The sequence below is a fragment of the Camelus ferus genome, chromosome 17 (genome assembly GCF_009834535.1).
Source record: "Camelus ferus isolate YT-003-E chromosome 17, BCGSAC_Cfer_1.0, whole genome shotgun sequence".
Classification (NCBI taxonomy): Eukaryota; Metazoa; Chordata; class Mammalia; order Artiodactyla; family Camelidae; genus Camelus; species Camelus ferus.
Window position 1 is genome coordinate 29,042,335 of NC_045712.1, and position 141,838 is coordinate 29,184,172.

Consider the following 141,838-nt stretch of genomic DNA (forward strand, 5'->3'; position numbering starts at 1 on the left):
ATCTAGCAGGCACGAGAGTCAGCTACATTTGGCTTTTTCTCATGCACCTGTCTGTGAGGAAGTAGTTAAAATCATGAGAAGCCTAGTTTTGCTTATTTTCCAAGGTTTGGGCAAAAGAAACTTTTATGACTCTGATATTGACCAAGGACAATTCCAAAGATCAGATCTGGACATGAAAAAAAAAATTCTTGGTTTCTCCTTTATTGTTTTTGCACTCTAGTTTTGATATTATTTTAACAATTCATTCTAGAAAATTAAAAACATAAAACCTACGGAATAATTTAACGACCCCTTATTTACCCATTTCCAAGCCTTAATAACGACACCCCTCTGTCACCTGCATCTTCACCTACTCCACGCCTCCCCATCTCCATCATCCCCACTTTGCAGTTCACTTAGAGGCTTACATTTGTTGTTTAAATACACAAACCTAATCCATACAGTTTTGGCCTGTGAAACCTACAGGCCAATCACAACACAGAATGTTTCCATTTCCCCAGAAAGGTCACTCCTGTCCCTGCACAGTCAGTCCCTCCACATCCTAGAGAAATACCACATGATATCACTCATACGTGAACTCTAAAAAGAAAAGACAAATGAACTTGTTTACAAAACAGGAACAGACCTGCAGACATAGAAAACAAACTTATGGTTACCGGAGGGGGCGGGGGGGGGGAGAAGGGGGTGGGAAGGGATAAACTGGGAGTTCAAGATTTGCAGATACTAATATATGTAAAATAGATAAAGAATGAGTTTCTACTGTATAGCACAGGGAAGTATGTTCAACATCTAGCAGTAGCTTATGGTGAAAAAGAACATGAAAATGAATATATGTAAGTTCATGTGTGACTGGAGCACTGTGCTGTGCACCAGAAACTGACACAGCACTGTAAGCTGACTGTACTTCGATAAATGTATACGTAATACAAAAAACAACAGATTCTGGAAGGCTCCCAAACAGTAAAGAATAAACATAATAAACAACTTGCCATTACTATATTTTAAACAATAAGTAAACAATGGTCTTAAAACTACCAAAGTGTGATCAGAGACATGGAATTTCAGCAAACTTCAAACAGGAAAAATTCAAGGAAAAGCGTCCCTCGACAGATGATGATAAAACTGCTGAAACCCACAGAGCTTCTCCGCAGCAAGAGCAGACAGCAGACGACAGCGGGAAGCATCCTTAAATGCTACAGGAAAACAAAGAAGACCAAAATCTCTGTTCTGTATTTAGAAACAACATCCTTCAGGAATAAAGGTAAGAGGAATTAAATTTCGAAGTGAAACTGAGAGAATTATTTGCCAGCCAGTCTGCTCTACGAGGAACGCTGAAATGCTTCACTCTGAAGGGCATGATCCCGAGGGAAGGGTGGTACTTCCTGAGTCAAAGGAGGGCACAGAAAAGATAAGTAGCCGGGTCCCAGGAAAGACTAGCTTTGTTTTTTCACAGATTTTCATTAAAATACACAGAACCCTTTAAGCAAAACGTGTAACACAGACCATTGGGCGTTCCACTATGTGTAACACATAGGACAGCAATGGTTCTGTAATGAACCCAGTGGTGCTGAGGCTTTGAGAACTGACATGAAGTGCTACTCCGCTCATCCTAAGCCGACTGGGAGAAATTAAGTACGTGCATGGCAATCCCCAGGACTACAGCAAGTAAGTGTTCAAAGCCATGTTGCTAAAATGCCATCTGATAACAGAATATTAATATTATTCACATAATTCAAAAGAAAGCAGGAGGAGAGAATAAAAAACACAGGCGACAAACAGGAAACAGGTAAGAAAATGACAGCTCTCTATCCAACTGTATCCACAAGTATATGAGCGGTTAATAATCTCAACAATCCAAATAAATGCAAAGATTAAGAGTGATATTTTAAAGGTCCACATTATATGTTTTCTAAACTAAGAAACTTTAAATACAGAGAGAGAGAGATACCTTGTTAAGAGTGAGCGTAAGAAGGCTCATTTTAATGTCAGGTAAAACAGACACAGAGTTGAAGCATTTATTTTTTAAAAATTGGGATAAAATACATGAAACATAATGTTTAACATCTTAACTACCTTAAATGTATAGTACAGAAGCATGAAGTACATTAAATACATTCACAATGTTGGGCAAACATAAGCACCACGCGTCTCCAGGACCCTTTTCACTTTGAATAACTGAACCTCTGTCCCCATTAAACACAGCTCCCCACCCCCTCGCCCAGCCCCTGGCCCCCAACATCCTCCCTTCTGTCTCTGTGAATCTGACTGCTCGAGGGACCTCGGGTCAGTGGAATCACTCAGCACTCGTCCTTTTGTGACTGGCTCATTTCACTTAGAAAGAGAATCATGAGAAGAGAAACGGGAAACTCACCCTCACGCGGGACACAGCTCCAAGCGCGGGCGCCCCCACCTCTCGCCTGCTTCTGCCTACTTCTCGGAGTCCTCGGACAGCTGGTTTCTACTTTGTCCAGATTTTACCTGTAATTAGCAAGAGCAATGGTCACCATGGCAGAACTGGAACTTTCCCACTGCATTTTCATTTCAATTAAAAGATTTTTCATTTTATTTCCAGAATTTTCATATGGATCTAGTAGTGATGAAAGCTTTCCTTCCTAGTAGCTTGGACTTCAAATTAACAAATGTATGTGATAAAGAATATACATTCTCATGAGGAGGGTACAGCTCAGTGGGAGAGTGTGGGCTTAGCATGTACGAGGTCCTGGGTTCAATCCCCATTATCTCCATTAAAATAACTAGTAAATAAATAAATAGACCTAATTACCTTCCCACAAAACAAAATAAAACAAAAGAATACGCGTTCTCTAGTTGTTCACCCTCAAGAGCAAGAAGGAAGCAAATAACAATTCATTCATAAAATATTCTCCAGAGTAAGATCAGCTATATTTGAGTGAAAATTTTAAATTTTCAGAACATTCAAATATCAAATTTCTGATGAAATTAAAGAGGAAAGAACTACATATCTCCAAAAGTCCAGATCCTATAATAGAAGCAGGAAAAAATAAAAGAAGTAAATGTGGGGCTTAAAACATGAGCAAAGATGAAAAGACTTTAGAAATCAATGAGATATATACGTATGAGGCAAGTTTCCCATTTCTCTTCTCTCCTGGGTTTTTTTTTTTTAAATCTCAGGAATTGGCCTGGCAGTAGTAATAGAAACCATGTCCACCTGGCCAGAGGGCACAGAAGAGGAGCCTTTGAGGGCCAGAGAGTGTGGGAGGGACTTCCAAAAGGGGTCCTAATGCCATGTATGTCCCTGAACATGTCTCGTCCTAACCCCTGAACACATCTGGCTCACACCAAAAACAGCAGGGTCCTTGACCCAATGCACAGAAGCTGAACCAAACAGGCTGACTGTCTTCTCCAGCAAAACAGCATCTCAAGAGGTAGAGACCAGGACTGGGAACATAACATTCACAGAGTCTAAATGTAATTTAAAATTACTCCATATACAACACATCAGAGAAATATGACCAATTTTAAGAGACAGACACAATCAACAGATGACAAACCTATATCATACGGATGTTGAATGTATTAGACATTTGTTATGTCATAAGGTCAGACTTCAAAAATGGATTTCATGAAAAGCACAGAAATAAGTGCAATTCTCTGTTTCAGCACAAGATGTTCGGTAGAGGGGGAAAGACTTCATTTTGTGAATTAGGGCTCAAATTCATGTCCACTGACTGATGGCTGGATAAAGAAGATGTGGTATATTTATACAATGGAACACTACTCAGCCATAAAAAAGAATAAAATAATGCCATTTACAGCGACATGAGTGGACCTGGAGATTGTCACTCTTAGTGAAGTAAGCCAGAAAGAGAAAGAAAAATACCATATGATATCACTTATATGTGGAATCTAAAAAAATGGACACAAATTAACTTATCTATAAAACAGAAACAGACCCACAGACATAGAGAACAAACTTCTGGTTACCAGGGGGGACAGGGGGTGGGAAGGGATAAACTGGGAGTTTGAAAATTGCACCTCTTGGGGAAGTGACGGAAATGTTAGTCATCTTGATTGTGGTGGTGGTTTCATAGGTGTAGACATTTATCAAAATTCATCAAATTGTACATCTGAAATGTGTGTGGTTTACCATATAGGAACCATACCATAGAAAAGGTGTTTTTTAAAAAAAGACTCAATTCAATGCCCTTTCTCTTTATACCTAATGAAGTATTGCTGAATCACCATGTAAATTGAGAGACTCTAAGATGCACTTATACCCCACATTTCAACACTTCTGAATCATGATATACCTAATTTATAATCAATGAAATGACATCGTTTAATTGGGAGGTTTTTTCTTAAGGCTTCGTGGTATATAAAATAATATTATATCTTATAATTTGTAACAATTCTGATTTGATAATTGTAGTGCATGACCCTCATAAAAAATATGTCCTTCTTAATTTGTTGTTTAAAAGAAAACTAAGATACGAAGAAAACAGGGAATGTAAGTTTTACTCTGTTAAATTCCTATTCCATTCAAATGTATGGAATTTTTGTTCTGCTACCTGAATTACTTAATTTAACATGAAAAAAATTACAAACTTTACACTGAAGACATATAGTCTTTTCAGTTTTTATCTTTAGTTTGGTATCATATAATATCAGTTTTTAAAATATGTTTATATGAGTTCCACATTTTCCAAATTAATAAAATAACTAGGTTTGTACTCAGGGTAAATTCAGTGATCACAAGGAGGTTTTATTTCCAACGGTCTTCTCAAACTCTCCTCCTGAACAAGGGTCACATGGCTTTAATTGGCATCTATGAGCTCTGGCATGGTAAGGAACTTACGAACTTTAACACATTCTGATGAATTTAGTACATTAATAAGAGCAATGTAGATTGGTACAGCCACTATGGAGAATAATATGGACAGTCCTCAAAAAATTAAAAACAGAACTACTGTACAATCCAGCAAACCCACTTCTGGGTATTTGCCTGAAGAAAACAAAAACACTAATTTGAAAAGATACTCTGTACCCTCTTGCTCATTGTAGCATTATTTACAGTAGTCAAGATATGGAGAAAATCTAAGCGTCCATCAATGGATGAATGGATACAAAAATGTGGTATATATAGATATATACAATGAAATATTATTCAGCCATAGAAAAGGATGAAATTTTGTCACTTGTGACAACAAGGATTGACTTTGAAAGCATTATGCTAAGTGAAATAAGTCAGACAGAGAATGACAAATACTGTATGATCTCACCTATATGTGGGATCTAAAAAAAACAACAAAACTCAAAAACAAAAAAAACAACACCCAAGACATCAGCTCATAGATACAGAGAACAGATTGGTGATTACCAGAAGCAGGTGAGTGGGGTGGGTCAAAAGGTGCAAACTTCCAGCTAAAAAGTAAATAAACCCAGGGGAGGTAATGTAGAGCATGGTGACGACAGCTGCGATGGTGTGCTGCATATCTAACTCCTGCTAGGAGAACAGATCCTCAAAGTCCTCGTCATGGGAAAGAAAAATTTTTATAACTTTTGGTGACAGACGTTAACTAAACTCATTGTGGTGATCATTTTGCAATATATACAGATAACAGATCATTATGTTGTCCACCTGAAACTAATATGTTACATGCTAATTATGACTCAATAAAAAATAAATGTAAAAATACATTAATAAGTATGAAATCTTTGACGTCCATGAGGTCACTTTACAGCTAAAGGCTTTGTGACGTTACCTCATAAGGTGTCTCTCCTCTGTGCATTCTCTGTGGTTAATGAGGCATCTGAAGGCTCTTAAACACTGATTACATTAATAAGATTAATATACATTAGGAATTTTTACATATTAAATAAGTGATAAGTTATTTTGAAAAGTTTTTCCACATTAATTGCAGTTACAGATGACTCTTCTCTAGGATGAATTCTCTGGTTCCTAACGAGGGTCATTTATAGTTGAAGAAGCCCCGACACTGTTTGCTCCGACAGACTTCTTACAACTGCTGAACAAGAGCTGAGTTACAGCTGAAGGATCTCCCACATTCACCACATTCATGGAGCTTCACGGATTGAAACGGTGTCCCCCCCCCCCCAAATTTAGAGGGTTTGTAATGGGTTGAATAGTAACCTCCAAAACTCACCCAGAACTTGAAAAGGTCATCCTATGTGGAGATGGAGTCTTTGAAGATGTAACTATTTAAGACAAAGTCATACTCGGACTAGGGTGGGTCCTAACTCCGTCGACTGGGTTCCTTACAAGAAGCGTAGAGGGGACACAGACACGCGCAGGGAAGGAGGGCCTGTGAAGACAGAGACACAGACTGGAGCGACGTGCGGCACTCAGAGAAGGCCAAGGGCACCGGCAGCCACCAGAGCTGGGAGAGGGGCATGGAGGAGATGCTCTCTCTTTGCGTCAGAAGGAACCAACCCTCCCAACACCTATTTTCCCACTTCTGGTTTATCCGCTGAACTGCGAGAGAGTAAGCTGCTGTTTTTTGAAGCCACCCGGTTTGCGGCCATTTGTTAGGGCAACGCTAGAGACCGACTGTGGGGCCTTCCTCTGGGGAATGACGGGGTGTGACACCCTGAGAACGCTTTCCTACAGTCACTCCGGTGTTTATAAGGATTACCCTCTCTACAAATTTGGGGTAGGTAAAGAGTTTTAACCCCTGGCACTGTGGCTTCTCGCGTTCATTAGAATCATAGGAATTCCTTCCAGGATGACTTCTCTGCTCACAGCGAAGTGGTATTTCCTAGCGGTGAAGGCCTCTGACATTTATTTCCCTCACAGGACTCTCGCCACAATTAACCTCTTGCGGTCCTAGGAGGTTTGTTGTAACTCAAGGTGTTCCCACACTGACTGCGTTCCAGAAGTCCTACCCCTGCGTGGCTGGGTTGTTACAGAAGAACTGCCCATGCGCCTGGGGTTCCTAGGAGTTCACGCTGGCAACACGTGCTCACTCTGCTTTGCCTGAACTACATTAGAAATGTCCTCAATAGCACAGCGGTAGTTTTCTTAGAGGAATCAGCTGAGCTCAGATGAAACTGGCTTCCAATTGTACTACATGTGTTTCCTTCCACCACAGTCAATGCTTTGTTGAAAATGAATGGAACTGGTTGAGATCCTCCCTTTTAATAAATAATACAAGTAGCTATTCTTTGTGAATATCCTTACAATTGGCCTAGGTATATCCTTGGCCAGAGGTGTCCTGCTGTGTGTGCGACATTCTGGTTTTGCGGGGAAGTACAAAGCAGACTCCGTGTTAGATCTGTTCCTTCGACTCTAACCCTGTGCGCTGTTGCCCGTGCTTAGTCCTGCTGGTTCCGCACCTCTTGTAAAAGAGTGTCGCCTGGAGCCTGAAATATACAGGAGAGCCCATTTGCAAGGCTCTGACCTTTAAGGGTATAACACTTTCCCATTTATACAAAGATTAAAAAGTTGCAGCACAGAAGACGACATTTGTCTTGTTGGAGGTTTCAGGAACACCATGACCTGACTTACGTGCACAGCTGCAAGGACAAGGGAGTCTGACACCAAAAGTCTGCAACAACCAAACACGCCCCCTCCCCTTTTTAGTATAAGAGGAGCCTGAATTCTGACTTGGGGAAGATGGTTCTCCAGGACACGAGTCCCCCATCTTCTCAGTCTGCAGGCTTTCCAAATAAAGCTGTTACTCCTCGCCCCAGCACCTCGTCTCCTGATTTACTGGCCTGTCGTGCAGCGAGCAGCACAAGTGTGGGTTCAGCAACAGTTTCGTGTCTCATCTTCCAGAATCAGAGGAAGTACCAGTGCAAGTAGTCCCTTCTTTCTCTGGAAAAGTACCTGTCATAAGGCAACTGGCACCGAAATGGACCATTTGGGGAGGAGAACATATGAATTACTCCAGATACGATCTTAGATTATGCAGAAAGTAAGTGGAAAAGAATGAAAGAAAAAATGCACAAGTGAAACCAAGGAGGAGAGAGACATCGGCGGGTGACAGAGTAAGCATCCCCAACATACCTGGCTTCATAAAAGTGATGACAATATTGGTCAAAAAAGGGTCAAAATCAACCCTTTCAGAACTCTTTAAGCTAGCCAAGGCTTGTAACAATTAGGAGAGCGGGACACATGGGCATGGAACGCAGTCAAGCTCGTCACCAAGCCACATGCCCTGGCGCAGGCTTGGCCCACCAGGAGAGAGGAGTGCCCTTTTCTCATTTCCCCAGATGGGCTGCGTGGTCTCACAGCAGTCTCGTTTATCCTGCCCCGACACCACAGCTTTCAAAGCCTTTTCACATGCAGGATCTCACTGAATTCTTACAACCCCCTGAAAGAGGGATCAGAAATATAATTTCACAGATGAAGAGACAAAGCTGAGAGGTGGAAAAAGACAGAACTCTGCAAGAGGCACCACTCCAGGCCCAGCGATGTCACTCAGGCCCGAATTTCTTGGGACAACCCAACAAGACTCTTATCCTGTGACAATCTTTTCTTCGTCTGGAAAAACAAGCTTGATAAATACAACTAAGATTTATTATGTACATTATGCAACCCAGCCAAAATACAAATTTTAAAAGGTAAGGTAAAATAATAACTTTTTATCATCCGAATGTTTTCTCCCACTCTGTTAGACTGCCTTTGGAGAAAAAACTACCTATACAAGGATGGCAGGCTTCCTCATGAGCTGGCAGCAGATTCTAGGTCAGGGCCACTTTTTGATTTGGGATGAAATTCCATTTTGTGGCCCCTCCAAAGGTAGGGAGGGGCCTTCACACTCACACATTTGAAATGAACGAAATTTCACTGAGAAAGCAGTGCAAGGAATATCTGACTTTTACCTAATAGTGGCATAAGTGGAAAAGAAACGAGATTGGGGGGGGGGGCGGATTTCTGATTGAATTGTTTCCTGACTTATGAAAAACAGAGCCTGACAAAGAGAAGGGGATGTCCCCAACCTTGGCCAGGTTCCTGAAAGCATCCTCGCAACAAAAGATGCAGGAAGAGGCTGTGAGTGAACCCAGACCTTGAGTCAGCTTCGGAGTACAATTTTGTGGCTTGCTCTCCGAGGGCCAGGTGATGGTACTGAAACGCTGTGGATAGGTAAGTTTCATAAAACTCCCATTTCTGTTTAGATCTAGAAGATCAATCAGACACAAAAGATTCATCGAGAGTTCTGCTAAAAACATATAGGCTGTTTATAAAACAAATTTTAAGGGACTTAGCCAGTTTCCGGGGGGGGCCCACGATCAGTGGCCACCAGAGAAAGCCTTGAGTACAGTTCTGGTGCCCCCTTGTGTCAATACTGAGCTCAGCACTTCCAAACAGAGAAAAATACACAGAGCAGAGGGATGGGGATGACACACTCTAGGAGGGGTGAGTAGCCAAGTGTCCCGAAAATCTGGGGAGGGAAAGGAGATGAAACTGCAGAGGTGGGCTGAGGCCTTTGTCTCATAGGCACGGATGGGTTTTCCTAAGAGACGTGGTCAGATGCGTGTTTTAGAACAATTCAGCTGTAGGAATAAACACATGGACCGTGGGAAGGGATCAGATGCCTACGGGGACAGCATGTCCAAGACTATGCTTCTGCCTGAATTTGGGGTCCAGATTCAGGAACGCTAGCCACCTACCAGAATACAAGCAGGGATGATTGGCTTATTTGTTCATGTCTATGTCCCCACTGCCTAGAACAGTGCCTGGTACATAACAATTTCTATTAAGAATTAAAAGGGGTAGTATTTTACTACATAAAGGGCTACATGACAATACTGTCCAAATCCTGATCCCGGACCCCAGCCATCCTCAAAGCTCCTTTCTGAAAACCCCGAGCTCTGGGCTTCACACCAGCAATGAGAACCGAGGCGCACCGAGGTTGCCCCGGCCAGGGCGAGGCCCTCCTCCCCACCTCGGACCCTCACTGCCCAGGCCCCAGGGAGCACCTTCCTGCTTCCTGTGAAAACGCCGGCCTAGCTGCCTGTCACCTGCGTCCCACGCTCACCCTCTCTGGACCCGGCACAGCATGCACCGCGCCACGAGGCGGGAATACGCCCTCTGAACAGCGTGACGGGCAATTACAGCTCCAGAGACGCAGAGCCTTTCAAGTGACATCCCCCAAGACCCCTCCCAGGTTAACTGGACCCGAGCGACCCCATGAGAGTGACACCCAGTCCCACCAGCAAATGCGAAAGGTCTACACCACCCCGTGAGCGGGAAGGCTTAGAGAGGCTGCGCCCCCCGGGCCTTCCGCCCCCCTCCAAGGGCCCTGCTGTGCAAACGGGGAAACTGAGGCCCCCACGGAAGAGGCTCTCCTCTGCCGTTACCTCGGGCCTGGGGAACGAAGCGTCCTGCTTTCCCTGTTTAGCCTGAAAAGGCAGGGTCTAGAGGCCACGTACCACAGGACTTTCAGAGCAGCCTCACCTCTACCCACTCCCGCCGCCTCCACGCGGCGGCACCCACTCAGCCTCCTTGCAGTGGCTCGCTCTGCTCTGCGGGAAGAGCTCGGCTCCGCTCGGCTCCATTCGGCCCCCCTCGGCTCCGCTCGGCCCCTCTCGGCCCCGCTCCGTCCCGCTCGGCCACGCTCGGCTCCACCCGACAGGCTCCATCCACCTGCTCGGCACTACTCGGTCCCACTCGGCTCAGCCCGACAGTCTCCGTTCACCTGCTCGGCTGCACTCGGCCTCGCTCGACCCCGCTTGGCGTCGCTCGGCTCCGCCCTACAGCCTCTTTTGCCCCCTGCTGGGCCCGCTCGGCCCCGCTCGGCCCCGCTCGGCCCCGCTCGGCCCCGTCCACCTGCTAGGTTCCACTCAGCCCCGCTCGGCCCACCTGCTCTGCTGCTCTCCACGCATGGAACAATTTCGCTGCGTAAGCTGGCTCCGCGGGGCCCTATGGTCATTGCTGGATCCCGCTCAGCCCTACTCGCTGCCCCTCGGGGTGCGTCCGGCTCAGTTCGGCCCCACTGGCAGCTTCGCCTCCTTCTCCAGTCACCTGAGAAGCTCCCCTGTACCTGGCCACCCCTCACCGACCTGTCGGCTCTGGGGAGCTCATCGCACAGGACGCCGCAGGATTCCCCCGGGTCTCCGTCGTCGCCAAGGTCGCGGGGCTGAGGGCAGGTCTGGGTTATGGACCACTGCGGACTCGGCTCGCGTCCAGGCCCCCGTGTCGTAACCGATGACCTAAGGGCCGGCCTGTCACCTCTGAGTCTCGGTTTCCCCATCTGCAAAATGAAGCTGCTGATACCTGGCTCTCCCGGGGCCAGAGGGAGCGCCGGGAGCCGGTGGGCACGCGTGGCGCGCCGCGGGGGTGCCGGGCACGCGGGAGCCCCGGCCGTCTGACCGTCCGCAGCTGTGTGGCTGCGAGCTCGCTGCTCCGACGCGCCTTGCCGGGTGTCCTCGTAGTAAAGGACTAGCCCCTGCCCTCCAGCCCCAGACATGGCAGAATGAGACCGCACAGGTGTCAGCCCCCACGTTCCCCGTCCTTCAGCAGGCTGGGCTGAAGGACGGATAACCTCTTACAATGGCTTCATCATGACCGAGATTCGTCCGCAGATCTTTAATAGCCTGGAACTCAGCGCCGGGGAGGCAGCGCAACAGATGGGCACTTGAATTGCGAGCGGCAGAAACTAAATTTAAGAATTTAAATGAAAACAGTTGTTGGAAGGATACTGAAGAGAGGGAATTAAGGGTTGCCTGAAGACAGGACTTGGTAAAGCAGGAGCTGGGGTGTCCCAGGTGGTCCCAGTGCCCAAAACCTCTGCACAGTCGCCCCCGGACACTGCTGCTGCACGAAGTCACTCCAGCCCTTTCTTCTGTCTGACTGGGCTGTCAGCGCTCAGGCTCTGTGTCCAGAGGGCGGATCTGATTACTGGGGCGCAGGTGTCAGGGAATTCTTCACACTGGAGTAGATTTTGAAGGGCGAATAGACATTTGCCACAGGGAGAGGGAAGGGCCTTCCGGGTGGGAGCAGCGTGTACAGGGCTTGTCAGTCACAGGGCAGGAATCAGTCCTGGGGCCCTCCCAGAGGTCTGCTTGTCACACCCTGTCACCCAATTCAGTGCTCACAAAATCCTGCAAAATGGATGCTGTTTACTTGGGGGGAGTGATTTTCTTTTCCTTATAAAGCTGTGAAGTGCTTTTATAGAGAATTCAAACTATACAGCAAAAATGGGCGGTTAGGGGATTCACTACCCCTTCTATCCCCCAAATCAGACCCCAAATATCCAGAGTTAATATTAGCAGCAGCATTCTGGATCTCTTTCTAGGCATGTGTATATGGCAGGAGGCAAGGCGAGAAGAAAGGAGGAAGGCTGGGTGCAGGGAAGAAAGAAGGGATTTTTATAAAGTGGGATCACACGCTGTTCACCAGATTTTAAGATAAAACATATGGAACTTAACAAAATAAAAGGAACTTAAATGAAATAAAAGCAGTTGCTAATTTTACCTGCGGTTTCCAGACGGGTGTTACTTCCTACACAACTCCCCCAAGATTATGAAGAACATTAAGATGTTGGGGGGTCATTTATTTTCTTAAATTACATTTGTACTCTTAGCTCAGCTTTTCCCTGCTATGAAGGATGAGAAAAGTAAGTGGGTCACTCTCCTCCATGCCACGCCCAACACTCTGCTGCTGGGCTATTGTTTTTGTAATGCCAAGGTCTATGGTATCTACATTTACTCTGCCACCTCCCTTCCCTTGGATGTTTCATCCTAGTTCTGGGTTTATTTGGAAGCATTACTCACCTCTTGTCCTGTCACCTTGGCTTTTCCCTCTCTGAGTTCCCTGTTTAGATTTGTCTCTTGATGAGCAGAGCCCCATTCAACAAATGTGAGCACAGAGATTTGTTCGAAGACACTTTGCCCGGTGCAGGAGCACGCTTCTCATCTAGATTTGCGTGACTCCAAGACTGCTGTGGGGACAGGAGCTTCTGGTTGGAGGTTGGCATCTGGAGAAGTAGAGAATCACTCTCTCTTCCTGAACCTTCTATGGAGGCCAGACGAGGCTGGACAGGACACAGGGCTAACTCTGACCAAAGGGCAAGAGTCAGGGCTGGGCAGGTTCCCTGGTGCCTCTAACCCAGCCCCAGAGGTCTGAGCAGGGAATTAGAGATACCGGCTGCTGGTCCTCTTGTCCTGGTTTTATCTGGAGCCTGAGGACTGTGGACAATAAGGAAATTCAAAGCATCTGCTTTCCTTTTACTAAAAACCAAACTTCCCAACCAGGGGTCTAAACAATAAAAAGTCTCCTTCACTTGGAGGGAAGGGTGCGAATAAAAAGCCCAGAGGTGGGCAGTCCTGGCTGTGGCAGCTCAGCCGCATCGCAGGAGCTTTCTTGGTCTCCTTTCTGCCATCTTTCTCAGGGTGGTGGCCAGAGGTCGGGGAAAGAGGGGGAACCCGGAGGACTAGGAGCCCAGAGACTTCCGCCAGAGTCTCACAGGCTGGAACAGAGGCCTGCAAAGGATGCTGGGAGGTGTAGTTCCTTAAGTCAGAAGACAGAGGCTTCATCTTCATGATAACTAATACATCATCACTTTTTAATCAGCAACAGCAGCAGCTGCACTGATTCACTTACAGGTGTTTGTCTGAAGGGCCAGCTGCAGGCAGGTGCCAGCTGCAGGTCAGGCCCAGAGCTAGCTGCCACGTGTACCGTGGTGACTATAGACGGGGCTCTGTCCTCACATGGGTCCCCTGGGGGTCACTATGTGCCAAGTACCTGATATCCATCACTCACTTCAGTTCTCATAACAGCCCTGGGAAGTGAGCACTGTTACCCCATCTTACAGACAAGTAAACAGAGGCTCTGAAAGGCTAATAATCTATTCAAGGCTCCACAGTTACAAAGCAGAGCCCGAATTCAAACCCACGTTGATGTACTCTGAAGCTCTGGCTCTTTATCATCTTTCCACACCAGTGGTTCCCATCCCTTGCTGCGCCGACCGCCTGGGACCCGCCTCTCAGAAATTCTGACTTAATCGGGTGGAGGTAGAGCCCGGGTGTTGGCACACTTGTGTCACCTTAATTAGTCCCCTCAGCAACTGGAGATGGAATTTTTCTATTTAAAATTGGGGAAAGATCCAGAGAGGTAGACTCACTTGCCCACGGTCACGCAGCAGGTTGGTTCACAGTGGAGCTGAGATGTGTGTCCACTTCGCTTTACCTTCTCCAAATAGCTGTCCTTGGCTCCAGAAAAAGGTGGCTTCCGTAAAGTTCGGGGGTGTACTGGCCAACCCCTCCGCCTCAGCCAGCCCGGAAGCCTCTCTGGGAATGTGCGTGCCCGAGAGGCAGGGCAGCACGTGGCAGCTGGGTGATAAAGGGCCGGGCCACGCCAGGATGTGCGGCGGACGCCCAGCCTGCTGAAGGCAGAGGTGTGGCCGGGCCAGGCGGGGACCGGACGTGGGATGCACTTTTTCCCCAGCACAACAGGCTGTGGGTTTCCTCCTCCCCAGCTGAGCCCTGATATGTCAGGCCCAGAATAGGTCACTAGCCCGGGACTGGAGGGCTGGCCGGTGGGCAGGGGCCCAGGGCCAGACCCGGAGGAAGTCACATGGTGGGGGACACAGGCCTGACCTGTGGTGAAGGGAGGGAGATATTTCAGGCCTGAGAGGAAGGGCCCAGCCCACGAGATGAATCACCAGGGACAGATTATCCTGAGGAAGACCTTGGGGGTGGACTTGTGATAAGCACCCTCCTCCCAAGGTGACCAGAGGCCCGCGACAGCTGGCCAGTGGTCAGCGAGGCCACGTGTGGCTGGAGCAGTCTGATGTGTCTAAGAATAGCTCCAGGTGCTTTCCAGAAGCGACTTCTCAGCAGCCTTACACCAGGAGGACGAGCACCTCCATTTTCAAGATGAGAAAACACAGCCGTGGGATAAGTCACCCACTCAAGGCCACCCGGGCAGAGGCGGGACTAGACGTGGAAGCGGCCTCTCTGCTGCCGCCCTGCCCCAGGTGCTCCGGGCCCAGACGTGAGTCTCACAGACCAACCCTCCCGCTCGAGGCTCCTCGCAGCCCACCAGGCCCCGGGCCCACAGCTACTTCCAGAGGAGGCCCTAGACTTGTCCCAGCTCCTCACTGTGCGGGCGGGAAGGATGGAGTCCAGAGGGGTCAGAGGGGATTCTGATGCCACCAAACCCCAAGCCCCCCATCCCACCCCCACACACTCTAGTTACTTAGTGTAAAATGGCCTTGTAACGACCTTAACCCCAAGCTCAGCGGAAAATCCCATCCACCTGATGGCCCATCTCTGGACTCACAAACCACAGGACTGCACGGTCTCAACAGCACAGTGTTTCTGGAACCTGAGAAGGCTGCCTGTGCCCCTTCCCCTGCACCAAATGGTGGTTGGACCAACTTTTATTACAGGCATACCTCGTTTGACTATGCTTTGCAGATAGAAGGGTCTGTTTGTTTTACAAATTGAAGGTCTGTGGCAACCCTGCCTGGAGCAAATCTATCGGTGCCATTTCTCCAACAGCATTTGCTCACTCTGGGTCTCTGGGTCACATGGTGGTAATACTCAAAATATTTCACCCTTTTCATCGTTATTTTATCTGTAAAGCTGATCTCTGATCAGTGATCTCTGATGTTACTGTTGGATAAAGATCACGACTCACTCAAGGCTCGGATGATGGTTCGCATTTTTCAGTAATGAAGTATTTTTAAGTTAAGGCATGTACTTTTTTTAGACATAATGCTATCGCATACTTAACGGACTACAGATAGTGCAAACACTGCGAAACCAAAAAATTCGTGTAACTCGCTTTATGGCGATAGTCACTTTGTTGACTGGATAATCACTGGTCTGGAACCGAACCCGCAATCACCCAGAGGCCTGCCTGTGTTCCACTGCGCAAATAGGTACTATCCTAAAATTACATATAGGCTCTTGTCAAACCAGCAAGTTCTAGATGAAATACAGACAACTACAATCAACACTACGAAAGCTAGCTTTTAATTAACGATGCTGACAGTGTGACAGAGGAGGTCGCTGTGGTGCGGCCACATGGCAGCTGGCAGCCGGACCGAGACGGCCCCACTAGCATGCGGGACCTCTCAGTTCTACGCTCGGTGCCGTGGGCTTCCTGTGTCGTGGGGTGAATCGCTCGCCCACCTCTTCCCTCAGTCCCACCTCCTCCTGCTCTTCCTTCACAGTGCAGGAGCTTCCATGCACTATCTGCAGGTCGTCGACCTCTGCTTTCTTCTCGTGAGCCTCAAAATCAAGAAAGCGGTCTCCTTGGGCAACCCCATGACCCTAAACACAGAGACAAACTCAGGCGGGGCAGTCAGCGGAAGGCGGCCCTAGGTCAGAAGGTTGTCATCCTGATAGTCCAAAGTAGATGGACATTAGATTCATGTTGAAATGAAACAAGGCAATTTTAAAAGTCTCACTCTTGGAGCCTTGAGCATGTCTCTGGAAAGCTAAGGGTTTGCAGAAGCCGCCTCTGGGGAGACACAGACTTCGGGCAGCTAGGCCTGGCCCTGTCTCTGAGCTGGTGAACTTGGGCCGGAGAGGGCAGGGGCCCTGCTCTTTCCTTCCCTGACCCCTCTAACCACCATCAGGTGCTTTCCCGCTGGTTTGATGAGGAACCATGTCCCAGCCAAGTTGTCCTCAAATGCCACAGGCTCCCCTGAAGTGAAGTGAGCTGCCCTCCCTGAGAGAGGTCTGAGCACAGCAATCACCACTCAGTGGGTGGGCACTGGCTGCGGCCTGGGGGCACTGGGGCTCCCCAAAGACCTCAGTCCAACGAAACCAGACTTGGCCGGCGCCTGCGGGGCTGGTTGTAAGCAGAGACATGGTGCCCACCTCCTGCAGGAAGTCCAGGACAGGGACCTGGGCATCTTTTATTGTAACCATGTCATTCTGATGCACGCGGGAGTTTGAGAAGCAGTGACCTAGATGGCCTTGGAGATTCCTGAGGGGCCTAAAGGGCTGGATCCCAATACTCGTGCTGTCACCGAAATCGTCATCATCTTCATCCTCGTCATCATCAAGTAGCTGTCATACGCTGAGAGCATGACAGACGCCAAACGCTCTGCTACATGCTTCACACATACGAGTACATGGCAACCGTGAGGTAGCAGGATTATCACCAGCCCAGTTTACAGACGAGGAAACTGAGGCTGGGGGAGCTAAGTCATTTTCCTAAGATCACACAGCGGGTGGCTGAGCCAGGCCTCGAGGCGGGGCCCGCCGCCCCAGCCCCCGCAGCAGCACTCCCATCCGACTCTGCTCCCAGCCGGCCATGTGTCTCGGGAGCCTCTCGGACCTGCTTTGGGATTGTCTCCTCTTCTATGGAATGGACAGTCTCTTTGCCCGCATCGTGCTCCGTGATCTCCACCCCAAATCTGCAAGCAGGCCTCTTGGGTTTGTGGCCTAGCTGGGCTGTCAGTGGGACTTCAGCAGCAGGAAGAGTGAGGCGCTGCTTTTCCAGCCCCGACGCCCACGGTCCAGCTCCTCCCGGCCAAGATGCTTCTGCCCGGTGCAGGCCCCCTGCGTTCAGCACTGAATCGCCCGCTGGAGCAGGCGAAGCTCCCGTGCAGCAGCGGGAGGACTGGGATGACAGCAGTGGGGAGACCCCCATTCCTGGCAGGGCTGGGGAGGGGTGGTGGGGAGACAGAAAGGGAGTGGATAGTCAGGTTTATGGAGCACTCACTGTGGGCCAGGCCCTCAGCTAGGTGCTGGGCAAGGGACTTCACCTCTCTGCAGCTCAGCTTTCTCTTCTGGAAAGTGAAGGTGTTATGAGGAGTAAATGAGACTCTTTCATTATTAATTCTCCAGTGGTCATCCACTCAGGGCTGACCACGTGCTGGCCATCGTTCTTGGAAATGCAACAGTGAAGTGACAAATATGTCTGCTTCACAGGGCCAGCAGTGCAGGGTAAACCAGACAACAGTCAGTCAGCAAGTACATATGCCATGTAAAGCTGGGGGGTGGGCGGCAGTGAATGGAAGGGAAATAAAGCCAGGGTAGGAGGTGTCTGGAAAGCGCCGTGAGGGGCAGGATGGATGCTCAGGGACGAGTCGGATGGAGTAAGGGACCACTGAGGACACTGCCTGGGAGAAGAGTGTTTCCAAGGAGCGAAAACACAGAAAGGGGTCCACCCGGAGCCCGGGGCACAGCAGGTGCTCGGGTGGTCGTACATCCTCGCCTCGCTCTGAGGGAGGGGCCAGCCCCGAATCCTCCCAGAGGGACCGTCTCTATTGCTGCGGCTCCCCAGCTGTGCGAGTGTGGCCTGCAGGCCCCCTTCTCATCCCACAGGCGTGCGTCCTGGGAGAGAGGACCTGGAGATGAGCGGCCCCGAGGCAGGAGAAGGGGGAGGAAGAGCTTCTGTGGGAGGGGTCTACCACCCGCCGGCCTGGCCCCTGGGAGACCACCATGCCAGTCCTGAGTGGGCAGGTTCTGGGCGGCCACAAAGTCACAGAGGCGCACTCACTCGTGAAAACCCATGTGGGAAGGCATCCAGAAGGAGGGGATGCCATTGACTTCCTCGAAGCTGCACAGAGCAGTGACAAAGGGGAATGTCATTCTCTTGACTCCCACACCCCACATCCCTGTGTTCCTTCTGCTAAAAGACCCCCACATTCCGCACAGGCTGCCCAGCAGTGAGTCGCTGGGAGCTGCCTCCGGTCTTTCCATACTCCTGTCTGCTCCCAGTTTTTCAGTGATAAAAGCTTTCCCTCTGGTTTGTGTTGCTGATTTTTTTTTAAGTGCACCTAAAGGCAGAGGCTGTCTTAAACACGGATGTCCTTCCCTGATCAGGGGAGGCACGGAGTGGTGGCTGCAGCCTCCTCATTAATTAGCGTTCCAGATGTGTCTGCAGCCCTCCCTGTGCTCCAGGCAGCCTTCTAATTCTAAGCACTAGCATCTCAAACCTTACAACCACCCTACCGAGGTAGAATTGGTTACCACTCCCAGTTCACAGGTGAAGCAAGAAGCGATGGAAGTACCTTCCCCGAGACCACAGAGATAGACGTGGAGCCAGCATCTGACCCCTCCAGAGCCCACGCTTAGAGCAGAGTCGGCTGCCAGCCAACCAAAATCGTGTTAACTTCCATCAATGCAGCCCTTGGGAGCTAAGCAGCCTCTCTCTGCCTCCAGCAGGGGGCGCCCCGGGCCCTGCCGCACGCTGGGTGTGGGACACCTGCTGAACCCAGGTGCCCTCTCCTCCCTTGATCAAAGCAGAGGGAGACAATCTGAGAGAGAAATGCTGGTTAGCACTGCTCTGCCCAAGAAGAACTTCCTGCAGTGGGTCCCACGGAGCACAAAACTGTTACTCACACCTGGTTCCAGGTCTTGGAATGAATCAGATACAGCTACCCCTTGGGGATCAAATTTTTTAAAAAGAAAACAGTCCTGACTCATGCAGCTGTTAAGGGGCAGGGCTGGGACTCAGGGTCAGGCTTATTTGATCCCAAAGTCTACGGTCTTCTGTCAGGCCGCAGTCCTCAGCTGATGTGAGCCCTGTGCCTGGTGCTGGGGACACGGCGATGGGGAGACAGCATCCTGACATGGAGCTCATGGAGGTGGGAGAGACAGGAGCCCAGACAGCATGTGGGTGGGAAGGGCTCTGCCAGGGCAGCCCTGGGGCATGGAGCACAAGGGAAGAAGTGTATTAAAATCTGCTCCCCTCAAAGGAGGGGGTCACGCCTGCTTGGCCCCACACCCAGCACAGGGCCTGGCGCAAGGCAAGGCAACCTTCAAGGCACATGTGATGAATGAATAAATGAGGAGTGACCAAGTGCCCAGGACAGAGGTTAACCAAGGAAGGCTTTTCAGATGCACTCATGCTGGGTGGGCCTTGAAGGACAAGTTGGGAGTTGCGGGTGGAGAAGGGGTGATGGCATTCCGGGCAGGGACAAAGGAATAACAGGTGAGGAGCAGTTCCGCAGCTTTACTTTTAATCACAAGCCACGGTATATAAACCACTCACACACACTACACTCCTTTGGAGCTTTATCATGTACAGTGTTCTTTTCTGGTCAATTTCCGTCTGGGAAATGTTCGTGGCAACCCTAATCTGTTGTGATACAGGCTCAGGGGATTCGGGGAAACATGGAGGCTGGGAGGCAGTTTGGAGCCAGACTGTAAGGAGCTTCGGAGGCCGGGGAGATATGCCGGCACCCTTCTCAGTCCTCGCCTGCCCGGCAAGTTCTGACCTTGCAAGCTCCTCGCTCCTTCAGCTCTTGCAGTAAATTCCAGCCCCTCCAGCCAGTTGTGGTCCGTTGCCTCCAGCTGCTCCTGTTCCCAGCTGCTTCTTTAAGTCGTGCTAAGGCCCTGGGGCTCTCCTTGACCAGCCCCTTGGCTTCCCATTCCCGCCTTGACTGGAACGACTGCCCACTCCTAGTTGTGGCGACCCCAGTCCCCCTCCCTCCTAAGTGCCCAAAGCACACATTCACCTGCCCCTTCAGTGACCTCCAGACAATTAAACTCAGCACCTCTAAAACCAAGTTCATCTGCCTCACAGCACCTCCTCCCTGGCCCATCTCTGCCACACTGTCCCATCCCTGGGCCTCCTCATTCCATCCACTCTGCCTTCAGACCAGCTCTCAAGTCCATCCACGTCTCTCCCTGATCCTTGTCCAGGCTGAGCCTCTTCTCTCTCGATGACTGTTGAGACCTCCTGCCCCCTCTTTTGGTCCCCATAACAGCTGCCACAAGCCTTCTGAAACACAAATCCAATGGTGTCACCCCCCACACGTCTGCCACTTCCAGCACTGGCCTCAACTGGGACCATGGGCTGGAAAGCCCACCATGGCCTCTCAATACGCCTGAGCTTCCTTGCAGATGGCAGCCCACAGCCTCCTCCCCCGGTGGTTCAGGGCTGCAGAGGAGTGTTCCAGATGACAAGAGGGAAGGGGTGTCACTTCTGTCAAAGCCCTCACAAGCCCACCTGGATTCAAGCAGGGGGACACAGAGAACCCACCTCTCACTGAGAGGCCATACTCACCAAAACCCCCCGTGTCTGGTCCCCGGGCCACGGGGCGGTCTCCCCTCTGGTCTGGGCCGCTTTGCCCAGTCCTCTCCATCAGCCTAGTGGACTTGCCACAGGGCAGCTTTCAAGCACACGAATCAGATGAGTCTCCCTTCTACGCATCCTTCCAGTGTCCTCCTGCCAGGCTTCCCACTGAAAGCCAGGCTCCCCAAGGTGCCCAGTAGGCTCTGTGGGATCGGCACACCCCCACCTCCTCCCTCCTGCCCTGCTGGCCTTCTTTCTCCTTCTCCAGCACAGCCCTTGTCCCCTCCTGGCGCACACACCCACCCGACTTCGGCTCTGCTGCCCGCCTTCCTGCAGGGCGGGCCCTCAGCTCCGTGTCCTGTAGGTCTCAGCTGGGGCGCCACCTCTCAGATCTGGAGTCAGCCCTCCAGCACCCAGCGCTGTCTCTCCCACCACCCCGTGTTACCATCCTCACTGGCACCTGTGACGTCTGCAGTTACGTATTTGTTGATCTCTGGTCTGCCTCCCTCACCAGCTCCAGAGAGAAGGGTATTGTCTTTGTTCCTTACCGCATCTGCGGTGCCCACCGTGGTGCCTGGCACAGACATCTGTAGAATGGGAATGAACGCATGGATCGTGGCTTTCAGGGATCGTGTGTGATTTAGAAAAGCAATTAAGAAAGACAGGCAGGTGTGGGGAGGGGCTTTCACTAGAGTCAGGTGGGCCTTGTATCCAATTGGCCCTGCCACTCACCAGCTGGTGACTTTGGGAAAAACACCTTCGCGTCCGTGAGCCTCAATTCCTTCACCTGAAACTTGAGTCCAACAGCCCCTCGCTCCCGGGACTGGGGAGTATCACAGGAAGGGATCAGGACGGCTGGTCAGCCCGGACGCTGTCCCTGGGAGCGAGGCCAAGCTGCACCGCCGGCCGCGCCCGCCAGGTGTCGCCGCGAGCGCGCGCTGAGCAGCAGCTGCGCCCGGAGCCCTCCGGCGGCTCGGGCGCCCCACGTCTTGGTTGCATGCGGGGCATCCAGGCCTCAGCCCGACTTCGACTGTCTTCTAGGAGCGCGATTCAAGAGGAGGCTGTCCCACCTGGGCACCCACCTGCCGCCCCGCCTCGACTAGACGGGGGTGGGGAGGAATACGCTGAGCCAATTATCCCCGTTCCGCCAGTAGCCGTGCGGAAGGGGGCGCTCTCCCCTGACGCTGGGCTGGAAGCCGCGAGAGGGGAACCCGAGTGCGCCTAACAGCCCCCAGCTGGGTGCTTTCGGCCAGGTGGCGGGGACGGGGAGGCAGGCCAGGGCGCGAGAGTTCTCGGCCGAGTCCTGATTTCCCTCCAACCCGAGGACAGTCCCTGGGCGTCCGCTCGTCCCGCAACTTATGAGTTAGCGCGGGGTGGGGGTCGTGAGGACTCCCACCGCCCCCCACCCCGGCTTGGCGCCTCTAAGCCGGGAGGGGGCGCCGCGGGAACGCGTGGGGCAAGCATGAGCGCGCTTGGAGCAGGCGGCCCTGTCCCGCGGGCGCGGGGGCGCGGGGCGGGCGCTCCGGGGAGGCGGGCGGGGGAAGGGGGCGGGGGAGGGACGGCAGAAAGGAGGGAGGGGCGGGGGCGGGCGGCTGCAGCGCCCCCGCACTCTCCGCGCCTCGCACACTTGCACCGGCCGCTCGTGCGCAGCCCGGCGTTGCCCCGCGCCGCGCGCTCGCTCCTCCCTCCCTCCTCCCGCTCCGTGGCTCCCGCGCTCCCGGCGAGGCTCAGGCGCCGAGCGCGCGGACGGGCGCACGACAGACGGCCCCGGGAAGCCTCGGCCCGTGCCTCCCGGGCGGGCTATGTTGATTGCCCCGCCAGGGCCGGCCCGCGGGATCAGCACAGCCCGGCCCGCGGCCCCGGCGGCCAGCGGGGACTATGAACCGGAAAGCGCGGCGCTGCCTGGGCCACCTCTTTCTCAGCCTGGGCATGGTCTACCTCCGGATCGGGTAAGGGCCGCTCACACCCCCTGCACGCGCGTCCCGACAAACTTGGCGTAGCCCGGGGAGCGGTTGCGCCGCCCGCGAGCCGCCGCGGGCCACCAACTTACTTGGCTTCTCGGAGAGGCGGGGTGGGCGCGGTGCGGGAGCGGTGGGCGCACAAAGGTCCCCCTCAGGCGGGAGCCCCAGGGGCGGGTGCTGCTCCAGAGACAGGGGCAGGGGGACCGGCCATCCCGAGAACGCCTAAGGCTGGAAACCCCCAGAACCGGGGCCAGCCAGCAGGTACGCTTCGGCTTGGGGGACTCTGAAGAGGACTAGCCGCTGCAAAGGGCTAGCCTCTCACCAGGGACCCTTCAGACCAGGGCATGGGAACAGCAAGTCCAGCAGAAACACCCAGCCAGGACCACAGCCGCTCCCAGGGAGCTCAGCCCCCGGAGCGGGAGAGGAACTCTGTACACAGAGGCGCGGGCACGGCCGCTCCTAGTACAGGGCAGTCCCCGGCTGGTAGGCGGGGCCGTCCGTGAACAGGGAACAGGTACCCGCTGCTCAGAGCCTTGCCACCACCCGATGTCCAAGGGCCCTCAGACTCCCAGAGCCCTATCCCAGGCCAAGGGGACAGCGCCAACCATCCTAACATGCACACAAAGGTAGGACAGGAGATGGCCCGAGACATCTAGGGAGACAAGCTCGCAGAGCTAGCGCCAGAGAGAGGCGGGACACCCCGCCCCCTAAAACTGGGCACCCGAGGCGGCCGGCGGGCCCGCGGAGCAGCCCTTGCCGCCTCACCCCAGCATTTCTAGGAGGTGGGGCCGGGGCGGCGCTCTGGCTGGAAGGTGGGAGGGGGCGACTCGGGACGCGTCTTGGAGCTGCATTTGCACGGTCACCCTTTGTACTTCGGAGATAATGCGCGTGGAGCCCAGAGGGGTGGGGGAGGGGGCTGTGGGGATGGATAGAGGTTCTGACGCTCGCGGGCCACCTTGGCAGGTTTCACGCAAGCTACTCCCCCAGCTCTGCTCCGCTTGGGGAGCAGCGGCCAGGGTGCGTGTGGTGGGTCCTTTGTGTTTTGTCACTCCCAGTCCCCGCTTCGCCACCCCGCGGCTCTGGAGCGGGGATTTCGCAAGTTGACCGGCCGGCCGGGCGGCAAGCAGGTGCGCGCAGAGCTGACGAGGCGGCTGCCAGCCCTGACCGCGGGCCGAGAGGCGGCTGCGGGGTCGCCCGCTGCCTGCCTGCCGGTGTGTTTTAAGTGTTATTGATTCGCCCGCGTCTGGGTGGTTTTTCTTTTTTTCCCCTGCTTTAATCTTCATCTTGGCCCGCGCCCTGCCGCCCCGCGCGCATCCAGCATCCAGGAAGCCGGTGGGGCTGATTGGCGCAGGCCGCGTGCGGCTTTATCTCCTTTTTAATTAGAAACGGGGCGGAGGGACCCGGGAGCCGAGAGAGAAAGGGAAAACAACAGAAAATAACCTCCCCTGGCCGCCCCGCCCGCCCGACCTCCCGCCGGCGCCGAGACCTCACAGTCCCCGCAGGGGCCCGGCTGCCCGGAGGGAGGGAGGGAGGGAGAGTGGGAGGGAGGCACCGAGGGCGCCCGGCCTTCCGCCCCGCGGCCGCCCTTTGGGGCGGGGAGAGGGCCAGGTCGGGAGGAGTTGCAGAGTGGTTTGGGGCCAAGCCTGCTGCTCTCTGCACCTCGGGTTATCCATCTTTAAAATGGGCATGAGAGGTAAAGTCCCATGGTTCTGGAGAGGCCTTCCAGTTCCCCCTACTGATGGCAGGGCTTCGGGGGTTATATTTATTTTATTTAGGTAGTTCAGGTGACGAGCACCAGCCTCTTGTAACAGTCAGATCCAGTAATAGTAACTGTTACAGCAGCTCATTTCTTGAGTAGTTACTGTCACTTTCTGAACTCTTCCTGTGTTTTAACCCACTTAATTTTTCGACAGCCCTAGGAAGTGAGATCTAATTAACATCTTCCTTTTAGTGATGGGAACACTGAAGCACAGAGAGGGGGTGTGACTTGCCCAGGGTCACACAGGTTCTAGGGGAAGAAAATCTGGATGGCACCCCCGGCCTGGATGCTTGGCTGCCAGCCTGTGGTTGCTGTGCGCTCCCGACCCTAACAGGTCCTTACGGCCTGCTGCTGGAGGGAGTTCCTGGTGGCCAGCTGCGTGTTCAGAGGTTCCTCCTGACTTGTGGCCAGAACATCTCCATTTGACTTAATCATTCTATGCTGCCTCTTCCTCAGACCTTCCAAAGAGTTTAGCTCTGCGTTAGACTCTATTTTAGTGGCTGAGATAATGACTGAGAGCTCTCGCCAGGCTCCCGTTCCAGATCCTTGCCCCGGTAGCCTCCAGATCTCAGCCTCTGTGAGCCCTGTTTTCTAGTCCTGTGAAGTGGACAGGCGCAGTGGACATGGCAACTCCCGCCCGAGGCGGCTGTTGAGAGAGGCCGTGTGGCTGGCGCTTGTGGTGGCGCCTGGCACATCGCCTTGGCGCAGGACAGGGACGCAGCAGGCGCCCACTGGTGCATCCAAGGCAATTTGGGGGCACCTGCCATGGCACAGTCACCTTGAGTGGCGTTGTTGAAGCTCTGTGCCCAGTTCACTCAGTAGCCATCTAGCAAACCAGCAGACAGCTTCCCTGTCCTCAAAGAGCTCATGGGCTGATGAGAAACGAGTGATACAGCAGTGAGCACACAAATCAAAAACACACAGGTCCATTAAAACATCTCAGAAGCCCATGAGTAATCGAGAGTATTAAGTAAATAAAACAGGCTGTGATGGAAAGTTAGGAGGGATTGGGTGCGGAGGCAGGTTCCTTCGCTGGGACGGTCAGGGAGGTGACCCTTGAGGTTACAAGGGTGATGGCAAGAAGCCAAGCATGTGAACCCAGGCAGTGACAGAGCTTCCAGGGAGAGGGACCAGCAAGGATCCAGGACCCGAGGCAGGAATGGGGCTGGCGTGTGGCAGGAGCAGAGGGAGACAGGGCAGGAGTGGCCAGTTATGCGCTTGGAGAGGAGGGGGTCACCTCATCTCCTGTGCTGTTGGCCAGGGGACCCTCGCTTTAAGAAACTCGAATTCCAAAACAACTTCCCATGGCTGAGCCTGGGCTGGAAGGAAAGCAAGGCACCTCGCTCGCCCTGCGGATGGCTGCAGCCTGCGTGAGTGGGAGCTCTTACTGTTATAACCAGAGTGAGGTCTTCTCTTTCAGAGGGTGCTCGATGACGTTTAAACGATGGTCCAAAAGGAAGCCCCGACGAGTGGGTCATCCTTGTGCAAAGGGAGGGCTACCTGCATCATCACGGTTACCATTGGAGCTTGTTTGGAATTATCTAGATACTAGGAAATGCACCCCTCCTCATGCCAGATACGAGTCACACTGATGCCTCTCTGTCCCTTGTACCCTTCCCCACCCCTCTCCTCAGCTCCACCTCATCCATCAGCAAGTTTGGTCAGCTGCATCTGCAGCCACCCCCGCCACTGCCACCAAGGCCAGGCCACCGCCTCTGGCCTCCCCGCTCTCCCTGCTCCTGTCTGGAGCCCCGCAGTCCTCTCCCCCATGGGGCCGGAGGGATGGGATCCTGTCCATAACCTGCGTACAGCCCTTCAGTGCTTTTTGATGCTTCTGAGAAAATTCTAGTCTTGGGCCGTCTCCTCTCCCAGACCCTCCCCTCCCTGAGCCTTGGTACTGGATCAGCCTGTGTGGTTCTTTCTGATCCGTGGTGGTCCCAAACGTGTTCCCCTCCCAGGACTTTGCATTCTTCTGTTCCCTCTGCCCAGAATACTCTGCTCCAGACCTTCCCATGGCTGGCTGCGGACCATTGGGTTTCAGCTGCCATCTCACCCCAGCTAAAGCGGCCCCTCTCCCTTCCCCCCCAGACCCACCCCTGCTGGCCCTCCCAGCATCTTTGTTGACTTTCTTTGCAGTGTACGTCACCGAACGGCCTGCTGCGTTCACTTGTGACATGTGCATCATCTCCTGCTGTAGCCCCTCCAGGGCAGGGCCTGGCTCATCTCCAGGCATGGTGCCTGGGAGCCTGTGCTCTGATAGGTGTCTTGTATGGGTCTGTGCAGTGAGTGGGTTCGGAGGACAGGAAACCTCATTGCAGGAGTTGTAAGCATCCTCTAGGCCAGTTGTGTCCGGAGTGGGACACACGTACTGCACTGGCATGCGGGGAGGAGACACTAGAACTTCTGTTTGCAACTGCTTTTTAAAGACGTTTTTGTGATAATACACACACATGCTTTATACACATTTAACATGTGCGAGCAGGGGTTCTTCTTTAATGAACATCCGTGCACCCACCACCCTTTCAGAGGCCATCGCTGCGTGACACCTGGTGGTTACCTTTCCCTGGCTTGCATTGCAACTTTACCCCACAGAGATGATTCCTAAACAATCCACTTTGTGTGATTCTAAGCTTCCTCTCAATTAAATCCTCCCTGAGATGCAAAGACAACTGGCTTAGTCCACTTGACAATGTTTGTGACACGCGTCGTCTTTCTTTGGGTCTAAAAAAGAAATCAGGCCTCACTAGTTTAACATCCACGTTGTGCACACACGGACGGGAAGTATCAATGAATGAACATGGGCTGGGGTGCAGGATCAAAAAGGTTGGGAGACCCCTGCTGGGAGCCGTGGAGGGGGGCGAGGCTGGTCACCCAGGGAGGGCCTGTAGGCTGTGCTCCGCACCTTGCTAGCCTAACGCTCTGTCTCTCCGTGTCCCCTGCTACAGCGGCTTCTCCTCAGTGGTAGCTCTGGGCGCGAGCATCATCTGTAACAAGATCCCAGGCCTGGCTCCCAGACAGCGGGCGATCTGCCAGAGCCGGCCCGACGCCATCATCGTCATAGGAGAAGGCTCGCAAATGGGCCTGGACGAGTGTCAGTTTCAGTTCCGCAATGGCCGCTGGAACTGCTCGGCGCTGGGGGAGCGCACCGTCTTCGGGAAGGAGCTCAAAGTGGGTACGTGCTCACCCAGACACCCCAGCAGGGCTCAGGCGATGGGGAGACCCTCATGCCTGCCCCAGGTGGGAGGGCCCCAGATGTGGGGTCTGGCAGCTGCCGCAGCATGAGTTCGGGTCTCCTGACGAGGGCCCACACCACCCGAGCCGTTCCTGGCTTGGTTGCAAACTAGCCACCACTGGCCCGAATGCAAACTGGCTGATGGATACAGCACTGGTCCTGTTTTTTAAATTGAAGCCCACATTTTAAAGATTCTCTGTTTTACCTAAAAATTGGAATTTCTGGCTTCTTTTGAAAAAGTGGCAGCGCTCCTGATAGCTTACACCTGTGCCCACATAACTAAGATGTTGTGGCTGTGTGTGCAGCCGGGCAGCTCATTCCCTGCCGCAGTCCCCACCTCTCTCCATTGCCACCCAGTCACTTTATACGACTTTCCTGGCCACTGTGGACGTTTGCATTTCCAGCCCTTGTTTTATGGGGATGCTGGGTTGTGCAGACATGCACGTACACACACGGATATATACACACGTGTGTGCACGTGGAGTGTTGGGCCACCCATTTGGTTTCCAGAGCAATTGTGAGGAAAGCCTGGTGGGCAGTGCCTGGGGATAATGTTGGTTGCCGGGAGGCCTCGGTTGGTATGGGGAAGGCCATGTTGTGTGACTTCTTGCTTTTGTGCATCTGGACAAGGGGGCTGGGAACCCCAGGCTCACTTCTGAGCCAAGCCATGAACTTCCTTGAAAGTCAGGGCAGACTCGGGGCTGCTGGGCTAGAGTGATCCACCTGGCCTGCCTGACGGCTCAGAGGGCACCCCCGAGTTCTCTCTCTCAGCCCCAGCATCAGCAAATCCAGCTCATGCTGAAAAGATGCACCCAAAATCCAGCCACTGCTCCCTGTCCTCACTCCCTTCCCCTCAGGGCACCCAGTTGGCATCTCTGGGCCCCTGGGCACCCCCTCCCCCACCAGCTTCCCCCACCACCCACCATCCTATAGCCCCTCCTGCAGGGTTGTCCTTTGTAAATGGAAATCAATCCTGCCATTTCTCTGCATAAACTCTTTGGAGGCTTCCCTTCATTTCAGAATGAAATCCCCACTGGTCATCGGCTGCCTGCAGCCCTCTGCCCTCCTCTTCATTCCATCTCTCTGCTCCCCCACCCACCCAGCCTCGCCCTGTTTCCCAAGCACACAACAGTGGGTCCTGCTCTGGGGCCTGGGCACCATGAACTTCTCTGACTCTCCCACAGCTCCAGACCCCACCCTGTTCTCCGAGAATGTCACTCCCCACCAGCACCCAGGTCTCCCGCAGCTTCCCCTGAAGTCCCCTCTCACCACTAAGCTCCATCCCACCAGCCAAGCATCAGGCACCGTCTGCATCTGTTCCCAGCCCACTGGGAATGCCAGCTCATGGGGGTCAGGGCTCCCCTGCCCCTTCCCCGGAAATATTTTCTTCCCCTTCTTCTTGGAAGGAGGAGCAGCAACATGGCGGTCCTGCTGCCAGGCTTGTTCGTCACCATCTTCTGTAGGCACCTTCCTACTCACACCCGAGGGGCCTGGGATCCCAGGTGCAGGGTGAGGGCGGCAGGAGGCAGCAGCCTCCGCTCCGCATGCACGTCCTTTGAGATGTAGGATTTTGTCTATACCACCCTCCTGTCTCCCTCTTCTCAACCTTGGGCAGGACTCACCTTTCAGCTGGAGAACTGAGGCCCAGAGAGAGGCTGGGACCACCCCAGCCCATGCCAGGAGGGGACATCAACACTGGGACTCCAGTCCCTGAAATGCCATCTTGTGAGCTCACCCTTATCATCCCTGTGGCTTTTCTGCCTTCTGTCCACACCCCTGTCATTATTTCATATTCAGACACGCAGGGGCCAGTCATATTCAATGTCATATTCTGGCATTATTTTAGACTGTGTCTTTGCTGACATGTGAGATGTTACAGATGAGGAAGCTGAGGCTCAGGTCAGCCTGCCCAAGGTCAACAAAAGTGAGGGGCCCAGCACCGCTCCCAGTCTTGGAATAGCCAGCCTGTTGTAATAGTGCCTGCAGGGGTCGACAGGAGGGCTCGGCGCAGGGAGCCCCAGGACGAGGGAGCCTCTGCTGCCCAGAGTTGTCCAGTCGAGGGACCCACAGCAGGCAGAGGCGGGGAATACCACTGATATGCACCACCAGTGTACACTGAGGAGCAGCAGGGGCCTGGGGCAAGGAGCATTCTTCGAGAGGTGGACCTGGGTAAGAGAGGTTGCCTCAGGGAATTTAAGCAAACAGAAGCCAAGAAAACCTCTTGGATTGCGATGCTAGGGCAATAAGCCTGAGGGGCCTGGAAGGGACTGGGAGCTGGAGCTAGGCGGTGTGTGGGGTCAGTCTGAGCAGTTTCAATTTCTAGGTGGAGGGACGATTGGGGAATTTTGAGAATGGGCATGACTGCCAAGGTAAGGTCGCACCACATGAAATCGCCACTATTCAACAGTATTAGGCCCCGTAAAATAGCAACATTGTATGATTCAATCTAATAGGAGTTCTGGAAGAGTCATTGGAGTGGGTACAAAATTCATTCACTCATTCGTTGTTAATCATTGATTCACAAAAAATTTGAGTGCCCACTGTGGCTGGAAGCTGCTCTTTCAACCTCCGTGGTCAGGGAAGGCCTCTAGGAGGTGAGCCACAAGCATGTCTAGGGGAAGACAAAGGGGACAGCAAGTGCAAAGGCCCTGAGGCAGGAATGCGTTTGGTAGTTTGGGGAACAGTGGGGAGGGCAGTGTGACTGGAGTGCAGTGAGAGAAGGGGGAAGAGGAAGGCTCAGAGGTCAGAGAAGCGGTCAGGAGGTGGACAGTGTGACATCTGTCTGGCCGAGTCAGGGGTTTGGATTTTCCTCTGGTGAATGGAATGCAGGGGAATGAGAGGGTAACAGAGGGAGTTAGAAAGCTAGTCCAGTCTCCTGGCAGGAGGTGACGGTGGCCTGTGGCTTTGGCCATGAGCTGCCAGGATCGAGAGACACTGATGATGTGGAGGCCAGTTAGGAAGGAGTTCCCCTGGCCTGAGCTTCACAGGTGGTGGCAGTGGGAGCAGAGGAAGAGTGGGTCAAGACGAGACCCCTGCGTGTCCGAGCTGTCACTGCCCCCTGAGCCCTGGTTTCCTCCTGTGTAAATGGGCGTGCTGCCCCAGGACACCAGGAAGCAAGCCTCAGAGTTATGCTTTCTGGGCTCTTCCTCAGGGCTCTGCCCCTGGGGGTTGCCTTTTTCTGCGAATGACCAGCCAACAGGGGCTGCCTTGTAGGGGTGAGGGGTCAGGAGTGTAGTCATTGACTTTGGGGGGTCTGGCCATCAAGTCCACCCTCTGGGCATCAGGGCACATCACCTGCCTTTGAAGAGACATCCCAGAAGCTCCACCCACTCTCCCTGCTCAGACCCCATTGGCCAGGACCCAGTCACGTGACCACACCTAGCTGCAAGGGAAGCTGGGGAATGTAGTCTTTTGTTTGTGCAGCTGCGAGACAAGGCTCTGAGACTGAGGATGAAGGAGAAAATGGACCTCGGGGTGGGCAGCGTAGGCTCTGCATCCTGTCAGGAGACCCAAAGGCCTGCCTTCTTCCACGTCCTCAGCCCCCACTGTGATCCTGGCTCTGCCCCACCCCCAGTGAGTGTTCTGGATTTTACTGCTGGGACCAGAGGAGAGGGCCGTGGCAGGACCAGGCCTGGTCCCCGTGGACAACAGAAGCCGAAACCCAGCGTGCGCCACCCAAGGTGGGAAGGGGACTGTGTGCGCCTCAGTGACGGAAGTCAGGGCCACACCGGCCCTCAGAGCAGGTGTGGGCCTCCTCGCAGCACCAGGCCCCAGGCCTGCAGGAACGAGCCGTACCTTCCAGGGGCAGCAGCCGTGAAGCCCCGCGGCTCACTCTGACTGCACCCACAAACAGGGCTAGACGCCTGTCCCTCCCAAACCGTCACGGGGGCCACAGGCAGCAGAGCTTCTGTTGGCGAGGCCTGGGGGCTGCCCCAAACTGTCTCCTGGGGAGCAGGGCTGCCCACAGGGCTCCCAGGCAGCGTGGTGGCCGGAGCAGGGGACCACAGGCTGGGCAGCTCACACGCAGTCCTGGAAGCTGGAGGTCCAAGATCAAGGTGCCACAGGGTTGGTTTCTTCTGAGGCCCCTCTGCTTGGCTTGTAGACGGCTGCCTCCCTGCTATGTCCTCACTCGGTCTTCCTTCTGTGCACGTGCCCTGACGTCTGTTTCCTAATCTCCTAAGGATGCCAGTCAGGTTGGAAGAGGGCTCGCCCTACTGGCCTCATTTACGCTGATCACCTCTTTAAAGATCATACCTCCAAATGCAGTCTGCTCAAGTCCACCACCAGCACGCAGCTGGATCAGGGACAGGTGGTTTGAACCCACCCCTGTGAGCGTCCCTCGTGCCTCCTCTCCCTCTGAAGCCACACTCTGTCTCCTGAGCCTTACCTTTCCCATCCTTGCTTGTTTATGTCTAATTTGTCCTGTTGATTTGTCCCCCAGAAGTACATGGTTTAGTTTGAGTTGCATTTAATTTTATAAGGGGAAGCCACCATGCTACCGGCAGTCTTTCGGAATTTACTTTCTCCCCTTTGCTGTTAACAGAGCTCATCTGTGTGGTTCCCCGTAGCGGCCGTCGGTTGCTTTCAGCCGTGGTAAACAGACGCATCTGTGCACCACACCTCGGTTGTGGGCGTCTGGGCCGTCACTGACGGTGCCACCACAGGCCTCCCTGTGTGCATCTCTGGGCGCCACGTGTATGCTTCTCTTGGGCACATCTTGGGAAATGGAGTTGTTGGTCTCAGGGCACGAGGACGGACCTGGTTTCTTCAGTGACTGGGCCACGTGCCACGCCCCCAGCCGGTGGCAGTGACCCGCGGCCTTTCCAGCACTCGGGGTTGTTCAGGTGTCTTCATTTTGGCCTGGAGGATGAGTATCAGATGCTTTCTCCCTGTCATCTTGATGTGTGTTTCCCCGAGCAGCGATGCGGTCGAAGCTCTTCCTCTGTATTTGCTGAGCTGAGTGTTTACTCTTCTGTGAGTTGCCTGTTGGCGCTTTTTGCCCACGTTTCCGTCAGGTTGTGTGTTCTCCCGTCAGGTCTGGCCGTCGTGGTCATCTGTGTCACGGGCGGAGGAGCGAGGGCTGCATCAGGCAGGGCCCCAGGGAGGTGGGTCAGCAGGACAAGCCCGGGCATCCGCGTCACGTAGCCCACCTGGCCAGGTGGCAGCAGCATTCTAAGGATGTCAGACGCTGGCACCTGGCGGGTTAGCTGTCAGAGGAGGCCCCTTTGCCCTCCCGGGAGGCCCACCTGCCTGTCTTCTGTGAAGAAGAACTCAGGGAACTGGGAATGCCTGCTCAAGATTGTATTCCTGGTGCAGCAGGACAGGGAAGGTGCACAATAGAATGAGAAGCCATTGGTCCTATTTCTCATCTAAGCTCACCATTTGGGCTCTACTTACAAAATATATCCCTCAGTCTGTCCACGTTTTACCGCCTCCACTATTGCCTCCTGGTTCAAATCTCCACCTTCAGGGAGCTGTGCCCAACTACCTCAGCCCCCTAGTGTACCCCACTTCCCCAGCCACGCAGCACCCGGCAAAGAAGCTCCCCAGTGTCGCTGTGACCACGGTGTCCCCCCATGTGAAGCCCTTCCTGTTGCTCTAAGAATAAAATGCCAACAGGCCCCCTGGTCCTTTGCAGCTGCCTGGGACCGGCACCCCGACCCCTTCTCCACGCCAGCTCTGTCACCCACTTCCCACCCTCAAGCATGACAAAGTGCTTCCTGCCCCAGGGCCTTTGCCCCAGCTGTTCCGTTTGCCTGGATGCTCTTCCGTCATTCCATCCTCGGCCTGCGTGTCAGCCCCTGGCCGGGCCTGCCATGCAGTGTGGACCCCGTCCCCAGCTGCGCCTCCCTTTGCTGTGTTTCCCCTGCGTCACTGCGCTACTCCACGGCGCCTCCTCTCTGATCTGCTTGTTTGTGCGGCAGCGCCGTGTGACAGGGCAGCCCTGAAGCCGCCCGCTGTTGCTTTCCTGGGCTTCCCCCCTTCCCAGCCGTGGGCCACGGCTGAACAGCAGTGACAACAGTAGCCAAGTCACAGGTGGCGGGTGGCTGAGATTGCTTATCCCCACGAGGCATCCAGAACCATGCCTGGCGCCCAGGATGAGCCCCAGAAATCACAGCTGTATTGTCCTTGGGTCTCCCCAGCCACAAGGACTCTGTGGCTGCGGGCACCCCTGGGTACTGGTGCAGACCCCTGTTCCCACTCCTTCTGGAACAGGGGCCAGAGCGGAACAGCGACAGGGAGAGGCTGCTGAGTGATGGCAGGCAACGTGCACACCCCAGCGTTATGCAGGTCTCCACCCAAATGCCACCTCCTCCAGGAGGCCTTCCTTGACCATCTTGGAGGCCTGAGACGGCCTCCCCGGCAGGTCACCCTGTGCTGTTGTCTTTACAGCACTTACCACCTTCACAAGTGACTTTGCTTACTTTTGCGAGACTGTTCCCCGGCACGGGTCCTCGGCCCCAGGGAGGTCCAGGGAGCCCACACCTGTCAGTCGTCTTCTCCCCGCCTCCCCCAGCCCCTGGCCCACAGCCTGGCACACAGCAGGGGCTCGGGCAACACATGGAGAGAGGCCTGATCCCCAGGCAGGCCGGCTCCTCTCTGCCGGCACGTCCAGCTGCCCCGAGCCCTTGGGGGTCTTGCCTGTCTTAGGGCACAGGTCTGAGTGCACCGCACACACGGGATGCGCTCTACTCTCTTTGTTGGGTGAACGCTTTTCCTTTCTGACCCAGAATACAAGGCTGAATGTTCATCCCTGCATGTAGCATCTTGATCCATGTCGGCCCAGCGTTCTGTTAGCTCCCCTCCCACATTTGCGTTGGCTTCAGATGGGGTCAAATGTTGACTAGGTGAAGGCCTTGGGGGGACCCCCACCCACCATGGCCTGACTCAGGAGGAACTGTCCCCCATCTGTTCAGTAGAACATTGGTCTCCACCCCTCCCTGCCCCAACCTGCTGCTCCAGGGAAAAAAAAGGGCTCCTTGGATGATAAATTTGGGAACTCAGCGTGCTGTATTCCCTGCTTGAGAGGAAGCCAGTGTTTTAAAGGCTCTGATAAGTCCTGCAGACAAGAGAGCACCTTGAGCAGGCTTTCCTGCTCTCCTCTGACCTCAGACTCACTGACCACCTGGCGGAACTGCTGTTTAGAAGCACCCACACCAGGAAGCTGTGCTGGAGACCCTCACAGATTGACCATGCGCATACTGTGGTTTGGGACTAACCAGGAATCCACAGAAAGGCTATTCACCCACCCCCAAGTCTGGCATCCTTCCCCAAGGTCGACGAAGAGGCACGTTCTAGTCTCTGATTTGGACGTGGGCAGTGAGGTCAATTCTAGTCAACGTTACTCTCCAAAGTCCCTTAAATCAGCCACAAAATTCAAAATCCCTGGCTTTCTCTACAACAACGTCTAACATGCGCGCGCGGGTGTGGCTTAACATACGGCAGCGCTGCACCACGCAGAGCGAAGAGGCACTGTATCTGAAGCATACATGTGGCGTTCCTTTGTGCAAATTTTTCTAAGATTCCACATATAAGTGAGACCATACAGTATTTGTGTTTCTCTGTCCAGCCTATCTCACGTAGCATAAGGCCCTCAAGGTCCATCCACGTTGTTGCAATGGCAGGATTTCCTTTTTTGTTTTTTTTTTACGGCTGAGTGATGGTCCCTTGCACATATACAGACTGCGTCTTCTTTATCCCTCCTTCCCGCGATGGACACTCAGGTTGTGTCCGTGTCTCAGCTGTTGTGAGTAAACTGTGACGAACGTGGGGGTACAGATGCATTTCTGAGTTAGCATTTTCATCTTCTCTGGCTAAACACCCAGAAGGAGAGCTGCTATAGGGCTGCTCTATTGTTAATTTGAGGGGGAACCTCCATACTTTTTTTCCCCATAGTGGCGGCGCCAGTTTATACTCCCGCACATACAGCATCTTAAATTTGTTTTTCCCAGGTGCATTTGGTTGAAATGTTAGTTAAGTGCTCATAGGAATCACCCCCCACCCCTGCCCCAGTGTGTCTACCCATTCATTCCTTCCTTCCATAGATTTAAAATTTTTTTTAATTTTTAACTTTTTGGGGGGCGGTGATCATTAAGTTCTATTTATTTAAATGGAGGTACTGGGGCTTGAACCCAGGACCTCATGCATGTGCTTTACCACTGAGCTATACCCCACCCGCTCCTCCCACAGATATTTACTAGCATCTTCCATATGGTAAATGGCTGATGAATTGACCACAGGGGCTGCCCTCGGGCGCTCACTGGTGGGGACAGACAGCAACATCGGGGCCGCAATGTGCTCTGGGATCTGGTAGAAGAGGTGAGGGCACTGGGTGGATGGTGTTGGACTTGGAGCGAGGTGGGCTGCCTGCAGGGTCACCTCACATTGGAGGCCACAACCCGGAAAGGGAGGGGTGAGGTAGGGAGGAGCTGCCGAGGAAGACCTGCAGGTGTGACCCAGCCAGAGCCAGGGGTCCAGAGTGGTCCGGGCACCTGGCTCTAGTGTGCGGGCTAAGGAGGGTGGAAAGAGGCTGGAGAGAGAGGTGGGGGTGAATCTGTCCCCATCCGCAGGGTTTTGTGTACAGACTCTGGTTGGCCTGGGATGGGAGCTATCCGGAGAATCTCTCTCCCTGCCTCCGGGGAGAGACGGGATGTGGGAAGACGACGATCAGATCCTCAGCATGAATAGAAATCGGCTATGTCTCCAGCATCACTGTCAGCAGAGAAATGGTGATTTCCTGATGTGAGCTCCTGGGGATGGCTTTATTCTTTTTCAAATACTCACGACCTCCTGTTGGGTATTCCCCTGCGGAGTTTTTCCAGGAAAGGGCACCTATGACCTAGGATTCAGGCCCTGGGGACCACCCTTCTCTATCTACACGCCGGGGACCTAGGAAGCATTTCTGGGCTTCTGCTTCTGCCCCGGTTCAGCACTTCCCCTCCGGAGCGCTCCCCCCGGCAGCTCAGGATCCCACATCTGGGAATCCGTGTGCCTCACACAGTGGCTCCATCTCCTCTCCCGTCTCGGGCTGGGAGACTGGCCGGAGCACATGCCTGGCAAGCGAATGCCTCCTTGGAGGGACGATTCGAAGCCCTTTCCGGTGAGAAAGTCGGCGGCGAGGGGCAGTCTGGCCCTCTCTCTGCCGGTTCCTCACAATACGCCATCTCGCCGGAGCCCGAGACCTATTCTTTACCCGTTCTTGCTTAGAACGCAGCTAACAAAGGCCTTTTTGTCTCGTTGGCATTTTTTTTTCTGCAAGCCTCAGTTCATCCTGGGTTTTAGCTCTCCTGACACTATTCTTTGAGATGAGTCTTTTGTTGTAATGTTCTCTTGCCGGCTTTTGTAGGATCGGCGGACACACACTCACACACTTTCACACACACAGTCTCACACATTCGACTGTGGGGGCTTCACGGATAAATGATCCTGTTGCCCACAGACTCGTGGGGAGAGATCCATCTTCCAGATCTTTCAGTCCGACACAGAATAAGGATGGAGAAGGTGCTGGGCCACGTGCCAAGGAGCGTGTGTCAGGATGGCCCCAGGAGAGGGGACCCTGGAGCTGCATCTTGGTGGGCACGGTTAACCAGTAAGGCACCCAATAAGAGCTGCTGCTGCTGGAGCCCTTCCAGACGTGGCCTGGGGCCTTGGTTTGCTTTATCTTCCTAACAGCCTTCAGAGGCAGGTGCTTTATTATTCCCATTTTACAGAGGAAGAAACTGAGGCCTCGAGAGATCTACCACCCTGAAGTGGAACCAGTTTGCAAACCCACCTTTATCACTGTGCCCCCCAACCCCGGGGCCCTGCTTGGAAACCACCAGGCTACTTGGCCTCTCACCAGGCAGACTGGGGAGGAAGGGCATTTGCAGACTGAGGGAACAGCGTGTACAAGGGCTTGGAGGCAGGAAGGGGCATTTGTTGACCCTTGACTGGTGGTTGGCACTGCGCTCTGGTCTTGCTCACTGGGAAGAGAGATCCTTGGATGGAACCGAGGTGGGAGACAAGGGCAGAGGTTGGGGGCCCAGATTCCATCTCCATGGGCTTGTTACCTCAGCTGGGCTCGGCCCAAACACATGCTCCCTGCACCCCCAGTTCTTCTGTTTGTTCGTCCAGAGCTCCCTAGTTCCTCTGGACGGAGACAGCCCGATGGGGCCCTCTGGGCCCAGAAGGGCTATGAGAGCCATGCCGTGGGGCTGGCAAAAGCAACATTTTTCCATCTGTATATTTTCCAAATCATCATATATTTCAGCCGGTGTCACTGCAGATTGCTCACTCTCTGACCCATTGGCTTTAAATAGCAAAAGAAAAAAAAAATACAATGCACTTTGTGGTTTCCAGTAAGATACCGTAAATACACCCAGATAATATTCCGGTGCAAACCATTTGCAGTGGCCGCACAGGGCGGTGGAATGGAATCTTTCGGGCAGGCTCGGACATCAGTTTATTTCCTCTGTACCCGCCGGGATCGTTATGGAGCTGGCATGCGTGGAGGGCGTCAGCCGGGCTCCGCAGGTTCACCCCAGTGATAACACTGGCCTTTAGCGAGCACCTTCTAGGGAGCTGGGCCTCTCTGCATACAGGGGCTTCAGTTCATCTTCAGGGCAGCTGGGCAGTGTCCTGGTGGTTCCCATTTCACAGATGGGGAAGCTGAGGCCGGGCGCGAGAGCCCTTGCTGAGGGTCACCCAACTGAGGAAGGAGCCGGGAGGAGGGACTGATAGCCTCCATCTTACCCAAGTTCTGGGCTGAAGCCACCTGAGCTTCTGGATGGAAAATCACCTGGAGTTGCAGGCGGATCGTGGTGAAGATGTAGGAGCACGTGGTGCAGGTGAGGGCAGGACTCCGTGCTGGGAGCCGGGAGACCCTGGTCCCCATCCCCCTGGTCTCGCTGAGTGACTGGGGACCCTGGGCAAGTCTCCTGGCCTCTGTGAACGTATTGTTCCAGGAGGAACTGGCGGGCTTTATGTCTGTGGCTCTGGGAGACTTTCCTCTGATTCTGGGGACAGGAGGGACCTCTGCCCGAGACAGGATGGTGGGGCAGGCAGGCCCTGCACTGCCCTCTACAGCCTCACCTCCTCCCGCCACTGCCCACATCACGTCAGCCCATCGCAGGGGCTGCCTGTTGGCCTGGAGCCCCTCAGCCTCATGGCTGGCTCCTCCCTGATCAAAAGGCACCACCCCACACTGCCCCTGCTCACCCCACCCTGTCCCTGTCCCCTCCGTGTTCTGTGTTCTGCAGAGTCCTCAGCTGCCCCTGAGTCACGTGGTCTTGCTATCTGTCTCCCCAGAAGGACAGGCCACGCCTGAATCCCTCCTCTCTGGTTCCCCAGCCCCCAGCACGGTGCCTGGCATATAGGAGGCGCTCAAGAAATGTCTGTTGAGTGAAGGGACGGGGCACATGGCTTGGTCAAGGAGGCCGCCGGGAAGCAGGTGTGATGGAGGTCCTTCCTCTGCTCGTGGACAAGAGGGAGAGGTTGATGGTCAAGGCAGGCGGCGCTGGGTCTGTTCCTGGAGGGGGCGTGGTTAACAACAGCCGAGCCCGGGGTTCTCTGCTGACTGACCCCACGTGGTAGGTTTGGGAAAGAGCCAGGGGTCAGGAGGGCTGGAGCGGGTATCATGACCTCAAGGCAGGAGGGTGGGTTGGACTCTGGATCCAGGCTGATTAGGGTTGAATCCTTGTCAGGCTCCATCACCCCTCTGGGCCTCAATCTCCCCATCTGTAAAATGGAGATAAAAGCTCCCCATCCCATAGGGTTGTTGCCAGCTAAGCAAGTTGATCTATATTGAGTGCTTAGGGAGGAGACTGGCAGACAGTAAGCATTTTATGACTTTGCTGCTCTTATTACCAACCACGTGCCACTGGGCCTGTCACCTCCTTCTGTTTCTGCAGCAGTGAAACAGACATCTTAGACCCGCCCTTGCAGACATGCAGGAAGAGACAAATGAGGCAGGACTGGGAAATCACCTGGAGGGGCTTCCTCAGGCTGAGAGGGGGTCATCCCTGGAGTACGGAGCATGGTCAGGGTCCGGGGTGTCCTCCGCGCTGGTTGGAGGCGGCACATGACCACTGGGTTTGCATCCTGGCTCTGCTTGAGCAAGTCACCTCCCTGAGGCTCAGTTCCCCATCAGGCAAAACGAGAAATCGCCACTTGCCTGGGGTGGGTGAAGGGGGCATGGCTGGTTGGAGCTTAATGTGGCCTCTCACATGGAGAGACTGAGATTTTAAGATTCTGGGACCCTTGTCTACCTTCTCTCTGCTTTCAAATCCTGCTCTCAGAAAGCCTTCCCATTTGAATGGGACTTATAAATTATTTATTGATGTCTGAACTGGTAACAATTGAATGGCAAAAATCAAGGCTTTTGGATAAGGATGGCTGCATTAAGTCAAAAGAATCTCTCTCAACTGTGGGCTTTCCCACGCCGTGCGGACCTGGGAAGGGAGGTGGCTGGGATCGTGGGAGGACGCTGCCCGCGTGGGCCTGGAATCCCAGTTCTGCCCGTTTCGGGGTTGGCGGCTGCAGTGAATCCGCTTACTTCTCAGAGCCCTGGTTTCTTCATCTGTAAAACTGTAGGGAGCGGTGTCCACGCGACAGAGCCTCCAAGTATGGGTCTGGCACGTAGCAGGTGCTCCGTGAAGATTACTTTCTTTCCACCCTCTCTCCCCACAAATAGCATGAAGCCCAGGTTCATGGCTGTGCTGAGGCCCTGGGCAAGGTTGTACTGAGCAGGTGGGTTCATCACGGCTCCGCACCTGCCTGGTCAGAGCCTCTTGGAACCTGGGTCGGGCGGCGTTCCTGGGAACAGGTGAGCAGAGCAGTTTCCCAAATTGCCCAGCGTGAAGCCTGGCAAGTAAGAAGCACTAAATAAAGCTCCCCTGGGTTTTGGTCACTGTTCGGAGCTTTCATTCATTCGTTCGTTCGTTCATTCATTCATTCATCTATTCATTCAACAGGTATTTACTGAGTGCCTACTATGCGTCAGTAATATCCGGGGACATGACAGGGCACGTGACAAAGTGTTGGCTTCAAAGGCATTATGTTGTGGAGGCAGCAGGAGTGGTGGGTGTGGTGTGGGGAACAGACAATAAATCAGTCTCAAACGGCAGGAGGGCTATGGGGAAAACCAAAGTGGGGAAGTTTCTGTCTGCACCTCCCAGTGGTGCTTGTAATTCCATCAGATATAATCATTCTAATACTACCATTCAGTTACGCAGCAGCCACGTGCCAGGTGACAGCTACGTCTTCTCCCAGTGGGTGAGATTCACAGGTACTGAAATCTAGGTTCAGAGAGGCCCAGTGACTTGCCCGAGGTCACTCAGCTTGTGGCAGTTGGGGTTGGAAGTGAGGTCTGCTCATTCAATCATCGTTCACGCACTGTCGTGGGGGCTGCTCCCTTGTGAACCCCAAGTCTGGCTGGGGAGCCAGGTGCTGGATCAGCCCCCTGTGCTTGCCTCTGGGCGAGGCTGTGTCCTGCAGGGCGTCACGGAGCATGATGAGGTGAAATCGTGATAATAACAGCAGCGATGCTGGTGGGTACGGAGCGCTCACCCCGCGCCGGGCGCTGTGCTCGGCACAGAAACTTCCCTGGGTTCTGGGGTTCGGTCCACTCACTAGCCCTTGATATATTGATGCTGTTATCATGCCCATTTCACGGAGGCAGCAACTGAGGCTTAAAGAGGTTAACAGGCCTGACATGAGTGACACCACCAGCCTACCACCCAGGGCGGCTTCCCTGGTGGTCAGTGAGGAGGGGGATGTGGGAGAGCCTGGGCAGTCCAAGTCTAACATGATGGGCAGGGCCCACATCAAGGTCATGGCAGGAGTCAGCAGTCAGTCTTTAGCATCTGGAAGCACTGGACGTGAGCAGCCAGTGCCTGGTCCCCGAGAGCTCAAAAGCTGTGAATACTGGTCTCTGTGTTTCTCAGGGACAGTGGGTGCGGAGGTGAGGGCCAGATTGTGGGGAGGGGGCTTTTGGTCTGGTCTAGGAGAGCACCCTGACCTCAGGGCAGTTGCATGTGCGCAGGGTGCAGCTGCCTGTCCCCACTCACCTTGGGATGTGCCGGGGACCCCGAGTGGGAACAGAGGCCACCGCCATCACTGTTGTGTTCGATTCGTCATCTTTCCCTGGGCATCTGCACTGCCCAGGGGCTCAGACCTGGGGATCACTACCCTCTGGGTGGTGGAGTCCACGTACAGAATGGCGACAAGGAGTGCTGGGCTGGCAGCCCGAGCGCTGCCCCCAGCCCCACCCCGGGAAGGAGCCTGGGGGGAGGGCATGTCTCAGGTCTGGCTCCCACACCTCTCAATTTGCTGCTCTGTCTTGGGTCTGATAAAGGCATACAGTATCCCTTCCGCTGCCGGCAGGGCCGCTACCATTTGCGGTCATTTGATTCCTGGGGATGGTTCTTGGTCTGCGCTGGGTATCCGGAGGCCAAGCGGGCAGCTCAGCTCTGCTGCCCGCCTGCTGGGTGGCCTGGGCGGGCCAGACTTTTCTCTTGGCCTTAGTGTCTTCAACAAATGAAGACCCCTGCTCCTTCCCTCACAGACTTCTTAGAAGGAACCGTTATCACCACCAACCATAGAATTGCGATGAATCTGATCGCTAGGGTCACTCTCTCGTGCCATGCTCCTTGCTCAATGCTTTACCTTTTTAATTTTTTCTAGTCCTCTCGACCTCCCTAAATAAAGTAGGTGGTTGTCATCCTATTTTATAGTGGAGGAACTGGAGCCCAGAGCAGTTAGGTAACTCACCCAAGGCCACCCAGCTAGAAGGCGGTGGGACAGGGACCCCCTCCCCCCGGGCCTACTTGCTGTGCACCCTGAGTCTGATTACTCTTTCCCTGGTGTCCGCGATCTGCTGGCTGTCTCCTCGGGTGTAGTCTTTTCTTGTGTGTTTGAGGCACAGTCGTGTGAGCTGGTGCCTGGGGACCGAGGCTCAGAGGAGAAGGAACTTGTCCAGGTCCCAGTCAGTCAGGGGCAGAGCTGGGATTTGAACCTGGCATTTGGGTTCCAGAGTCCCTGTGTTAACAGGGCTGCCAGTAGATGCCAGAGCCAGGCGGTGGCACGGTGAGGCCGTCGGTCCAGCAGGTGCACAGGCCTGTGTGTCCGCAGGTGGGCGGGTGGTGCCCGGGGGCAGGGGTCCGGGCTGCTTGTGTCTCAGCGGCCTGGGTGAGGAGGCCCGTAGGGTGAGTGAGGGGTGGGTGAGGAAAGGTCTGCCTGAGTCCGGCTCACAGTGACCCGGGGCTTGAAGCAACTTGGAGGTTGCTGTCTCCCCTGCCTCCTCGGCCACCCATCCCCAGCCTCCTGAAGCACTTCCTCCAGACTGCTCCCTTCCTTCTGGGCCTCTCCCTGCGGGGCGCTCGCTGAGCCCGGCTCGGGGCACACCTCACGCGGGGCGTGGGTCCCCTCCATCCCGGGCAGGGGTGCTGCTCTGACCCAGGGATGCCGGGTGGCGCCGATACTGCACCAGGCCTGGGTGACTCCCCACCTGGGTCCTGGCTCCTGTACCAGCTGCTCAGGACCCTTCTGCCCCGCTTACTGCCCCAGTGCCATCCTGCAGGGCTGGGGTAAGTCCTTCCTGGTAGTTCCCAGTCCCCACAGAACGGGAAGACCTGCGGAGGGGCATCCCCCCACCTGCCCGCGGGTGGTCCCCTCTCCCCTCTGCCACCCTCGTCTTCTGTGTCGCACTGAGGCCCGCGGAGGCAGATGTGAGGAGGCAGGTCCTGGCTTTGTCGGGAGATGCTCACAGCCTAGTGAGGGGGCCCCGGAGCAGAGGAGGGGACAGACCTTTACACGGCAGGTGACACACAGCAGCGATAGCAGAGCCACCAGCACAGGAGCTGCCGTGCCAGGCAGGTGTGACAAGCCAGGCCAGGAGCCGAGCGCTTTCCACCGACAGACTCTTACCTCTTGTTGTTCCCTGTCATCCCCGTGGAAAAGGGACGATGGCTGTGTCCCCGCTTCACAGCGAGGAGACTGAGACACAGGGAGGCGCGCTAAGCGTGCGCGCTGCTGCTGAGCTCTGCCCTCCCCGGGCCTCTGGCCGCAGGGCCCGTGTACACTGTGGGCATTTAGAAGCTGCTTTACAGTGTGTCACCAGGTGCTGTGAGTGTTGTGCGTGTGCATGGCCACGGCCACGGCCACGTCGGCGTGGTGGAGAGCGAGTGGCAGTCTGCAGAGGGGTCCCTCGTCTGACCTGGAGGCGGGGCGGCTGGCCTGCACGCTCCTGTCCCCCTCTGCCCGGTCAACTCCCCGAGGGCTTTCAGCGACTGGGGAGGGGACGTGCGTCGCGTGATGGGCTTGCTCGGGACCGAGCGTTCTCGGACTCAGCAGTGGGCGCTCGGTCAGTCCGCGCAGCCCCTCCAGTGAGCTCAGCCTCCCGTCTCATCCCAGGGCGCCCGGGCCTGAACCCCGTCTCTCCACTCTCGTCCTCACAGGGAGCCGGGAGGCTGCCTTCACCTATGCCATCATCGCGGCCGGCGTGGCCCACGCCATCACCGCGGCCTGTACCCAGGGCAACCTGAGCGACTGTGGCTGCGACAAGGAGAAGCAAGGCCAGTACCACCGGGACGAGGGCTGGAAGTGGGGTGGCTGCTCTGCCGACATCCGCTATGGCATCGGCTTCGCCAAGGTTTTTGTGGATGCACGGGAGATCAAGCAGAACGCCCGGACCCTCATGAACTTACACAATAACGAGGCGGGCCGAAAGGTAGGTGGCCAGGGAGGGGCGCCGGGCGGCTCTCACAGAGACGCTGCAGGGCAGCTTGCCTGGGGCTCCGGCGTTGGGCACAGGGCTCTGCCCTTGGCCTCCTGCTGCTTGAATCTGTTGTTGCTTTGCTGTTGGTCAGGGTTTCTGCGTGACATGGAGCTTGTCGGTTACCAAAGAAGTTGAATCATTGAATCTCTGTTAAAACATATTGAATGTAACTCAGGAAGATGGAAAGAGGGGCGGATGTCAACTCTCATACTTGGGCCACAAAATCATCTGTGCCAGACTCATTGTGGGGAGGGGCTGAGGTGAGTTCAGTAGGAGTCATCCCTGTGAAGTGGCTGCCAGGGTTGGTCACCTTAACCAAGATCTGGAGCTCGGAATAATGGAGGTGACTGTTCCCTCTTCATTGCCTCCTCAGATCCTCCTAGATTCTGGGTTCAGCTTAGAAGAGTCAGGGACATCCCAGGATGTTCCTAGTAGGGGCAGCTGGGTTGGAAATGGGTCTAGACAGCCCATCCCCTGAGGAGCTGGCTGTCCAAGGGCAAGGGGGCAGATGGGTCTGCGGACACAGAGTGCATGAGGGCCTATGGGGTGGGAAGGTGTCACAGGAGAGCAGGTCCTGCCAGTGTGAGGACCGGACACAGCCACTGAGACCCAGATTAAGTTACCAGGGAAGGAGTGAGCTCCCTATCCTGGGAAGTATTTGAGCAGAGTCAGCTTAGCCAGGCATCTCGGGGCACCCAAGTCAGTGCTGCCTGGCTCAGTGGCGTCCTGGGCTGAGGCCTGACATTGGGAGTGGGCTCCGGAAGTGCCTGTAAATGCCGAGATGCTCAGGGCCTACCCTGGAGCCCGCAGGCCCAGGTGATACTGGGAGAGGAAAGGCTCTGACTTTGGCTCTGTGGTCCAGGGCACATGGGGAGGGGGACTCGGTGCCATCTGGGTGGGGGTGGACCTCTGCAGTGATGGGGTGTATGTGGGCATCGGTGGGGCCACAGATTCGGGTGCCTGGGAAGCCAGGCAGGAGCACCAGCGATGACAATGGGGGAGCCGTGCCCAGGGCTGTGGATAGCCTGCCCCCGTCAGACACACAGACCCCATCCATGTGGCCCCCACTTGGCTCCGGCCATAGCGGCTGTGCGGGGAGCTGGCCCAGGGTGGCCGCATTCTCTGTCCTGGGGCTCAGATTTTCATGCACAGGCACTTTGTGTTTTACGTGCTGGCATTTAAAACTGGCAGCCAGCACAGCAGTAACTTAAAAAATACAGAAAAAGGGAAAAAGAAAGACGGCCACGCTAGGGCTCAACACCCCCGTGCTGGCTAAGGCTGGGCCTCAGGGGTGCCCACTCGGGTGCCCAGTGGTCCTGTTTCCCTAGAGCACGTCCGTGGGCCAGCCGCCTCCTGGTTCCAGAAGTATCAGCTCCCTTAATCCTCCTGGCGTCTTGGGGTAGCATTGTTATCCCATTGCAGGTGAAGAAACTGAGGCACAGAGTGGTTAAGAAATACGGTAATTGGGGGCAAAGGCAGATTTGGAAGCTTGGCATCTGGCTTTGGAGTTGGCATTCTTTGCACAAGCCGGACCGCTGTGTCGCGGTGGTCAGGCCTGCGGGCTGGCACTGTGCTGCGTGGGTTCAGGTCTCAGCTCTGCCACTCATTTCTTCCTGGGAAAGTGGCAGAGCTGGCAGGAGTGTCCTCGGGCTGAGCCGAGGAGGGGCGGGGAGGAGGCAGGAGAGCACTTACCCCAGAGCCTGGCACACAGCTGGTCCTCAGCACAGGGTGGGTGTGACCACAGAGCCTGCAAACTGGTGTCCTACGGGAGGGACCTGTCTGGTGAGTGTGGTTGGGGGGTGGCCTGCACACCGGGGAGTGGGGAGCAGGACCCTGGCTTGCAGATACCCTCCAACTTCCTCTGCAGCCTCCGGCCACATCCGGCCTGTCAGAGCCTCCCAGGTGGCCACGGTGAGTCACCCAGGCAGGCCGCTCACCTGGCCTGCCCCAGGACGATGGCTTGCAGTAAATTGCAAGGCCCTGCCTGTTCGGTCCTGTGGCCGGGAGCTGCTGCTTGGTGCAGTCCATCCCTCCAGAGTTCTCAGCCGGTCGTTCCTCCCAGTGTCTGTGGTCGGATCACTCCCCAGGGCTGAGGTCACAGGCTCCCTCCTGCCCTTGACGCTCTCATCCTTGGGGGAGGACCGGACGTGGACAAGTGGCTTCCGTCTCCCAGCCTGCTTTCTCGTGTATGGCTGCCCGGTTAGGCCACAGTGGGAGATAAAGGCAAGAGTGCCTGGCCTGGGGTGAGGAGGCTCTGGTCCACATCAGGTGGGAGAGGGTTTTCTGAGCCGCCAGCTCCAGCAGGCGTGTGGGCCGTGGTTGCCGCTCTGGGTAGCTCGTGGGTGATGCAGGTGGTAGGAGCTGTCAGACATCGTAAGAGCGACCCCAGGGGGCTTCCTGGAGCAGGTGGGCCCGAGAAAATGAGTGAAGTTTGGCTCGGCAGAGGAGAGAGGCGAAGGCAGCCCTGGTCTGGTGTGGAGACATAGTGGCCAAGGCCAGGAGGTGGGGGCTTGGGCCAGTTCAGGCGCCCAGAGTGGCTGGGCTGCAGGTCCCTGAAGGGGTCAGAGCAGCCGGGCACCCACAAGGTCACCTGCCAGGCCAGGGTTCTCCCCCAGACCTTCCTGTGGCTGCCGTCCCCCACTGCCCAAGTTCCACCTCAGATGTCCCCTCCTCAGAGAGGTTTCCCTTTCAACCTCCTCCTCCCTTCCCAGGCAGTGCCTTGTTCTGGGCCTTCCCCCCTCCCTGGATCATAAGCCTGATCAGGATCAGGACCTCATGCATCTCGTTCACAGCTGCACCCTGGGGCCTGGTGTACAGAGGCGCTCTAAATAAGAGTGAATGGTTGAGTATTGTCTGGTCACTGGGGAGCCACTGATGGTTCTGGAGCAGAGAAGGGCAGAAGTCACAGAGACTGACTCCAGGGCAGCAGAGTGAGGCCTTGGGCAGAGCCAGGAATGGGGCTTGGGCATCTTGGTGGAGTGCAGGTTGGGCCTGACTTGATATTTCTGAACAAGAGTGGCTTTCCCAGCTCAGGGACGCACCTGCATCACCACCGCCCCTGCCAGCCCAGCTCCACTCTGGTTCGGGAAGGCACTTGAGGGTGGCTTCCTGGAACAGCAGATCAACCAGGCACTGTATACTTTCCAGAGCCACGAGGTAGAATTTGGGACTCCCCAGTGTGCACAGGCAAGGCCTGATTAACCCCTAATTGGGCCTCTTTGTGGTACGAGGGTGCAAGCAGTGGCCAATCGCTCAGCCAGAGCATGACAGGAAGGTGGTCTCCCAGCCTAGCCCCTCACCTTCCGCCCTCGGGCTGCCCCAAGGGCCCAGACGCACAGCCAAGCATCAGGAGCAGGGCAGCTGCTCAGCCTGGGGAAGGTAGGGCTTGGTGTATGTCAGCTCTGGGCGCCATCCCTTTTGGGAGCCTCAGTTTCCTCATCTGTCAAATGGGACTGTAATCCTAGATTTGTTCTACACCCCCAGTGGCAGTCGAGGTCATACGTGGGAGACCCTGGGACCCTACCACGAGCCACTGATTCAAAAGCATGGAACCCCATCCCAGAACCCCCACCCACAAACAGGCTTCCGTGGGCCCCATGCACAGTGGAGCTGGAACCGACAGGAGGAAAGGGGCCAGCCTGCAGCCGCTCCTGGCTGCGTGTCTTGGAAAGGATCGCAGATGTGTTTATCACTGGCTCCCTCCTCCTGCTGTGAGGAGGCAAGACCCAACCTGACCACAGGCTCTGGGGCTGTTGGCAGCTGGTGCGAGAGCAGAGGAGGAGGGGAGGGCGGGGAGGGGGTGCATCCCGGGGGTGGGGTGGCAGGCCCAGTGAGGGGGGACCCGGGGGCTGCAGGGGTGCCCGCCGACTCAGCCGGCAGACCAGGCAGGATAAACGCCGTGGGTCGGGGGCACCCTGTCCTCGCAGGTCTCAGTCTGGGTCCGAGCCCAGGCAGAGCCAGGCCTCACCTGCAGGGGTGGGCCACGGGGCTAGGGAGGCCCTGCCCTGCATTGCCCACCCTGTCTCTCCCGTGCAGTTGTGTGGTCTGCGGGGTCGAATCGAAGACAGAGATGGAAGAAGCCAGCACGTCCTCTGGGGGGTGATTTTAGAATCACAGTCTCTCCCTCTCTTGGAATTTCAGGGCCATAGTATTTGGGGATTGAAATCAGACTGTTCAGGTTGGGATTTAGACTATTAGGTTTACACCCTTACATGTGGGGTTTGGAATCAGGATCGTTGGGAGGGAGAGAGACGTCAGAAGCAGTGGCTTGAAATATTTGGGTGGCAGAATCTTTGTGGCTTTGAGTCGTTTCTTTCCAGCCTTTTGGGACAGTGAGGAGATGAGCTTGCCACGCTGCTTGCCCTCAAGATGCTCAGGCTCGTGAGAGAGGCGGAGAGCAGCAGACGTGGCGGCAGGAGAGTGCAACACAGGGGGGCATTAGAACCCAGAGGAGGTGCGGTTTCTTCTTGGAGATGTCTGGATACCTCTAGGGGCAAAAAGAAGGGCCCCCCCTTAGTAGGGCTTTGAAGGATAGGTAGGAGTCCTCTAGGTGGACAGAGCAGGTGGGAGGGAGGGTGGTTCAGGGGGAAGTAACAGCATATATAAAAGCATGAAGTCCTAGAAAAGCATGGATGGGGGTGGGTGGACCCAGCATGTCTGGGAAGCAGGTGGATTATGGGCAGTGAGGCTGCAGAGGGGCTGGGCCAAGAGCAGGGCCTTGAATGCCAGGCCCAGGGCAGGGCTTCCCCTCAGGCTGGTGTTTCCTGAAGAGGCTTTGGAGTGGAGAGTGCTGTGGGCGGGTTTCTGGCCCTCTCTGGGACCAAGTGGAGAACAGCATGAAGGGGGCAGGGTGGCAGCTGCCGCCCCAACCCAGCAGGGGCCACGGGTGGGCGGGAGGCACAGCTGCGCAGGCAGCAGAGTAGGCAGGACCCACCTTGGGTCGCCTTTGGGGTAGACAGCAGGCGCCGCTCCTCGCTGGGGTAGGAGCTGGGACGGGGGAGGCTGGGCTTGAGGGCAGGTGATTATTGGGGTGCTTTGGGCAGAGGAGTGGGAGCCCTGTGGGCAGCAGGTGGAGATGCTTAGGGGCCACTGGTGCCTGGAGGGGCTCGTGGTTGGAGCCACTTCCTGGCAGCCACCGATGGGAAGCGGTTTCAGGAGCCCTGGTGTTCGGCAGGATCACCCAGCAGGAAGATGCTAGTGGAAAAGCCCAGCGCTGGGCACACGGCCCTGGGGAAGCGGGCGCCTGGGCAGGAGGGGAGGCAGGAGAGAAGACAGGCAGGTGGGTTTTCAGGCTGCACTCCCAAGCACGCGTAAAAAGCCCCCTGTGGGTGCAGAGAAGCCCCGACTGTGCTCTGAGCCAGCTCCTGCTGGGTCCCAGCTCTGGAAGCCCGGCCTCTCGCGCCTCCACGGTGATACTGCAGCGGGCCAGGCGGGCTGTCGATCTCTGCTGTGCCCCGGGGGGGAAGTGTGCTGGAGCTCCGGGGGCCCAGGGGAGGGAGGCGCCCTCAACCCCTTCCTGGGAGCGCAGTGACTGAGCCCAAGAGAGGCAGCCCTGGGGATGGGGGCCCAGCTGGGACGGGGCTGGCCCCTGCTGGAATGTGCCGCTCGCTCCAAGGGAGGTGAGCTCAGGGGGATGGAATTCCACCGGAGTGAGAAGTCACCTCCCAGTCCCTGCCCAGCCTCTGCTCATGGAGGGTGCCGGTCTTGTCCCTTCCTGCCCTGCCCCGTCTGGTCTGGGTGCTCCCGGAGCTCGGTTCCCGCCCTGCCCTGGCTGTACGCAGGCCTGTGAGTCAGGGGACACCAGGGACCTGGCCTCTGGCTGCTGGGGCGGGGCCCAGATAAGGTTTGCTCAGCTATGCTCCTCTCTGTGTCCTGAGGGCCACTTGCATATTTGACCAGATAGAGTGGTCACCAGTGGCATGCTGAGGGCCTGAGGGGCCGGGCCCTGCCTGGCCCGAAGCCGGCTGCCCAGGCCCGGCTGGAAGGAGGCCTCCTTGGTCTGCGGTGCCCTCCATTCCTGCTCCAGCTCAGGTGCTGATGTGGGTTCTTAGCTTCCCAGTGGAAAGACTTCCAGCTGGAACTTGAGAGACTTGGACCAGGGGTGGCTTTGAGCAAATCCCAGCCCTCCAAGGCCTCAGTTTCTTCCATGGTGGGGCCTTCTGTCTCAGAAGGGTCTTCTGGTCCTGACATGTGGGCAGGGGGGATACAGGGTTCTCAGGACCACTGGGCACCAACCACATCTCCAGCCACGGGCTCCTGGAGTCTGCCAAACGTGTTCCTGCCCCAGGGCCTTTGCACAGGCTGTTTCCCCTATCTAGAATGCCCTTCCCTCATAGGTTTGCATAACTAGTTCCTTGTATTCCTTCAGGTCTCTGCTCAGATACCCCCTTCCCAGGGAGGCCCTCCCTGACTTTCCTCCCCTACGTCCACTTCAAGTCTCTGTGTACACTATCCTGCTTTATTTTCTATATGACACTTACCACTGTATGAAATTATCTTATTTGCACAGCTTTTTATGTCTTTGTTCCCTGTCGTCTCCCCCTACAGTGTCAGCACCACGAGGGTCACAGTGCTGTGAGTTTACAGCTGCACCTCGGTGCCTAGAACGGTGTCTAGCACGTGCTGAAGTGCTTGAGAAATATTTGTTGAGTGGCTAAGTGACACGACAGGGCTCTCTTACCTGGGGGATTCCCAGGAGTAGGATTGCCCAGTAAGAAACAGGGCTCCCAGCTGAATTTGAATTTGAGGTAACAGATACTTTTTTTAGTACAAGGAAGTCCCAAATGTGTGTAGTAAATATATATTCATTGTTCATCTCAAATGAAAATTTAAATGGGTTTCTCACATTTTTAAATTAAAATTCTTATGCTGAGACATGGTCAATTCACAGGCAGTTGTAAGAATTCAGGAGGATCTTGTGTGACCTTTGCCTGGTTTCCCCCAGTAGCTCGTAAGACCGTAGGACGGTATCCCAGCCAGGTACTGACATGAATGCAGGCACGACGCAGAGCATTTCCGCCCTGGGGATGGCTGTCTACCCTTTTCAAGCCACTCCCCTCCCTCCTCTGTCCCCTCCTACTCCCTGGCAGCCACTCGTCTGTTCTCCATCTCTGCAATTTCACCATTTCGAGAATGTTCTATAAATGGAATTGCACAGTACGGAACCTACTGGGATTGGCTTCCTTCACGCAGCGTCATCCCCTCAAGATTCATTCAACCTGTCACATTTTTGAAGAGCTCGTTCCTTTTTATTACTGAGCGGGGTTCCACGGTTTGGCTACGCCACTGTCTCTGTAAGCATGCACCTGTTAAAGGATGCCTGGGTTGTTTCCAACATGGGTCTTTTACCAACAAGGCTGCTGTGAACATTGATGGGCAGGTTTTGGTGTAAACGCAAGGCTCCGTTTCTCTGGGGTAAATGCCCAAGAGCGTAGCTGCTGGATCGTACCGTCGTTGTATCTTAAGCTTGCAAGAAAGTGCTGGCCTTTCCCAGAGTGGCTGTGCCCTCTCACTGTTACCACCAGCAGTGCCCAAGGGGTCCAGGTTTTCAGCATCCTCTCCTGCATCCGGTGTCATCACCGCTGTTTGGTTGTGCCATTCCAAGAGCTGCGTGTACCTCCCTGCGGGTTTAACGAGCATTTCCCTGACAGCTGGCCATGTGGACCACCCTTCTGTGTGCGAATCTGCCGCCCACATGTCCCCTTCAGTGGGGACTGTTCGTGTCTTTTGCCCGCTTTCTAGGTAGGTTAGGTTTTCACAGCTGAGTTTTGAGATTCCTTCATATGTGTGAGATGCTCGTCTTCTGTCACACACACGCTTTACTGGTTTGCAGGTCTCTCGCCCAGTTTACAGCTTATCTTTTCCTCCCCTTCACGGGCTCTTGTGCAAAGCAAAAGGTTTTAACTTTGCTAAGATCCGGTTTATCAGTTCTTCCTTTTTATGGATAGTGCTTTTGTGTTGTCTAAGAACTCCTGGCTGAGTCCTCGGAAGCTGTTCCCGTGTTTTTTTCTAACAGCTTTGTAGTTTTACATTTTACACTGAAGTCCAGCCTTTGTTTTTTTTTTTTTAATTAATTTAAAATCAACTAAGATTTATTTCCTTTTAAAATCCATTTTTAAAATTCATTAATTTTTTTCATTTTTCCTTTTACATTTAATTGTTTTAAATTTTTTAAATGATGTCATCAGTTACTTGTGCCAGTTTCTGGTGTACAGCGTGCCGTTTCAGTCATACGTATACATACATACATAGTTGTTTTCATATTCTTTACCATTAAAGTTACTCCACAATATTGAATACAGTTCCCTGTGCTGTACAGAAGAAATCTGTATTTTATCTATTTTATTAAAATTCACTGCTTTTTAACTGTCGTAAAATACATACAACGTACAACTTACCATTCCAACCATTTTTAAGTGCCTGGTTCAGTGTCATTAAGAACATCCACATTACTGTGTAACCATCACCACCATCCATCCCCAGAACTGTGTCATCTTCCCAAACTGAAGCTCTGTCCCCCACCCCCACCCCAAGCCCCGGTACCACGTGCTACTTTCTGTCACTATGGATCTGACTGTTCTAGGGGCCACGTATCAGTCTTACAGCACCTGCCCTTTTGTGCCTGGCTTAGTTCATTGAGCATAAGGTCCTCAAGGTTCTGTGATCCGTTTTGAATTAACCTTTTTCTGTAATTCTTATTTTTTATTGAAGCACCGTCGATTTACAATGTGAGTTTCACACGTACAGCAAAGTGATTCAACTATAAATATAGATATATTTTTTTTCAGATTCTTTGCCATTACAGCTCATTACAAGAAATTGAATAGAGTTCGCTGTGCTGCACAGTAGGTCCTCAGGTGCACATATTAAGTCAAGGTTCAGTTTTTGGTCTGTTTATGTGCTCAGTCCGGCAACCCTTCCCAACCCCTCCTGTCCTGGGGAGGGGTGTGGTCTGCAGACGGTGCTGAGAACTGCAGGACGGCTTTAGACCCGGACACTGCCCTCCTTGGGCCCATTTAGTAGAGAGAGACTGACACCGTCATGAGGGCCCTGGCAAGGCCACACGCACTGAGAGGAGAGAGGAGCTTTGCACCCAGGATCTGGTTCCCAGCTCAGCCTCCCTCCTGCTCCCCGTGGCCAAGGCAGGTGGGGCTGGGCTGGATGGGGTGCTGTCCTCGGGGCTGGGAGGTCCACTAGGGACAGCCCACTGGGGACAGCCCAGTGGGATGTGCAGGCCCAGAGGAAGGAGTCAGGATGGGTCCAGGGCGGAAGCTGCTGGCAAGGGGCTGGAGGGGGGGACACCCATGAGGCCTGAAGTTTTTCCAGTTCTCTCCAATGACATAGCAAGGGCAGGGCCCAGCCAGGTCCGGCCAGTGATGCCATGGTGATAGCGGTGGATGGTGCCGGGAAGGGAGGGGTGAGACAGGGAGGCGCAGGGGTGGGGCGCAGGGGTCGGGCAGGAGCCGCCCTTCCCACAGGGAAGGGAAACGTCTCTGGGCGCCCAGCTCTGTGAGGCGGGGTCTTCAGCACCCTACTTTGCTCTGGTCTGCTGAGACTCCCTTCTCCCTCTCAACCTGGGTGGGCACAGGCAGCCTGGCGCAGACCCAGGGGAGGCGGCTGGACACGCTGGCCTGGGAGGGGCGGCCTCGGGGAGCTGTCACTGCCCCCCAGCCAGTGATGGGCTGGGTAGGCAGTGGGAAAGTTGCAGGCAGGACCCTGGAGCACAGAAGGAGGAACCAGCAAAGATGCAGCTCTGGTGAGAAAGTGGGGCAAGCCGGAGGGCAGGGGCCTGTGGGCTGGGAGAACACAGCCGCCAGATGTTAGTCCTCGAAGTGCACATACTGACTGACTCCCCACAAGTCCTACGAGCTTGACGTTCGTTCTCTGTTGTTCTCTCCATTTTACACATGGAAAACCGAGGCACAGAGAGGGAAAGAAAGTCGCCCAGGGCCACACAGCTGGCAGGTGCTGCCCTGGGGTCTGAATCCAAGCAGTCTGGCTCCAGATCCAGATTTTAACCTCAAACTGTTTCACCAGCCCCCAGGGTTCTTGAACTCAGATCTGTTTATCCCCGCCCCCAGCTTTCACATCCTGACTCTAAGATGTTATCCTAAGATTCTGCAATCCCCTGTCTGGGGCAACTTGGATGCTCTGTGGTCGTCAGCCCCCCAAAGGCCCCACTACCTGGTGGTTCCAGATTGTTGATTATTCAGGCGCTGTTTGTCCTCTCCCCAGCTGGTCACTGTGGCCCTGGGACAGTCCTTAGGCCACTGTCTTCTGCCTGGGAGAGGACTCTTCCCGGCTGGGAGGGAGCTTGGCTGCGTGGAGAGAAGATTCTATGAGTTGCCTGTTCCCAGCAGGAGGGGGGGCCTGGACCGTCACAGGGCTGGTGACTGGACGAGGAGGTGCCCAGGAGAGCCCAGGCCTGTGCAGAGACCTGTCACACCTCCTGTTGTCTCAGGGTTTCTGGGCTGGCTCAGCCTAGGGAAGGCAGCCCGGGACCCACATCCTCTCCCTTGACGAATCCTCCTTGTCCTTCTGGGCACGCGTGAGAGGTGGGCTCTGGAGACCACGCCCAGCTTTCCTGCTTCCTAGCTGTGTGGCCTTGGGCATGTTAACTAGCCTTTCTGTGCCAGCTTCTCCATCTGTAAACAGGAACAAGGATAGCCCTATAGAGTATTGTGCAAACTAAATGATCAGATGAATTTAAACTGCTTAGAGCCGCACTGTCCTCTGCGGTCGCCACAGGCCACACATGGCCATTTCAATTTAAATTAATTACAAATAAATACGATTCAATACTCAGCCCCTCAGTCCACATTTCAAGTGCTTGGTAGCCTCGTGGGGCTCGTGGCTCCCTGTTAGTTCCATCAGCTGCAGAAAGGTCCCGTGCACAGGCCGGCCGGGAGTGGCGGTGGGCTCAGACCTTGGAGTTGATGTTTAGGGGACCCGACAAAGGTCTCCGTGGTGGTGGGGCAATCCGTTCACCTCCCTGGCCCCCTGCCACCCCAAGGTGGGGTCTCAAATAGTGACCAGCTCAGTTCTCTTGGAAGGAATTCCCTTTGTGGCTGCTGGCCTGAGGGGGGTTGAGGGGGGTCCTCTGAAACCAGCCGCAGTGGGGAGGGGGCAGTGCGGCCAGGCCCCAGAGGCCTCCCGAGTGAGGTGGGGCCCAGGGTCTCGGGTACACCACGGTGAGACCAAGTCAAAAGGCGCCCACCGGGGACAATTGCCGCCTTTGTCCTCGGGAGGGGGAGTGGGAGTCCCGGGTGTTATCAAATCTGCCGAGACAGGGGAGGGGGAGCCGAGCGGTGGGGGCAGGCGCTGGGGGGCTGTGGAGGAACAGGGCGTGGCCTGGGACCAGGAGGAACTGGCACCCATGCTGCAGCGTCACTTGCCAGCCCTCTGAGGAGAAATCCGGGTCCTAGTATGTCCCGACAAAGGACTCTTTGCCTGACAAAGGGCCTTCTTTAAGCCCTCACCTTGCAGTGTGCCTTTGAGACACAAGCCCAGCGCTCTGTCTGCCAGGGTTAACCCACGTCTTTGGCCCGACAACCTCGGGAGTCCTTTTGGGCTCCATGTCACAGACGGGCAGAGACTCGAGCATCATCCCAGTCTCCAGGACGGTCCCTGCTGCCACAGGATGAGGGCTCCCCTGAGCCCAAGGCCCCCCCAGTATGTGTGGGGAGGGGGCAGGCTCTGGGCTCTCCACGAGTGGTCCCCCAGGGAAGAGGGTGTTACTCTCATTTTACAGATGAGGGAAACAGAGGCACAGAGCAGGGAAGTGGTGTCCTGGGGTCACCAGGTAGAAAACATCAGAGCCAGGACTGCCTCCCAGCTGTCCTGCCTCTGCAGCCACACTCTGCCTGCCCTCTCTCAGTCTCTGCCTAGCCCTCAATGGGGGGGGGGGGTGTTTTAGATCTGGAAGGATTGGTCATATTCTAAAATAATAACGATTCTGACAGCATTTGTAAAACATTTTCTAATTTGCAAAACCTTTTCGAACACTTTTTCTGGGCCAAGCCTCCCAGCTTCCCTCCAAGTGAGGGATGCAACTGTGCCCACTTTGCAGACGCCACACCTGCGGCTCTGGCCAGGAGCCGCTCTGTCTGCCGGGTGGGTGGCTCTGCAGGGCGCTGTCTAGCCCTGGGCTGCAGAGTCCTGGGTGAGGGGCAGGTCGGGGGCTCCTAGCCACACGGTGCTCTTGCCCCCAGAGCAGATGCTGGGTTTCATGCTGGGCAATGGGAATGACACGGCTGAGGAGAGGGGTAAGAGAAACGTGACTCTGCAACGTTTGCTGCGTGACCTTGGGTCGCCTCCCCCAAGCCTTAGTTTCCTCGCCGGGAGGAAGGCCGTGATGACTTGCACTTTGCAGAGGCGTGGTGCCGCCTGCATGAGAGCCACGCCGGGGAAGCGCTGTGTCCGTGCTCTGGCGTGATGAGCACTCAGGACCCGGCAGCCGCTCTTACTAACATTGTCATTACTAGTATTAGCGGTGGTGGCAGTAATTTTAAAGCCACAGTGAGGTTTTAGTTCCTGTATTCTATTCCTAAGGCTCTTTCTGGCTCCAAAGCTCCACGTTTCCCATGTGTCACTTGTGTAGTTGCTAGGAGGACTTGGGGCGGAGGAGATGTCCAAGAATTCACTGAGATCTGTCACTTCACCAGACAGAGGGGGTCGCCAGGGCACAACACCACACTGGCCCTCCATGCTCCATGACAGGTGAGGTCCATCTGGGTCTCTCAGGAGCATCTGAGCAGCCACCTGTGGAGGGAGCCCCGCCCACGCGTGGTACCCAAGCACATGCCACATCCTGGTCCTGCAAAGTTGTCCGTAAAGTCCAGTCCCCAGCCCAGTCCGCCCATCCAAACTCCAGCCCCATGCGCCCAGCTGCCTCCCTCTCCTCCCCACTCCAGGATGTCTGCTGGCCCAAGAAACTCACTGTCCCGGCTGTCACCGCTGGTCCCTTCCCCACAAATGTGCTCCTGCCTGCATCCCCCGCCAGCTCGGAGACAGCAGCTCCACCCTCCCGGTTGTCCAGGCCAGTAACCTTGGCTAGTCCCGACTCCTTCATTCACACCCCATATCCAGTGTGTTACTTCTACCTACAAGATCTGTGCAGAATCTGCCCCCTCATGTCCCCCACCTCTGACCCCGTGGGCCAGGGCGCCAGCATCTCCTACCTGGAGGAGTACCGCTGCCTCCTAACCTGTCTCCCTGCTTCCACCTTGGCCCCTGCAGCCTTCTCAAACCTAAGTTAAATTGTCCCCTCTCTGCTCATAACCTCACAATGGCTCCCAACTCACTCAGAGCAGAAGCCAATGTCTTCACAGTGGCCGACAAGGCTTTTCATGGCCTGGACCCCTGTGACCTCTGACCTCATCTCCCACTTCCCCTTCACTCCCTGTGTTCCATCTACACTGTTCCTCAAACACACTGGGTACATCCCTACCTCAGGGCCTTTGCACTTGCTGTTCCTGCTACCTAGAGTGCTCCCATCCAGACATTCACCCCTTTACTGCCTCAAGTCTTTAATCAAATATTGCCTTCTTAAGGAGGCTTTTCCTGTACACTGTATTTGAAATTGTCCCCCTGTCTGTCTCACCACTTCCTGTCCCCTTTCATGTTTCTTTTCCTACTTTGCACTTATGACCACCTGACGTGACATTGGTAACTTGCCAAATGATCCCATTGTGTTTGCTGTAGGAGACTTCTGTGCACTCAGTACAGGCTCAGAGGGAAGGTTCCTTCTCACCTTGACTCGAGAGTCTGTGTCTTCCATATTTGTTCCAATGGGCCAGTGGTAAATAGAGATTTAACTTCTAAATACCTGTGTAGCCCTTATCTCACTCCAGGCACTATACTAAGTATCTCGCGTATGTCAACACATAAATTCTCGTAAGAACCTAGTCAACTGAGTAGTATTAGGTCCCTTTTACAAATGAGGCCACCAAGGCACAGAGAGGCTCACTAACTCATCCAAGGTCACAGAGATGAAAAACAGAGAGGCAGGATCTGAATACAGGCAGTGTGGCTCCAGCGTCTCTATTCTTGCTACAGTTCTCTTTTGTGCATTCCTTCACCCACTCATTCATGAAATACTTGTGCCTTCTTTGTGTCCGGTGCAAGATTTTAGAGGCCAAAAGGTGACTAAAGAGTGGTCCCTGTGATCAGGGCGCAGTCTAGTAGGAAATGCAACACAAGTAACTAAGGGGGGAGGAAAAATACATCCACTCAGCAAACATTCCCTGACCCCGGCTATATCTCAGCCCTCTTTCAGGCACTGGAAATCAGAGACAAGTAAGACACAGTTTCTGCTGTTGAAGTGCTTACGTTCTAATAACAGAGGGAAAGGGTGAGTTACTTGGTGTAATCATGAGAGTGTGAGCTGCATTTGGTAAAGGAGAGGGTAGGGGACTGTGGGACCCTGAGATAGGAGGTCTGACCATCTGGGAGTTGACGTGGACAGGTGGACAGCTGAGTGGTTGGGCTGATAGATATGTGGGTGGTTGGATGGATAGAAAGGTAGATGATAGATTAATAGACAGACAGAATTTAGAAAGTTGTATGGATGGATACACAGATGTATGATTAGATGGGTAGGTTTTAGAAGATGTTTGGATGGCTGGCTGGATGGATGGAAGGGTGGATGAACTAAATTAACGATTTGATGGATAAATAATAGAAAATGGTTAGATGGATAGATATGTGGGTAGATGGATGGATAGATACTTGGAAGGGTAGATAGCATTTGGAAGAATGGTTGGATGAATGGTTATATGGATGGACAGTTGGAAGGATGGATGGACAGATGGATGAATGGATAGTTGTTTGGAAGGATGCTTGGCTGAATGGATGGGTGAAAAGCTGAGCTCATTGCTCGCAAGTTGGACACGATCCCAGTGAGGTCACCAGACCAGCTGAAAGAAAGGGATGGAAATCCACGCATTCATTCTTTTAACAAATGTTTATCAAGCACCTATGTATGTGCCTGGCACTGTTTTATGCTCTGGGATTAGATGGTACTTGCCTTTATGGAGCTGACATTCCAGAGGGAAAGCAGAGGACAAACAAGCAATCAAATATATGTGGAAGCTACTGTCAGGGAGTAGTAAATGCTGAGATGAAGAAAACAAAGCAGGGTGAGGGGGCACAGATCACAGGAGGGGGCATTTTATATTAGGGAGTCAGGAGAGGCCTCTCTGAGAAGGTGAGTCCCAAACAGGAAGTGAGGAAGTGAACCAGTCTGGGGAACAGCATTTGAGACAGAGGGAACAGCAAGCATAAGAGCCTGAGGCAGAGAGGCCAGTGTCTCTCACTGAGTGAGGGAGAGGGAAGGAGGAGAGGAGGTCACAGAGGGGTGTTTTGGAGTCTAGGGTCCAGGGAGGGGGAGATGGGCAGGTCACTTCCTGGGCCCTGTGAGGAGTGCGGGTTTGGCTGTGTCTCCAAAAACCAACCGCTGACTTTGAACCTGGCTGACTTGCATTTGCAAGGGCACCACCCTCCCTGCTCGCCTCTGTGGGCTCCCAGCCCCGCTCCCGCCTGGCCAGTTCGCCGTTGGGAGGCTGTCAGCATTCTGATCCCAGCTCCCAGCTCCCAGAGGTTCACAGCTCACCCGTGAAACGGGCCCTGGGTGACGGGTGGCCCCTCTGAGTGATTTACTTGCTCACCACTTCTATATTTAGTGCCATTTCATGCCTGGGGCCAAGTTTTCGGAGAGAAAACGGAGGAGGAATTTAGGAGGAGTTAGTGAAGTTGCTTTTTTTTTTTTTTTTTTAAACACATAGATCCATTTCCCAGTTGTTTTCTGAGATTATTTCCCAGCCTTTAAACAGTTACAGGAGGCCAGCTGGCAGTGTATTCCGGGACGCTGCTCATCTCTGAGAGGGCCTCGTCCCCGCCCAGCTGCCCTTCTCTCTTGAAGGTTTGTGTTTGCTTCCCGGGGAGAGCGAGCTGGGCTGAAAGGACGCCACAGGCCGAGTGTGTGGCTCAGGGGCCAAGGTATCAGTTACTTTATATTTCACAGAACACGGCTGGACTTCAAGCAGCTTGTTCTCGCTTACCCTGAAGCGGGACCCCGCAGACCTCCGGCCCAGGCGTCTGGCATCCGCAGGGCGTCTCAGGTTTTAAGGTGCACACGAATCACCTGAGGAGTGTGTGAAAATGCAGCTTCTGGTTCTGTAGGCCTGGGGTGGGGCCCGAGAGTCTGCATTTCCAGCCAGCCCCCAGGTGATGCCCTGGGACGACTCCTGGAGCCCAAGGACTTGGACCTGTGCTGTCCAGCAGAAATTACTATGAGCCACATGCATAATTTCAGCTTTTCTAGTAGCCACATCCAAAAGGCAAAAAGGGTGACACTAAACTTAGTATCTTTTACTTAATCTAATGTGTCTAGAACATTGTCTGGATGTACAATATGAAATACAACATTGTAATCAATATGAAAATACAGAGAGTTTACATTCTTTTTCCCCACGAGCCTTTGATGTCTGGCAGTGGTTCTTCTTATACTTAGAGCACATCTCCCTTCAGATCAGCCCCAGTTCAAGAGCTCATGTGGCCAGTGGCGGCCCTTTGGGACAGTGCAGATCTCTCCGGCTTGAATACCTCTGGGGATGGGGAGCTCACTCCCTTTTGGGGGTGTTCACTCCGTCCCCATAGCCTCTAGGCTGGGAGTTGGCGTCCAGGCCAGCTGGGAAGAGCCAGCTTCCCTCCTGGGTCCCCCAGCAGGTTGGCATCCTCTGCAGAGACAGTCCTCTGCACAGACGTGGAGGTGCCCTCTGTGCAGTGGGCACCTCAGGTGCTCTGCTCCAGTGATGGTTTCTGTGCTTGGTGTTTTTAGCCCCCAGTCTGCTTGTTGAAGAACCAGGATCAGGGAGCTAAGTGATGTTCCTGGGCCACTCAGCCGGGAGGCAGCAGAGCTGGGACTCCAGTCAGGACATTGAGACCTCTTCTTCCCTCGGCTGTAAGAGGCTCCAGCTCCTTCAGGTGCCCACCCTCTAGGCCCATGTGCAGGCGGAGCCTCAGAGCTGGCAGAGAGCGAGGCTGGACATCAGAAGCCCCACGGCCCTGGGGCTCAGCCCCTGTGGCAGCTCCTCGTGGCCACAGAGCAGTAAGGAATCAGCTCTTCTAGCGTGCCCACCCCTCCGCCCTGAAGGAAACGGCCCTTCAGAGATAACTCACAGTGCTTTTCCCAGTCTCCAGCCTGGAAAAACCTAACTCCACTGGGGGCAGGAAGGAGGCTATCACAGGGGAGGCGTCCCTGCGCCCATGTCCTCTGGCCAGGCTGCAGGGCAGCAGGGAACCGCGGGCTGGGCCAGCCCACCCTCCTGGACACCAGCACAGAGGGAGCTTCTGCTCTGGGATGGGGAGTTCAAAGGGCTTCTGTGATACCTGGCCACCGGGGCAGGGCCTTGCTGGGGTCAGGGCGGTTCACCTGGGGTGGCCAGGGGCACTAGGGGTGTTCAGCCAGCAGGCCCTGCCTCCTGGGCTCTGGAGCATCTGATGTCCCCATCCCAGAGCCCCTCCCTGGGGGATTCAGCTTAATCTTCTGGGGACTAAGTCGGGCCTCTTCTACCAGAGCCCACTGTGAAGGAAATGGCCATCCAGGCTCCTGAGCCACGGTGAATTCACTCACTCGTTAATTCACTCACTCATTCATTCATTCAGCAAATGCTTGCTGAACATAGCCTCCTCTAGATCCTCCAGAGCAAGACAGATGAGGAACCAGAGGAAGGAGGTCACAGGCAGAGGGAACAGCAGACGCAGAGGCTCTGAGGCAGATGTGGGCTTGGAGTCGTTCAGAAAGACCTGACATTAGCTGTGCCCAGAGGGGGCTCACGGAGTCGCACAATTACCGTCACCATCAGTTCTAGAACTTTCTCATCACCCCAGAAGGAAACCCCGTGGCTATCAGCAGTCACTCCCCTTCCCCCTGGGCCCCAGGCAGCCATTAATCTGCTTTCTGTCTCTATGGATTTACCTGTTCTGGACATTTTGTGCAAATAGAATTACACAATCTCTGACCTTAGGTGTCCGGCTTTTTTCACTGAGCATCACGTTTTCAAGGTCCAGCCCTGTTGGGGCGCTTGTCGGCACCTCACTCCTTTTTATGGCTGAAAAATATTCCACTGCATCGGATGGACCACACTGGGTTTATCTGTTCATCCACCGATGGACGTTTGGGTTGTTTCGCCTTTGGGCTGTTGTGAATAGTGCTGCAGTGAACGTCTGTGCACAGGTTTTGTGTGGACGCCTGTTCCTGGTCTGGCTGTTGCACCATCCTTGTGGTCAGGTCCCACATGTGTTTGAAGTCCGTCACTCTCAGGGTTGTCCCTGAAGGAGCCGGGGTCTCCGGGTCAGGAGAGAAGGAGGGTCTGTACAGATGGAGGACCAGCCGTGCGCTGGGTCCTCTGGCTTGGCATCCCCGTGGGGCTGGCCAGGGCCACACAGGTCAGCAGGTGCTGTGGATGCAGGCTTGGCCCCCGTCATCTGGGCAGTTTGTAGCTGATTCTCCACCAAAGCGAGTTCCCAGGGGCCTGCCCCTGGAGAGCGGCACGAGGTCCTCTGGCTTCTCTGTGCCTCCTCCTCCTCACCTGCGGTTCTGCCCGGCCGGGCCTCCTTCCTACTGCTCAGGCCTCCGTTCTGTCCTCCTGAGGAAGCCTGTCCAGGGGCGGGCTGGCCCTCCAGCCTGACCATTGGCTTCCTTCCCATTTCTGGGCTCTCCCTGCTCCCTTCACACTGGCCATCGCCCATGCCAGTTCCCATCTGCTGGCCTGCTCTTTCCTCCCTGCTGTCCAGCCTGGCCATCCTTGGGTCCTGTCTCAGCCCAGGGGCCACCTCCTCCCCTCCCCACTCCAGTCGGGCTCCCCTGTGCCTGCTCTCAGCCATTCATCCAGGAAATAGTTTCTGAGCGCCAGCTGTGTTCTGGATGCCAGTCTAGGTGCTGGGGACACACAGGGAGCAGACAGACTGAGGCCCTGCCCTCGGGCAGTTGGCGTTCTAGTGGGACACAAGAACAACCGAGCAGAGAAAATGTGTGCTATGCCAGATACTGATCTCCGCGGGGAGCAGGACGGACCAGGGCGGGGGTCAGGCAAAGGTGAGATCGGAGCAGAGACACCCAGGAAATGAGGGAGGGTGCCGTGGGTAGAGTGGGAAAGAGTGTTCCAGGCAGAGGCATGGCCAGTGCAAAGGCCCGGAGGCAGAAGCATGCCTGGTGTGTTTGAGGAACAGCAGGGAACCCAGGGTGAATGGAGGGGACAAGGCAAAGAGGCAGCAGGGACGATGTGGGGTGGATGGAGAGAGAACGGTGTAACAGCCCCACGGACCCAGCCCCCAGCCCCAGCATTTGGCCAGCAGCCAGCAGCACTATCCCAGTCTCCACCCCAAGCTGCCCCAAACTGGACTGTGTGTGGCAAACCCCAGGCAGCTTGTTATTTCATGCACTGTGTATTTCTCATCAGTGAGGATTTTAAAAACACAACAATGGCACAGTTATTATTCAGAGCAACATGAACAATTCCTCTGTGCTGCGTAACACCCCACCTGACTCAGACTCTCCCATTGTCTTAGAAACACTTTCCAGTCGGGCTGTGGGAGGGGACTGCTGGGGGCTGAGACCGCAGGAGGGGCCGGGACGCACTTCCCTCCAGAGCTGTCCTGGTGGAGGCTGGCGTCCGCCTCGGGCCGTGTGGCAGTCATGGGCATGGCCACCTCCCCCACAGAGCATAAGTTTCAGGACAGCGGCCCTCGCCTCCTTCTGCCCCCTGGCCACCAACCTCAGGGCGGGCTGGAGACAAGGGTTAAGTTAACACGTGGTAGAAGAGTGAATGAGTGAGGGAGGGAGTGAATGTCACGGCCAGTTCACTGATGCGTCAAAAGTTGGGAGGCATGTGTGACTGAACCACTATGAAATCTACACCAGAAATTAACACAGCATTGTAACCCTACCAGGCTTCAGTTTGAAAAAGAAAAAAAAAAAACCCTCAAAAAACAGACAAAAGAAGTTGGGAGGAAGGTGTGCTGGAGGGCTTGCCCCGCTCCCGCCGGCCTTGCGGGCCCTCAGCTGTGGCTGGGGTCCCTGACTGCGTCACTCAGGGCTGCGGGCAGACCCCGTCTGAGGCCGCCCGGCGGTGAGTCCGGCAGCCGTTGCCCAGTGGGTCTCCTGTGTTCCACCTCTACCAGGGGCGGCCACGGTGAGCAGGTGAGCCCCGTGGAGGCCGCCCCGGGCCCGGGCTGGCCACACAGGGAGCCCCCGCTGCCTCCACCGTCCGGGCACCCCTGACGGGTGAACGTGAGCATCAGTGTGTGACCCTGTGCGCGGGGCCTTGTGCGTGTGCCGTGTGACCGTGTAAGCAGGTGCTGTTCCGGGGAGAATGGCGTGTGTAGGGAGCGGTGGGGCTGCCGGGAGCATACACGTGTGAGGGGTCTGTGTGTGAGCACATGGGTCGTGTGTGTGTGGCTGCGAGGGAGGGGGCGGTAAGTGTGCCCTCACATGTGACAGCAGGGGTGTGGCGGGGGCGTGGGGACCTAGCAGAGACAAGTCTGGGGGTGAGGGGTGTTTGTCCATGAGACACGGTTTCTGCCAGGCTCCAAAGTTGGCAGAGGCCAGGGTGTGGAGGCCTAGAGAGCCAGGCAAGGGCCTCCGGGCTTCAACCCCAGGACACCAGGGGGCACAGACGGTGTCTGAGCAGTTGTAACCCAGCCAGCACCGATTTCAGAGGGTCCCAGTCGAGGCCAGGAGGCCCCTTGCCCGGGACTGGGGGGCACCCCTTCCCCCGGGGCCCTGGATAGAGATGCGCCTCCCACCGTCGGGGCTGACCCGGCTGCATTCCAGTGGCCCTGGCCTGGGGAACGCAGCTTTGCCCTGCCGTCCTGTCCCCACCCGAGGCAGGCAGGAATACCTGCTTAAAGTCAGGGCATCCAATATGCCTCAAAGAATGCGACCAAGAAGAAAATACTCCAAATGTTTACCAAAAGAAAAAAGAAAGCTCCTTCCCCACCTTTCATCCGAGTTGCCCAGAGGAATACAGCTGTGGCGGCTGAAATGAAGCTTTCTGCTCATGATGGATCGACTTGGGGGGGGGGGAGGAAGAGGAGATGGGGGAGGAGCAGGAAGGGAGCAGAAGGAGCAGGGGTGCAGTGTCGGCTGTGCGCTCCCCGCCCACAGCCCCCCCAGGGCAGCGCTCACACCTGTGGTCCGTGTGTGCGTGTGCATGTGCATGTGGTGGGGTCCAGGCTGCCTGCCCGCTGAGTTCCTGTCTCAGATCACCATCCTTGGAAAGGGCCCCTGACCTGGCAATCTGCATGCAGAGCCTCTCGCCTGCACCTGTGGGGAGGTGAGGGAGGGAAGCTGGGCTATGACGCAGCGGCAGCAGAAGCTCTGGCTGGTCCCAGAGAAGCCCTGGGGCTGGAATGGCCCCGTAGACTTGTCCCTGGTGGAGGCAGGGAGATCCGGCCTTGGTCCCCAGCATCAGCCAGCCAGTGGAGAGGGCACGACCTCGGGGGAGGCGGCCCCCTGGACCTCAGCAGCCAACACTCGGGCAGCTGGGCAGTGAGTGCTTGGTCCCGGAGGAGGACCTGGGTGGGCCCCATGGTGTCCACTACAACACCCAGCCCTGTGGCCGAGGCCTGCGGGAGCGCGGCTATGCCGGCACACCCGCCTACCTTCTGCTCAGCGGCTTCCCTTAGCCCTGGGGCCAGACTGCCTGTTCCAGTGCCGGTCCCTGCGCTTCCTAACTGTGGCCCCCGGTGCCTCTGCGCCCTCACCTGGAACCTGGGGACAGTGGAGGTAAATCTCCTCCTAGGGACGCCGTGCGGATTCAGTGGGTTGCTGTCTGTCAGGCACTTGGAACGCCGGCTGATGCTGCCAGTGGCTTTACTGGAGTTGGGCATGGTTCCTGCCCTCGTGGGGCTCACGGTCTGGCAGGAGGGACGGGTGTTCAAACAGGAGGTTGTAACGCGGGGCCGCTTGCACACGGGGCCCACGTGGGGCTCCGTCGGAGATGTTCCTGTCCCCACTCTTGTCCCACTCAAGTATGTCACACAGTGCCATCAATGACTTAACAACCAGAATAATCCAGCTGCCTTTCCCGAGAGCCCGCATCGGCGGGCACCGTGCCTTGGGTCATCGCGGCCTGACGCTGCCTCCCTGGGCTGCGTTCTGTTGGACAGGAGACAGAGCCAAGGCCGTGGCTTCCCTGACTGGTGCCCACCTCTCCCAGGTGGCCCGCTGCCTCGGGGGTTTTGGAGAAAGTTCGGGAACCAGGTCTCCTGCTGGGAGAGGGTGGCTGGGGTCAGAGAGTGGGAGAACGTGCCAGTGGTGGCAAGGATGGGGAAGGAGGCTGCAGGGACCGGAGCGGATGGTGTGAGGGCAGATGGTCTTGGGGGTTCCTCCCGACGCCCTGGGCTCCCATGCAGGCGGCAGCAGTGTCAGGAGCTGGAGGGCGGCGGGCGGGGGTACCACAGGGGTACCACAGGGAAGGTGACAGACGAGTGGGCCCGGGCAGGAGCCGGGGTGAAGGGCCGCAGCTGCTTCTGCGGGGCCACTGGGCACTCACGATGACCTCTTTGGGAAATGGTCACTCCCTCGTGTCTCTGCGCTGCTGCGCCACCCAGAGGTTGACTCCTGCCCCCGTGACTCTGGGAGAATGTGCCCCTGTTTTCTTTCTTGGAGATGATCCTCTGGCACCTTCCTGGTCCAGGCTGGGTAAACAGGGCCCAGAGAAGGAAAGGGACTTGCCAGCTGCCACACAGCCATGTACAGGCAGAACCAGGACCTTTGATGCTCCTTCCGCTCCACAACCCTGTCCCTCACCTGCCCTTCCAGCCCTACGCCAGCTCAGCCCAGCACTGACTGCAAGAAAAGGGAAAACTCACAGGTTAGGGGCCCGTGACGGGCTACGTACTGCACCAGGCCCTCCTAGGAGGGAGGACCGCCCTCCTATGTCCCGCCATTCCTTTTGAGGAAAGACTTGCTCCAACTTCACAAGGAGTGGATCGTTGAAGATGCATTTGGTCCCAAGTAACAGGTATTTTATTAGATGCGACTTCAATGATAGGAGGTGGCTTTTTCTTACAAAAGTCTGGACATAGTTTCTTTCAGAGGCTTGACAGTCTCTGAGTCCAGGCTGCTCCCATGCTCCCACTTGCTGCTGTCCCCTCATCAGCCTCTGCTTCTCTTGCCTTTTGGTCACAAGATGGCTGCCTGCGCTCCAGGAGTCACACTCTCACACCACAGCATCCAAGGAGAGACAAGAAGTCGTGCTCTCTGGCCTCTTTTTATCAGGTGGTGCCCTGAGGTTAGAGGCAGGCAAGCTGTGATAGGGACTAGGCGGGCCAGACAGGGGGTGTGCCCTGTTCCCTTTCCCTTTGGCCGCTTCTGCCGTCACCAGCATGGAGTGGCCAGAGGTAGGATTTGACCCGGGTTGTTGGGCTACCTGGCCCTGACACTGGTGCCCCCTCCCCTGCTTCAGGCTGCCTTTTGTCACAACGTGCGGCCATACTGAGACTGGTGCTGATTGCCTGGGTCCCTGCTCATCACCTGGGACACAGACGGTCCAGAACTGACCTCTCCCTGCGAGGAGCCAGGATGGCCAGCAGTGGAGGGGATCAGATGGACAGAGGCAGCAGATGCCCAGCTGGCCCGGAGCTGCGGCCTCCCGCCTCGAGGGCCTGGCCTCCCCAAGGCCCTCTGATCTGCTCCCTGCTGTGACTTAACACCCACAGACTGAGGATTGGCTGCTGGGTTTACCTAAAGCATCTCACTGCACAGATCAAAGGCCCCCTGTGCCCGCTGGGACACTTTAATCTGTAAGAGAAACCCAACTCAAGCCGGCTTAAAAACAAAGGGAATTCGTTAGCTCATGGACCCAAATGGTGCTGGGGTAATGAGCGCAGCGCCAGCCTGACCCAGGAGCTGAGTCCGCACACCCCGCACCCCATGTCTCAGCTCTGCATTGTTAGTCAGACTCGCCTGCCCGTCCACAGCTCCGGCCTCCACACCCCTCCCCGTCACATCGTCACATCGGTGGGAAATAACCAACAGTTCTTGTCTCCCGTTTGCACCGAATCCTCAGGACTCACTCTGATTGGCCCTGACTTGCGTGAGTCACAGCCCGTCCTTAGCAATGCCTAGTGGGGACTGGGAGCGACAACCAGTGAGATCGCTACTTTAGTGTCCGTGGCTGGGGAAGGCCTCACTGGGGAGTCAGGGGTTACAGGGCTCAAAGGCCCCACCGCGCTGGCTGTAAAACGGGGCGTGGGGGGAGGGGGCCAAGAGTGGGCCAGGGGGGAGAGGTCCGTGCTAGAGGAGCCCTGCTGGGGCTGGGTGGGGCAGGGGCAGCGCACCCTGAGGGAGAGGTGGCGTCGGTGGAGGCCCTCGAAGGGCTGGGCTGGGCGTGGGCAGAGGTGCACTCCCAGAGGCGGGGCCGATCGCCGTGCGGTGGGGAAACCCTCCAGGCCTGTGCTGGGGGCGTTATGTCCTCCCGGGGGCAGCGAAAGGGAGCAGCAAGGGAGCAGCGGAGTTCCACCCTGGCACAGGGCTTTGGATTTTAAAGCCGAGACGCCTCTCGGTGCTGGGGAGGCGGCAGAGGCTCCTGGCTGCAGGAGCACTGTGGGGCACGGATGTGTGGGAGCTGGGGGTCACTGTCTGGCCTCCCCCCCGCCAGAACCCCTTCCTTCTCCAGGAGGCCCACCCCCAGACCCCCTGGGCAGCCCTGAGAGCCGGGACAGCCCCGGAGGCCAGCTCCGACAGTATCTGTGCAGCGTGATGAATCAGGAGTTTTCCGGAGCCAAGTTTCTCCTAAGGCCCCTCCTAGGACTGAGAACCCCGCCCTGGTAATTCTGGGCTCTGGGCAGCACCTGGTACATTGTTGGCACTTCCTGGGGGACCTGTCAGAAATTGATAGATTTTTCTCCCTCCAGTGGTGCGGAAAATCCTTCCTACTGCTCCAGACAGGTTTGGGGCTGGGCTGGGGGACAGAGAAGCCGACTGAGAGCAGCCCTACCCTACCTGGTGCAGGAACCCCCACTGCAGACCCCAGCTGCTGCACCCACGCCCTCCCAGGAAGGGGAGCTCACACCTCCCGGCAGCCCCTCCAGCACTGGTCAGCCCGTGGGGATGCTGGCCTCTCGGAGAGCTGGGATCTGCTGCCTGTGACTCCCCTCTCGGTCCTGTCCTCTAGACAGACGCACAGTCCCTCCCACTCAGCCTGCCCCAGGACAGGCCTGCAGAGTGTAAGGGGGCAACGACCAGGGCCGCAGCAACTGCCTTCTCTACACTGAGCAGCTCCAGCTCCTTCAGCCTGGGCTCTCCTGCCCCCTTCTCTCCACGTGCTCTCTGGTTCCATCCGTCTGCTGGGGTGGAGTCCAGTTCTGAAAATCAGAGCAAGACCATCTCCTCCCATATCATGAGCGCTAGACTCAGTTAATCTGGCCTCAGATGGTTGGCTTTTTAGCAGCTTCTTTGCTCATAGTGAGCTAGTGGTCATCTAAAGCTTTCATCTTTCTCCATCTCCCATCTTCTGCAATCATTTTCTTTTTAATACCCCAAATTATAGGTATTTGTCCCACTTTTGGCTGGTTTCAACCACCTGTTTCATTTAGTCTCTGGAAGTGACTGAATCCTGACTGGGATTACCCCTGTGGACACCCGTGCTGACTAGGGCCAGATTTCAGTGGCACCAAAAGACCCTTTTGCTCCCCAGAGGCCCCTCTTCCTGGCCACTCAGCGTGCCTGGAATGTCCTCATGATGCCCTCAGCTCCTGCACTTCCTCAAGCCTGGCCCCTCTCCTGGTTCCCTGTCTTTGTGCGCAGCCTCCATACCCATCAGAGGCCCGTGAGTCCCCCCGCGGTCCTCCCCCACCGAGTACACCCTCTTCCCTCCCCTGCCACTGCCTTCCTCCGAGACACCATCCTCTCTGGCCTGGGTGATGGGGCAGCTTCCCTCCAGATCTCCATCTAGCCACTCTGACTCTCTGACATAATTTCCACTCTCTCTGGAATGATCTTTCAAGGTGTCAGTCATACCACGTCACTCCCCTGCACAAAAGCCCCTTCATGGCACTTCTCAGCTCACGGAAAATCCAGATACCTTCCTGACCTGAGCGTCTGGCCCTGCTGCCTCCCAGATCCAACTCCCTCTCACAGTGCCCCAGCTACACCTGTCTCCTCCCTCCTCTCCTGGGCAGGCACATCCCTCCCATCTCCCTCCTCTCCTGGTGGGGGGGGGTGGACTACATCCCTCCCACCTCCCTCCTCTCCTGGTGGTGGTGGGGGGGTGGACTACATCCCTCCCACCTCCCTTGTCTCCAGGATGGACCGCATCCCTCCTACCTCTGGGCCTTGGCACGTGCTGTTCCCTGGTGTGCACTGGCTGTCCCCCAGTTAGGGAAGTTTGGCTGATTCTAAGGTATCCTTGCCTTGTCGGGGAAGGCTTCCTGGAGCTGCACACAGAGCAGCTCCTCCTGGGTCGCATTTTCTTCGCGCTCTGTTTCACTCTTTGCAGCACTCACCCACTTAGATTTAGGGGGAGCGTTCATTCCCTGGCTGCTTCTGGCGTGGGTCTGCAGGCTCAGAAGGCGGGGACAGCATCTGCTTGCATCACGGTCCTCCCAGGGCCTCCCCAGCAGGGGTGATGCCCGCAGCACACAGTAGGTGCTCAGTGCAAAGTGAGTGAGTGAAAGGCACAGGGCAGCAGGCACACTAGGTCCTTCTTTCCTCTTGCACCTGGCCAGCACCTGCTCCAGGCCAGGCGCTCGGCCCGAGGCTGGGAGGTGGAGGGGCAGTCCTAGCCCCAGCCCCCGAGGAGTGTCACAGGTGGGCTTCTCTGGGAGCAGAGGCTTTCTGGTCCAAGCTGTTCACTAGTGGCCGGTGAAGGGAGAGGCAGGGAGCAGGTCGGGGCAGAAGTGGGGCTATGATGCCGGCCCCGCAAAGCCTCGGTGGGGGCTGTGGGGCAGGTACTGCCCATCAGAGTGGCCGGACCGTGACCCCTGCCCCTCACGGTCCCAGCTGCAGGCAGGGTTGCAGGTATCTGTGGCCGGGCCAGAGCCCTGGGGATCTGGCAGCTGGAGGCTGTGTGCTGAAGAGGGCCCCTATCACTTACAAGCCCCAGTGTTAGAGATTAGAGATTTGCAAGCTGATTGTTAAACCATTAGTAGCTTAAAACTGGCTGTGGTGGGAGCATTTTTATCCCACAGGAATTGGCAAACACTGCAAAACAGGGCTTTTTTCCTGTTTGATACCCTGTTTACCAGCACATGTAGCTGTGAGGGGGGGGTTTGAGTGGTCTATCTCCACGACCACCCACCACAGAGAGCTGCTAGCCCGATGGGGATGCTGACAGGTTAGACGGTCAACACGGGGACAAGGTGAGAAGCGCCCAGCAGCCCAGGACGCCCAGGGAGACCCGAAGGGGCTCAGTGACTGCCCTGGCAATCCGGGAAGGCTTTGCGGAGGAGCTGACTTTCTCCTCTGACGCGGCAGAGCAGGCGAGTGGCACAAAGGGCCACCCTAAGAAAAGCAAGGCCCTTGGTGCCGGCCACCCTCCCTGGAGGCGGCTGCTACTACCCGTGCCTCATGTCTTCTTCCAGAGATGGTGCTCCAGGCTCTTGGGGACACGCACGTGCAGGTCTCTTCTCTCTCGCACCAACGAGCCCACGTTCTGCGTTCTTTCCTGCACCTCTGTTTTCTCCACCACGTACCGCACTGGAAAGGACAGGGCCGCCTCGTTCTCTCTGGCAGCTGCAGGACACTCCAGTTTAAGGCGCACTGTGATTTGCAGAACCAGTCCCCATTGCTGGACCTTTACATTCTTTCAGCCTTTTGGTGTTTCAGATACTGCCTCAGTGAGGCTGTCATTTTGCACATGCAGGAGCCTCCCTAGAGGGCACATATTCTGCGGTGGAATTGTTGGGTCGAGCTTCTGTAATGGCAGTAAAGATCGGCCTTCCAGATAAGGACCAGCAGGTGCCGAGCCCAGAGATGGACGAGGAGAAAAGAGCTAAGGCTGGGAGTCAAGAGGCGGGGCTCGTCCTTGGTTATGCCCTGAGGACTATGTGTCATGCTGGGGTCGAGGCCAGGACCCCAGGCACACTCCAGCTGGGAAATTCAGTAGAGTTTCATCGGAAACTGCAGGCCAACAACAGATGAATAGGTGGATAGAGGGTGGCATGGCCCTACAATGGAATATTATTCAGCCATAAAAAGGAGGAAAGTGCTGACACACACTGCACCCTGATGAGCTCTGAAAGCATTATGTGGAGGAAGCAGACGGGACACACAAAAAGCCGCATACTGTACGAGTGCATTTATATGAAATGGCCGGAATAGGCAAATCTGTAAAGACAGAAAGTAGATTAGTGGTTGCCGGGGGTGGAGAGGAAGGGAGAAATGGGGGGTGACTACTGATGGCCACGGGGGCTCATTCAGGGTGATGAGGAATGTCCTAAAATTAGATGGTGGTGATGGTTACACAACTCAGCATGTACTCAAAACCACTGAATCGTAATTGTTAAGCAAGTGAATCATACGGTGTGTGCATTATACTGCAATAGAGCTGCTTAAAAAAGAGAGATTGCTGGGGTGTGGGTACAGCTCAGTGGTAGAGCACATGTTTAGCATCCACAAGGTCCTGGGTTCAACCCCCTGTACCTCCATTTTCTTAAAAAAACAGAAAAAAAATTTTTTAAAAAGCCCTCCCCAAAACCAGATTGCTACTAAGTACAGAGAACAGGATTAAAGGAACCCAGGGGGTGGTGCAGCTCCCTGGGGCTGGCAACAGCGGGGCCATCACTCCTCAGGCCTGAAGGACCAGGAGGTCGAGCTGCTAGCATCTCAGGGGACTGAACAGGAAGGCCGTCGGAGCAGGAGCTGTGACCTTTGATAGGGGAACACAGCCACCCTGTGGGCCAGGGGGGAGGAGCAGGAGGAATAACTACCAGGACTTCACTCCTGCCCTCGGGGCCCCTCCAGTCCCTCCCACCTGGAAGGGCTGCACTCAAACCATCCCACGGCCAGTGTGCCCTGGGCCAAACCACTTACCCATAGGAATCATCGGGGGACTAGAGCCAGCTCACGGGGGCGCAGCACAGTCAAGCTGCCTGGGGCAGGGAGCTGGACGGGAAGAGTGGGGAGTGGTCTGGAGAGACGCACAGAGGGGATCCGGCCCCCTCTGTGGTCTTGGTTATTAAATCCCTTTGTTTCTCTGAGCCTCAGTTTCCTCACCTGTGAAATGGGATGGAAATGCCCATCTCTCAGCAGGTGCAGGACACTCAGATGCTGCAGAGGTCTGAGAACACTCTGGGTAAAGAGCAGGGTGGATACAAGGTCAGGATTCTCGGAGAGCCAGAGGCAGCCTTGGAAATCATTTAGCTCAAACCCTGAAGTTCACAGTGGGGAGACACAGGCCCAGCGAGGACACCGAGCCAGCAGCAGGGACAGCCAAGTCTCAGCTCCAGAGACAGTCCCTCCTTACAGCTTCTCTCCTGGGATTTTTTTTAAAAATATACTATTGTTTCATGGCAATTTTAGGTTCACAGAAAAGCTGAGCAGAGGGTACAGAGATTTCCCATATACCCCTGTCCTCACATACATGTCTCCCTGCACCAGAGAGAGCGGTGCATTTGTTACAGCCTCTGTGAGGTCTTTTTAAAATCATAAATCCTGCTCCTGGCCGCCACTGGCTTCCCTGTCCACACACAATAAAATCCCATCTCCTGGCCCAAGGAGACAGGGTGACTAAATGCCATGTGGTGGCCTGGATGGGGTCCTGGAACAGAAAAAGGACATAAGGTATCAACCAGGGGAATCTGAATGAAGTATGGACTTCAGTTAATAATAATAAATTCACGTGGCCTCATTAAATCATTTCCACACTTGTGTAAGACGTTAGTCCTAGGCAAAGCTGGATACAGGAGGTGTGGGAACTCTGCACTCGTCACAATTTTTCTATAAATATATAACTTTTAAAGAATAAAGTTCATTTTTAAAAAACTGAGTAAGAAAAACCGTTGCACCTCTTTAGCACGGCCCATAGGCCCCCGTGGGGCGCCCCCCGCCCCGCCCCCACGCAGTCTCAGCGCCTGGGCGGCAGCCTGGTCGCCGCCTGGTCTCCGTCCTGTTCTGCAGAAGCCCCGGGCGCTCTGCCCCGCTTCCTCCAGGTGGAAACGAAAGTGAGAGCGAGTCTGCCACGTGCCGCCGGCCTCCCCCGGGCTCCGCCCTCGCTCTCCAGCCCTACTCCTGTCCCATTTTCATCTCACCTATTCTGTTACTTGAAGCAGGTGCTGGCTCCTCTCCCCGCCACCCCAGGCTCTTTACATGGGTGGCAGCTTCATCTGATTTCCTCTTCCCAGTCCCCAGACCTGCATGGTGCCGGCACACAGTAGGTGCTTAGCACGTGCCCTCAGCTCCTATGAAGGCCAGTCCCTGCCCTGCCTGACCAGAGGAGACAGGTAGGGGAGAGGAGGGAACACAGCCCCCTCGTCGTCACCGGAGGCCCCCGACCGCTGTCAGGTGGGGCGAGAGGTGGAAGGAGAACCAGGCGTGTGCTGGCCCTGCTGAGGCCACGTACCAGGCACCACCTGCCAGACTCGGCCTCACCATCTAGTTCTCATTTGCTTTCCTTTTGCAGGGGGCATCTCCACATCACAGGGTGGTACAACGGCTGAGCCCGAGACCCCGAGAGCCCTGATGGCCCCTCTCCCCTGGGCCCTCTGACATCCCCTCCATCCAGTAGTGCAGGGTGGGTGCCCAGCCAGGCAGGGCCTCGAGGACCCTGAATGTTCAGGCTGGTTGCATGGGCTGGGTGTCCTGGTGATGCAGGAGTGTGATTTGTCCCTGGGCATTTCCTGAGAGCACCTGCCGTGCGCCCGGCAGCTGGGCCGGGGCACGGAATCACGTCCTCTTAGAGCCTGAAAACCTCAACCATTCGACACTGAATCACAACCCAGGCTCTTCAAGTGTAAGGGGAACCCCAGAAGACCCCCTGGGCAGCTCTGACGCTGGGAGCCAGCCTGGCCCCAGGATGGGAGCAGAGGGTGCAGAGAATGCGGCTGTGTCTCACACAGGCTCCCTCTGCTGTTGTCCCTGCCTGGGGAGAGGGCTTGGTGCCCATCGGGGTGACCAGCCCTGGCCAGGGCAGCCATGATCACGCCCAGCTTAATGCGGACATAATGCGGTCACTGAGGCTCTCAAAATGCAGAGCTTGCAGGGTTAACGGGCTGCGTGTCATCTGATTAGGGACCATACACAAATCCCGCCACAGCCTCAGGCCACGGGTGGCCACAGAGGGCTGGGAGGCCATGTGCAGGCGGCGGCCCCGCCCTGCCCACCCGGCCCTGCCACTGGGGCTGGTGGCTGAGGAAGCATTTGTTGTCACAGACCCACAAATACAATGCACACGTCCTCACTACAACCTACCGGGGACTTAAAAAAGGTTGTCACAGTATAGTTCACACACTGTACGACACACTCATTTAAAGTGCACAGGTCAACACTTTTTAACGTATTTGGTGACATGTTCAACCATCACCATGATCAGTTTACCTCGCAAAGAAGCCTGTAGCATTTGGCGGTCACCCCCTATTTCTCCAGCCTCCTCCCTGCACACTCATCTACCTTCAGTCGCCACTGATCTGCCTGTTCTGGACAATGCATCCAAATGCAGTGGCGCAGTACGCAGTCACTTGTGTCCGGCTTTTCCCCCAAGCATCCTGTTTCCAAGCTCCGTCCACATTGTAGCAGGTGTTGGCACTTTGCTCCTTTTTATGGCTGAATAATATTCCACGGCAGGGATACGCCACATTTTACCTGTTCACCAGCTGATGATGGTCGTTTGGGTTGTTTCCACTTAGCACTTTGTGGCTGTTCTAAAGAATACTGCTGTAAACACTCCTCTGAGTTTTTCACGTGGACGTGTGTTTTCATTTCTCCCGGGTATACACCTGGGAGCAGGCGTGCTGGGTGTCTCGGTATGCCCGAGTGGCTGCAACAAAATGCCCCAGACTGGGTGGCACAGTTCTGGAGGCTAGAAGTCCAAGATGAGGGTGCCAGCACAGTGTGTCCTGGCAGAAGGTGCTCTTCCTGGTCCCGAGCAGGGGCCTCCTCTCTGTGTCTGCACACAGAACAAGGGGCGAGGGGTCTCTCGTGAGGCCCTGATCCCATTCACGAGGGCTTCACCCTCATGATTTGAGAACGCCCCCAAAGGCCCCACCTGATACCACTCTGGAGGTTAGGATTTCAATGTACTGGGGAGTGGGAGACCCAAACATCGAGATCACGATGCTGGGTCACACGGTGACCCCACGTTTAACCCTTTGGGGAACCGCACCATTTCACTTCCCACCAGCTGTGGGTGAGGGTTCCCATTTCTCCACGTCCTCACTAACAGCTCTCATGTCTGGCTCTCTCCCTGTAACCGTCCTAGCGCGTGTGAGGGGCACCGTGGTTCTGATTTGTGTTTCCCTGGCGGCTAATGGTGCTGAGCCTCCTTCCATGTGCTCCTTGGCTCCTGTACCCACTGCATTTTTACAAATTCCAGAACCCCGGGCGCCATCACAGTCCCTCCCCCCTCCCCAGGGACACCCACTGTCCTGGTCCCTGTGACCCTCGTTCCTTACTTGTCATTACACACATCCCCTCCATCTGTGCCCCTAAACAGCACAGTCCAGTTTTGCCGCCGTTGAACTCCAAACACCTGACGTCACTCTGTGGTTCTCTTACCATTGCCTCTTCCCTCCGTGTCTGAGGTTGGCCTCTGTCACCATGGCTGTTCACTGCCGCTGCCCCCGTGTGTCCTGTCCCGCATGCACCTCTGTTGATCCATTTTACTGCAGATGGACAACAGTGCCCAGTTTGGAGCCATCACGGACGCAGCTGTGCACACAAGCCTATGGTTCCCTGGGGCACACACCTTGGACATGGCACGTCCGAGGCCCAGCTCCTTGCACCTTCAGCTCCATCTGGCCCCGGGCAGTGTTCCCGGTGCTCTGCGTCCTTGCCAACACTCAGTAGTGGCAGAATCAGAACACCCCCGGGCATGTGTGTTGACGTCTCTAACTGCACTAAAATCTCCATCAGCCAGGCCTCAGAGACAGTCCTCAGCCCCCAGCACACAGCACCCTCTGAACCTTGCTCACTCTTCCCCACAGTATTTAGGCCAACGCGAAAAGTGGGCTAGACATCTGGGAACTGTCTCCTCCCTGACGACCAACAGACACCTCTGTTATCCAGGGGGTGCTCGCCCACTACCAGCTGCACGTGTGCAGAGGTCGGATGCAGGTGTCAGAGCTCAGTAAGTGCTCCGTCCCGCAAGGTGTCCTGGAACCAGAGCATTCCGCCAGCCAGGACCCCTGTCCCCAGACGCCCAGGCTGCCTCCGGCATCGCTGCTTGCTTGATCGCAGACACGGGTTGAAACACAGGGACCTTCCCTTCTGCTGAGGATAGTGACCCGGCACTCGTCACCTCCTCCTGCAGCCAAGCATCTGGGGCTGGGAGGACCCTGGACACGGACCCACCCCTGGACACGGGATTCTTACCCTCTCACACGTGTCCCCAGCACCCGCACAGGCCCAGGTCCAGAGGCAGAACTAATGGCTATTTTTTGAATACCTGATTCTGTTCCAGCACCCTAACTTTTGTCAGAAAAGATGGAATTGCATTCACTCTGTTTACTGAAGGCCACTGAGGCCCAGAGAGGGGCTGTGACAACCCCAAGGTCAGCAAGTAAGCAGCCACCAGGCACTTGATTCGCACCCCTCGGCAGTGAGACCCTCGCCTCCGAGCGCCTCACGGACCAGCTCTGGGAGTCAGCCAAGCCTCAGCCTTTGCCCTGTGACATGGGGTCACGGTAGCCCCGGGAGCTACATGAGGCGCGACGTGTGAGAGCGGGGCCCAGGGCGCGCGCGGGGGAGGGCTCGGGGTCCAGGCGCTTCCGCAGTCTTGCACTCAGCCTTTCATCAGACTCAAGGCAGCCTGAGTCTGAGCGAAGGACCACGAAGACGCTCAGGTACCATGACCCACAAAGTGTCCACTAGTACATGAGTGCAGCCACATGCCAGCGCCTGGCACACGGCGGTCAGTCTCTGTTAGGATGAAACCAGGCTGAAGATAATCAGAAAGTAAGAGAAGCTTTAGTCCAAAGGTGCCTCCTTCACTGTATGTACAGTAAGAAAGAGGGAGGGAGGGAAGGAGGGAGGGAGGGAGGGAAAGGAAGGAAGGAAGGAGGAAGGAAGAAAAGGAAGAAGGGAAGGAAAGAGACAAAGATTAAAAAAAAAATCCTGAAAACAATATAAATACCCTGTTCTGTGGGGCAGGCAAATGTTGGCTTCTCCTGCTGCTGGGATGTTCCAAAGCAGGGCCAGCCAGATCCAGCACCTGGACCGTCTCTGGCCCACTGCCCTTCCGTGTGAATAAGGATTAAGTGGAAACCAGTCATTAGTTTTGCCTGCCCTTGAACTTCCTACCAGGGGATCATACAGTACGCTCCATTTCACACCCAGCGTCTTTCTCTCCACGTTGCACCGTGGAGATCCGAGCTCCTTGTGTGTACTCAGAAGCTGACTCGTTCTCGTTTCTGCTCAGACTTCACTGTATGATTGTAGTTAAGCGCTGTCAGCATCTCCATCCTGCCTGCGGGGAAACTGCAGCTCTGTGCTGAAGCTGCCCGAGGGCACACAGCACGTTCCTGTGAGATCTGGGGGTCAAACCTGGGGCCCGAATGCTTTTTATGCTGCTGCCTCTCATGCTTTGATGCTGGAAGCCCAAGAGGTGTTGGGACTCAGAAGAAGGCGCACAGCCGCTAGCCTGGGCGCCAGGGTGGGCTGCATCAGTGTCAGGGCTCCCAGACTCGGGGTCCGCTGCAATCACAGCTCTGGAAAGGCAGAGCTGAGGTCAGGGAGGCAGCAGGGAGCAGTAAGGATTGTGGCAAGTTGAGGGATGCCAACCCGTGGGAGAGGAGGCAGGTGCTGGTACAGCTCCCGGTACTCCTGCCACATGACGGTGCTGGCAGCGGCTGTGGTGAGCCAGACACAGCAGAGCTGCCCTGCTGGCATTTGTGGCCAACTCCTATGCCAGCAGGTGAGCACCCGGCCGCACTGGCTATGAAATAATTTGAATATCGCTCCAGAGTGGCCAGATGCGCTGTTTGACAAAAAAAAACCCTGAAAATCTGTCATTGAACATCTTCTGGTTTTTAAATGTTGGTTCAAAAATGATTTGAAGCCCGTGCAGCACAGAGAGAACCTGTCTGAGGTCTGGACTGGCCTGCACTGATCTACGCACCTGTGCAAGGACCACACGGGGTGGGGAGGCAGGGAGGGAAGGCCCGTCCCGGTGGAAGGCACAGCACGGAGGCGGCAGGTGAGAGGGGTCCGAACCCAGGTCTGGGCTTCCCGCACCAAAAAGAGAAACTAAAGCCAGAGCCGGCCAGGCGGGCAGGGGGTGGGCGGGCTGGGGTCCCCGGGCCGCCGCGGCCAGTGACGTGCACTGTGCTCTCCCCACCCGCCCCGCAGATCCTGGAGGAGAACATGAAGCTGGAGTGCAAGTGCCACGGCGTGTCGGGCTCCTGCACCACCAAGACCTGCTGGACCACGCTGCCTCAGTTCCGGGAGCTGGGCTACGTGCTCAAGGACAAGTACAACGAGGCGGTCCACGTGGAGCCCGTGCGCGCCAGCCGCAACAAGCGGCCCACCTTCCTGAAGATCAAGAAGCCGCTGTCCTACCGCAAGCCCATGGACACAGACTTGGTGTACATCGAGAAGTCGCCCAACTACTGCGAGGAGGACCCGGTGACGGGCAGCGTGGGCACGCAGGGCCGCGCCTGCAACAAGACGGCCCCCCAGGCCAGCGGCTGTGACCTCATGTGCTGCGGCCGCGGTTACAACACCCACCAGTACGCCCGCGTGTGGCAGTGCAACTGCAAGTTCCACTGGTGCTGCTACGTCAAGTGCAACACGTGCAGCGAGCGCACCGAGGTCTACACCTGCAAGTGAGCGGCGGGGCGGGCGCCGAGGACCGCCGCCGCCCAGGCCGCCCTCCCCCGGGAGCTGCAGGAACGCTCCGCTTGTCTTTCCTGCTGTGGGGGCACCTCTCGGGCTTTCCCGCCAGGGCCCCGCGTAGTCCAGGCCACACCGCCCAGGACCCTCCTCGGCCGAAGCAGAGCCTTCATTCCCGCCAGGAACTCTGGACCCCTGGGCCTCATCATAGCAATATTTAACAGTTTATTCTGATAAAAAATAATATTAATTTATTTAATTAAAAAGAACCCTTCCACCTCATCAGGATCCGTTTTCTGCAATCAAAGTGGACCGCTAGCTTTCCTTGCGGGATAAGTTTGTCGCTAGGACGAGGAGCCGAGTAGACCTGTGCGTAACTGCTCTTTCCACAGATATTCCTACTAGCTGATTTGGCAAGTACCCCCTTGCAGCACTAGGTGTTTCAAGTCCCAGAGCAGACATCCGTTATACGTATATAGATATATACACACACACACATATTTTTTTGCTGTTTGCTGCTAATTATTCAGAAATTTAAGCTGGTCCAGAATTGGGGGCGTTTTCCAGAACACGTCCCCCACCCTGTAGTCCTCCCCAGCTCATGCGTCCCCACTAGAAAAGTCCAGTTTGGGATACAGAGAGAGAGGAGAGGGAGCATTAAGACTCCCAGCAGCTTCCACCTTCCGGAAAGTGAGCCACTGGATAAGAGAGAATATTTTGTAAGAGACTATTTTTATATGAATATTTTATTTATATCGAGTCTGCCTGTGTCGTTCCACGGCTTGTGCCACTGCTTAATTCTGGTGCTCCCTTTGGGGTGAGGAGGGGCAAGGCCTGGGTGTGGGGTCAGGCCCCACGAGGACCCTCACATGGCTGAGTTCTTTAGCTCTGATGGCCAAGTGGGCGAAAATGGCCCCGGATGCCTGGCTGCGGTGTCCTTGGTGTTGCCCAGGAAGGAAGCAGCCCCCAGCCTCAGCCTGGTGAGCTCAGACCGGGTGAGTCGGGTCCCCGAGTGGTGACCTCGTGATGAGCCACGTGGTGAGCAGGTTCGTGCCCCTGGCAGTGTGTGACCATCACAGGGACAGGTCATCGCCACTTGGCAGAAGCCAGCTCAGGGAGCCCGCTCACCAGGACACCCTGCCGGTGCTGTGTCCCCGGGGCAGTGAGGTGCAGTCCTCGGGAAGGGGTCCCATGAGCAGCAGGGCCCAGCAAAGCTTCCTGGATGTCACAGTCCCAGGGCAGACTGGCAGAGAGAAGTGTGGACGAGGCCTCTGTTCCAGGTCCACCTTCATCCAGTGCCTCTCAAACTGGAATGCTCTCCTCCAGGAGGCTGTGGATGTTCTAATGTGTGTCCATGTGCATTTCTGTGTGTGTGTGTGCGTGTGTGTGAGACTTTAGGAATCTTCGGGCTTGTCGTGTGACTGCACCTTCAAGCACTTCTGGGTGCTGGCATGCGTCTGTTCCCGGTGCCCCTGCGTGTGCCTGTCTGTGTCTCTCTCTCCACGGGCCTGGGAGATTCAGGGTGGTGTGTGCCTGTGCCTCTGCTGGTCCCGGGTGTCTCTGCTTGTGGGTGAGGGCTTGTGGTGTGAGGCAGCCTGCAGGGACCTTTGGCGATTGTGTTAAGCCACCAAGAGATGGCACCTCTGAACTCTGTGCCCACGGACGCTGATGAACTCAGATACCTCTGAGATCACAGCCCATGGCCCCATGCACTGGGAGCCCCTCAGTGTCTAGGCTGTGTCAGCACTGGGCCTGGATCACAGCATGGACAAATAAAATGGCTGGACGGTTGGTTGACCTCTTCCCTTGGACCATTTTTTTCTTCTTTACTTGGGTGCCAGGACGAGTAGGCTTGTAAAGGGATGAGTGGATGGGTGGATGGATGGATGGATGGATAAGTGAATGGGTGGATGGAAAGATAATGGATGGGGGGGCTGGTGGGTGGGCCAGTGGGTGGGTAGATGGATGGATAAGGAGGGATGGGTGGATGGAGAGATGGATAGATAATGGATGGGTGGGTCAGTGGATGGGTGGATGGGCAGGTGGATGGATAGGGGAGGAGAAAACACGCAGAAGTTTCTTGAAGCTCCCATGTCACAGTTTATCTCTGCCTTGGAACACCTACAGTGTCTTCCCAATCACGCAGTCCTGGTAAGTCCTGGTCTCATGTCACCTGAGGATGGGGGAGGTTCTGACCAGATTCCCCAGATGATCATTTAACGTTAATTCCGTGACATGGTATCAGATGTCACCCCATGTCCTCCCTTACCACCCAGGTGAGGAGTGGGCCTCCACAGGGCAGCCGGGCTGTGAGAAGAATGGTCGGGCTGGCTGCAGCCTTCACAGGGCTGCTTAGCAAATGGTCGGTTCCCAAGCCTGGGGGCTGCCCTCCCTCTGAGCGCCCAGCTCAGCTGTGCTCTGAGCCCCAGTTTCTTCATCTGCAAAGCGGGGGTCATAATCCCTACCCCACAGGGCTGTGTAGGGTCCTTCCTCCTGGTACTGACTGCCAGGCTCTTTGAGTTACAGAGAGATGGACCAATGCTAAATATTAATATTATTAATTATTACTATTCCTATTATTACTGTTCTCCCGAGAACAATGAGATTCCTCAGACACGGCTTGCGGTAATAAATATTCAGCTCTGTGTTGGGCAAAGGTATTTTCCCCCTCTTTGATTTATTTCTAAAGTGGTTTTTCAACAAAACTGACATTAAAAAGGCCAAAATCATAACAGGCTGAATCAAAAGATCAGAGAGCCCAGGACTATGGAGCCGAAAGCACAGAAGCCAGGGCCCAGGTGTAAGGAAACCTCGGAAAGCGAGCCACTCAGTCAAGCCCGTCGTGGGAATGTGGGAACGTGGGCTGCCCCGTGGCCAGACCTCCTGGTTTTTCAAGAGGCGCTGAACATTTGGATTTTTAAAGTAAAATATCCCACTTTTTCTGCACGTTGACAAACACCGTGAGGAAGGAGCAAAACACAACTCAAGCTGAACTTGGCCTTGGTGCCAGCGGCGTGCGGCCTCAGACCTGGACTGAATCTCTCATTTTAATGAAAGATAGAGAAACCGAGGCCCAGAGAGCGGCAGGGCTGCACACCAGGCCACACAGCAAGGCCAGCGGAGGGATGGCCCTGGCCAGGACGTGCGCCTCCTGGGGAAGCCCTTCCGCAGCCCCAGAGGCAGCAGAGCAGTTCGGAGGGGGCTTGGGAGGGATGACGTTCCTGACTGTTGTGCAGACATGTGTGTGCACACACTCACACGCCCTCTGGACTAAGTGTAAAAGTAGCTCAGGGCTCCCCAGGCCAGGCCCTGTATCTCCCCAAAGGCCCCTCAGGGATGGGCCTGGCACACGGCCCAGGGAACCCCGAGTCCACCCACACTCCCTGCCCCACGCCCTCCACTCAAGGGAACCCCTCAGGAGAACTGGGGCACGAGAGTCCTGGGGCGGAGTTTTTCTCCACCACCTGAGGCGGAGCCACCTCCTGCCACCTTCAGGCAAGCTTGTGACGTGTTTCCCGAGCCCCAAGGAGGACGCCATTCCCAGGGAAGAGACGTGACTGCTTCAAGGCCCCGCCACCAGGAAGTGAGGGTGTGGTCAGGGATGTCCCACGTCAGTCATGGCATCTGGTCCTGAGCCTCCCACCACCTCAAAGGAGGCTGAAGGAAGGTGGAACGGATTCAGGTATGGACCACACTGGGTGCCCACGCCAGACACTGGGTGCCGTCAACTGCTCCGTCCACCTTCCTGGGCGCACCCCACAGGTCACCGAGCCCTGACACTCCCCGGGCACCCCGCAGCCTGCCCGTCCTCCTCACCGACGCCAGCCACCATCATCTCTCCCCTGGAAGGATGTCACCGCCTCCTCCCAGGTCTCTGCCTCCACTTATGCGCCATCAAGCCAGCCTGGGGCCACCACACGCAGTCACAGCCCTGCCTTCACTCTCGTCCTGAGCTGCTGGAATTAGAGCCACATACCCTTCGTGGTGCGCCAGGGCTGCCGTCCAGCCAAAACTAGGGAGACACAGGGACTTACCCAGATAGGCACAGGCTTCATGACCAGGGCCCTTGGCCTGCTCACAAAAGTGTATCAGTTAGCTATTGCTGAGGAATAAAACACCCCAAAACTCAAGGCCTCAATGACTTCAAATAATGTTACTATTGCTCCTGAATCCATGGGTGAGTCGGGCCATTCTGATCTCAGCTGGGCTTCTGCACGCACCTATGGGCAGCTGTGGGTCAGGCAGGCGGCCCTGCTGGTCTTGGCAGAAATCTCCAGCAGGCTAGCCCAAGCTTGTTCACATGAGAGGAGGAGGATTCCAAAATCAGGAGCAGAAGCGGCCAGGCTCCTTGAGGCCAGGCCCAGCGCTGGTACTGCGTTAATTCTGCCATGTCCCCCGGGCCAAAGCAGGCTGTGGGGCCAGCCCGATCCACATGTCGGGAAGGAGACGCTCCTAACGGGGGGGAGCAGCACAGCCACCTAACAGTGGGCGCGGGACGGGGGCACTCGCCCACAGGGCCCGTGTGGAGACAGTCGCACCTGCTCTCCTGAGCAGGAACAGCCTCAGCATTGACCACACAGTGGGGACAGGGCCACTCCGTTTGATGGACCCTCCCACCCCGAACCCAGAGCCTTGGTTTCTCCACCTCCACCAGCTTGGTCCTGGAGTCAGTCTTAGGTTTTGTCTTGTCCGCCCCCTCCATCAGCAAGTCACACGTGACTGCTCTCTGTCTGCACGCCCACCAGCCACTGGTGTGGCTGAGTCTGCCTGAATTCTTACCACACCCAGTCCTCTTCTCCCAGGTCACACTGCTGGACCACGCTTCCCCTGTCCCTTGCACTTGGGAGTGGCCACGGGACTAGGCTCTGGACCATGAAGCAGGGGTGGTGTGCTTGACGTCTGGACCCATCAACATCTCCCACACTCTTTCCCTTCCACTGGCTTGACACAGCCACCCAGAGGGGTCATGGAGTGTGGGCAGTGGAGCCCCAGAAGGAAGGGCTCTGGGTCCCTGAATGGCCACCTGGAAGAGAGCCACCTGCTGATCCAGAACACCTAAGGGCAGGAAATACATGCCTCTTGTGGGGAGCCACTGAGATGTGGGAGTTCATCTGTGACAGCACAGAGCCCTGCCCTCACTAGCCTCCAGCCACAGAGGCCTCCCTTCTGTTTTGCCTGCCCCCAGGCCTTTGCACATGCTATTCCCTCTGACCTTTGCATGGCTGGCTCTTTCTGGTTAATAAGACTCAACTCAAATGCCAACATTTCAAGTATGTACTTCCAACCACCCTGGCTTCCAGCCCTATTCATCCACTATTTTTTTTTCTTTGTGGTATTTTCCACTATCTGAAATAATATTTCTCACTTATTAGAGGGTGTACAGTATAGTGGTCAAGAGCATGGACCGAGGAGCCAGATACCCTACATTCAGACCTGCCTCTGCTATCCACTGCTGTGTGGTTTTGGTCAAGTAACTTAAACTCTCTGTGCCTTCATGTCCCAATTCGTAAAATGGGGGCAGAAATAGAATTATCACAGTGATTAAATGAGCACAGTGCCTGGTACACTATAAAGGCTGAGGAAGTGTAAGTTTTGAGTATTACATGTTTATTAAGTTTCCTGAGTGCAGGAGTTCATCTGTCTTTGTGGCCACTGGCTCTCCATAGCTGGGGGTTAATATTGGTTGACTGAGAATGAATGACAGTAAAATGGACAACCTAGAAGAAATGGACAAATTCTTATAAATGTACAATCTCCCAAGACTGAACGAGGAAGAAATGGAAGATATGAACAGACCAATTACCAGTAATGAAATTGAATCCAGTCATTAAAAAACTCCCAACAAATGAGAGTCCAGGAACAGACGGCTTCACAGGTGAATTCTACCAAACATTTAGAGAATAGTTAATTCCTATCTGTCTCAAATTACTCCAAAATATTGCAGAGGAAGGAACACTTCCAAACATTCTATGAGGCCAACATCACCCTGATGCCAAAACTGAACAAACATATCACAAAAGAGGAAGATTATAGGCCAGTATCACTGATGAACATAGATGCAAAAATCCTCAACAAAATACTAGCAAACCAAATCCAACAATACGTCAAAAGGATCCTACACCATGATCAAGGGGAATTTACCCCAGGGCAGCAAGGATTTTTTTAATATCTGCAAATCAATCAATGTGATATAGCACATTAATGAACTGAAGGATAAAAACCATATGATCACCTCAATAGATGCAGAAAAACCTTCTGACAAAATCCAACACACATTTATGATAAAAAAAAAAAAAGTCTTCAGAAAGTGGGCATAGAGGGAACATACCTCAGGGGGAAGGGTATAGCTCAAGTGGTAGGGCGCATGCTTAGCATGCACGAGGGCCTGGGTTCAATTCCCAGTACCTCCATCAAAAAACTAAATAAATAAATGAACCTGATTACCTCCTCCCTGCAAAAAAAAAAAAAAAAAAAAAAAAAAAAAAAAAAAAGAAAGAAAAGAGGGAACATACCTCAACATAATAAAGGCCATATATGAGAAAACCAAGCCAACATCATACTCAACACTGAAAAGCTGAAAGCATTTCCTCTAAGATTAGGAAAGACAGGAATGTCCACTCTCACCACTTTTATTCGACATGGTACTAGAAGTTCTATCCACAGCACTCAGAAAAGAAATAAAAAGAATCCAACAAATTAGAAAGGAAGAAGTTAGCAGATGACATGATACTATACACAAAAAACCCCCAAAACACCATGAAAAAACTTCTAGAGCTCATCAATGAACTTGATGAATCTGCAGGATACAAAAGTAATATACAGAAATCTGTTACATTTCTATACACTAACAATGAAGTATCAGAAAAAGGAATTAAGGAAACAATCCCATTCACCATCATATCAAAAAGAATAAAATACCTAGGAATTAACCTACCTGAGGAGGCAAAGGACCTGCACTCCAATAACTGTAAGTCACTGATGAAAGAAGCTGAACATGACAGATAGAAAGATACACCGTGTTCTTGGGTGGGAAGAATCAACACTGTTAAAACAGCCATGCTATCCAAGGCAACATACAGATTCAATGCAATCCGTGTCAGGTTACCAATGACATTTCCCCTAGAATTGGGGAAATTCTAACAAAAGATGCTAAAATTTGTATGGAAACATGAAAGACTCCAAATAGCCAAAACAATCCTGAGAAAGGAGGACAGAGCTGGGGGAATCACGCTCCCTGACTTCAGACTCTACTACAGAGCTACGGTAATCAAAAGAGCATGGTACTGGCGCCGAAACAGGCACACAGATCAATGGAACAGGATAGAGAGCCCAGAAGTAAACCCACACACCTATGGTCCATTAATCTGCAACAAAGGAGGCAAGAACACACAATGGAGAAAAGACAGGCTCCTCAACAAGCGGTGCTGGGAAAACTGGACAGCTACCTGTAAATGAATGAAATTAGAGCACTCTCTAACACTGTGTACAAAAATAAACTCAAAGTGGATTAAAGACCTGAATGTAAGACCAGACACTATAAAACTCCTAGAGGAAAACATAGGCAGGACAATCCTGGGTATAAATCACAGCAAAAATTTTTTTGAACCAGCTCCTAGAGTCATGGAAATAAAAGCAAAAATAAACAAATGGGACCTAATTAAACTTAACAGTGTTTGCACAGTTAAGGATACCATCAACAAACAAAAAGACAACCTACAGAATGGAAGAAAATATCTGCAAAAAATGCGACTGACAAGGGACGAATTTCTAAAACATACAAGCAGCTCATATAGCTTAATATAAAAAAAAAACCAAACAACCCAATCGAAAAATAGGCAGAAGACCTAAACAATCAATTCTCCAATGAAGACATACAAATGGCCAAAAGGTACATGAAAAGGTGCTCAACATCATTAATCATCAGAGAAATGCAAACTAAAACCACAGTATTACCTCACACCTGTCAGAATGGCCATCATCAAAAAGAACACAAATAACAAATGCTGGTGAGAATGTGGGGAAAAGGAAACAGTTGTGCACCATTGGTGGGAATGTAAATTGGTGCAGCCACTGTAGAAACCAGGATGGTGGTTGCTCAAAAAATGAAAAATAGAACTACCATATGACCCAGCAATTCCACTCCTGGGTATATACCTGAAAAAAATGAAAACACTAGTTCAAAAAGATACATGTACCTCAGTGTTCATCACAGCATTATTTACATCAGCCAAGATATGGAAACAACCCAAGTGTCCATCAATAGATGACTGGATAAAGAAGATGTAGTATACATATGTTTGTTTTCATTTTCTTTTTCATTAAAGGTTATTACAAGATATTGAATATAGTTCCCTGTGCTATACAGAAGAAATATGCTTTTTAATCTATTTTTATATATAGTGGTTAGTGTTTTCAAATCTCAAACACCCAAATTTATCCCTTCCCACTCCCTTTCCCCCGGTAACCATAAGACTGTTTACTATGCACGACTAGGATGTTATCCTGTACACCAGAAACTGACACATCGTAACTGACTATACCTCAATTTTTTAAAAAAGATTGCAACAAGAATAAATTGTACAGCACAGGGAATGACAGTCATTATCTTGTAATCACTTTTAATGGAGTATAATCTGTAAAACTACTGAATCACTATGCTCCACACCTGAAACTAATATAATATTGTAACTCAACTATAGTTCGATTAAAAAAACAAAATTTAAAAAGAAACAAAGATGTACACACACACACACAATGGACTACTACTTAGTCATAAAAAGGAATGATTTTTGCCATTCACAACATGGATGGACTTGGAGGGTATTATGCTAAGTGAAATAAGTCAAAGAGAAGTACTGTATGATATCACTCATATTTGGAATCTAAAAAATAAAACATACCATTGAATATAACAAAAAGGAAACTGACAGATATAGAGAACAAAGGTGTGGTTACCAGCAGGGAGAGGGAAGGGGGAGGGGCAAGACGGGGGGAAGGGATTAAAGGGGACAGACTGTTGTGTATAAAATAAACTATGAGGACATCCACACAGCACAAGGAATAGGGCCAGCATTTTATAATAAGTGTAAATGGAGCCTAACCTTTAAAAATTGTGACTCACTACATTGTACACTTGTAACTTATATAATATTGTACATCAACGATATCTCAATTAAAAAAAAAAAACAGAAAACAAAAGGATGAATGAAGATCTGGAGGCTGTTCCCAGACTCATCAGGCCCCGGCCTAGGCCCAGGCTGGTGGGCGGTGGGCTTGGGCGGGTTTCTAGAGCCCAGGGGCTGGGGGACAAGAGGTGGCCTGCCCTGAGGCCTGCCCGCCTGCTGCAGGCGGATGGCAGTACAGGGACTGATTGAGCCCCTTGACGTTGCCATAGGCACATCTGCTCCAGTGACAAGGTGGCCAAGTGGTTGCCATGACGATGCTCCTGGCCCCAGAGGAATGTGCTGGGACAACGGGAGAACTCTGCAGCCACGCCGGCCCAGTCCCCAAGGCGGCGACCCACCTCTGACCCAGAGAAGGTGTCACACCAGTGATGTGAGCTTGCACGCAGACCATGGTCACGCACAGACACTGAGCAGGAGACCCAGAGGGACCTGCACGCCCGAGGGCCACACGCCAGGGGAGAGACCAGACACCCCCAGGGGACTGCAAACACACATCCGCCCTGGCTGGAGCCCCTGGCAGACCCCCACGAGAGGCCCTGAGAGTCGCGCACAGGCCGCCCCAAGGGGCACAGGGTCCCACTCACAAGACGCACACCCACTCAGAGGCCAGACTCGGACTAGGCAAGCCGTGTCACCTGGGAGGCCACGGCTTGACCTCCGCCGTTCACCCGTGGTGCCAGGCCCGCAGCGTGCGCGCGTGTGTGCGTGTGGAAGAGCGAGCACCTCTGAGACCTGCTGCTGCCCCCGCAAGGCCCCTGCTCTCCGCCCCAAACGCAGGCCTCCGACCACCGCTCGTCCCTTTACCTGGAGAGACGGGGCGAAGTGCCGGCGTGCCCGGCGCCGGGGTGGCCTCGCAGCGAGGTGCACGGGTGGTCCAGGCGGGGCCCCCGCGGCCGCGAAGGCCCCCGTCGACCGGAGCGCGGCCGGGTCGGCCCCTCGGCCACGCACGGCGGGGGCCCGGGGGCTGCGGGCCTCGGCCTGCAACGAGCCTCAGACAGTGATTCTCAGGGGAGGTCCCGGGACCTCCTCCGGGAGCCAGGAGCCCGGAAGGGCGAGGCCCTTGCACGGGAACACGAAGGCAGCCGCACCTGCCCCGCGCGCTCCCACGGGCGCCGCGCGGACTCTTCCAGCGGCTCCAAGACATCGCGAGAGCGGGAGGCGGCGCGGGAGCGGCCCGCTGGCGGCTATTAGCCGCGCGTGCGAGAGGTTCGCGCCGCTCACAGTGCCGCGCTTCCCGGGCTCATTGCGCTGGTTTGAGAACGGCTGTTTCTCATTAAAAATGCATCATTTATGTAAGCATAGTGGGTTCGTTATCACTGAAAATGAATGCAGAAATGTTTCTATTTTTTCTCGGCTTTAATTTCAATTGCTGTAAATTTTGCAAGATAATCACATGTGCAACAGCTCTAGGTCTCCAATAATTTTTAAAATTGCTAACAGGCCCTGAGCCCCACCCCAACCCCCGCGGCATTTGAGACCTGCTGCCTTAGACACGTGGCTGGCAGCTGATAATAGTGTCTCCGCTCACCCGAATTCAGTAAATACTGTAAACAGGGAGGGTATATCGAGCCCTTACTCCAGGCCCTGAGCTGAGGGCTTCCGAAGGGCCGAAGGGCTGACTCATGGAGCCCTTACACCACTGCTAGGCGGGAGGAGCTGTTAGGATGGAGGAGGAAACCCAGGCTGCGTTTCCAGGGACCTGATGAGGGGCGGGGCCCGTGATTGGCAGAGTCAGGACTGAAGCTGAGGCAGTCCGGTCGGAGAGCCCCTCGGCCTAAACCCCACCGTCTCCGCCCTCCCTGTGCCTCCCTTTCCAAATAAGATACAGGTGCCCGGTTAAACTGGAATTTCAGATGAGCAAAAAAATTTAGCACAAGTATGTACAAAGCGTTACATGGGACATACTTACACTAAGTCATCATTTATCTGAAATTCAAGTTTAACTGGTGTCCTAGAGTTTTATTTGCTAAATCTGGTGACTTGAACTGTGTCAGGCCTGCCCTGGGTGCTCAGGGCCCCTGCCTCCTGGACATCTGTCCTGGGCAGCATGTCCTAGCCACTTTTTGGCTGTGCACCTTGGGGGCAGAACCTCCACCTCTCTGATCTGCATTACGGCCCCTCTCCCTAGGGCAGAGAGGAGGGGGTGGCAGGAGCTGAGTTCTTGTGGGCACTTTTCATTCTAGTAACATTTCTCCAAAAATTAAGTGTCCACAATGTCCACACACCCACCCCTGCATCCCACACCCCAGGGCTGGTGTGGCCAACACTGAGAGGTCCTAGAGCCACTGCAATCTGCCTGCCCCACCTCTCCCCGCCCTGGAAGACTGGGAAGGGCTGTGTCCTCTGCAGCCTTGCTCTGACCCTCTTGGGTCTCCAGGGCTGAGGCAGCAGGTTCTGGAACATTCACAGGTCCTGGGGCCTCCCCACCACAGTGACACCCATTTTACAGACAGGGGAGCTAAGGCGTGGTGCCCAGGGCTCATCATTTAGCACTAAATTAGGTGCCAGGCACTGCATCCTGAAGCACTAGGCCCTCCTTCCTGCCCCCTCCCAGGACCACCTTCTGGCTGGAGCTGCCCCAGCCCACCTGCCGGCCCAGTGCGCACACCTGGACGGGGGCAGAGAGGTGACTGACGGCAGACACTCTGACGCAGCTCTTGCCCTGGAAGGCAGCCAGGACTGTACGTCCGTCAGGGACGCGGCAGTGCTGAGTCAGTGCACACACCGGTGGACTTTCTCACTTAATATATAATTACTTCCTTGAGTAAGATCCTTTCTCCGCCAGCCTGGCCCCCTCTCTGCTGTTTCAGTTTCTGCCTTTGCCCTCTGAAAAGATGATCGATTGATGCAGTTAAGCACCAGCTACAGGCAAAGAAGGCCCAGGGTGGCAGGGACCCCGCAAAGTGCACTCGGGAGAGAACTTAGATTGCAGTCCAGACAGGGCAGTAGAATGTTCGAGAGCACAGGAGCTGTGTGATCTTACACAAGTTGCTTAACCTCTCTGGGCCTCAGCTGCCTCATCAGTTACCGACTGGCAGTGCGGGCCAGGCCCTTTTCCAAGCACTTCACACACAATCTCACACGTAATCCTCTCCACAGGCCATGGGGACCATCATCAGCTTTGGTATATGTGCTTACTGTGGCTCAGGTCCCCCAGCTCTCCAAGCCCCAGGCCCCCTTCTGGGCACACTGACCACTGTACTTCTCTCTCTCACAGCCAGACTGGGAGCAACTCAAGGACAGGGACCATGTCTGACCTTGCACCAAAGTCCTAGCACCCACACAAAGCAGGGCACTCTGTGGACACTAAATAATGCTTAGTGGCTGGATGGTGATTCATTCATTCATTTATCGCCAGCCTTTTGCTTTCTTCCCCACTGGGCTATGATGTCTTCCAAGTTAGGGATTATTTCATTCTGCTCTGTGGACCACGTTCTCAGCACCTGCCCAGCCCGAGCAGGCCCTAATAAATGCTTGTTGACTGAATAACAGAACAGGCCTTTGCACATGCTGTTCCCTCAGTCTGGAATGCTCTTCCCAGACATCCCCATGGCTCAGCCCGTCACCTTCTCAATTAGGCCTGGCCACCCTACTTAACACTGAAGATGCCTTCCTCCCTCCAAGACTCCAGCCTCCCTTCCCTTACTCCTGTTTCCAGCTTCTCACTCACTCTTGTGTTGACTGCTTATATACAGTCTGTGTTCCCACCACCACCAGGAAAAAAGTTGTTTTTTTTTTTAAACGTTGAGCTCTGGACTCCCCATTTTGCATAATTTCCCCAGTGCCTAAGACCGTGCCTGGCACGCAGCAGCTGTTCAGTAACACACACTGACTAACGGAACATGTCCTGTCCTGCCGGTGACTGCTCTGTGGTGTGGGGCCGGCTCCTTGGTCCCTCCAAGCCCCGGGTGTAGACTAACAACAGTAACAACAATAACAGTAGTAGAGGAGGTTGGCTGGGAAGGCAGTCTCTGACGCTGCCTGTATCCTAACTCTGTCCACCGGGCACGTGCAGGAGGCGCGCTCCTCCCGTGGGACTGGCTGTGTGGCTCGCATGGGCCAGCCTGAAGGCGAAGTGATGAGTCTCGCTACCAGGGGGCACTTTAAGAGCCGGAGCAGCCCCTGTCCCCTTCTCTCCACCACAGTGACTGGCAGGGTTCCCGATGCTGGCTGCTCCGTCAGCCTGACTCAATGACGCTGAGCAAAGCCATAGCTGACCCATTCTGGACACGTTGCATGAGTGAAAAATAAACTTTTGTCGTATTAAGCCGCTGGGATTTGGGGCTTTTGTTACCGCAGCATAACTCAGCCTCTCCTGACTGATGGTCCTGACGCATGGGATTCCGCGGTCTGCGTGCTGCCCCGCAGGGGGTGGACCCGCAGGAATAACAATGACACCGGCTTATCAGCGTTGTGCGCCTAAAGCCCCGGCGGCCCCGCCGTGTTACTGGCACCGCTGCTGCCCCGGTGGCCGTCGGGAGAGGCAAGACACTCGCCCGGGAGGCGAGGCCGGCGGGCAGGCCGTGAACCAGGCAGCCTGGCGCCAGTGCCGGGACTCCTCACAGCGAGCCAGCCTCCGGCGGTTCTTGTTTCTGCCTCTGATGGTCTTAAAGTTCCGGCCACTGCAGCCCGGCTGCCAGCTGGCCGCCCGAGGGAGGCTGACGGCTCAGCGCCTGGCCTCCCCGGGCTGGCTGGGCCCAGGCTGAGGGCGGGGAGCGCCAGGGCCGGGGGTCTTGGCTGAGGCAGCTACGTGGGTGAGGGTCTGCTGCGTGGAGAACAGGCACCGGGACACGGCTTCCGGCTGCGGTGAACCCGCCACATGCCCCGCTCATCTGTGTAGATCAGTCCAGGCTCCTTGCGGGGGGGGGGGGTCTCCCCTTTCTCACACTGGGCTCTCCATGAAGAGCACCCAGAGCTCTCAGCCCCCGACCAGGAGAGAGTGAATGTCTGCTCACCTGGACCTTCTGGTCAAACTGTCGGGGGACAGAGGCCCAGAGCAAAGGCCTCACGGCTCCGTTTGCCTGGATTTAACTTTTGCAAAACCGGCTTCTATGGTTAGACAACCCCCTTTGAGAAGACTTCCTTATTTAAATTTGGGGTGATGGGAGGGTTGCCCCATGTGCCTGGGGAGTGGGGAGAAGGGAAGAAACATCAGCTGGTCAGGAACTTGACATGAGAAGCCTCACTTATGCTCCTGAGGTGGGTCTCACTGTGCCCATTTCACAGGTGGGAAGCCCAAGGACCCTGAGCAAACGGGCAACGTGACTGAAGTCGCGGGGCTGCTGGGTAGCAGAGCCAGGACTCATAACAGGCTCCTGAGGCGGCCAGGGGGCACCCTGCAAGACCGCCTCTGGCCCGCCTCGCAGCCACCACCCCTGCAGGAGCCGCCCCCTTGACGGGGAGCTGGGGCGGGAGCTGAAACCTCCCAGGACAGCTGCCTCTGGGGTCAGCCTGAGCTCCCGGCACGCAGTGACCTGGGCCAGGGCGCCCACCTGCCAAGCCTCAGTCCCCTCAGCAGCACAGTGGGCACAGCAGGGATTCTCTGCAGAGGAGTGACGGGGCCAGGTGCACAGAGGGGCTCAGTACCTATCCACCCCAAGTGCTCACGGGTGATGCGTACCCAGCACCTGCAAGCCCCACCGCCCAGACAGCACTGCAGGTGCCATCAGAAGGAAGTCCTGGAACAAGTGTCCCAGAGCAGAAGTGCTGAATCACCTGGGGGCGGCACTTCATCTGCATAAGCCCTAAGAGTGGCTCGTGATTGGCTCCACCGGCTGCCACTCCACGCATGGCACCAAGGCCCTCCATGCCCACGCTGGCACCTGGCAGAGCCCAGCCCCCTCCCTCCCCGCCCCGTGGATGAAGGTGAGACTGCGCTTCTCTGGTCACTGGTGAGTGTGCCCATCTCTGCACGTGCTTCCAGGCCTTTTCTGTATCCTCTGCTTTGAATGGCTCACTCACACCTCTGGCCCCTTTTCCCACCAGGGCCACTACCTGAGATAACCTTCCTGAGCTTCCTGCCTGATCAACCTGCCTGCTCCCCTGGCACCATCCCCTGAGGAAGCCGGCACTGGCCCCACATCCGCGGGGCTCCCTGGACTCCGGCGGTGCCCTGCACTCGGCCTCTCCCTGCCGGGAGCTGCATTCTCACCCGTCTGCTCCTCTGCCTCATTCCTTCATCCACTGAATTCCCATCATAATCGGAATAAATCCAAACTCCTTAGCACAGCCGGAGGGGCCCCAGGGTCTGGCTCCTGCTGAAGTCCACCTCTCCTGAGTGGCGTCCAAGCTGCCTTTGACCTGCCACGCTCCTCCCCACCCCGGGGGACTCTCCTCCTCCCAGGCAGGGCCCTGTCCATGAAACCTGGCCGCAGCTGCCCCGCCACGGGCCACTGCAGACTTAGGGAAAGCAAGGAGCTCGCCTCTGTGGCACGAAGCCTCCGAGATGCCGAGGTTTCGTTATTACAGCAGCTGGAATCACCAACTGGAGCAGTGGGACTGGGGCCGTGTCCATCTCACCTGCAGGGGGCCGTGCCCAAAGTCTGGTGGAAGTGCCCAGGGGTGGGATAAAGGGGCTCTTCCCCCTCCTGTGCCCTCTCCAGGCACAGGAAGAACGCCCTGTTCCTTTATGCCTTCAGTAACTAAAGGTCTAAAGTAAAAGACATTTTCTTCTATGCATGGCTCCTTCAGAATCCTCCTCCCAGGAGGGAGACCCCAGGACCACGTCTCCTGCGTCTGCATGAAGGCAGACTCACCCCAACCCAGGCCGGCTTCCCAGGTTGTTCTGCTGACGCCACCACCCACACACGTAGACCTACCTCCTTTTTAACAGTTGCGGAATCTTCCATAGCGTGCAGGTACCCAAATTATTCCATCCGCCTCCCGTGATGGACACGGGGAAGGATTCCACTGGTTTCTCCCCCATCACAAACAGCATGGTCACAAAGACCCGTGAACATTTCTCTTTCTGCGTGGGTGTGAGTGAGTCTTGCTGTGAGACTGCCTCCCAGAAGTGGGCTTTCTGGGTCAGACAGTGGTAGCTTTTCCACTTTGATGGGCCCCCAGGAAGGGGCTGATCATCTCACAGGAAGACCCTGGGTCAACCATGGAGAGTCGCTGAAGTAGCGAGCCTTCCTTTGCTGGAGGAATCCAAGGGATTCTAAACCCCCCCAGCCAGGGTGCTGCGGGGGAGGGGCGGCCATCCACCCAGGCCTGGGTCGTCCTGGACCGTCTTTCACCTGTTCCCACTCGCAGGTGTTATTTTTGTACAGACCTTTTGGGGGTGACCCCGGCTGAGACCTGCATGAGGTGCCTTTGCAGCCACGATCTGAAGTTCCCTCTCCTGGGGGACCTGCTGAGCCCAGCCGAACCCCAGCCTGAGGATGGAACTCCCCCGTCCTCCCCCGGGACTGCCTGGGAGGCCCACACGAGTACACACAGCCTTGTGGAATCAATGCCACTGGTTGTCACAGATGTTCAGAGGCAGGGGTGCTAATTTATGCTGACAAGTAGGAAGGGGAACATGGGAGGTAAGGATGTGCAGGCTGGGGAGGTGGGAGAGCCCCATGCTGGGTCGGGCGAGGAAACGCATCCCAGGAGAGACTGAGCAGGAAGGGGACTGCAGGACATTTAGGGGCTCCCGGCAGTGAGACATAAGGAGCTTACATCAGGTTTTACTACAAGATCCTATAATGCTGTTGAGAATTTCCATCATCAGTTTCCTGTATCCTACAACTCTCCTTTAAAACGCTCTGATGTGTGACTCCGAGCCTCTGATTCTGTATTAAAGCTCCCGGGGCTGGGGTGGGGGGTGCGGGGCTACACACAGCAGGTGGCTTTGGAACGATGCTCCTGGAGATCAGATCCAGCTCCTGTGAGTGGTGAGACTGCGGTCGCTCTGCCTGACAGCTCCATGCCTCGCTTTCCTGGCTGGTCAGTGGGAAAGAAGGTACTGCTCAAGGTGTCCCAGGGAAGGTTTGAGGAGCTGACATCCATGCACTGCTGTGAGGGGGCCTGGCACACTAGTCTCAATGGCCAGGAGTCCAAGAGCCACGTCTGGGCACTGAGGCCTGGGCTGTCCTGAGCTGTTCTGAGTCTCCGGTCCTGCAAGTGTCCGGGGCTCCGGGGCCCAGGTCCACCGGGTGGCCAGCCGTCCGCCACAGACAGCTCCTGGAGAGCAGAGCCAACATGCGGAGGGAAGGGCTGCGGGAAACGGGCCGCTTCCTCCAGCAGCACACTGCGGACGGCCAGCCATTCTCAGGGCTGCTCCTTGGGAGTCCTCCTTGGGTGCCTGGCCAATGTTTGGACAGCTTGAGGGGCACAGGGGCCGAGAACGGGGAGACGCAGAGAGTTAGACCCGTCCAGGCCAGCGCGGCCCCATCCTGTCCATCCCCTCGGCAGGGCGCTGCCGGGCAGCCTTCCTGGCCACACGCTCAGCAGCCAGGCCCACGGGGCCCCCAGGATGTGGTGCTGGGGCTGGGAACATAGTAACGTCAATAATAATAATTAGTGTTGATTAAATGCTTAGCAGGGAGGGGCCAGGCACCATTCTTAGCGAGGTACACAGAGTATTTCATTTACTCTTCATAACACTCCTGTCATCACTGCAGTTTTACAGATAAAGAAATTGAGGCAGGATTGAGTAATTTTACAGCCCAGATGGTCCAACTCTCGGCTCTACTCTCAATACACCACATACTGCCTTTCACAGGGTGATGGTAATGATACCAAAAGATGGCATTTTCTGAATAATCTGTTGCATGTACCCCATTAGGTGGGTATCCTTATGAACCCCATTTTTCAGCTAAAGTAAACTGAGGCACAGAGAAATGGAGCCACTTGCCCAAGAAGATCCAGTTAGAAAAGGCAGCAGCTCAGATTCAAACCTGTTTCCGTCCAGGGCCGAAACCCATGACGTTACGATATGTATTAGCTTCCTCTCGCTGCTGTGACAAGTGACCACAAATGTAGTGGCTTAAAACCACACAGATTTATCTACTCTCTTACAGCGCTGGAGGTCGGAAGGCTGAAGTCACTGTCACTGGGCTGAAGTCAAGGTGTCGGCAGGGCTGGTTCTTTCTGGAGCCTCTGAAAGGAGAACTTGCCTCCTTGCCTTTTTCAGTGTTGAGTGGCCACCTGCATTCCGTGGCTCCTGGCCCCTTCCTCCGTCTTCAGAGCACATCACTCCAATCTCTGCCTCTACCACCACATCACCCCCTACCTTCCTCAGATAAAACCACTGCGATGACATCGGGCACACCTGTGTGATCCAGGACCGTCTCCCCAGTTCAAGACCCTTAATTTAGTCACATCTTCACAGTGCTTTTGCCACACGAGGTAACATACTGATGATTCCAGGGACTTCGACACAGACATGCTTGGGGCTCACTCTCCTGCCTCCCACACCGAGCTTATGCTCCGTCCTGCTGTAGGGGAGGCAGTGATCTCCTTGTCCGTGGAGGTATGGAAGCCCATCTTAGGCCCACTCAGACCCCTGGGGGTGGGAGTCCCAGGAGCTTAACTCAGCCCTGAATGTCTCAGTACTCATTCTCAGCTCACCTTGCACATTTCAGGATGGAGAAACAGAAGCATCCCTGGCCCCGAACCTTCCTACACTGCTGGTGGGAACGCAGTTTGGTGCATCCACTGTGGAAAACAGTATGGAGATTCCTCAAAAGACTAGGAATAGACTTACCATGTGACCCAGGAATCCCGCTCCTGGGCATATATCCAGAAGGAACCCTACTTCAAAATGACACCTGCACCCCAGTATTCATAGCAGCACTATTTATAATAGCCAAGACACGGAAGCAGCCTAGATGTCCACCAGCAGATGACTGGATAAAGAAGATGTGATATATTTATACAATGGAGTACTATTCGGCCATAAAAACTGACAACATAACGCCACTTGCAGCAACATGGATGCTCCTGGAGAATGTCATTCTAAGTGAAGTAAGCCAGAAACAGAAAGAAAAATACCATATGAAGTCGCTCATATGTGGAATCTAAAAAAAAAAAAGAACATAAATACAAAACATAAATAGACTCACAGACATAGAATACAAACTTGTGGTTGCCAAGGAGGCGGGGGGTGGGAAGGGACAGATGGGGATTTCAAAATTTGTAGATACTGACAGGCATATGCAGAATAGATAAACAAGATGACACTGTATAGCACTGGGAAATACATACAAGGTCTTGTGCTGGCTCACAGCGAAAAAGAATGTAACAATGAATATATGTATGTTCACGTATAACTGAAAAATTGTGCTCTGCACTGGAACTTGACACAACATTGTAAAATGACTGTAACTCAATAAAAAATGTTTTAAAAAAAAGCAGCAGCAGCAGCACCCCTGGCCCCACCAGGCCCCCCGCACCGGGCCTGCACTTCTCTCCAGGGGCTTCACTCCCAGGGCCGTGTCCCTGTGATGTGCATCAGCCCTCACTCCGCCACCTGCTGCGAGACTGCCCAGGGCCCAGCTGGGACCCCTCCCTCCGGCGCCAGCACAGCGCACGCCCCACGCAGGTGCATGGAGAGACCAGGCAGCAGAGGCTCAGGGGGCGCCTAGGGACGGTCTGGGCGGGGCCTGGGCGTGGCAGGTGCCCAGCAAGCGCGCCCGTGTTCGCTCCCTGCCAGGCGCTAAAGCACGCCACCCCAGAGAATGTTCTGCACCGCCTGGTGTGGCAGCCACAGGCCACACCTGGCTACTGAGACTGGAAATGTGGCCTGAGGAGCTGCAGTTTCCATTTTATTTTTCTTAACTATGAGTAGCCCCGTGGGGTGAGTGGCCACTGTATTGGACAGAGCGGCTCTGAGGTCGGCCAAGGACCCGGCTCTCCCACAGACTCAGACTCTGTGCGGGGACAGGCCACAGTTTGGGCTCAATTCTCTCAAGAACCCCAAGTTCTGGCCTGAAAGGGGGCCTTTTCAGCACCACCCCCAGCCCCCTGAAAGATGTGGTTGTGTTGGGGGCTGAGCCTGGTCCTCCTCGCTGTCCCCCTGGAAACACCCTCACACCTGCAGTCCCACCTGTGTGCAGCTCCGACAGGCCTGCCGCCACCCCTGCCGCGTTCGCTGAGGGCCCACTGTGCGCTGTGTGTGCACACGCCGGCCTGCAGCAGCGGGGGAGGCACGGTCACGATCTCCGACCCGCAGGTGAAGAGAGGGTTCGCCCAGGAGAGCCCGGCCCCGCCAGACGGCACATCCAGGCCTCCCACGTGCTGATGCAGAGACACTTCTAGAGCAAAGGCGCCCAGCTTCTCGGGGGGCAGGAAGAGACAGGATCGGGGCCACCTGAGGTGACAGCAGCACCCCCAGTCTGCTTCTGGGGCCGGGTGCCAGCCCGCCCAGAGCCGGTCAGGGGCCCGAGGGGCCGCCGCAGGCGGAAGGCTCCGTGGGCAGAGGAAGGGCAGCCCCTGGCCGGGCGGGCCCAGTTCCATCCAGGGCCGGGAACAAAGGGCCTTCACGGGGTGTAGCCCAGGCCAGGGCAGAAGAATGGTCAGGTGCACCGAGAGGCGGGTTCACGTGGAGGGAAAGAGGCTGCCGTGCGGGCCCGGCTGGCACGGGGGCCCAGGTTCCGGCCGCGCCCCCCGGGCGGCAGGCAGGCGCTGGCAGCCAGTGAAGGACCCGTTTGTGCGCCGTGTCAGAAGGGAGGGCAGGCCTTTTAAGGGGGGAGATCGTGTGGCCCGATAGCTCGCCGGGGCCTCTCCCTGGGGGGGCCGGGCCCCCTGTGAGGACTGTCGGTCATTGTTAGCCGCCCTCGTGTGAAGGAAAACGGGACACAGGTGGTCAGCTGATACCTGTGCGATCCGGCCACCGGGACCAGCTCCATCGGCTGCGGCTCCAGTTACGCGGCCGGGACAGGTGAGGGGGGCGCCCGCCCCGGGAAGGGCCCGTGGAGCTGCCGGCCCGGCTGGAGGCCGCCTGCACGTCCATGCGGGCGGGATGAGTGACCCTCCCCGGGCCGGGAGACCCCTCACTCCGAGAGGAGAGGATGCAAACACACCCTCCAGGACCACGTGGCCACGTCCATTCAACGATCAAAGTGGAAGAGGCAGTCAAGGAGAATGTAGGGAAATTAAACTGTGTGTGGGGAATGGAGGAGGCCGCGCCTGGAGTGTTTGCCAGTTTCCAGGGTGTAAATGCAGGTAGGCACCGGCCACAGCAGCTGCTGACCACTCACACTGACCCCCTAACCAGCTCACGCGGGCATCCGTGGCCACTCAGTAATGGCAGTCATGGCCCAGCTGTTAAGGTATTTAGTGCTGTCAGCATGCTCAGTCCTCCAGTGATAGCTGTTCCAATAACTATCACCTCCATCTTACAAGCAAGGCACAGAGAGGTTGAGTAATTTGCCTGAGGTCACACAGCTGTGACATGGCAGAGATGGGATCTGAGGCCAGACTGTCTGGCTCCAGAGTCTGTGCTACTGACCACTACTGTCCCCTCCCCGCCCCGCACAGCGTGGTTGAATAACTGCCATTTACTGCAAGCTAGCGATGGGCTGGCCACGCCACTGGGTGAATTCTCTCACTGACCTGTTCCACCAGATGATGGCTCCCATGGTCACTCCCATTTTACAGAAACCAAGACTCAACTGTGGGATGTGACATGCCTGGGGCATTAGGCCGGGTCCTGGCCAGAAGCAGGAAGCATAGCCAAAGGGGTGGTTACTATAGGGGCCAGTTCCAGAGGCTCGGGCAGCGGCTTCAGCAGGGCTGTGAGGCACCCAGGGGCTGGCAGTGGCGGGGAGCTGTTCTCTCTGAGGCCTGAGGGCCAAGGGCCAAGGGCCACAGCAGGAACCACGCATCAGTGGCCACCTTCAGCCCTGCAGGACGGGCTGGGGAGCCCCACTCACCCTCTGACCCCATTTCAGGCAACTGAAGCCAGCAGCTCACCCAGGCCTCCAGTTGGCACCTGCAGAGTGGAGAGTGGCCAGCGAGTTGTTTTTAAATGATTTTACAAATTAAAGATGCCCTGACAACATTTTATATACGTACATACATAAATATGTATATATGCATATGCTTGTGAACATGCACATATGCGTGTATACATGTGCACACACACTGCACATGTGTATCTGCGATCATCTGTATACACACGTGTATACACATGTGCGGACACGCTAGGTACATGGGTGTGTAATGATGCGTGCGTATGTGTGCACACACATGCACACACACACTCCTATACATACACACGTACATGTTTGCTTCCAGACTTTGTGGATCTCCCCTATTACTTCATGGGGTCACCTGAGGGCCAGGCCCTGGGACAAAGGAGATGGAAAAAGGGCTGGACGCAGAGGTACTGAGCAGGGATGAGCCGTGGGTAAGGCCGGGACACAGAGAGGAGGCTGAAACTCAGGAACTGTCAGAGAGGACAGGACGAGCTGCAGACCAGACACACAGTGGCTGCAGGGCCAAGGGTAGGGTGGGGAGGCCTAGGCGGGACCACTCAGGAGCCAGAGCCAGGTGGCCGGCAGATTCATGCGGGTCCAGGCGGGACACAGATGTCCCCTCAGTGGCCGAGACAGAAGAGCTCCGGATGGAAACACCACATACAGGGGTGTGAGCAGGACTCCAGGGCCCGCGGGGGTCAGAGCAGTGCTGGGCTGGCCACAGGGCAGAGCCGTTGTCATCCTGGGCTTGAAGGGCGGGGCAGGATGGTTCCCAGAAAGGGGCTGGAGCCACGGGAGGGGACAGCAACTGTCAGTAGAGGAACACAGCCAGCTCACTGACCCTGGACGGAGGAAGATCGGGAGTGAGGGCCGGCCCAGCTGGCAGCAGTCAGAGCATCGAAGAGAAAGATCTTTGGAGCCATTTAGACCAGGGCTGAGTGGGCTGTGGCCCTGCAGCTCCCTCCTGTCCTGGGGGCCTGTGGCCTCAGAAGCCTTGGACCAAGCATGCTCACAGACAGGGTGTCTCACAAGCTGCCATGAGCTGCACACGTGCGGGGCCAGGTCACCTCCGTGTGACCCATGGGCAGGATAGCAAGCGGAACCCAGATGTTAGATCCAAATGGAAGAGGTGACGACACCAGAGTTCCAGGGCCACGTGGCTGGGCAGGCGCTACGGGCTTGGGGCTTAGCACGACCGACACCCTGGATGCCCGGGCGGCCACTGCCACTGCTACCAACCTGAACGCCCTGAAGCCGCACGCCGCCCCGCCCAGCTCTGAAGCCTCCCGGCCTCTACCTTAAACTCCCATATCCGTGGGATTTTCTAGAACCTCCGCCAACAGGGGTGCAAGCACCACCACCCAGCAGGGTGCCTTAGGGCAAACCGCTCTGCCCTCCGGACGGGACTCCAGCGCTGCGCTCATCGGTCCCGGGGTTTTGTCTGCGTGAAAGGAGTCCCCACGCTCCATCCACAGCAGCTGCCGCTGTCACTGCTGCTCTGTGGTCACACGTGCTACCATAATGCCGTTTCCAACAGAAATATAACGCAAGCCACGTAGTTCATTTAAAGTTTTCTAAAAATTAAAGAGACTGATGCAATAATATATGTTGTTTAACCCAATGTAATCCCAAACACTATTTCAACACACAGTACCAGCCACATTTTAGGACTCAGTAGCCATGTGTGGCCAGTGGCTACTGCCCTGGAGGGCGCGGGTTACTGAATGCATGCAAACACCAGTGAATTGCCGGGAGGAGGGTATAGCTCAGTGGTTGAATGCGTGTTTAGCAGACACAAAGTCCTGGGTTCTATTCCCAGTACCTCCATTAAAAAATATCATCATAATTTAAAAAAAAAATGAATGAATGAATATAGGTTTGCCTCAGGCTGGGGCAATTGAGAGACTTCCTGCAGGAGGGGGTGTTGGTGCCAGATACGCAGGGTGAGCCGATCTGGACGTCTGGGGATGGGGAGGGTCGCCCAGGCTCACGTCCTCCCTGATCTACAGATGGAGAGACTGAGGCACAGAGAAGCTATGAGCAATTAGCCTTGGCACGAGCTGCAGAGAGAACACACAGTGCTCAGAAAGTGAGTCGGGAACAGGTGATCCGTAATGCCAAGCACAGGGTTGAGAAGGAGGAAGGCGGGCGGGAGGCAACAGGGTTAAGGAGACAGGGAGGGCAAGGGGAAGGGGAGGATGAGGAAGTGGAGAAAGGAGGGGAGGGGAGTCCTGAAGGGAAACCATCCCTGGCTTTACGAGATCCGGCTGCATCCTGCTGCTGCTTAAGATGCTCAGCCTGCTGTCACCCTGGTAACGGGAGAAAAATCACAGAGCAATTTGTAATCTGTGGTGGTTCCTGCTGCTTCCTGGGAACATTGTTCCCTGTCGGAGGCTGCGTCTCTGAGCAGGAGGGGCCCTGCGAACCCCGGAGTCCAGCCCCCACCCAATGCCGGAGACCATTTGCATCCTGCGTGAGGCTGTCCATTCACAGCTGCCAGAGCTCCCTGAATGGGGAGCTCCCTCCTTGCTGGTCGGCCTGCCCTACCCTGAGCCAGCTTTGGGCAGCCTGCAGGACTCCAGATGGAGCCCAGCCAGCCCCACGGACCGAATGATGTTTTCAGACTCCTCCCAAACCTGGTCAGATCCAGGAAGGGTCTGCATAGCCTGAGGCACAACAGACACCTCCCTCATTCTAGGTTTAGACCTTGATTAATGGGACCTGAGTCCAAGTTGACCCAGCTATAAGCCCATCCTCCCTGCTCTTTTTGTGTCTGTTTCCAAGTGATCTCATCCTTTGCTAGGAGACACCCACCCCAGTGAGATCAGGCATCCCAGCGCCTGTGTGTCCTGAACACTTGAAGGTCTCACAGGCGAATTGATGAGGCCGACGTGGAGCCCTGATTATCCCCCAGATCTCCTTGCTCAGACCGACTTTAGCATCGGTCCTCACCTTTCCTTCCCCTCCCCTGTCTGACCCTCGAAACTGTCATTCTTCCTCCCCACAAATAGATCTGGACTCCATCCACTTCTCCCCTCCTCCTCCACTGCCAGCCTGGACCACCTGTCATCCCCTGTCCGGGTGGCTGCAGGCGCCTCCTAGTGAGCCTGCCAGCTCCTCTTACCCTCCCACAAATACTCTCCACGGAGCAGCAGTGACACCTTCCCCTGCTTAAAACAGCCCGTGGCGCCTCACCCACTGGGAGGAAAGTCCAGCTCCTCACCACGGCCTGTCTCCAGCATCATCTCCTGCCCCTGTCCCTCCCCCTGGCTCCCAGCCACACAGACCCTTTCTCTTCCTGGGCTCTGTCCCTGCTCAGGCCACTGGCACGTGTGCTCTCTGCCCCAGACACCTTCTCAAACTCTGCTGTCCAGCTTCAGCTACAGCCCCCTCTCAGGGGCCCTCCTGGAGCCCCCGTCCATGCTGGCCCCTGCTTCCCACCCCTCCCCCAATCAATGATTTCCTCACTACGTCATTCTCATCTCCTCCATCACCTGTGCACATTTTCTCGGGCATCTGTTTCTCTGTCCCCTCCTGGTTGACGCATCCCCACTGGGCTGGGAGCTCCTAGGAGCACGGACTGGTCTACACCACCTGGTGCTCGGCACACAGCAAGTGCTCAGTAAACGCTCCAGGGATGAGGGCCCCCACATGCCCCCTGTGCACCGCGGGCAGGTGCCCAGGACCACAAGCTTCAGGACCTGCTACGCACTCACCTGGGATGCGCGTGTGTTCTGTGACCCCGGGCAGTGTGAGCGCATCCCCAGGTGCAGACACTCCGGTTGGCCTTTCTGGGACACCTGGGTCACCCTGCGGCCTCCTGGGGGCCTTCCCCCCAGACACTGGCTGGGCGGCCTCTCCTCCCCTCTGGCACCAGCAGGGCCCACACAGCTTCTGGGGTCAGAGGCAACTCCAGGGTCCAGGTCTGGAAGCTCTTGGGGGGCAGGGGTCAGAGGTCCATGCTTCTCTAGGCCAGCCCAGGGCTGTCAGGGCTACCGGGCTGAATCTGGGCTCCAGGATACAGGATGCCCCAGGGTCATGGCTCAGGCAAGCGTGTCCTCAATCATCTTTCTCCATTGTCCCAGCTGCTCTGTGACCAGGTGCAAAAGCCATTCTCCCATTTCACAGATGAGGAAACAGACTCAGTGAGGAGTGATTTGGTTGCCGTCACACAGCACGTACAGGTGAGAAGCAATGGGACAGGCATCCCACAGCAGGCAGACCCAATCCAAGGTCAAGCAGAGGGCAGACTTAGGAGCCTCAGGGCTGGACCCCGCAGCACCCGAGCAGGTGCCTGGAGGGCTCGTGGTTCAGGCCGCTGGGAGGGTCCCCAGACACCTCTGGACCAGGAGAGGAGGGCCTCAGACTCTGGAGGTCACTTACTCTGTGACCTTGGACAAGTCCCTTCCCTCCTCCAGGCCTCAGTCTCCAATTCTGGGAAATGGAGCCACCAAACCAACCTACTGGAGCTGGAGGGAGGCGCAGAGGAGGCCGGGGCATGGGGGAAGAGGAGCCGGGCAGGGATGGGGAGGGCGCAGGCATTGCACACCTCAGCTGCCCCCCGCCCGCATGACCTCCTCCGAGGTCATGGCCTCCCGTGGCTGCGTAACTCGCTCTGTGGTCCATTACTGCCCGTCCCAACTCCGGCCCTGGAAGCTGTCCAGTCACAAATGGCAGGTCAGGCGAGCCTGCGGTTCTGAGGACAGGAGCCTCCTCCTATCGATAGGGTCTGGCAAGGGTGGCATGGGAAAAGAGACACAAGCCGTGTCCACACCCGCTCCCTCCGCCCTCCGCACCCCGGCCTGGTGACAGCCCTTGACAGCTAGCAACGCCGACCTCCCGGTCCTTGATGCCAAGGCCCTGGACTTGCCCACAGGAAGCAGGGTGGGGAGGCCGAGTGACTCACCCCGAGGTGCTCATCACACAGGGGCACCCCCTCCTGGTCCAGGCCCTTCCCAGCTGCCTCTCCCTGGGTCTTTGCCCCGGTGGGTGGCACTCTCATCGAAGTGAAGGAGCCTTATAGATCTTTGAAGAAATTGGAGCGGCGCGCCCTCCTCTAGCTAAACCTCTACAAGAGATGGGTCCAAGTGTGGCTCAGCCACTCCCTCCCTCTGTGTCTGTGAGTGGGTCTCTGTTTCCACATCTGCAAAATGGGTTCAGGAGGGGAGGTTTAGCAAAGGAAAACAATCTAGGACTCCTTCCTGGCTTAGGAGCTATCCGTCTGGTCCATCTGCGACCTGCATCCCCCCACCACCCCCACCCAAGCCCTCCGAGGGGGCAGCACAACACTGTGTGGTCTCTGCTGGTGTAGACAGGGGAGGGGCTGCCCCAGGCCCAGTCTGGGGGCCGGGCCCCTGGGGTGCTGCTGCAGGATGATCTGGGGGTCTGAGAGGCCTGCCAGGGTGCCTACACCCGACAGCCATGAGCCAGGGCCCCAGGGAGCACGTTTTCCCTCTGTATCAGCAGGTTGTGGAGGGAGCTCCAGAGAGGAACTGATTCCGGGAGGTGGCGGCCTGCCCGGGGTCCCGGAGCCACTGCGTGAGCATGCCTGGTGGTCCCCTTCAGAGCCATGCTGTCCAGCACGACAGCCGCTGGCCACGTGCGGGCCCCAGCTACTTGCGACGGGACCAGGCTGCACTGAGATGTGTGGCGGTGCCCAGTACCCCAGCCAGACCTCCAGGGCTCAGCAGGAAAGATGCAAACTGCCTCAGGAATACTGTTGTCAGTACAGACCCCGCGCTGAACAGACACCGTGCTGAAGTGACCCTTGGGGTGGAGCTCCATAAACTACACTATTTAAATTCATCCCACCTGTTTCCTTTCACTTTCTCTTAACGCGGCTGCCCAAAAGCCTGAGCTGACTGAGGCCCGCACCGCACTTCTGCTGCACACACCCGGCTCCCTGCATTCGGGGGCCCCCCAAGCCACGCCTCTCGCACTCCTCGATGTCTGGTTACTTGGCTTACGGCGCCACCACCGCAAGCTGGAGGCGGCTACACCTCTGCCCCAAGGTCACTGTGAGACCCAAGAGAGGGCCGGAGTGTCAGTGCTCATGGCAGACACTCAGGAACACCGGCTGAAGAAATCTGTTTGTCTATTTTATATATAGTAGTCAATATCTGCAAATCTCAAAGTCCCGATTTCCCCTTCCCACCTCCTTTCCGCCGGGCAACCATAAATAACCTATAAAGAAAAAGATTATGAAAATGAATATATGTAAGTGTATATGAGACTGGGACATTATGCTGTACACCAGAAACTAACACATTGGAACTACCTATACTTCAGTTAAACAAACAAAAAAAGAAACCATGGCTGTTGGATGGGGATTGGTACTGCTGCCCCTGAGGCCCAGAGAGGGAAGCATCTGTCCCAGTGCCACACAGCAGGGCACTGGGACCAGCAGCCTCTCCGGGGTGCAGGTCTGGGATCCCCTCCACCAGCACCGGCAAGTCTGGGCCTCGTGGCAGGAGGAGGCAGGGAGGGAGGCAGCTGGGGGCCCATTTGAACACTCAGGTCCAAGCTCCAACACAATGGGAATGCTGACCAGGCCAAGGCCGGGTGGCCCCAAGCAGGCGGCCCCTGTCTGCTTAGCGCACCAGGCGGAGGCCCCGCCCCTTCCCAGAGAGGGTTCCAGCAGCAACCATAATGTCCCGATTGTGGGACAATGCCATGATGGAGGGCCCTGTCACATTTTTGTCCCCGTTACTGGGGTCCCCATTCACGGCCACTGTCACCGCGCTCAGAACAAGCCAGGCCTGGCAGCCTCCTTTGCATTAAAATGGGATGAGAAATAAGCCTTCTCCAATGCTCAGCTGGGCAGAAAACGGGATTAGGCCGAGGGACGGGGCTGCAGGCCCCTGGTGGGGGCCGCCCCGCAAAGGTGGTTTTGGGGCGGCCTCAGGGCCTCACCCCCAAGCCCTTCTCCCTGGGCCTCAGTTTCTCTGGATCTAAAACATAGAGAGAGAAGAAGATTCCAGACTCATTGAATACCTTCGGACATGGTTCTGTAGCTGAGAAACTCCACCTTGACAGTAAAAAACCCACATAAAATGGGACAAAGTAGAGTTGCCCCAGTTGGTTGGTGGCAAAGGGGCACAGGGGTGGCAGACACATGCCTGTGTGTCCCTATTCTCAGCCTTGAGGGTGTTTCCCATCAGAGCCTCGGAGTCCTGAATGGAGGTGCAGCCACAGGGCTAAGGCTGTTTCTAGAGCAGCACAGAGCAGGTGCTCGGCCCCACGAGACCGAGGAAACGGCAAAGCGTTGAAAGTAACGGAAAGGCCCAGCAGTGGGGGCCGGCCCAGGCAGTAGGGGACCTCCCCACCATGGTCAGCTTCACCGCTGGCCCGTCAAGGCGAATGTCACACAGAGATGCCTGTGCAGCCTGGCTTTGGGGAGCAAAAATCAGACCAGCCCAATCTCTCTAAATAGGGGCCCCACTAAATAAATCAGGAGGTCTCCATACGTGGGAACTCTATGCACCACTAAAACGAATGGGGGTGGCCTGTGAAATCTGAAATGGAGAGATGTTTAAGAGGCATTAGCAAATGAAAAAAGGAGAGGCAGACAGGTGTGCTTAGAGGGCCTGCTTGTAGAGAAGTATATACTGCATGTAGATGCACAGAAGATGTCTGCAGTGAAGCACAAGAACCTATGAACATCTTCTGGGGAGTTTACGGTTGAGAAGGAAACTTTAATTTTACCCTCTGTAATTAGTTACTGTCAGACAAGTCAAGGGCCTCCTGAGCTGGGTGCCTCTAGAGCAGCCAGCACCTACCAGATACTGCCCCAGAGGAGGAGGGGAGCAGCCAAACGTGGACAGAAGATGAGAAACCAGCTGGGTTTTGAAGGATGAATAGGAGTTCTCCAGACAGATCAGCAAGGGAAAGTTTTCAAGGCGAGGGAGTGGAGACTTGTGTGCTGGTGCCTGTGCAGAAGCGTGGGCTCTCCTGTCTTCCACTTCATCCCCAGTACATGGTAGGGACACCGAGCTGACATTTCTTGAGTGCCTCCTGTGTGCTAGGCACTATTTTAAGCCCTTCCTATTTATGAACTCATTCCACAAACTCCCAGGTAGGCAGCACACTTTACGATCATCCCCATTTTACAGAGAGAGAAAAGAGGGCGTCAAGAGGTATGCTAGTTCAGAAAGCTCCCAGGTGCTGGACTGGGGTGGGACCTGGGTAGCTGGTACCAGAGCCCACATCCTAATCCGGTGTGCTGCACTGCCCCTCACAGCTGGAGACTGTGTGGGCTGACCCTGCAAACTGGGAGTTTAAACATGTGCATGATTAAACGTGTGCATAATCTCTCTCACACACGGAGAGGCTCAGAGTGGCCCCTTTCCCCGCCCATGGCCAGTTAGCTGGCTAGGGGCACAGTGCAGATTTCAGTCACTGGCTGTCCAGCCCTGAAGTCCAGCTTGCCCTCAGCAGGGGCCCTGCCTCTGAGACGTGCAGGCAGTTCAGCGCCGACGGGTGCCACGTGGGATGTGGTTACGGGAGAGCAGGTGCCCTGTCCGAGGCTCTCAGGTTCGCTCTTTAGAGCACCGTGCAGCCCAGATGAGACACATCAGCAGCCGCTGGTTTCCGACCCCTCACCGGTCCACCCACTGTGGGTGCAGAGGAAGCCAACCCGGCCGAGCCCCTGTCTCTGGCTGCCCCCTGCCCAAGCCAACCGGCAGGCCAGGCTGCCTCTCGCACCTCCAAAGCCTTCCGGATCCAGCCCAAGTCCCTCCTGCTGAGGTTTAAGCCTGGGCCTTGGCGGAGGCCATGCTTCATGGCGGGAGGGCGGGGGGGGGGGACGCACAGCAGCTGGCACCTGCAGCCCAACCTTACACCACTCACCTCCTCGTGCATCACAAACCAACCAGAGGGCGCCCCCAGCACCCGGCCCTCGCCCGAGCCCCAGCGACCTGGCCGGGCGCTCATGCTAGATTAAACGGCATTTACGGCAGCTGGAAGCACGTTCGAGCTGATTGCCCTATAATTTGTATGCAGTTGCAGGTCATTACCAAAATTACAATTAAACGCTGGCACCCTGTAATTAGATGTTTTTATGAATTAGGTCCTGAGGTCTTAATGTCAGATTTCCAAGCTCTGCTCCTCCCCCAGCTGCGACGCCCTTCCCCTGCCAGCCCGGGCCCGAGGCCCACTCCGGCTCTGCTGAGACCCCGGGCTGGCTTCAGCCAGCGGCTCTGCCACCTCCCGGATGGTGGGCACCAGGGCCAGCTCCTGCCGTCACCCACAAGAATGTCAGCTCCTGGGGGACAGGCGGCTTCCCACAGCCCTCCGCCCAGCTGCGGTCGCCCCTGTGTTGACTGAGACCCTTCCACGTGCAAAGCACTCGCTAGTGGCTGAAGTTACAGCGCCGGACGCATCACCTGCACACAACCCTGTTCTGGTGGAGCTGATGGTTAAAGTGACCACAGAAGCGAGTCCCGTGTTTGGGGTATCCGGCCTGTTAGAGCACACACAGGTAAAGAGTGACAGCGAAGCGGGGAGGACGGTGCGACGCGTCCCATGGAAGCAGGTGAGCAGTTCCAGCAGTGGCGCCCCATCTCCCCGAGAAGTCACAGGTCTTTGGAAATGAGGCAGTGAGCCCGTCAGGGACAAGCTTCCCGCAGAGAGGACAGCTGTGCCAATGCGGGTGGCAGGGTGTGCCCCAGCAAAGCCGAGGAGCAGTGAGTGCCCAAGGGCTGGTGAGGGACAGGAGGCCAGAGAGTCTCAGGGTCCGGATCACAGGGCCTGGCAGGCTGCCAGACCGGGGCCGCTGTTTGAGAGGTACTGGCTGAAGGAATGGCGGAGGACCAGAGGGACGCTGGGAGGCAGCCTGACCCCACTGCATGTGCAAAAACACTTTGAAACATTTCTTTACTTTCTCTCTCTTTGTGAGCTCTCATGTCCTGAGTGCCCTGTCTGTGCCAGGAGGTCAGCCAAGCTCTGTGTAAATGTTGTCCCACATGCCACGGGGAAGACGCTACTCTCCCCAGATCAGTGAGAAACGCCATCTCAGAGGGGAAGGGCCCAGCCGGGCCCAGCATCACTGTTGGAGCCAAAACCTGTGCCTCGCGGCCTCAGGAGCGAAGAGCATGGACCCAAGCCAGGCTGCTCGGGTTCAGGTCCCAGCTCAGCCACATCCCAGCAGAGCAGCTTGGGCAGGCCACTGAACATCCCTGGGCCTCAGCTTCCTGGCCTAGGAAAGGGGGCGACACAGCATGGACATCAGAGGGTCGTTGTAAGAGAGACTCGGCCCAGTGCCCAGCGCACTACAAACAATTAAGACTGTGAATGAGCTTGCCATAGCTCTGCCCCTCTCTGGCCACGTGACCTTGGCTGAGTCCATCCACAATCGGGTGGGGGTGGGGGAGGGTTGTGGGATATGGGTGGGGAAAGCAGGTGTTGGTATTGGTTACGGCTGTGGTGAGGACATCAGAGCCAGGCCTACCAAAAATGCCCTCCTGGTGACCTTGTGCAATGATGGGGCTAAAAAGAGGCAAAAGTAAAATTCTCAAGACTTGGAAGTCATAGTTATATCAAATGAAAAGTATTTTAAGGCCTACCTGAGAACTAATTGGAATCAACAATAAGATACTGTCTTATAGAAGATAGTGCCTAGTTTAGGTCATATTAACTAAGATCTATACCCAGCACTAGGGAGGTGACCATTTCTGTTCTGTACTATGCAGAGTCCTCCCGGAAGGAACAGAGTCCCACCCTGGAGGAGAAGGAGGAAAATTGCAAAGTACGTTCCGAAAAGGGGAGGATATGGGCTGGAGACCCCAGTCCGGGAAGAGCCAGAACTCTAAGGGAAGGCACAGGGAGACAGACTCTAGTCTCTGCCAGGAAGAAGAGAATCCTCACTGTTAGGGCTACGTAGGGACTAAAGGGGCTGCCTGGGCAGGAGGCCGTGCAGGCAGGGGTGCAGGTCAACCTGCTCCGGGTGCTGGGAGCAAATTCCAGCCCAGGGTTGGGGTTTGGGCCCTTGACCCCTCCAGGAGATCTGGGTTTGTGGAGGGAACACAGCGGGCAGCAGAGCAAGGTGGGCTGGCTTGCAGACCTCAGAGCCCGGCCTCAGCATCCCTCCAGTCCTCTGTCATTGAATCTGGCTTCTCTGGGCCTCAGTTTCCCCATCTCTAATGGTTCCCACCTCACAGGGTCATGGCGAAAATTCGTGACCATGTGCAGGTGAGGAGCTGAGAGCAGGGCCCAGCACTGCTACTGGGGAGGGGCCCAGGCTGCAGGCTCTGTGTGTGAGAGCCTCCCCACCCGAGATGCTATGCCATGCTTCCTTGCACCCCCAGGCAGGATCCCCCACGAGGCGCCACCACCACACAGGGCAGTGACAGGGTGCTTAGTGCCTCCACCCTGGCCTGTCGCTGCCTGCCCGGCTGCACTGCTCGCTCCCCGGCTCCGCCCCGACCCCACGATGCATCCTTCCTCATCCTCACGACACAGAGCGCCTCTGGGAGGGCCAGGCTGCCCTCCCCACCCTCCAGCCCCAGAACTGGCACGACTTCCCGGACGGCAGCTGGGCAGGGCTCAGGAGCAGGGTAAGATCAAAGAGGCCCCAGTGAATCCCCAGAGACCCCCAGCCCCTCCCCAAGTCCCCGGGGCAGCCCGGCTCAAACCTGGCACAGGTGGGGGCTCCTGGGCTGCACCCGCCAGGAAACACCCTGTCTCTGCTCTCCAGGGGACCCCTTCCCAGTCGGGCTGGTCCCCGCCACCGGGCTGAGCAGGAGGGCAGCCTGCAGATATGAAGACTGTGGGATTTATGTGCATTTTTCGTGTTTTCACATGAATATACTTGTATATATTAACCCATTATTTTTCTCTCCCTGCCCGCCTCCACCTCCATCCGGTCGAGATACAAGGCACATGCATCTTAGCATCCAAGCCACAGACGCCTGTGGTTGGTAGAGCGCAGGCTAAGCATGCACGAGGTACTTGGTTCGATTCCCAGCACCTCTGTTTGAAAAAGGGGAAAAAAAGAGACAGAGAGAAACCAAGTCACAGACGTCAAAGGGCTTGTGGCTCTGCTGGAAGAGACCCAGTGACAGACACCACGCAGCTGCATTGGCTTAGGCGTAACTACCATTCTGTCACGCCTTTGCTCAGAAGGGAACACGTTACACACGTCTGGGGAACCTGGCAGGACGAACCACGGCTGAGCCTAACACCCTCCACCCCAGTCAGTCAGGGACCAACGTTCCCCAGGGTCCCACCCCATCGGGTTCGAGGAAGGCTTTCCTGGGAGCAGTATTCCTGTGGGACTGGCAGGCAGGTGGACGTGGCCCCGGCGTGGCCCGGGCCGACGTGGCGGCATCCGCAGACATCCGCACGAGCTCCCATGTCACTCTTGGGACCCCGTAGCTTCTCCGACCTCCCTGCTCTTCCCATGTGGAAATGTGTGTCCCAGCCAAGGTGGGAAAGTGCAGGAGGCTGCGGGGATGGTGGGGGGAGTCTTGGTTCGAACGGCACCAGCTCCTTCTCATCAGCGGGAAGCACCAGACAGATTCACACCGAAGGTCGGTCCAACCCAATCGCTGACCGGCATCCTTTTAAAACGTGAAATAAAACATAAACAATAAAAGACCTACGAACAGTCCCAAATGGGTAGGGGCGAAGGAGACATTTGAAAAACCCTGCTCTAAGGCAGCTGAGTATTCACTCAGAGTTCGAATAGTTCTTAAAAAATCAAGACACTTGAAAGTTGTAATGATTCTAAACTTTCTCCCCTCCCTTGAAATCCCCCCAAAATGCCCGAGGAGACGCGTGCCCCAGAGGGGCTGCCCAGAGCCCTTCCAGCAGGAGGCCGGCCCCGGTCCCCCTCTGAGCACCACTGCCACAGAGCCCCGGGGAGGCTGCGGTCCCCTCCAGGGCACTGGGCCCCCCGACAAGCCCTCTGGTCTGGCTCCCACCACCACCAGGGGCCTCCGGGCCTGCCCCGCGTCCCTCCAGCCTTTGCCCAGCTGCCCTCGGGCCCCACTCTGCCTCCCCCTCCCAGGGGAAGCGTCACTTCCTCCAGGAATCCTCTGCGCAACCCAGACAGAGGCCGCACTCACCTCTGGAATCCCCCAGCCCCTCTCTGACCGCCCCCTGCCCTTGCCTCACTTCGCTGGAATTCTCTGAGACCCCTCTCGAGGACAGGGACCATGCGGTGTCCACCTCTGTGTCCCCAGGCTCCTCTGGCTCCTGCCCTCAGCCCAGAAGACGTGAGGACCTCCTGCCCAAGCCAGCCAGCTCCTCCACTCCCACTGCCCCCCAGGGGGCCTCGGTGAAAGCGGCGGTCCCCCCAGGCTCCCCCACGGCACGGCTCACCCAGTTACGTGGTCTGGCTCTGGTGTGAGCCTGCCAAGGCGGCAGCTCCCCCAGCCTCTCCAGGAGCCCATCAGAACCTCTGGGCAGAGTGAGGGCCTCACAGGACAGATGGTCACAGGCAGAGGGGCAAAGTGAACAAGAGACAGTGCTTGGCCTCAAATCCCTGTTGTGCTCTGTCCCCCCCCACCCCCATGCCCGTGGACCCCAGCCCTCCTCCTCCTCCTCAGCCCACCCCAAGTGCAGAGGCTCAGGAACAAAGCCTCGGGCAACTCCAGACATAGCACGGGCACCTCGTCCACTCAACAGCCACCGCCATGTGTGCTGGGGTACAGCAGAAGGAACAGGCAGGACTCTGTCCCCTTCCTGGGGGCCCAGGTGGTACGCAGGCAGGCAGGCGGGTGAGTGCAGGGGAGAAAAGAGATCAGGGTGACAGTGCTACCTTGTGATTCCAAATTTTCTCACAGCTGCTTTGAAAAAAGTAAAAAGAAAGACAAAATTAATATTAATAATATATTTACATGGAAATAATCTAAATGTTCATTGACAGATGACTGGATAAAGAAGAGGTGGTGTGTGTGCACACACACACACACAAGCACACAAGATGGAATATTACTCAGCCATAAAAAGAATTAAGTAGTGCCATTTGCAGCAACATGGATGGACCTAGAGATGATTGTACTAAGTAAAGTAAGCCAGAAAGAGAAAGAAAAATATCACATGCTATCACTTATATGTGGAATCTAAAAACAATTACAAATTTTATTTACAAACCAAAGGACATAGAAAACAAACTATGGTTACCGAAAGGAAAAGGATGGAGGAGGGAATAAATTAGGAGCTTGGGATTAACAGATACACACTACTACATATAAAACAGATAAATAGTGAGGACCTACAGTACAGCACAGGGAACTCTATTCAATTTCTTGTAATAACATATAATGGAAAAGAGTCTGAAAAAAATGAACACACGTATGTTTATGCATAACTGAATCGCTCTGCTGTACACCTGAAACTAACATTGTAAATCAACAACACTTCAATAAAAAATAAAATTAAAATTAATTAATTAAATTAAAAAAGAAAACATATATATATATTTAATTTAATCCAACAGATCCAAAATATTCTCACAGTAACATGTAATCACTACCAAAAAATTACTCATGAGATGTTTTACATTTTTTTTTAACGCTCAGTCTTGGAAATCAGGTGCATATTTGGCCTCGATTCTGACTCGCACATTTCAAGTGCCTGGTGGCCACTGTCTTAGAGCAGGACTAGAGGGTGCAGATCACACCAGGGTGGGCAGGGAAGGCCTCTTGGAGGAGGTGATTTCTGAGCAAGGACCCTGAGAAGAGGGAATGAGCCTCCCAGGCAGTGGGACGGTGCCTGGCATCGGGTGGGCATCCCCCCAAAGCCAGCGTTACCCACAGCTCTGGGCGTGTGAGTGTTCAGGTGAGACTCGCCCTCCCCAGATGCCAAAGGTCTGGGATCTTTGCTTCCCAAAGAAAGGCAGGGCGCCCTCCAGCCCCAGCCTCCCTCCCTCCCGACAGGGTCCGCATTCCTGGAATTGCTGCAGGTGATAAATGACTCCAAAGCCAGGCTGCCCTCAGGTGTTCTGACTTGGGCGCCGCCACTTCCTCTGATGGGTGGGTGGCTGGGTGAGTCCTCCTGCCAGGAAGCCCCTCCACTCCATCCTGGGCCCTGGGCTCTCCCCTGCCTCCGACCCGACCCTGTGGGGACAGCCCTGCCTCTGACGCTCAAGCCCTGGACGGTGGGCGAGGCCTCCTGCTCTCTGGTTTGGTCCAGCTCCCCACCCCGGTCCCCGGCACTTCTCTCCTCATTCATTCCACAGCGTGAGGGCCTGCTCTGGGCAGCCCTGCGGCAGGCCACGGGATACGGGAGTGGACAGGACAGGCGCCTGCCCCCGTGGAGCTGGCCCTCCGGGTTGCCAGGGTCACCTAGCGACCTCCATCCCTCGTTTTATGGGGTGCCCAGAGCCCCCAAGCCCTCTGACCAGGTTCCAGTAAAGACCCTCTTTCTCATCCACTTTGCAACTTAGGACAACAGATTCTCAGGGGCCCGCCTGCTTCGGAGGGTGTGACCCAGAGCAAACCCCACAGGAGGGGTTTAGAATGGATACAGGAGGACTTGCCCATCCCCTGGGGACAGACCCTGAACTCAGAAAGGGGACGACCTCCCGCTGCCTCTGGAAGGTGAAGGGAATGCTCTGAAACGATGCGTGACTGGAAAGAAGAGAAAAGGTCTGCTGGCCAGACCCCGCGCACACTACCCGTAGCTCTCTCCTGGGGGCGGGGGGCTGCGGGTCCTAAGAGGCTTCTTTGCCTTTAGCGCTTCCATTTCCCAGACTTCCCACCGTGCTTACATGTCTGCTGCACACTCAAGGGTTTAAAACGAAAAAACAGAAATGTGACAAGACAATCCCGGTATTAACCCCGGGACCTCTTAGAGCCTCCTGCAGTCTGCGTCTCGCTGGCAGGACCGGAATCTCACAAGCCCAGGGAGGGCTGGGGGCAACTGGTCACTCTGACCCAGGAGCCAGGGCAGCCTGGAAGCGGGGCACTTTTCCCTTCTGGAAAGGGACAAAGGGGCTGAGCAGAGAGTGCCCTGTGGGGAAGACCAGGCTAGACAAGGAGCGGCTGGCAGGTGACTTGGGTGTTGGAGGCTGAGAAGGACATAGGGGTCAGGGGACCCAGGGACCTGCATCGGTCCTGCAGGCACTGGGGAGCCACTGATGGTGTGTGAGCAGGAGAGGGCTGTGGTTCGGGCAGCACGGGCATCTCCCAGGTTCCTCTTCCCTTCTGCCCTGTGACGTCTAGCCTGCACTTCACGGTGGCACACGGATACTGGGCCTTCTCTGAAGGGCTGCACGATCCTTGGTTAAAAGCAGTGGCCCCAGAGCCCAGCAGGTTCAGGTCCTCAGGCCGCACTTTCCAGCTGTGTGTGGCGCCCTCGGGACATGACCCAACCTCCCTGGACTCACCAGTTCTTCAGACCAGGATGGAGAACGGCCACAAAATACCAGCCTCCTGGATGGCGTGCTGGAGGCGTTGGGTGAGTCAGAGCATGTAAAGCATCAAAAACGGGAGCTGGCCCACAGTAAGCGCTCCATAAATGACAAATGCTCACCACTGCTACGTCCCTGTTACCAGCAGCCTCCCTGCCTCAGTCTCCCCACCATCCACATCCCCTGCACCATCCCTGCCTCAGTCTCCCCACCATCCCCGTCACCTGCACCATCCCCCTCACTGCACACATCCCTCACCTGCCACATCCCCGTCACCTGCACCATCCCCGTCACCTGACCATCCCCGTCACTGCACCATCCCCGTCACCTGCACCATCCCCGTCACCTGCCCACCCCTCACCTGTACCATCCCCCTCACCTGCACCATCCCCCTCACCTGCACCACCCCTCACTGCACCATCCCCTCACCTGCCACCCCCCCTCACCTGTACCATCCCCCTCACCTGCATCATCCCCCCTCACCTGCACCATCCCCCTCACCGCACCATCCCATCACCTGTACCATCCCCCTCACCTGCACCATCCCCGTCACCTGCACCATCCCCCTCCTGCACCATCCCCGTCACCTGCACCATCCCCGTCACCTGCACCATCCCCGTCACCTGCACCATCCCCCTCACCTGCACCATCCCCCTCACCTGCACCATCCCCTCACCTGCACCATCCCCTCACCTGCACCATCCCCCTCACCTGCACCATCCCCTCACCTGCACCATCCCCCTCACCTGCACCATCCCCTCACCTGCAACCATCCCCGTCACCTGCACATCCCCCTCACCTGCAAATCCCCTCACTGCCACCATCCCCGTCACCTGCACCATCCCCGTCACCTGCACCATCCCCGTCACTGCACCATCCCCGTCACCTGCACCATCCCCCTCACTGCAACCATCCCCCGTCACTGCACCATCCCCGTCACCTGTACCATCCCCTCACCTGCACCATCCCCCTCACGCACCATCCCCGTCACCTGCACCATCCCGTCACCTGCACCATCCCCGTCACTGCACCATCCCCGTCACCTGCACCATCCCCTCACCTGCACCATCCCCGTCACCTGCACCATCCCCGTCACCTGTACCATCCCCCCACCTGCACCATCCCCCTCACCTGCACCATCCCCCTCACCTGCACCATCCCCGTCACCTGCACCATCCCCCTCACCTGCACCATCCCCCTCACCTGCACCATCCCCCTCACCTGCACCATCCCCCTCACCTGCACCATCCCCATCACCTGCATCATCCCTGCCTCAGTCTCCCCATCATCCCCCTCACCTGCACCATCCCCCTCACCTGCACCATCCCCGTCACCTGCACCATCCCCCTCACCTGTACCATCCCCCTCACCTGCATCATCCCCCTCACCTGCATCATCCCCCTCACCTGCACCATCCCCGCCCAAATCTTCGAGAGTTTCTCAGAGGCAAAGGCTCGGAGTCTGTCAGCTGGCAGATGCCAACAACAGCTGTCCTGGGGCCCTGAGGACGTGGCATCCCCCAGCTCACTCCCTCTTGATCCCCTGGGCCTGCACGAGCCGGGCCGGGCCTGTTGTGAACCAGCACCGGGAACCCCAGGTTCAGCCACTTCCCGTCACCTTTAATCTCTGACCACGTCAGAGGGCAGGGTGAGCACCGTTCGTTCTCACCCCCTTTTTACAGAAGGGGACACTGAGGCTCAGAGGGGGAGGGACCTGCTGTAGACCAGGCCCGCCTACTGCGCTGTCCTATCCCGGGGCCCCTGCAGGGCCCTATGCAGGCCTGGCACCCACCAGGCCCTTGTGATGCACCTTCCAAGGCAGAGGGGACCCAGCTGGAGAGGCAGCCATGTGTGAGGTGTGGAACGAAGGAGAAACACTTTGGTTTCCCAGAATGTTCTCGGGTCCCGGGGCTCCAGGTGGTGAGGGGTGGAGATGGGGGCACCTCTGGCCTTTCATGTGGAGCCCAAGGCCCCTCCCCCAGGCCTCAGTGGGGGGCCCCACCATCACTCACCTGGAGCCATAAATGAGCTGGTTCTGAGGCCCACCTGCTGCCTGGCAGGTACGCTGGGACCCACAACGGGGAGCAGTCCAAGAAGGAAGTATCACTCACCTCGAGCTGAACTAGGCCAGACTTTTGAGGCCCCATAAAAGCTCACAGACCTTCCCTCTGCCAAACCTCACCTGCCTGCAGGTTGGCCACCCCTTCCCCAGCCCAGCTGGGGTGTGAAGCTGGGAAGCCCACTGAATATCCATGAACCAGAGACTGGCCCTCTCTGGGCCTCAGTTTCCACTTCAGGAACGGGCAAGGGGAACATCCCAGGGTGCCGGAAGGAGAGGGCTCCAGTCTGGGGGCGTGGCACCAGGGGTCCACGATGGTGCCCGCCCGGGGCCTGGCGTGGCCCGGCGAGGCCTTCCCGACTGCGGGGAGGAGGCCGGCAGCCGGCAGCCGTCTCTGCGGTTCTGAGCTGGAGTCTGCCCCATAGCAGGCAGGCTGGCTGGGTGGTCCCGGGGAACCCGGCCCAGACGCCAGGCCCAGCCTTTCCCTGGGGCTGCGTGGACTCTGTCTGCTCTGCCGGTCCCTCAGGAGAGGTGGGAGCCCTGTGTACTGAGCACCAGCTGTGTGCAGTCTCCGACGTACGCACCCTCATGTTGCTACAACACAGAGGCTCAGAGAGGTTGGGCCCCAGCTCGGGGTCGCTGGCCTCAGAATGCTGTATCCCACCTGAGGTCCAGATCCCGGGAACCAGTTTCCAGCAGCTGGGGCCCTGCCTGGAGGGAACGCGAACACGGCTCTCCTTGCACTGTGCACCCAAGTGCCTGGGCTTCAGAAGTCGAATTTTCTAGAAAAACAGGTATGCAGTGGAATGGGGCCACAGCATGCCCTGGCAGAGGGAAGCCTCCAGGTGCTAACTGCCCCAGTAAGGGACTACGGCGTGTAGTTCTTCTCTTCTTTCGTTCTTTTTCTCCTTTTCTTTTTTTTTTTTTTTTTTTTGTCTTCAAGGTAATTTGCGAACCCATGCTAATTTATTTTCCCCAGAGCAGCAAGGATGGCCACCTGTTTCACTCTCCAGCATCCCACCCCATCCCCCAAGCACACCTGAACGAAGAGGGGCCGATCTGAGAATCCTGGAGATGGCAGAGGGGATAACTCAGCTGGCAGAGGCCTGGGGGAGGAACGAGGTGGGACTGGCCCCTGGGAGGCTGCCCGTCCAAGATGCAGGGAGAGAAGCGGAGATTAGAGAAAGCAGGAGGGCTGGGAGCAGGCAGGCTTCCGCCTGCCCCACGAGTGGCAGGCCGCTCGGTCTGCCTTCGAGGAGAGTCACCTCCCGATCATTGCGACAACCACTGTGGCAGCGTCACCTCTGTGCTGTGCTCTGCACAGAGGAGAGGCCAGCCCAGACTCAGCCCTCAGCCTGAGCTAAGAACATTCAATCACTCACTCGCCAACAAAAACCATTATCTTCTGGTCTGAGCCTGCCAGTCCTTGAGTTAGGACTTGTGCAAGGCCCAGTCCATGGCAGGAGAGACTATCTGCCAATGGGAGGGAGTGGTGGGGCAGAAGGAAGCACAGAGGAGACACTGGAGCAGAAGCCTGGAGAAGCTTCACACAAGAGGTAACGTTTAATCTCAAGTTGGGCTTTGAGGGGTGAGTAGGAGTTTGCCAGAAAGAGCTGAGCAGATAGGGCATTAAGGCAGAGAGAGCAGCAAGTGCAAAAGCACAGAGCTAGACAGAGCTGGTAGTGACCAGGGGACCACGAGTAATTCCAGATGACTGGAGCAGAAGGTGGCCACTGAAGGTGGATGTGGCTGTCAACAGTAAGACGCTGGACTCACAGGGCCTCAAGCAGTGCTTCCCAACTTTCACCCCATCCCTCGAGGGTGTACAGAGGGGTGACAGCGTGGGTCGGCAGCTATGGGAAATACTGCTGAGGTCAGAAGCTACTGCGATGGGGGTTCCAGCCACTCAGCTCTACCTGCCTGAGGCCTGAGGGACGTCCTAACTCAACACACCTATAACCAGTCACACCCACTAATAAAAAGTATTATCTAAAACATTGGTGTTGACTGAACAAGAAGTTCCAGGGGTTGAGTGATGTCAGTGAGGTCACAAGTTTTTCTAATTCCCACTCTGCCACTCTCTGCCTGCCATGAGATCTCCCCTCATGGTCACGAGATGGCTGCCCCAGCTCCTGACAGCACATCACCTCAGGATAGCAGCTCAAGTAAAAAGTAAGGGAAGCTATAGCAAAAAGTCTTTCTCTATGCATACCTCTTTCTAGGAAAATTATCTGCAGAAGCCCCTGGCAGTTTTTCCCTTAAATACTACCAGCCAAAACAGAGTCACATGCCCACCCCTGAACCAATGCCCGGGCAAGGAGAACAGGACTGTCAGGATCAGCTAAGTCCAGTCAGAACTCATCCTCAGAATTAGTCACACAACTTTCCCCAAGAACAAAATTTTAAGAACAGGAAGGACAAAATTGTATTTGATCAACCCTTAACATTTTAAACATGTATTTAAGGAAACTTCTTTACTCTATGTTCTCTGACCCTGTTACATTTTTCTTTTCTGTTCTTAACTCTGTCATTTCATATTTCTGTGCTTTCCACATTGTCTGTTTCCCCACCAAAATGTCCGTCCTGTGAGATCACGAACCTCTGTGCTTGGGTTTTACTAATTGCCTGGCCTCTAGAGCATGGTCTGGCACGTAGCAGGTGCTCAGTTAAGTAGATATTGAATGAAGAAACCAACAAACTGGAGGGTAGGAGCAGGGACGGAGGTCAGAACAACCAGCGGTCCAAGTCAGCAAGGACCTGAACGTCCTGCGGAAGACGGACCCACGGAAGGTATGGGGAAGACTTCCTCTTGGCAGAAGGTCAGGGGAGGACTGGAGGAGCCAGAGGCCTGGAGACCAGCAGGCTTTGGTGCCATGATGCGGGCCAGAGCAGATCGGACCTGAACCAGGCCCCTGACAAACAGAGTGGCTTTCTGACAACTTGCCCTGTCCCAGTCTCTCAGATACTGACTCCAACCCTCCCTCCTCCCACAATGTCTGTCCTCAGAGCTCTATGTCCAAACCCTCCCCACCTGCAGGGCCCTGCTCAGGCACCCCCCTCCTCCAGGAAGCCCTCTCTGCTGCCTACAGACAGCACAGGGCTTGTGTGCACCTTAGATCTGAGCCCCAGTCTGTGCTCCCTTCCATCCCCTCCCAGGGCCTTCAGTGCACACGGCAGCAAGTGCTCTGGCAACATCTGAGCAAAGAAATCAGAAACCTAGAAAGATGCAAGCTTCTGGAGGGCAGAGGCTTTAGGAGGCCAAGGGATCTCAGGTGCAATGCAACGCCAACCCACAGAAGATACTGGAAGCACACGGCGCTAGACGGGCCTGCAGCCCAGCTTCCCGGAGTGGGAGGAAGAGTGGTGGTCACGAGGCCTGGCCGAGGACTACAGGGAAGTCCTGCCCGCCGAGTGCCTGCCATGCATCAACACTCCATCCCACCTCACATCCAAAAGCCCCGCTTAACAGAGGGCAACACCGAGGCTCAGGGAGCCCCGTACCCGAGGCTGGGCAGAGTCAACCCTCATCCTGCAGCTGCCAGACTCTTTTCTAAACCAGAATTTCTCAAAGGGAGTTTTCTCCCCCAGGGTCATGTGGACTTTTAAGGGGTGCTTACGATCGTCCTAGTAGCTGGGGGTGGAGCTACTCCCACTTAGCAGACAGGACCCCAGAAGCTGGACATCTCAACGCACAGGACTGTCCCACCAGGAAGAGCCGTCGGTACCCCTCTGTGATTTCCAGAGTCTAGAATCTCACTCTGTTTTGCACTTAAACACAAGGCAGTTTTATTATTTTTTGCAAGGTTTTTAATACCCATGAACTTGACAGGGGTAGGACCACTGTGTAAATCAAGGCAAGGCCATGTTTCCTCCCTCCCAGGACCTTCCCGCGAGTCATCACCTTCTCATAACATGACCTGCAGCTCCCAGTGCCGTGGCCACAGCTGTGTCGGCCTGCACCGGCTGCCGCTGTGGACGTGGCACAGTCCACGCACAGGGGTAAGTTATGTGTTAGCCCTTATTTAATAAGTGGCACGTTTTCCAGTTAAAAGTGTCTTATTTCTCTCGAATCTAAATGCACTCACTGTAAACAGGCACAACCATTCGACAACTTTATCCTCTCTTCCAAGCATTCATGTAATGACACACATTTATTTCATGACTAATGATTTTCTTCTTATTTCTCTTTAATGTTACAACTGGGGCATTATATTTGTTTAGATTACAGGTTGCAAGTAGGTAGCATTGTCTATGAATTTGGTTTCAGGACGGAAGAGGGACTATTGCAATATACTTTATGGAAGCTGGACGGGGCCGCAGGTCTCAGCTCCAAGCCACGGGGCCTTGGTCCAGAAGAAGGGTCACTGGATATGCTTCACAGACCTTGCATTGCGGGCCCTCCACAAACACGTTCAGGGACTCCGCTGGATCAGGCCTTCTGTTGGTGAGGGAGGGGAGACACAGACGGTGAATCAGTCCCCAGCGTGTCTGTGGAACAGGCGGGGGGTGGGGGGCTGGGGACTGCAGGAGGTGCAGAGAGCCCCGAACACAAATCACAGCTCTGCCAACATCACTAGCATCTTCAAGGCTCCCTGGTCGTAATGAGGAGAGTCGCGCTCCTTCGGGACGAGAGGAGACACATAACTGGGCAGAGAAACGGAAGGGACAGGACAAGGGCTTGGAGGGCGTGACTTCCACAAGGGACTGGACGAGGTCAAGGGCAGTGTGCGCGGCTCAGAAGGAAACTGCCTGAACTGAGCCGAGCTGATTATCAATAAAAAGAGATACAAGGCAGGAGGTGATAACACTTCCATCCTGGGACATGAAAAAGGTGAAGGAAAGCACTGCCCCTGACGCGGCTCGGCCACAGGGTGGCAGTGTCGCCACAGGACAGCTTGGTTGCTGCGCAGGCTGCGTGGATGCTGTAGGGGAAGCAGGTAACTCAGGGGTTTCCAGGAGGGTCCGGAGCCAGGCGGTTACACGTGTAAATTCATCAAAGGGCAAGGGTCTTGTGATTTCAGCACTGGCTGCACTGTATTTTACACTTGTGGAATAAAATCTTTAAAAAGTGCAATTGGAATTATGTGTGAATTTTGTAAATAAGTTCATTTCTTGCAGATACTAACTGATATACATAAAATAAACAACAAGTTTACACTGCAGAGCACAGGGAACTATATTCAATATCTTGTATATGGTGAAAAAGAATATGAAAATGAATATATACCTGTTCACATATGACTGGAGCATTGTGCTGTGCACCAGGAGGTGACACAACATTGTAAACTGACTGTACTTCAATAAAAAATATGTATATACAAAAAAAGAGAAATCTATGTGAATTTGTATGTCACACTGGCTTGGAATGACTACTGTTTAGGACCCTTTCAGGTGCCAAACCCAAGCTCCTTATGTATAAAGGGGCTTTTTTTCTCCCTAATTGAAAAGGCAGAGAATAGCTCAGCCTTCGGGTGAGAGCAGGAGTCAGGCGACATCACCAGCACTGCCTTCTGTCACCTCCTCCGTGGGGTCTCCTGCTCTGTGCCGGCCCTGGGCTCAGGCAGGACCCCTGCTGGGGACCAGGGAGGGATGTGGAAGGATCAACACTCCCTGCTTTCCACTTCAGGTCCTCGGGGGCGAGAGAGCTCCCAGAGCTGGGACTGAGTCTGCTTATTTCTGACTGGCCAGGTCTCGGCCATGGGATCCCCTGGGACCCAATCACTGTGGCTGGCACGGTGACACGCAGGCTGACATGGGCCCGTGTCGGAGCTGGGGCAGACCCACCAGAAACACAGGGCTAACCACTGGGGAGGACGGAATTCACAGGTGAAGACGGGCACTTAACAGAGACAGGGTCACGGGTACTGTAGAGGTCTGACCGCTGCTCTGGCACAAATGCACTTAATTTACCGCCACGTGCTTCACACTGTGGAGACGGCCCAAGGGGATGAGGGTGAGGAGGGCAATCCCAACCTAATGCTGACTGACGCCTCGCTGTGGGCCGGGCACCTCTCCAGCCATCCCCACGGTCCTTATCTCCACGGTAGGCACTATCACGATCATCTCCGTTTTACCGAGAGGGGAGACCGAGGCACAGATACTGCAGGTAACTTTCCCGATATCCCCCAGCCACGCAAGGGTTCAAAGTCAACCTCCCCTCCACCAGGTCACGGGCCACTGCAAGTCTTTCCGGAAGCTTATCCGTAGCTGGGGTGACAAATCCCAGCACAGCTAGCTGACACGGGAGCAGAGGCGAGGGTCCAGGCGCGGAGCACGCAAAGAGCTGTCACCGTGAGGAGACGGCCCAGTTAAAAATGTGCGCAGGCTGTGAACAGACATTTCTCCAAAGCAGATGCTCAAAAGGGCAACAGCACACAGAAGATGCCCGACACCTCCTCAGCCACGAGGCCGCGTCAGTCACAGCCACACTGAGATTCCACTTCACAGCCGATGGGCCACTTCAGTCACAAAGAAGGATGGTGAGCAGCGTTGGGGAGCGTGTGGAGAAACTGAAAACCTCACACACTGCCGGTGGGGATGCAAGACAGTGCAGCTGTGGTGGTCAGCAGTTTGGAGGGCTAAACATAAGTCATCACATGTCCCAGCAATTCCAGCACATACTCAAGAACACTGAAAACATTTTCACACAAAAGCTTGCACGTGGATGCTCATAACAGCACTAGTCACAGTAGTCAAATGGTGGAGACAACCCAGATGTCCGTCAGCTGATGGCTGGGTAAACATGACGTGGCCCATCCATGCAGTGGAATATTACTCAGCCAGAAAAAGGAATGAAGGACTGACACCTGCTACAGCAGGGATGAACCCTGAAAACATTATATGAAGGGAAAGGAACCAGACACCAAGGAACCACACACATTGTGACCTAACACTGCCTAAAGATTCCATTTATAAGAAATGTCCAGAACGGGTAAACGCCCAGAGACAGGGAGTAGGTGAGTGGTTGTGGGGGGCGGGGCATGGGGAGTGGCTGCCGAAGGGTTCGGGTTTCTCTGGGGTGATGATCTTCTGGAGGAGGTAGTGGTGCTGGGGGCAACCCCTGTGAATACACTAAAACCCTGAATTGTACACTTTAAGATGATGGATTTTATTGCACGTTAATTATATATCAATTTAAATAAAGACTAAACAATAACCCCCCAATCATGTGGACCCAAGAAGAACCAGGACACCCTGAAGACGAGGGTCAAGGCCGCGCCTGCGCAGATACCAGGTGCGTTAAGAGCCCCAGTAACCAAGGCGGGGGTGCCCGGGCTCCCGTTTAGATCTGGTGCCAGCGCTACCGCACTAGCAGGAATGTTTTCCTCCCATGAAGGGCCGCCACAAAACTACCGCTGAGGACACGCCCCAGGCACCTGTGCGCTCTCGTTCCAGCGGCCCGCCAAGCAGTAAACCGCGCTGCCAGCAGCACGCCCGGCGCGGAAGGCAAGGCCGACGGGGGCTGGAGACAGCTGTTGTTCAAAGTAGGGGTCCGTGGGTTTCCTGCCGGGGGAGGCTTAGGCCTTGCTGCGAAGGGGTGACAAGGGAAGTGGCACTACTTCGTCCGGAGTTCCAGCTCCTCTGAAGGTCATTCGAGAAGAGAGTAGCTTGCCCGGATTTCTTTAAGATGCAAAGACTTGGGGTGTTTATGTCTCTGGCATGTTGAAGGGCTAAAAGATTTAGAACGATTTTAAAATATTGGGGAAAAGACTGATTCACAGAGGTTGCTGGCCATTAGACAAGACATTTGGCTAAAAGGATGGACAGGAGTTTGTGAGGTCACAGCTACCTAAGGAACAATGTCACTGCCTTTCTACAAAGTATGTGGAAAATAACCTTTTAAGTCTGCATTTCCCACGTCCCGAATTCCCTCAGTCAAAATTCTGATGCGCTCTGGTGGCATCACAGAAATTCAGAGGCACTTTTTCAGTCCTGAAGGCCAGAATTTATTTCTATTTTTAAATGCTCAAGACACTTTAAAATGACCCAAAGACGGTCAGGTTTAATACAAGACCATCCTGAGGTTGTAGCTGTTGGTTCCTTTGTTGCTAAAGGCTCGATCTGATCCTGGTTAACTACACACCCGGATGACTCTTCTGGTTGGGTAGTGGTGGTCTCCTCTGACTCCCAGCATCTTTTACAAATGGCCGTCAGCCCACGAGCAATGAACAATCCAATACCAGAAATAATCATGAAAGGTCTGCTGATTCCACCCGGACACCCTGTCTGTACTAGCCAGTGAACCGGCTCCTCTGATGATCAGTTTGGGTAGCTGAGATCACAGTAAGTCTCACCTGGTACTAAATGCAGCCCTTTCACTACAGGAACCAGAAAACACCCTTCGAGATTAGATGCCCAGGAGACGCCTTGTGCCCTCTGTGTGCACCAGCCTGGGGGACGCCCGCGCGCCAAGCCCCTGGTCTTAGGCTGAGTTCTCAAGGGACTTCTCTCCGAGCATTTGATTTTAGAACAAGATTCCCAGGGCTAAGCAGTCTTCTGCACTTTTACTCCAATCCTACTAGCTTTGAAAGCACAAGGAAAATCTCAAATGAACAATCAAGATTACAAATGCAATGACTGCTTTGCATGAAACGTTTTAAAAATCACATAGAAAAACTTCAAACCGTTCTTCAATCTGCTTAGAGAGTGTTCTTATGATCCAAAGTCATATGTTCCAATTTTTCTTATTTTATCATTGACAGCTGCCATCATGGAACCTACAACAAGATGCCCTTTTATTTAATTAAAAATTATTTATAACACACCAGTGAGCACCAAAAACAAGTCTTCCAAGGCCAGACTTCTCAGCTGAGACTCAAGGCAATTAAAAACCTAAAAACTAGGAGTTCCCACATGTGTAGGTGGACAACTTTGCCAATGCTAAACGATGCCAAAGTCCATATGGCATTTGAGTATGACTCAAGCTGAGTATCTTTACAACCATCTCGAATATATCACCTAATATGCACAAGATTTAGTAAAGAGATAAAGGCCAGATAAAACACAGTTTTAAATGTCCACATTCTTGTCTGATCTTTTCTCCACCTGCCCTCCAAATATTACCGTGAATGCAAAAGGCATCAATTCTACCTTTCAGCAAATTTATTTTCATTGAATCCTTGTCAGAGGGGTTTTCAACTATGTTTTAATACTATGTGAACTGTAGAGCATTGCTGTCTTTTATCTCAAAGAAATTGAAGAAAACGATTTTAATGTGAAAAAATTTCAAAGGTGTTTGCTTTGAAGCACCTGATGGCTGAAAACTTCCCAAATCTAAAGAAGGAAACAAGTATTCAGGGACAGGAAGCACAGAGGGTCTCAAACAAGATGAACCCTACAGACCTACACCAAAACATATTATAATTAAAGTGGTAAAAGTTAAAGAGAAGATTTTAAAGGCATCAAGAGAAAAACAAAGAGTCAGTTACAAGGGAATCCCCATAAGGCGATCAGCTGATTTTTCCACAGAGACACTGCAGGCCAGAAGGGAGTGGCAAGATACATTCAAAGTCCTGAAAGAGAAAAACCTGCAACCCAGGATCCTGTCCCCGGCAAGACTATCCTTTAGAATAGAAGGAGAGATGAAGAATTTCTCAGACAAGCAAAAACTAAAAGAATTCACTTATACGGAAACTATCCTAAAAGGAATATTGAAAGCTATTTAGAGATAAATAGAAAAAAACATTTAGAGATAAATAGAAAAGAAGCAAGAATCTATAGAAAAAAGAAGATTGCAGTTGGAAATGTGGTGGCAATGACAATACACAGCAAAAGAATAAACATGAAGATGTGAAAGAGGACGTCAAGATCAGGAGCTGTCGGGGAGGGGAGCAAGAAAATGCAGATTCGCTTTCTTTAAGAACGTGTCTGAGCCTGTATGATGACAGTATAAAATAAACAGCAAGGTCCTACTGCACAGCTCAGGAAACCACAGTCAGCGGCTTGTAGTGACCTGCACTGAAAACGAATATGAGGCGGCAGGTATGGTTTGGTGGTAGAGTGTGTGCTTAGCATGCGTGGGGTTCCGGGTTCAGTCCCCAGTACCTCCATTTAAAAAAATAACAATAAATAAATAAACCTAATTACTTCCCCCTAAAAAAATACCTCGTAAAAGCAATAAATAAATAAAATTAAAATTAAAAAAATTAAAGAATATGAGAAAGAAGAATAAAAACACTTACATGTGTGTTTAAAAAAAAAGAGTCACACTGCTAGTACTTTGATCCCCAGCCCTGTCTGATCCCGACCACCAGTCCATAACACCTCACAGAGAGAAATTCCGAGTCTCTTAAAAACGATAAAGCAGGCAGCGCAGATTATGCAATGCAGCCATTCCCAAGTCGGCTGTGCAGGGGTCCTGGGGGAGCCTGTTACAGACACAGGGTTCTGAGTCCCACCCACTTCGATGCCAGTGGGGCCGGGCTGGGGTAGGAGCAGGGATTCTGGTTTGTACACGTGTAGCTTTCCAGGTGATTCTGATGTCATCTGTCCACAGACTGGGTGGAGGAAACATCATCCTTGGAAGCCAGGAATGGAGGCTGCCAATTTGGGCAGAAGATGAAGGAGTTATGACCCTGACAAGCAACATCCTCAGTCAAAGGTGCTCCCGAAGCCCTGTGTACCCTCCCCCGCCTGGCAAGGCACATTCGCCCCACAAGTCATCCAGCCGCTGCTCACTGCTGCCCCTTGTGCAGATGGGGGCCCGAGCTGGCCACACACAAGTTAGAGGCAGGTCCCCCCGACTCCACCACCACTCTCTGCTCAGGCTGACTGTAAAGAGGGTTTCAGCTCCAGCCCACGTTGGCGCATCAGCGTTGACACAGGGCAGAGGGGACCTGATGACAAGCTCTCTCCAGCATCCTCAGTCTTTGCCTTTCTGACTCTGGCCACTTTTGCAGCCTCATTTCCAGGAAGAACTGTTTTCCCAATAATAAAGCTAACAAGGCACCAGGCTCCATTCTAAGCACTTTATACAGATGGGCTCACTCCTCACCACAGCCCCACGAAGTCAAGATTGCATCCATCTCCGCTTTATAGATAAGAAACCTATGGCTCAGAGAGGTTAAGCAACTTGCCCAAGGGCACACAGCTAATGAGTGAAGACAACCAACCTGATCCCAGAGCCTCGGCTCCTGGACACCACGGCTCACGAACATTCACTCAGTCCCGCTCCCGTGCCTCTGGGTTCAAAACAGGATGCACAGCCCCAGAGGTTGTGCACGCTCCATCGTGGAAGGGAACACGCATAGAAACGTCCATCTCTGTAATACTTTTTTTGTGCATGTGTATGTATAAGTATTAATATATATAATTAATAAATGAATAGACACTAAAAATAGAGATCTATACTCAATTTTCTTTTTACCAGTACGGGTGTGCTACCAAAACAGTTTGAACCCCACTTGTTAAAACCACCTCTGTTTTTGGTAGAAGGGGCCCGATGCTAACCACAGCTGCCTCACAGGGTTATTCCGAGGCGAGTGAGCAGGTATGGGCAGGGCTCACAGCACAGGGCCTGGCGGTGGGACACGCTCGATTAATTCCAGTGGTGGTTACTGTTTCCTCTCCCTTGCTCACCCACCTCCCCAGCCACTCACCCCCTCCCCCGCCCATGTCATGCCCACCTTTCTTCAGAGACATCTATTCAGCGCCTGCTAGGATCCAGGGCCAAGGTCAGTCCCTAGGGACCCAGAGGACACTCAGCCTTGGCCCCAGCCCTGGGGAGTCCACAGTGACCGATTCAGGAACAGACGGCAACTGAGTGCAGGGAGGCTAAGCGTCTTTGAGAAGCCAGGATGGTGAGGGTGTGGCCCGTGGGAGATGCCAGGGAGCCTTCCTAGAGGAGGGGCCTGTGGGTGCAGCCCCAGTGATACCGGAACTCGTGTGAAACAGAGAGCCAAGCCAGCTGTGAGTCACTTATTTGCGCCTACTGTGTGACAGGCACCATCTCAGCCTTTCAGGGCACAGCAGTGGGCCAGACAGACAGCCCCTCCGGCCTCCTGGAGCTGACAGCCTTGTGGGGGACATAAGGAGTAATGAGGAAGCTAGAGCGCAAGTTAGAAGGAGAAAGATAAGAAGAAAAATAAAGTAGGAGATGCTGGAGGCCCTGGAATGGACGTTCCTGCGACAGGAGCATCTGAGTCAGGACCTGAAGGAGGTGAGGGAGCCAGCCACTGAAGGCAAAGTGTTCCAGGAGGCGGGAACAGCCAAGTGCAAAGGCCCCAAGGCAGGAATGCGTGGGCACGTGTCCAGGAAGCAGGCCAGAGGGAGCTAGGGGAAGGGAGGGGATGCAGAGGGGCAGGCCAGTTGATGCAGGCTGCAGGCCCTCAGAGGGCTTGCTTGCTGCCTGAGAGGAAGATGGGAGCCATGGCGGGTGTGGGGCAGAGGGGGGATGCAGTGTGACTTCTGGCTTAGCCCCATGCCTTCTGGCTGCTTACGGAGGAGAATGGGTGTGGGAGGTGGGGGACAGGGAGCCCCGACGGGAGGCCGGGCCAGGATGCAGGAGCGGCCCAGGCCCCAGGGCCCAGCTCTGAGGGAGGTTCCGCCGGACTCAGTCCCCCCACCCTCCCTGCACCCCAGCCCAGGCAGCATTCGCTCCGAAAGCCCTGCCAGCTTCCCCCAGGAAAGGCCCAGGCTAGCGGAAAGAGACGTTCAGAAGCCGCCAACCCTGCAATTACCCCTAAGATGGATTCTTCTCCCTGACAGGGTGCAGGAGAAACCCAGCCTGTTATTACCGCGGCCTAATTACAGCGTCTCGGGCGGCGATGCTCGCTGAAGAGAAATGCCGGCGACCTGCAAAGCGGGGCTAATCGTTCCCCTCCTCCCTCCTCCTTTCTGTCAGAAGCATTCAATCTGCCCGAAATAATTACACATCTTCCCCGAGAGGCTGGGAGATGGGCTCTGCTCTTCTCCTGGGGCTGAAAATTCAGGGACCTGCATCTGAAGTTGCCAGCAGGCAGCTTGGACATCTGAATCAAGACCACAGGGAGCCTGGACTCCCTGGGCCTGCTTCCCAGTCCCAGGCCCATCGCTGCCCTGTCCGGGTGGGGCGCTCCGTCCAGGGCACCTCTCACCATCCGAGCAAACAGGCTTCATGTCTCAGAGCCCCCACGTCCTTGTCGGCTAAATGGTTGTCATACCTGCCGCGTGCAGCGTGGGTGACGCCCCAAGGCAGGCTCTGGCGCGGAGCAGGTGCTGATCTTTGGTGCTTACGACGCCAAAGTCACCTTTCAGACGTGAAGGCGGGTCTGCGTGCTGAGCATCTATGAGATGCTGGGCAAACGATGTTGAGTTAGACTGTGTGGAACGAATGGTTTCCTCTCAACGACATCTCATAACCAAACTGGAAAAGGGAGGTCATTGTTCCTGTTGGACAGAAGAGAAAACCGAGGCCTAGAGAGGGTGGGCAGTTCTCCCAGGGTCACGGTCACACAGTGGCAGTTGCATATCGCAGCGGGTCACTGGGGAAGCAGAGTGACTTTCCTGGAAACGAGGCTTCCAGCAGCAGCGCGCGGCCACGCGGCCTTGAGCATGTTTCTCTGCCTCGCTGGGTCTCGGTCTTGTCGCTGACCTTAGGGCTTCCCATCCGTATGGCGACATGGGGTGAGACCTGGCCAGTCAGTGAGGCTGGCGTCCTGCACGACGAGCAGATTGTCCGCCTGACCCTTCCTTCCCCCAACGGCTCCACAGAGAGCCTGGTGCCCGCCTGTCGCTGGTGCCTTCCACGCCTCCTTCCGCCACCACGAACCTCAGGCTGGGCATCCTGAGACCAACCTGCTCACTCACACGCCACCGTTGCTTAGACGTCGCTGAGTTTATTTCTGCCACTACCTTTTCATTGTTAGTATGCGATGCTGGAGTGGTTTGTGTGAGTTTTTAAGATAGTTTATCAAGTTTCCACTTGTTTAGGTAAAAAAAAGAAAAAGTGAATGTGCTTAAAGGAAGGTCAGCCCAAGGACAAGAACTCCATAATATGGCTAAAACTGGGTAGGGGCCCTGCAGCCCCAGGACCCGTCGGGAGAGCCTTGAACAACTGGACACCAGAAACCCTCCCACGTGGGTCCCCAAACACATAGGGAATGGTCACTCCTGGTCCCTCAGGCTGACCCTGGCCCAGCGGAATGGCCGCTTCCACTGCAGTGCCTTCTGCCGACGTCTCGCCTCAGTTCCCCCAAGGGGAAAGGACTGGCCGCGGAGCCCTCCCTTCCCAGCCTCTTCCAACCCCAGGCCCAGGTCCCAGGCCAGACCCCGGTCCCCCAGGTGCCACAGCTAAGTGAGATGTCAGCCCGTCCGTGGCCTCGTTTAGGCTGATGGGCTAATGAGGGGGCATCTGACAGCCCCAAAGACCTGATATGTCTATTTTCAGGAAACGTAACATCTGGTTCCGAGCCCCGGCCCTCTGCCCCGCGCCAGCTGCCCGGCCGCGGCCCTCCCCACCCCGTCTGCGCCTGACAGATCGCCCTTCTGATATCTTTATTGTCGCTTTGAAAAGACGCCAGGGGACCCCTGAGCCGCCATCCTCTCCTGGAGAAATGCGCCCTCCAGGGCGTTCCAATGTCAGCCGGGTTAAGGATGTGACACCAGCGGCAGTTCCTGGCCAGAAGTTGCCCTGTCACTCGGCCGTCTCCATAAATAATGCCCGGCCTGTCCGAGGGCTCCCGCTCAGGACCCGGAGCCGCAGGTGCCGGGCGAGGGCTGCCCGTCCACACTTCCTGCCGGAGGCCAGGTGCTTAGACCAGCTTCGGGAAATAGGCATTTCCGGAAAAAGCCACCAATAAGTAAAGTCAAGCCCCCGGGGCGCCCCCCCCCCCTAGCCTGAGGCCGCGTTCAGTGCTCTCCCGTGCTTCCTGCAGGCACGCTGGGACGATGTGCGTGAACGCCCGCCTTCGCCACCTCCTCACCCGCTCCCACGCGTGCATCCGTCTACAGGACAAATGACCTGGCTTGTTTAAGAAATAAATGGCATGAAAATAAAAAGGGGGAATGTTACAGATTAAAAGACACATAAGAGACTCATAAACCAAATGGAATATGTCAATCTTATTTGGATCCTGGTTTGACGAAATCAGTTATAGGGGAAGAAACCCCACTCTTAGCATGAATAGGAACAACTGAATACATTCTGAGTTAGAAAACGTTAGGGAATTATTGTCCATTCTTTCAGACATGACAGTGGTTTTGTGGTTACTTTTTAAAAATCTGTATCTAAAGTCTGGGATTTCCTAGAAATTATTCCAGGCCACTCCACCCCCACCCCCTACACAGAGACACAGACTTGCGGGTAAAATAAGGCGGAGCGTGACGGGGGCTGACTCCGGGTGGGGCGCGGAGGGTGCGCTGCTGTGCAGGGACTGTGTCAGATCTCTCGTTCTGATGGCTCTGTCGCTGCCCGTAGTTTTGCCTCCTTGGTGCAGGCGAGGTGCCTCAGAGACGTGCAGTCGCCTGGAAGTGGCAGCGCATGGGCCCGAGGCCAGGACTACGTGGTGTCTTAGTCCTGGGGCGCCCCAAAGACACTTCCCACGTTTCCACGGAGGTGGGTCCCTGAACCCACCTGCAGGCGGTCAGACCCTCATGTAAATGCACGTAACAGAGTGCCCAATACCGTAATCACATGTGTGTAACCGCCACGTAACTTACCTGCATGGCACAGCTGTATGTTATGCTTACCTACTTGGTATCATGCAACGCGTTAGATATGTTGTAACATGTAAATACGGTGCGATACGTATTATACAACCTTAGGCCGAGTGAGTACGATGTGCCAGGTGTTACATGTGACTCTATTTGCACGTAATAACCTTGGGGAGATAGGTGTATTAAGTTGTGGTTTTTTAACTGGGATACAATGACACAAACGCTGTGGGAGCTTGAGGGGCACAGTGACGGTGCTGACTGGGTGCATTGACACTTTGCAGCATGATCATGGAAGCGGCAGTCTCCACTAACACCTGTATCACGTTACATAATTACCATTTCTTTTCTGTACTGAGGACAATTCAAATCTAGCCTCTTGGCAACTCTGATGTTTATAATACAGTGTCATTGACTAAAATCGTCGCCCTGCTGTCTTATGTATCTACTGGTTGCAAGTCTGTAGCTTAAACAACACCTCCGTCGCCCCTCCCCCAGCCCCTAGGAACTACCTCCTGCTCTCTGTTTTTATGGCTTTGAGATCATGCAGTATTTGTCTTTCTCTGTCTGGCTTATCTCACTCAGCTTAACGCCCTCAAGGGCCATCCCTGCTGTCACAGGTGGCAGGGATTCCTTCTCTCCCTCGGCTGCAGAGGACTCCAAGGTATGTAGGTGGCCTGACATCACAGCTGGTGCCCAACACTTCCTTCCTCTCCCTGGTTTACTTCTAACAGCTGCTATCATATCAGACACGACATGATGTCACGTAAAGGACTTATTTGTCGTGTGTGTACAGAGTGGCAGGAAATGTCATCGGTTCTGTTCACTCCTGGCACACTATAGGACCCAAGTAGAGCTTTGCTGGGTAATTAAACAAAGCCCGGATTTACACAGACACAGAGACAGCTCCCTGCTCTTAGCAGAGCAGAGACCCAGGTGTCGAACCACTGTCCTCCCGCCACGTCGGGGTGAGCCCTCCCAGAGGAGCTCCGCATGAACGTGCCCAGGGATCACGGGGTTCACCACTCACCCCCCTCCAGGAGCCTTCCCCCCACCTTCACTGGTGTGACCGTTGTCTGCTCACCAGCCTCAGTCCTGGGGACTCAGGTGTGAGCAGAGTGCAGGTCCCTAAGCTTGGGGGCCTTCCTTTCATAAACAGAGAAGCAAACCAGAGACAAAAACTTTTTAAACGACCACAGAAGGAGAGTAGAGACTTAAAAGGAAGGAAAACCAAATTTGTGATGGAGAATGAGAGAGACACACTTTATGCTGGGTGGTCAGGAGAGCGTCTTGAGCAGACGACATTGGAGGTGAGGCCCCTGGAGAATTGGGCGAGACCATTGCACGCTGAGAAGAGCAGGTGCAAAGGCCCTGAGGCTGGGCAAGCCCGACACGTGCAGGGGCCAGAGAGAGAGCTGTGTGGCTGCAGAGGAGCTTGGGGAGGGCATGGCTTCGCCCACCCTGCAGCGGAGGTGAGGGTGCCAGGACGCCAGGTGGGAGGGCATCTGCTCTCCTCGCAGATCAGGCTTCAGGGTCCCAGACATGGCCGCTGAGGTGGCTGCTGGCCTGGGGGAGCAGCCAGGACCCCAGTTCCGTGCCCACCACTCAGAACCCTCTCTCCACCTGAGGCCTCGGTTTGCATAGCCACGGCACCTGCGGTCTGAGGGGTGGCCTGCGGGGCCTTCCAGCCAAGCCACCCGGGATTCCTTCTGCCAGGAGGGCGGAATCACACAGGGCTTCAGGGGCACCTGCTCCCCGGCCTCCCCCACCCCCGCTCAGTGCCCCACATCCAAGAGAAGTCTGTGCCTGAGACACCACTGAGGCTCAGCCTTGTGCGCGGGCTGCCTCCAGCCTGCCCAGCTAGCTGGCACAGCAGCGCCTCCAGGCTGGGCCTCGGTGAAGCTGGAGTGAGGGGTGTCTGGAGCCGTGGGTGGTGCCCGTGCCAAGGGGCACTGGCCACGGAAGTGACGACCTCAGCACTGGGAAAGCAGGGAGGACCAACGGCTCTAACATCCCGAGTTGTGGTCGCTATTGGGGTAAAGACGTCCCTGACTGAGGCTGCACGTGTGAAGCAAAGAATGGAGAAGGTCCAAGCTATTCACACACTCCTGGCCACCCTTAGGGAGTTAGGATTAAAAGTAAGAGAATAAAAAAATTAACCAAGGCGGTAGCAGGCACACTGTGGGCGGGTGTGTGTGTGCGTGCGCGCGTGTGTGCAGATTTCAGTTTGCGCCAGGCAAGTTACCAAACAAAGAAACAGAATATTAACAACTGTCAGAGTGGAAAAGTCAGAATCTAGAGTCATTATAATACATTAATGAGAACATCCAAAGGCTGAGAGGGCAGGAGAAAAAAGCCACAAGTGATAGAGCTGCAGCTAGACAGACCGACCAAGGAGAAAAGATGGGGGACACAGAGTGACCAAACCAGGCACGACAGAAGGGGCGCTCCCCCTGGCCCTGTGAGAACTAAGAGGGTTGTAAGGGAGCGCTACAGGCAACTTTACGCCAACAACCTAGACAATCTAGGGTCAACAAATCACCAAAAGTTAATTAAAGAAAAATATAAATCTGAAAGAAGTGTAGCAAGTAAATAAATAACGATTAAAACCTTCCCACGGGACAAGACGGAGTAGCCGCACTTCCGCCTGCGGCTCTGTGTGCAGGGTCCAGGCAAGGCTCTGAGAGCGGGAGAGAAGAAAGCAGACCAGCTAGAGAGCTCGAGACTCAGGACCGACCCGCCAGAAGCATCGAGGTTCCTTCTTGTCTTGTAGGTCTCACACCGGGCGTGGAAAAGCCAGCGGAAACACCAAGGGGTGCAGGAATTTTAAAGCCCTTCAGAAAGCCTGATTTCTGCAGCCAGAGAACCAAGAAGGACCAAATCTAGCCAGGCAGAACACTTTTAGGCAATCACCGCCTTACTCCAGCCAAACCACCCTCCTCCGACATGGAAAAACGCCCCACTCCTACCAGCAGAGCGCGAGAGGGCGGCCAGAACTGCCCCCCCCCGCCCCCCCCCGCCACCCCGGGCTGGTGTCAGAGGCGGACAAGAGGAAGGCAGGGCTTCCACCCCTGCCTAGTGGTGGTGAGACGCCTCCGCTCGGCGTCGGTGGAGACCCTGTGGGGGCAGCAACACAGACCCCCCGCCCCGTCCGTCTCATGTCAGCAGGCGCCTAGCGGGAGACTTCAGCGCCCGGCAGCACCAAGGCGCTGGCCCTGAAGGTACCAGGGAAGCCCATGCCCCTGGCAACAGAGGGACCACTCGGCTTCCCCGACAGCGCAGGGTGGGGGGGCCCTGCTAACGCCAGGTGTGTAAGTGAGGTGCCGACACTCAGCGTGACGCACAGCATGTCCCAGATACCCCTGGAAGCCTCAGCCAGAAAAATCTCAGCCTGAAGAAGACAAGACACAAAAGACGCCCACCCGTAGAGGACACAGGGGTCAGAGTGACCCGGCGAGCATGCCAAAGCGGCTTCAACAAGCAGCTGCGAACACGCCGGGGACAAGCGGGAAGAAGCAGAAAGCCTCAGCGGAGAGATAGGAAGGCTCGGCGAAGAGATGGAAGACATATTTTTTTTAAATGGGGACTTCATAGCTGAAAAATACATAACTGAAATTTTACAAGCTCTGTGCGTGGGCTCCACGGCAGAATGAAGAGGACAGAGGAAACGCTGGTGAACCTGAAGACAGAGCAGCAGACACTGCTGTATCTGAACAACAGAAAGAAGATAAACTGGGCGAAAAAAAGGCCCATGAGACGGTGAAAAAAGCTCTTACATTTATGCCATCAAAGTCCCAGCAAGAGAGGAGAAAGACAGTGGGACTGAAAAAGGATTCAAATAACAGTTCAGAAAATCTCTGTGTTTCGCAAAGACACAAACTTACAGACTTAAGAAGTCGAACAAATGCCAGATAAGATTATCTCAAAGATATTCACACAAAGACACGCCAGGATGAAACTTCTGAAAAATAAAGATAAGGAAAACAATCTCCAAAACAGGTAGAGAAACACAACACCTTCCCTATAAGAGAAAAACCATTCAAGTGGGAATGGATTTCGCACTGGAGACCCCGGAGGTCAGAGGGAGCAGCACGGTTTTCAAAGCGCTGAAAGGAGGGAAGCCCTAACCTAGAGTCCTGCACCCAGCAAACGCATCCCGCAGAAACGAAGGCAAAATCAAGACGTTCTCCGATGAAAGGAAACCCAGAGAAATTACTTAAAAGTGGCCAAAGGGAGGTCTTTAAGGAAACACAAATGATAAAAGGGATTTCGGAACATCAGGAAGGAAGAGCAGGAAGAGGAAAAAGTGGGTCTTTCTTCTCCTGAGGGTTTAGATTCCGCTAGCTGCTCGCAGCAAAGCCTGCAGCACTGTGTGATGTAGTCCTCAGTGCAGGTCGAGGAAATGTGTGAGACCACTGTATTATAAGCAAGGGAGGACAGACGAATGTAAAGAGAGAAGGCTGCTGACACTTCATCCACACTAGTAAAAAGCCATCACCAGGAGGTTATGATAAATCCTGTGTGTATCATGTGATCTCTGTAGCAGCCACTAAAAATTTATACAGAAAGACAGACACAAGCACACGGCAGGTAAATCAAAACGGGATTCTGACAATGGTCCAGGTAACCCCCAGGAAGGAGGAACCGGAAATGCAGGAATGAAAAACAGGAAACAAATAGGAAATAGGATGGCAGGCTTAAGTCTTTAAATGTTCAATAGTTAATTATATTTCATGTAAATGGAATTAAATCAAATGTAAATTAAAAGGCAGACTGGCAACTGTAGACTTTTCTGCAAGAAACTCACTTAAAGACATAGGTAGGCTGAAAGGATGGGAAAGTTGCATTATGCAAACACTCGTCCAAAGAAAGCAGGAATGGCTGTTTAACATCAGCGGAAGTAACACCACGGAGCTACAGTGACCAGGACTGTGTGGTATTTGGTGAAGAGATGGACCCGTGAGTCAATGGAGTAAAACAAAGGACTCAGAAATGGACCCACACAAGGTTTTTGACAAATACCCAAAAAACCATTCAGCAGAAGAAGGCTGGTCTCCTCCACAAATGGTGCTGTGGCAGC

The 141,838-nt window shown here is 55.3% G+C and overlaps 1 protein-coding gene and 1 long non-coding RNA gene across 3 annotated transcripts; one reads left to right on the plus strand and one right to left on the minus strand.

The window, feature by feature from the left end:
- Window positions 1–19,258: 19,258 nt before the first annotated feature.
- Window positions 19,259–22,004, minus strand: LOC116657180. The gene is made up of 3 exons (XR_004312199.1): window positions 21,662–22,004; window positions 20,921–21,516; window positions 19,259–20,635 (listed from the first exon to the last, which is right to left on the minus strand). It is a non-coding gene; the product is annotated as an uncharacterized LOC116657180 (long non-coding RNA).
- Window positions 22,005–22,546: 542 nt separating this feature from the next.
- Window positions 22,547–82,414, plus strand: WNT7A (Wnt family member 7A). 2 transcript variants are annotated; one of them, XM_032458737.1, is made up of 4 exons: window positions 22,547–22,878; window positions 27,595–27,821; window positions 44,315–44,586; window positions 80,141–82,414. In XM_032458737.1, the coding sequence occupies exons 1-4, from the start codon at window positions 22,808–22,810 to the stop codon at window positions 80,618–80,620; spliced, it is 1,050 nt and encodes a 349-aa protein (XP_032314628.1). In that variant the 5' UTR covers window positions 22,547–22,807; the 3' UTR covers window positions 80,621–82,414. The 2 variants fall into 2 exon arrangements, with proteins under 2 accessions (XP_032314628.1, XP_032314627.1); XM_032458736.1 differs by lacking the exon at window positions 22,547–22,878 and adding an exon at window positions 23,015–23,516.
- Window positions 82,415–141,838: the final 59,424 nt, after the last annotated feature.

What these genes read in the sequence shown, in the direction of transcription:
- WNT7A (XM_032458736.1), top strand. Translation starts at nt 23,437, where the DNA reads ATGTCCAAGGGCCCTCAGACTCCCAGAGCCCTATCCCAGGCCAAGGGG. An exon ending in ATCCTAACATGCACACAAAG is followed by an intron (nt 23,517 to 27,594) that starts GTAGGACAGGAG and finishes CCCCTGCTACAG; the next exon opens with CGGCTTCTCCTCAGTGGTAG. An exon ending in CGGGAAGGAGCTCAAAGTGG is followed by an intron (nt 27,822 to 44,314) that starts GTACGTGCTCAC and finishes TCGTCCTCACAG; the next exon opens with GGAGCCGGGAGGCTGCCTTC.